The 125,739-nt window shown below is 44.4% G+C and overlaps 3 protein-coding genes across 10 annotated transcripts; 2 read left to right on the top strand and 1 right to left on the bottom strand.

Annotated features, from left to right (window-relative positions):
• Positions 1–15,207: 15,207 nt before the first annotated feature.
• On the bottom strand, positions 15,208–49,559 carry LOC117354562 (oocyte zinc finger protein XlCOF6-like). Of its 4 annotated transcripts, XM_033932306.1 has the most exons (5): positions 49,381–49,559; positions 36,835–36,961; positions 23,037–23,156; positions 16,171–17,697; positions 15,232–16,086 (listed from the first exon to the last, which is right to left on the bottom strand). In XM_033932306.1, exons 1-5 carry the CDS (start codon positions 49,519–49,521, stop codon positions 15,770–15,772), a joined length of 2,232 nt encoding a protein of 743 aa, XP_033788197.1. In that variant the 5' UTR covers positions 49,522–49,559; the 3' UTR covers positions 15,232–15,769. The 4 variants fall into 4 exon arrangements, with proteins under 4 accessions (XP_033788198.1, XP_033788196.1, XP_033788197.1 ...); XM_033932307.1 differs by lacking the exon at positions 49,381–49,559 and adding an exon at positions 37,615–37,741 and having other exon boundaries at positions 15,208–17,697; XM_033932305.1 differs by having other exon boundaries at positions 15,230–17,694.
• Positions 43,486–63,568, top strand: LOC117354555 (oocyte zinc finger protein XlCOF6-like). Of its 2 annotated transcripts, none has more exons than XM_033932282.1 (4): positions 43,486–43,647; positions 44,299–44,425; positions 55,641–55,760; positions 60,509–63,568. In XM_033932282.1, the coding sequence occupies exons 1-4, from the start codon at positions 43,621–43,623 to the stop codon at positions 62,881–62,883; spliced, it is 2,649 nt and encodes an 882-aa protein (XP_033788173.1). In that variant the 5' UTR covers positions 43,486–43,620; the 3' UTR covers positions 62,884–63,568. The 2 variants fall into 2 exon arrangements, with proteins under 2 accessions (XP_033788173.1, XP_033788172.1); XM_033932281.1 differs by having other exon boundaries at positions 60,506–63,568.
• LOC117354551 (oocyte zinc finger protein XlCOF6-like) lies at positions 48,154–118,288 on the top strand. 4 transcript variants are annotated; one of them, XM_033932269.1, is made up of 4 exons: positions 81,564–81,727; positions 82,372–82,498; positions 103,452–103,571; positions 114,821–118,288. In XM_033932269.1, exons 1-4 carry the CDS (start codon positions 81,701–81,703, stop codon positions 117,466–117,468), a joined length of 2,922 nt encoding a protein of 973 aa, XP_033788160.1. In that variant the 5' UTR covers positions 81,564–81,700; the 3' UTR covers positions 117,469–118,288. The 4 variants fall into 4 exon arrangements, with proteins under 4 accessions (XP_033788163.1, XP_033788161.1, XP_033788160.1 ...); XM_033932272.1 differs by lacking the exons at positions 81,564–81,727; positions 82,372–82,498 and adding an exon at positions 48,154–48,741; XM_033932270.1 differs by lacking the exons at positions 81,564–81,727; positions 82,372–82,498 and adding an exon at positions 48,154–49,228.
• The last annotated feature ends 7,451 nt before the right edge of the window (positions 118,289–125,739 follow it).

Below are 125,739 nucleotides of genomic sequence, written 5' to 3'. Positions count from 1 at the left end.
AAGTTCAGCAGAGAGGTCTTCTAATTTTTTAATGGCCATAGTAACCTTACCCGTGGGACCTGTATTGTCAGGAATAAAGGTGCAACAGGATAAAGTACTGGGGAGAATTTTACAGACACCCCCCTTCTCAGCAAGGATCATATCCAGGGCCATGCGGTTTTGGAAAGTCATCTGAGAAGTGGGGCCTTACTGATCAGCAATACTTTGCAAGGCGTCCCTAGAGTAATTCACAAAGTGTTGCTGATTATAATAAATGTAATTAATCCAATCAACATTCTTATTGATAGTGACAAGGGGAATAAGGGACTCAAACCCAGCCTAAACCTGGTCTCGGGCCTTGAATTCATCTAGGACCCCTCTTGGGACTCTATAGCATCTATGTGTACGTGCGGATCAAAACTACCAAGGAGATCATGTTTATGTCGAGGCAAAGGAGAGGAGGAACCATGTGAATAGGAAGGCTGCCCTTCAGAGAAGATATGCAGGGGCATGATAACCTTAGCTAAAGCGCACTGGCCTATCCACTGGCTGGGCAGTTTAACACGGAGCCGAAGGTCTCCACAGAGCCAGTAAATATCACCTAGGGTGAAAATCTGATGCTGCAACAGTGGGGCATACGTATAATCCAAGACAGAACAATAACCAGGGGGAAAATTGCCTAAAAAAACTACCCTGTGTCAGATTAGAAACATGATATGTGTAATTACCCTCATAGACGGTAATGGCTATGTCAAGCTTTTTCTGTCCAGGCAGCAAAGGGTATTTGGAATGCCACAGCGCACAAAGGGAATCGGTAAAATTAGAGGAGATATTGGTAAATAACCCAAAAAAGCATGGTTGAATATCAGGAGGGAGGTCCAAAGGTACAGTTCCTAAATGGGGTCTAGCTTGAGCACATATGTAACAATTACTCTTATTATGTTGATCAGCAGTGAATTTCATCCATTCTAACCAAAGATTACGTTCTGAAAAACCTACTTCAACAGCCATAGTATCTTCAAAGGTGGGGTTGGCAATAGCGATCATGTCAGTAAGTTTATTTAATTTGGGGGCCAGTGGATTAGTATTTTTGGGGGCCCCACAAAATGGCGGGAGAGGATGAGTGGAGGTAGATCCCGTAAGAAAAACTGGTGGGGCAGATAGCTAGACCCACCCTTAAACCACATGCCCATAACGTACATGCCTTCATCAGTAGGTCTAGGTTTTTCAATGGTAAGAGAAAGCTTAATAATTTGTTCAGGAACACCTTTCCTATAACAGTTTCCGACCTTACGAAGGGTCATACGGCTAAGCAGAGATTTACCATTTTGGTCCAATCTTTTCCGAGCACTTTCTGGTTTATAAACCCAGTCAGTGCCAGTGTTCCACCATACCTCTCCCCAGGATGCACACTTATCCCCCCAACATGAGTCAGTAACACATATGTATATGTCTTTAGTTTTAGGAATCTCCAAGGACCAATGGCACAGCCATGCGACATCAATTGATGAGCAGTCCACCATGTCACAATACTCAAAAGTGAAGGTGGCCATGTGCACACTGCTGGGATTATACCAAAGGGTAGTATACTGTCTATCTTTCTGGATTCCAATTGAAGGGCAGCCCTTGGGAGGAAGTTCAGCTTGACGTCATGTTCGCAAAGTGGTGCTTGGGGTGTGGTTTACAGCAGGGGTGTCATTTACAGATGGGTATGGGAAGAAAGGGTCATGGACCCAGGACACATCATTCCTGTAGACACAGTTGAAATGATCCATACAGGAAGAAAAACTAGCAGGAACATTGCCAGTAGGAGAATGATAAAGTTGGTAGAATGCTGCAATGAGATCATCATGTTGTTCCACTGGAGGAGGTGAAATCTGCGCAGGAACGACTTGCTTCTGGGGTTTTAGGTTAACCCTCTTCAAACGACTTGCGTGGATCCAAACAGAAGACTCCTCAGTGAGTACAGCAGTCCTGGTCGCAGCGATCACAGTGGTGGGAGGGCCAAAGGGGAAATCCGTCTGCTTCCTATTCTTGGAAAGCTTCTGAATGATGACTTCGTCACCAGGCTGAAAAGAATGGGTAGGAATCTGTGGAGAGAAAGGAGAGATGCAAGACACATTTCTTTCAACATGCCCTAATGTTTCAATGAGCTTTCTGACGTATTCTTCTGTATCAAGGGGAGATCACTTCTCTCAACTATTGAGGATTTGTCTACCCATGGGGCAAGGAAAGGTCATCCCAAGAGAATTTCAAAGGGAGAGTAGCCAGTGGTACAGTGGAACTGCATCCTAATTTCAGCTAAAACAATAGGGAGGAATTTTTTTCCAATTCACAAATGTGCCAGCTGATTTTGTCTTTTTTTTTATTTTTTCATATAATATTTATTTATTGGGCATAAAGAATATCAGACATTACAACATCAAGCTTGTATATGGCAGCAACATCAAGACTGAAACTAAACCAAAGAAGCATCGCCAATACAGGTATACATATCATCAAAACAGCCCAATACAGCATTTTATTATTAACCCCAATCCGCCCTCCATGTGAACCTCCCGTCTATTCCTTCACCCCCACATCCCCCCCCAAAGAACCCCCTAAACCCAACCCCAACCCAAACCCAGACCCGTGTGGTGCATAACACTTGGCAAGAAGATATACCAAATGAAGTGTAGAAAGAAAGAGAATAAGAAAGAGAGTGCGAAAGGAAATCAGGACAAACGTCCCAGCACAGACATTGTGAAGTACAGAGCTCACGGACCCCCACCCCCACCTCATTGTCCCATCTATCAGTTATTCAATAGTATACTTCGTTCCCTATGAGAGAGGGACATCCAGTACCCCTCCCACACATCCTGAAATTTAGCCCATCTACCCTCGTCATGGGACCCCGCCATCCTGCGCTCGATCAGCGCCAGTTCAAATAGGGACCCCTGCCATTGGGGAAAGGATGGGATAGAAGAAGCCCGCCAAAATATTAAGATGGTCCTCTTGGCCAGGAGTAAAGCCTTAAACACCAACAATTTTTGTCCCCCAGAGCAATTTGAGAGAGCCGCTCCGTCGTAGAACAGCACTACCTCCGGGGTACATGCTGGGAGCGTAGGAGAGATGGAGGACAAGAAAACCCACACTCGCTTCCAAAAAACCTGTATGAGAGAACATCCCCAGAACATATGTCCCAGGGTGGCGGGAGTCATTGAGCATTTGGGACAGCGCTCGTGCTCCGCAAAGCCCGCTCTGTAAGCTCTCCGAGGAGAGATGTACGTTCGCTGAAAGAATTTATACTCCTGTTCTCTGTGTGTCATATTGCAGGAAAGGGAGCGCAGGAAACCAAAACAATGGGAAAGCATATTGGGTGTAATAGTACAGTTCAGGTCAGCACTCCATGCCCCAGCCAAGAAGATAGCCCTCTCCGATAACAAGAACAGCCCCAGCTCAGTAACATAAAAACGCAGGCGCGGAGCAGAATCCTCTCCCAATGCTAGGCAGCGACCCAACCTCTTTGCCGCCGCTGCGCATCGGTCATCCCCCTTAAGCCCAGCAATATAGTGACGAAGCTGTCCATAACTAAACGTATCTACTCGGTCTAACCCATATAAGGACGCCAGTCCCTCGGCGGATATAATAACCCCATGGTCATCAAGAACATCCCCCACTCTCCGAATTCCCCGCGAATGCCAAAGTCGAAAGACCCGATTGTCACTACCCGGGCTGAACAGGGGGTTCCCGGTAAGTGGTAACAGTGGAGAGGCATCATAAGGTACACTCAGACGCTTACAAAGCAATTTCCAGATGAGTCTCATATATGCCCATACCACGTGTCTCCGTTGTATCAGGTCCAACTGGGTCGATGGGGCATGCAGCAAGAACAACCCGGAGACCGGATATAAAAAGTCCCGTTCAATTGAAAAAGTCAGGAAGGAGGAGCTCTCTAAACACCAATCTCGGACCAGTCTCATACCACACGCTAGATTATAAGCTCGTAAGTCCAAAAGGCCGAATCCGCCCTGCGCCTCCGGTAGCATCAATACACTCGGGCAATCTGGGCCGCCGCCCCCTCCACAAAAATATCCGCAGGGCTCCATATAACTCATCTAGATCCGCCCGGCGCAACCAAAGCGGCAAAGTCTGTAGCAGGTAGAGCCAGCACGGCACTATCATCATGTTATATAAAAAAATTCGACCTGCCAGGGAGACCGGCAGAGCTCCCCATAGGCGGAGGCTCTCAATAGACCGTCGAAGTAGGGGTCGGACATTTATCTCATATAGGCGAGATAACGACGCTGGGATGAAAACTCCCAGATATTTTACCTGTAAGGAGGCCTCCTTCATGGGGAAATCTGACCAATTATGCGCGATATTTAAATGGATAGGTAAAGCCTCAGATTTAGATACATTAAGCTTCAGACCCGAGAGAGCTCCAAACGTATCAAACAGGTCCAACAAAGGGGAAAGATGAGCAACCGGATCGGTGAGGAGGACCATGATATCATCCGCGAAGGCCATGCATCTCAAGGATGAGCCCCTCATCTCTACTCCCACAATCGAAGGATGGGTGCGGATACCCAATAATAGAGGTTCTAGAAATAAGATGTAGAGTAGGGGGGACAAAGGGCAGCCCTGCCTAGTGCCTCGCCGTAGAGAGAAAACCGAGGATGGTTGCCCATTAACCAGCACCGCAGCTTCCGGATTGGAGTACAGTGCTTGTAGAGCCCCCATAAAAAACCCCCCAATCCCATATCGTTGTAACAATGGGAACAGAAAGGCCCACTCCACCCGGTCAAAGGCCTTTTCGGAGTCAAAACTAATGGCTAGAGCTCGCTGTTCCTGGGAAGCGCAATGGGCCAGTGCAATCAAGAGCTTACGGACATTATGACCTGCCTGTCTCCCCTTCACAAAACCCGCTTGTTCCACCCCTACCAATGATGGAACCATAGGGGCCAGTCTATTAGCCATTATTCGGGCCAAAATTTTTAAGTCAACGTTGATGAGCGAAATAGGGCGGTAAGACTCCACCAGAAGCGGGTCCTTGCCAGGTTTAGGTAAAACTGTTATCAACGCCCGATTGGATCCCATCGGAAACTGTCCTCCGTCCACTGACTGTTGAAAATAGTTTCGCAGCGGGTCCGCCACATAGCCTTGGAGTATCCTATAGAACTCCCCACTATAACCGTCCGGGCCCGGGGACTTACAGAGAGGAAGAGTCTTTAGTACCCCCAATACCTCCTCCCGAGTAATTACGGTGGCCAATCTGTCTCTATCCTCCTCTGAAAGGCTCGGCAGGGGTAGAGAGTCTAAGTAGTCTTGAATCGGAACATCCTTATCCACCACCTCCGCCGAGTAAAGGGTGCTATAAAATGTAACAAAAAGCCGTTCTAAGTGGGATTGTGCTGTCACTAGTCGTCCCCCGGCCTCCCTGAGAGAGGTAATGGAAGAAGATCCCCTCCGCGCCCTAGTTAACTGAGCCAGCATTCTACCCGGCTTGTTGCCAAAGCGATGTAACCTATACTTATAGTAAAAGAGGGTCTTTTGGGCACGTTCATGTAAAAGGGCATGGAGCGCCGACTGCGCCATTTGAAATTCCCGTTTATGAGATCCCGTAGGGGACCGCAGGGCCAAAAGCCTGCTCTCCCTAACCTTGCGCTCAAGGGCCAGAATCCTGGCCGCCAACATCTTCTTTTTACGAGCGCAGTATGCCAGCACCGCACCCCTGAGCACCGCCTTAGCTGTTTCCCAAAAGAGACATCCATCCCCAATATGCTCCCCATTGAATTCTGCATAATCTCGCCACTGTTGCTCAAGGAAAGTTTTAAATTCAGGGTCTGAGTACAATGCTACAGGAAATCTCCATTTACCCCCTCCACCCTGTTGGCCCCCTGTCAGGTTCACATCCATCCACACCGGAGTGTGGTCAGAAATGACCAGCGCACCTATTTCTGAGGTATATACTGCTGAAAAGAAAGAGCGAGACAGGAAGACAAAATCAATTCTAGATGAAGAATCATGTGCTCTAGAGGAATGTGTGTAGTCTTTTTCATCAGGGTGCAAAGTTCTCCAAACATCCACCAAATTCAAAGCATCCATCCACGCCATTAGCCCATTGTCAGATCTACCCGACGGCCGGAGGTCTCCCCTGACAGAATCCAATACGGGATCTAAGACAGAATTAAAGTCCCCCAAAAATATCATAGGGACCTCCGGCGTCAGAGAGACGGACATCAGGATCCCCAAAAGTTTCTTGTAAAAGGCTCGTTGGGCACTATTGGGAGCATACACTGATACCAAAAGCACCGGCCTATGGAAGAGCTTGCCCTGAACTATCACGTAGTGACCCTCTGGATCCGAAATAATTCGAGAATGTTCAAAGGGTATCGCTTTATGGATCAGCAAGGCCACCCCGGCCTTTGCCTTAGGGGAAGAGGCTGAAAAGCATTGTCCTACCCACGACCTTTTCAATTTACCATGTTCCGCTTCACTAAGTTTAGTCTCCTGCAACCCCACAATATCTGCCTGGTGTCTTGCTAAATGTTGTAAAATCTTAGTCCTCTTAATAGGAGAATTGATTCCCGAGACATTCCACGTCACACAGCGAACTCCTCTCTTAGGGGACATCCCACACAAAATTCATGTCCACTTTCAAACCACAGGAAAAGAAAACCGTTGCCAGGAGTCCCAGCCCTCCCCCTAGCAACCAACCATCCAATCCCCTTTCATCCATGTCCACGTCAGCACCACACACATCCCCTCCCTTCCCTCCCCTCCCAGGACCCTCGCATCCCATCCCCACCCTACCTCCCCCCTCGAAATACCACCACAACAACATGGGGGGCTTACAGAGGCCCAGTCCCCCTCCCCCGACCCATAGAAACAGTGCCCCAAAAATTCACAGCTCTAAAGCACAACATAGTAAACCAGAATTTAACACATAAATATGTCTATTCCCCATCCCAGCTAAGTTAACAAACCCAGGTACCCCCACTGAGTTCAGCCCTTGAACCCCTTAGAAAAAACCCATCTAGTGAGTACTGATAAGCCAGCACTTAGCATATGAACATAGTCTCACAGACCCTAGAGCCAGAGAAACAGCATACATCAAGGAAGTCCCACTGAAAGCCCTGGAAAGGGGCTCACCCGTTCTTCAGCAGCCTTAGGCCGCCAGTCACTGGACGCCAGGAGCCAGCGCGCCCCTTCAGGTGCGAGCTGCCAAGTCAGGATACCAGGCATTCAGCTGCGTGCGGGCCGCCGCACTCGTGTCAAACACTACAGGTTGTCCATTGTAAAGAACCCGAAGTTTGGCTGGAAATTGTAGGGTAAACCGCAACTGTTTCTCCACCAAGATTTTGCAGACGGGTGAATAGCCTCTCCGCAGGGCCGCCACCTGCGCCGAGTAGTCCTGAAACAGCAGAATCCTATGGTTCTGGAATAAGAGTTCTTTCCGTTGTCTAAAGTTCTTCAGCAGCAAATCCTTAAGAGCAAAATTCAGAATGCGTATGATCACTATTCTGGGTTTAGGTGACCCCTCCTGCTTTCTGCCCAGTCTGTGAGCCCTCTCAATCCTGAGAGGGCCGAAGGTAGAGGCTAGAAGCAGCTCCTCCGCTAGCCATTTTTCCAGCACTGCATGTAGGTCAGAGTCCAGCACAGTCTCTGGGATGCCTACCAAACGTAAGTTATTTCGCCTGGAGCGATTCTCCAGGTCTTCCAGCTTGTCTGATGTGCTCTGGACTGTGCATTTGAGCTGGCGCAGTTCTTCCTGCACCATAGTAAGGGAATCTTCAGTAGTGCTTACTCGTTGCTCCACCTCAGTCACCCGGTTATTAAAGGTAGTCACAGAGGCTGAGAGTGATGCCAGGGATTCGGTAACCTGATCCAGCCTAGTCCCCAGTGCCAGAACCACCGCCTCCGTGATTCGTGCGACCATGTCCTCGCACGTGGCTTCCGCGGTCTCCGGGGCGCCCGCCATTTTGCTTTCGGCCCCCACTCCCAGCTTCGGTTTTTCGCGCTCCTTTCTGCCGCCTCTAGTTGCCATCTCCGGGGTTCCTTTATGGACAAATTTGTCCATATAATTGCTGGCTGGTTATGAGGTAATTTGGGGTATTTTCGAGTAGAGAATTTTGTTCAAAAGGGCCGGTGCAGAGGGAGAACAGCGGAGCTCAGGGGAAACACGTCTTCCCTGCGCTCTGCACGGCCACGCCCCCTGATTTTGTCTTTAATAGTCCTGTTCATGCGTTCGACAATACCGGAACCCTGTGGGTAATATGGGAGATGAAATTTCCACTCAATGCGGAGTGCGGTAGCTAAATCTTTGCATACTCTGGCAGTGAAAGCAGGACCATTGTCTGAGTTGATGTGTGTGGGACATCCCCACCTAGGGATGATTTAGTGAAGTAAAATGTTCACCACAGTCTGAGCAGTTTCATTTGTAGTGGGAAAAACTTCAGGCCATAGGGAGAACATATCAACAATAACAAGGGCGTAATCCTGGCGGGTCCCGGTGGCATGAGGAATATGAGTAATATCAATCTGTAAGTGTGTAAAAGGAAAAGTGGGCTAAGTAAGGTGCTGGTGTGGTGCTTTATGGGGTATGTTAGGATTAGCGCGGAGACAGGTTAGACATCGAGCTATATATGTCTGTATCAGGGAGCGAAGATCAAGAATGAAAAATCACTGGCAAGAAGTTGAGATGTCGAGCGAGCACTGCGGTGACCAATGCCATGATATTGGGCAATGAATAAGGGGGAGCTAGCGACTGGTATTTAGGGTTTCCCCTCTTTGCACCAAAGTCCGTCCGAAGGGCGGCTTTGGGCACTGGCCAGACGCCAGGCATCAAGTTCAGAGGGGGTAACAAAGGACTGAAGCTATGAAAAAGAGGAAGGGGGAGAAGTAGGAGGGGAAAGAAGAGGAAGAAGGACAGAGGAGGGAGGGGGGGTCCAAAGCAGCTTGTTTAGCAGCGCGGTCGGCCAGAGCATTACCTCTGGCAACTTCAGTCAGGAGACCAGTGTGCGCACGACAATGAAGGATAGCAACTGCAGCAGGCAGGAGTAAGGCAGAGAGAAGGTCCAAAACAAGGGAAGAATGGGAAATGGGCTTACCATCGGCTGCCACAAAGCCACGACGTTGCCAGATAACACCGTGGTCGTGTACAACACCAAAGGCATATTTGGAGTCAGTGTAAATGTTAACGCGTTCACCAGAGAAAAGGTGACAGGCGCGAGTAAGGGCAATGAGTTCAGCAGCCTGGGCCGAGGGATAGGGGAGGGAAGAGGCCTCATGGAAAATGTCAGGGAGTTCAACCACAGCATATCCTGTGTGGAAGGTGTTGTCATTAGGGCGTGAGCAGGAACCATCAACAAAAATGGAGGAAGCATCAGGGAGAGGGGTAGAGGACAAGTCAGGGCGGGGGGAAGTGTCTTGGTGTATCAGAGAGACACAGGAATGATCAGGAGGAAGGGAATCCTGTTCATCCTTGAGACCCAGAAGCCCATTTAAAAGGAGGGCGGGGCCGTAAATTGGAGCAGAATATCTGATGGTGAGATTGGGATTAGAAAGGAGGATGACCTCATAACCACTAAGGCGCTGAGCAGACATATGCTGGGTATGAATGTTGCGAAGGAGGGCTTGGACATCGTGAGAAGTGTGAAGGATAGTGGGGTGACCAAGGGTCAGAGGAGTAGCCATCTCTACCACCATAGCACATGCAGCCAGGGCTCTCAAGCAGGCAGGCATGCCTTGAACTTGAACAGGAGTGACTTGAGAAAAAAAGGCAACAGAGCGTAATTTACCGCCATGATCTTTTGCCAGGACACCCGCCATGGTTTTACAATTATCTCGAGCAAAGAGATGAAACATTTGGTCATAATCAGGGAGACCCAGACCTGGGCTAGAAACCAAAGCACATTTCAAATGTCCAAAAGCATCCAACATTTCTTTAGTCCATCTGATAAGATCAGTCATTTCAGGACCTAGGGTCTGTCTCAGAATCTGGTCATAGAAGGAACAATCAGGGATCCATTGGCGGCAGTAACCAATCATACCAAGAAAAGTAAGCATGTCTTTCTTGATAGCTGGGCAGGGCAGACCCAGAACAGCAGCAATGCGGGAAGTGCTAATTTCCCTCTGATCATGAGACAGGATAAAACCCAGGTATTCCACCTCAGATTTACACCATTGCAGTTTCTTTCGTGACACCTTGTGACCACACACAGACAACCATTGTAAAAGGTCCAAACTATCAGCCTGACAGGTCTCCTGAGTTATGGAACATAGGAGGAGGTCGTCCACATACTGGATGAGGACAGAACCATGAGGGGCGGTCCATGGCTGCAGAGTAGCCCGAAGGACAATGGAGAACACCACAGGGGAGTCAACAAAGCCCTGGGGCATTCTACACCAAGTATACTGCTGTTGCTGAAATGTGAAGGCAAAAAAGGGCTGAGTAACCTCATCCACAGGGACAGAAAAAAAGCATTCTTCGGGTCAATGACAACTGAAGGATTATCTTAATCAATTCTCTCTCCTACATGAAACTCAATCCGGCTTTAGACCGTTATTCAGTACGGAGACGGTAATCGCGGCTATCTTAGACAATCTGCGCCTACTGTTTAGTAAGGGCCTTAATGCCCTGGTTATGCAATTCGATATGAGTTCTGCCTTTGATCTAGTAGACCACGGGAAACTGCTGCAATGCCTAGACGCCATTGGTATCAGGGATGAGGTACTGAACTGGTTCCGTGGCTTCCTTATATCCCGCACCTATCAGGTACGTTTTAATTATGAGCTTTCCGACACCTGGAGCAATCCATCCGGTGTCCCACTAGGGTCTCCACTATCCCCATTGCTTTTCAACGTCTACATATCCTCACTGGGCACGCAGCTAACCCAGCTGGGGATAAAACTATTTAGTTATGCAGATGACTTTACGGTTATCATCCCATTTGCTAATTCTGTCTCTGAAACTATTCCCAAAGCTTCAGAAGCCATAAACGTGATGGAACAATGGATGACAAACTTTAGGCTCAAACTTAAATCAGAAAAAAACGACTTTCTTCATTGCTTCACCACATCCGCGTGACACCAAAACACCACTATGTATCAATAAACTTAGTTACCCTATCCAACCCACCATAAAGATACTAGGTGTAACTCTGGATCAATGCCTAACCATGAAAGACCAGGTGGACTCCTTAATCAGAAAGGGATTCTTTACTCTCTGGAAACTCAGATCCATTAAAGCTTATTTCGATACATTGGCATTCAGAACCCTAGTCCAATCCCTCGTACTAAGTCTACTTGACTACTGTAACATCGCCTATTTAGCAATTTCCCAAAAGAATATGCGACGTTTACAATTGAGGCAAAATGCAGCAGTCAGACTAATCTTTGGGCTAAAGAAATTTGACCACCTGACACCCTACTACCGGCAGCTGCATTGGCTGCCGATGGAGGCACGCGATAAGTTTAAATTTGCCTGTTTCTGCTTTAAAGCACTATACAGACTTGCCCCTAAATACATAACTGACCTTTTCTTCTTCTCAGCCAACAGACACAAGAGAAGCTCACATTCCAACTTCGTTTCCCCCCCAGTGAGAGGTTGTAAACTGAAAAAAAACCTTGAACACCTTCTCTCACACCAAGCAGCATCGTGGGGTAAAGACCTAGAACAATTGCTTTCGCCCACTACTTATGAGGAATTTAGGAAACATCCAAAAACACACCTGTTCCTAAAGCATCTAGACAATTTATCCTCTCTTCTCTCTCCCCTCAATAGCGATTAACTTGTCCTATTGATCACTTTCTCCTCAACAATGGATTTCCTGTCCTATTAATTCTCTTTCTTCCACCCCTCTTAAAGTCAATCAATTTGTACCTTTGCTTAATCTTTTGTAAACCGCATAGAACTTCACGGTATTGCGGTATATAAGCTGTTATTATTATTATTAAAAAACAGTGGCTGCAGGTGGAATTCTTGATGACATCATAATGCAGCTGTATATGGTTCCCCTACCTGAGCACAGTATAAAATGATTAGAAGCTGTCTGGACACTCAGTGACATCACAAAGCAACTGGGTCACACCCAGAATTCTTGATGACATCATAATGCAGCTGTATACGGTTCCCACACCTGATCAGTGTATTGATGCAGCTTCTTGTCCAGTTTGTCTGTCTTGACTAGCTTGTAAGCTCTTATGAGCAGGGACTGTCTCTCCTATGTTTTGACGTATAGCGCTGCCTATGTCTACTAGCGCAATAGAAATGATTAGTAGAAGCTGTCTGAATGCTCAGTGACATCACAATGCATCTGGGTCATACCCAGAATTCTTGATGACATCATAATGCAACTATTTGTGGTTCCCCCACCTAAGCACAGTGTATTGATGCAGCTTCTTGTCCAGTTTGATGTACAGTGCTGGATAAGTCTCTAGTAGCGCTACAGAAATGATTAGTAGTAGTGAAAAAAAAAAGCCCAAAGCTACCCCTCAGGAGGCTCTGTAGAGCTGGAGGGAGCCAGGGCTGCAAATGGGCAAGAGAGAAGCTGCTGAGGTGAAACTCCCGCAGCCCTTCACTTCCCCTTCTCTAGAGCTCCATTTCTGCGCGCGCCCTCTTCCCACCCCCAGAAACATTCTGACCAATCTACACCAAGAGGGGCGTGTCTCAACCGGCTCTGCTCAGTCTAAAACTCCACACCCCTTGGTGATGTCATCAGTCTGTACAGGGCAGACACGGGGAGGAGCCTCTTTTTCCTCCATCAGTTTGTGTACAAGCAACAAACTCCCGGCTCCAAATCTCAGCCCTTTTGTCCCTTCCCCACTCTCCTTGGCTTCCCATAGTCTTATGTTCTTACTTCTTATGTACTTGTGATTTCAATTTGATGCTTATGTTATTATGTCACATCCTTATTTAAAAAGTTGCCTAGGCCTAGGCCTACTACTACTACTACTAATCACTTATATAGCGGTATAAGGTGTATGCAGCGCTGTACATTTTGACATTTATAGAAGGTACCTGCTCTGAAGAGCTTACAATCTAACTTGGACACATAGAAGGTTGGGGGATACAGAACCCAAAGTGAGAGGAGTGAAGAGTCGAAAGCACTCTAGAAGAGATGGGCTGACATTTATAGACGGTCCCTGTTCGGAAGAGCTTGTAATCAAACTTGGACAGACAGACATGATATAGAGTGTTGGGGGATGCAGAACCCAAGGTGAGAGGAGTTAGGAGTCGAATGCACACTTGAAGAGGTGGGCTTTTAGCTGGGCCTTGAACACTGCCAGAGACGGAACCTGCCTTAAGGATTCGGGCAGCTTGTTCCAAGCATATGGTGCAGCAAGGCAGAAGGGACGGAGTCTGGAGCTGGCAGTTGAAGAGAAGGGCACAGATAGGAGAGGGGGGGTGGGGGGGATCATAGGAGGAGGTAAGTGAAGAGAGATAGTGAGGGGCAGCCGAGTGAGTGCATTTGTAGGTCAGTAAGAGGAGTTTGAATTGTATTTGAAAACAGATGGGAAACCAATGAAGTGACTTTAGGAGAGGAGCATTTATTTATTTCAAAATTTTCTATACCGTTTAAACCTAAATCACTTACATAATTTTACATACATAATTCTATAAAATGAGTAAAAACAAACATAAACAAGTAATCCTCAGGTCAGCAGTGAAGAAAGGAGTAACCTAAGCGATTTACAAAAACACATGCCTTAGTACTTAGCGTTCACTAAATCGGTTAGAACGCCTCAATTTAAGGACCCCTGTGTTATTGACTTACTTTGTCGCGTGAACAGACTCGGTTTACAGCAATTAAATAAACAGGGAATGATTTACAAATGATAAATAGAAGATTATAGCAAAATTTCAAAAGAATTAATTTTCAAAATGTTTGGCAAATAGAGTAGTTTTTAAAGATTTACAGAAAAATTGAAATGAACTGGAACTTCTTAAAAAAAGGGGAGATCATTCCAGAGCTGAGAGTTTAAAGACCAAAGATTGACTGAAGATCTTGACTCCTTTAATCCCTTTTTTACAAGGAAGGGAGAGTTTAAATTGTTGGATACCTCTTGCAAAGGAGAATCGGTAAACGTTCCAAAATAAAGGAATAAGAGGATTAAAGATACCATGTGGAATTTTAAAAGAAATACAAGCGCATTTAAATTGAATTCTAAAATAAACCAGGAGCCAATGAAGACTTTGAAGCAAAGGGGTCACATGGTCAAATTTACATTTTTGTTCAGTTGCCGAATGGCTCAGTACCGGCAGGAAAAAGCTCTTCCAGAGAAGCAAAACGATGTCTACGCATAGGTTGCTTCAACTTTGGAAAAAGATCGAAGTCTGGTGGACTCTTCTCTGGATGTTAGGGAGCATAAGTTAACACCTCCCAGCCGCATTTGTGTAGTTTTTCAATGATGAGTGGAGACCTCCATCTTCCCCACGGCCAAAACAATTTTGACGAACTCAATCAAAATTCAAACAAATGATGATTTTGCTTAGAATCATGAAGGCGTCATCATCACAGACAAAACTCCATGTGGAAGAAGTGTCACAGCAGTGTATTATCGTGATGTTTTGCAAAAAAATGCACAAAACCCGACCTCAATTGCTCTTGGCTGGGTCACTCATTCTTCACGACAACGCTCGCCCACACATAGGGAATGTTGTCACTGAAAAACTACGCAAATACAGCTGCGAAGTGTTACCTCATGCGCCCTACAGTCCACTAGACTTCGACCTTTTTCCAAAGTTGAAACAACCTATGCGTGGACATCATTTTCCATCTCTGGAAGACCTTTTTTCCGCCGGTACCCAAGCCATTCGGCAATTGAACAAAAACGGTGTCTTGGATGGAATAATGAAGCTTCCTGGACGTTGGGACTTGGTCATTGCAAAGCATGGAGACTATATTGAAGGACTGTACAGAAATACAGTACTTGAAAAAAAAAAACAATGTAAAAAAAAACAACATAGTGTGCATTATTTATGAAATGACCCTTGTAGAAGTGAGCCATTGTGACATCACTGATGAGGTTGGCTCTTAGGCATTGGTGGAATGAGGCATTATGATGTCACAATGCCAGCTCTGGTTATCAGAGGCTGAAACTTTTCACAGTATTTATTCAATTTTTTTATACTGTTTACATGAATTTATTCAGGTACTCAAGCATTTTTCCTTGTCTGTCCCAATTTATCTAATGTACCTAGGGCAATGGGGAGATTAGATAACTTACTCAAGGTCACAAGGAGCAGTATGGGTTTGAGCTGAGGCTGTAGCTTTAACCACTGTGCCACACTCTTCCCCCATAGTAAATACAAAATAAATACATTTATTGGTACTTGAGGATCTTCCCTCTCTCCATGTGTTCACCCTAATTTGTCTCCCATGTGGCTCTTTGGGTGATATTTTAGATTTGAAAGCTGGCTAAACCTTTTGTTCCATTCGGTACATTTAAATGGTTTGTCATTTGTGTGAATCTTTGGTGACATATTGAATCTGTACGCCAAGTGAAGCTTTTACCACACTCTCTACATGTAAATGGTTTTTTTCTTGTGTGAATATTGTGGTGAACTTTAAAGCTTTAAAAGCCGAGTGAAGCTTTTATTACACTCTTTACATACATATAAATGGTTTGTCTCCCTTGTGGGTTGTTTGGTGCTTTTTAGATCTGAAAGCCATCTACAGCTATTACACTTATTACATGTAAATATAGTGTGGATCATTAGATGAATTTTTAGATATGAAAGGCGAGTAAAACTTTTATTACATTCACTACATTTAAAACGGTCTCCCATGTGGATTATTTGGTGTCATTTTAGATGTGAAAGCTGAGTAAAGCTTTTATTACACTCAGTATACGCAAATGGCATCTCACATGTATGAATCCTTTGGTGTCTTTTTAGATGTGAAAGATGAGTGAATTTTTTATTACACTCAGTACATGCAAATGGCTTCTCACCTGTATGAATCTTTTGGTGACTTTTTAGTTGTGAAAGCTGAATGAAGCTTTTATTACACTCAGTACATGTATATGGCTTCTCACCTGTGTGAATCCTTTGGTGTCTTTTTAGATGTGAAAGATTTTTGAAGTTTTTATTACACTCAGTACATGCAAATGGCTTCTCACCTGTATGAATCATTTGGTGAGTTTTTAGACATGAAAGATAAGGGAAACATTTATTATACTCAGTACCTGTAAATGGCTTCTCACCTGTATGAATCATTTGGTGAGTTTTTAGACATGAAAGATAAGGGAAACATTTATTATACTCAGTACCTGTAAATGGCTTCTCACTTGTATGAATCTTTTGGTGCCTTTTTAGATGTGAAAGATTATTGAAGCTTTTATTACACTCAGTACATGTAAATGGCTTCTCACCTGTATGAATCTTTTGGTGCGTTTTTAGACGTGAAAGAAGAGTGAATCTTTTATTACACTCAGTACATGCAAATGCCTTCTCACCTGTGTGAAGCATTTGGTGATTTTTTAGACGTGTAAGATGAGAGAAACATTTATTACACTCAGTACATGTAAATGGCTTCTCACCTGTATGAATCTTTTGGTGCCTCTTTAGATGTGAAAGAAGAGTGAATCTTTTATTACACTCAGTACATGTAAATGGCTTCTCACCTGTATGAATCTTTTGGTGCCTTTTTAGATGTGAAATATTAGTGAATCTTTTATTACACTCAGTACATGTAAATGGCTTCTCACCTTTATGAATCATTTGGTGCCTTTTTAGATGTGAAATATTAGTGAAGCTTTTATTACACTCAGTACATGTAAATGGCTTCTCACCTGTATGAATCATTTGGTGCCTTTTTAGAGTTGAAAGTAGAGTGAAGCTTTTATTACACTCAGTACATGCAAATGGCTTCTCACCTGTGTGAAGCATTTGGTGATTTTTTAAACGTAATTTTTTAGAGAAACATTTATTACACTCAGTACATGTAAATGGCTTCTCACTTATATGAATCTTTTGGTGACTTTTTAGTTGTGAAAGCCAAGGGAAGTTTTTATTACACTTAGTACATGCAAATAGCTTCTCACCTGTGTGAAGCATTTGGTGATTTTTTAGACATGTAAGATGAGAGAAACATTTATTACACTCAGTACATGCAAATGGCTTCTCACCCATGTGAATCTTTTGGTGCCATTTTAGATATGAAAGCCGAGTGAAGCTTTTATTACACTCAGTACATGTAAATTTTTTATTTCCTTGGTGAATTATTTGATTGCTTTTTAGATTGGAAAGTCCAGTGAGGTTTTTATTGGACTCACTACCTGTTATTGGTTTCTTATTTATTTGACTCCTCTGGTGCATTTGGCGCTCTGAAAACAAGTCAAATCTCCTATTACTCTTACTACAAATAAAATTGGTTTTCTTATTATATGGAGTACGTGTAAATTCTTTCTGTTGTTCTTTTCCTTTCCTTTCTCCCTGATTACATTTAGAAGTCACTTGATCACTATTATTATTTTGGAAGGGTCTCTCTGCTAGGTGTCTCTGGTGCTCGGGGATGATATTGAGCTCCCTGTTACTCCTGTCACACTCAGTGACTCCATCTGCTGAGTCTCCTGCACTGTTTCTCTGCTCCTCTGATTCCTGCTGACGATTCCTTCTATTTCGCCTCTTAGTTCCCTGAGAAATATTCTCACAGACATGTTCTAATTGGCTTTGAATTTGTTCTCGTTGATTCTTTTCTCTCTTCCTTTCTTGAATGATCTGATGACCTGCTGGATATAAACAGAAGGTATTAATCAAGTGTTAGAAGACAGTGATACTAAGATATTAACCGTGTTTAATAAGGAGAAGGATAGCTAATGTAGCAATGGACTACGAATGTCTTAAGAACCAAGGTTCTTTCCTATAAAGAGATTAGGTTTTACCTTGCTAATATATTTTCTGGTGCAATAGATGTGTCATTCTGGACAAGTGAGCAATTTCCCCATAGCCGTGAGCCTTGCAGAAAGAATCCACTCCGGATCTTTTCTTTGTCTCTCCTACTTCACAGAGGGCTCTACTGCCACCTACAGTTGGTTCCCAAGCAGGCAAGAGCCACTCTGAAACTTAGGCAGCGTATGGAGAAACGTTTCAAAGTAACAAGTCTTTTCTGCTCTAAATAAAATAAATATTTGAGTCAACAACAATCAAACGTGGAAACAAGCATGCCAACAGAATCATTAAGGGAGCTCAAGTAGTACCACCAAATTACCCCAGTAATAGACTCCTCTTCATGTACTTAAGGTGTGACTGGCATCCAAGTTATAGGCTGAAAGAGGAACATTCTGAGTGAGACAGTAGGCAGGTGCAGGAAATAAATGACAGGGTGGGGGTCCAGAATGACACACCTATCTCCTAGAAAAGGTATTAGCAAGGTAAGTGCCTAATCTCTTTTTCTAATGCAATAAGTGTGTCATTCTGGACAAGCGGGACATACAAAAGCCGTCCCAGAAATCTATGGCGGGATGACTGCCCCGGGACGTAGTACTGAGGACCCAAAGATAGAGTCCTCCCTTGCCGTCACATCTACTCTGTAAAACCTTAGCAAACCAATGTAGAGTAGACCGAGCTTGCGTGCAGAAGGGAAGAACTGTAGGTGGCAGTAGAGCTCCCAGTGAAGTAGGAGGGTTACAGAGTGGATTTCTTCTGCAAAGGCTCGCGGCCATGGGGAGATTACCCGCTTGTCCAGAATGACACACCTATTGCACTGGAAATAGCTATTTCATAAAAAACGTGGACCACATTTTTGGATTCCCAAACTTGTAGAATGACAAGTATATTGTTAAATACTTTAAATGGCTAAAGCTGTCGATGAGACCTTTTTTTCAGGCAATAATTCATTCTACAGAAAGACTTTTGATGGCTGGAATAAAACCACTTATATTAAACATAGAAACATGATGGCAGATAAAGACCAAATGGCTTCTCCAGGCTGCCCATCCACAGCATCCATTATCTCCTCTTCCTAAGAGATCCCACGTGTCTATCCCAATCTTTCTTGAATTCAGATGCAGTCTCTGTCTCCACCATCTTTACTGGGAGAATGTTCAATGCATTTACCACCCTTTCTGTAAAAAGGTATTTCCTTAGATTACTCCATCCTATAGGAACATAAGATTTGCCATTGCTGGGTCAGACCAGTGGTCCATCGTGCCCAACAGTCTGCCTACGTGGCAGACCTTAGGTCAAAGACCAGTGTCCTATTTGAGTCAAGCCTTACTTGCGTATGTTCTGTTCCAGTAGGAACTTATCCATCCTTGTCTTGAATCCCTGAAGGGTACTTTCCCCTATAACAGCTTCTGGAAGAGCGTTCCAGATTGCTACCACTCTCTGGGTGAAGAAGAACTTCCTTACGTTTGTACGGAATCTTTTCCCTTCTAACTTTAGCAAGTGCCCTCTCGTTCTCTTCATCTTGGAGAGGGTGAACAATCTCTCTTTCTCTACTAAGTCAATTCCCTTCAATATCTTGAATGTTTTCATCATGTCCCCTCTCAGTCTTCTCTTCTCAAGGGAGAAGAGTGCCTGTTTCTCTAGCCTCTCGTTGTATGGCAACTCCCCCAGTCCCTTAACCATTTTTTGTCGCTCTTCTCTGTACCCTTTCGATTAGTACTATGTCCTTTTTCATGTACGGCGACCAGTGTTGGATGCAGTATTCCAGGTGGGGGCGTACCATGGCCTGGTATAAAGGCATGATAACCTTTTCAGATCTGTTTGTGATCCCCTTCTTAATCATTCCTAGCATTCTGTTTGCCCTTTTCACCGATGTCAACCAGATCACTGTTGTATATCCGCCCATTTACTCCTTCGAAGAACTGCAGTAAGTTTGTCAAGGATGATCTTCCATTGCTGAAGTCATGCTGTCTGGTCCTCATCAGTTTGTGGCCGACAAGGTAATCGATGATGCGCCTCTACCATCTTTCCCGGTACCGAAGTCAGACTCAATGGTCTGTAGTTTCCCGGATCTCCCTTCGAACCTTTCTTGAAGATTGGCATAACATTCGTCACTTTCCAGTCTTCCGGAATCTTTCCTGATTTGATCAACAGATTGGCTGTTAGTTGAAGCAGTTCAGCTATAACCCCTTTCAGTTCCTTGATTACCCTCGGGTGGATGCTGTCCGGTCCCAGGGATTTATCGTTTTAAAGCCTATCAATCTGTCTGCATACCTCTTCTAGACTGACCGTCATCCCTGTGAGTTTCCCCTCTTCGTTTCCCGCTTATAGCCTGTCGGCTTCTGGTATGTTGTGTATATCCTCTTCGGTAAATACAGACACAAAAAATGTGTTCAGTTTGTCTGCGATGGCTTTGTCCTCCTTTAGCACTCCCTTTATCCCCTGGTCATCTAACGGCCCCACCGCTTCTTTCATGAGTCGTTTCCCCTTAATATATCGAAAGAATGGCTTAAAGTTTTTGGCCTCCTTGGCTATTTGTTCTTCCTAGTCTCTTTAGCCCCTCTTACCGCCTTATGGCACCTGCTTTGATGTTGTTTGTGCTTTTTCCAGTTTTCTTCCATCTTTGTCCTTTTCCATTCCTTAATCGCGTCCTTCCCTGAACAGTGAGCCACGCCGGTTCCTTGTTCTTCTTTCTCTTGGAACCCTTGTTGATATGCGGTATATATAAATTTTGCACCTCTGTGACTGTGTCCTTAAAAAGGGACCATGCTTGCTGTAGCATATTTACAATGCTTATCCTCTTCTTAATGTTCTTCCTCACCATGACTCTCATCACTTCGTAGTTCCCTGCCGTAGCCGTCGTTCTGGATCTATTTTTGTTCCTGTGTCTAGGTTGAAGTGGATCATGTTGTGATCACTGTTTCCCAATGTCCCTTCTACTTCTATACCTTGTGCCTTGTAGTCCATTTATAATTAAGTCTAGAATTGCATTTCCTCTCATTTTTTCCATGACAAGTTGTTCCAGGAAGCAATCACCTACAGCATCCAGGAACTTGGTCTCTCTACTGCAGCTGAAGTTGCCTAGGTTTCAATCTATCCCCGGATAACTGAAGTCGCCCACGATAACTGCGTTGCCTCCCTTGTGTTCGTGTTTAATCTCGTCTGTCATTTCTTCATTAGTCTCTTCGGATTGCCCTGGGGTCGGTAGTAGATGCCAATCTTTGTATCCATTTGTTCTCGGTATTTTGACCTATAGAGACTCTACCTTATTGTTCGTTTCTGGTGTATTCTCTCTGGTAGATTCAATTAACCTCTTTTATGTATAGGGCAATACCCCCACTTTTGTGTTCTATTCTGTCTCTGCGGTATAGCTTGTATCCCAGAGGCACAGTGTCCCAGATGTTGTCCTCGTTCCACCATATTTCCATGTTGCCCTCTCATTGCAGAGTTTCCTTTCAAATTAAAGAGACTCGAATCATGCGCATTTACATTACGTAGGTATTTAAACATCTCTATCATATCTCTCCTCTCCTGCCTTTCCTCCAAAGTATACAGATTGAGATCTTTAAGTCTGTCCCCATATGCCTTATCATGAAGGCCACACACCATTTTAGTAGCCTTCCTCTGGACCGACTCCATCCTTTTTCTATTTTTTTGAAGGTGCGGTCTCCAGAATTGTACACAATATTCTAAATGAGTTCTCACCAAAGTCTTATGCAGAGGTATCAATACCTCCTTTTTCCTACTGGCCATACCTCTCCCTATGCACCCTTCTAGCTTTCACTATCACTGTTTGACAACCTTAAGATCATCAAACAGATTGAAAAGGTGTTAGCGAAAGCTAGAAGGATGTTAGTGTGCATAGGGAGAGGTATGGCCAGTAAGAAAAAGGAGGTATTGATGCCCCTGTATAAGACTCTGGTGAGACCTCATTTAGAATATTGTGTACAATTCTGGAGGCCGAACCTTCAAAAAGATACAAAAAGGATGGAGTTGGTCCAGAAAACGGCTACTAAAATGATTTTTTTTAGGGAGGGTGGGGAGGAGGGAAACATTTATGGTAAATAATGAAACGTTCTTTGAAACATACACCTTACATTGTAAGAGAACTAATATTCCAGAAATATTTATTTATTTTAGTATTTATAATACATCTTACATTACATTACATTAGTGATTTCTATTCCGCCTGTGCCTTGCGGTTCTAAGCGGATTACAAATTAGAAGAGATATGGACATTACCGAGAGAATTACATAACAGTGATTCATGTACTTTACATGGTATGGTAGAGGATTACAAATAATAAGATATCTGGATTTTTCCAAAAGAATTACATAGCAAAGAATCAAGTGATAACAGGATACAATGGAGAATATCAGTATATACAGGTTACAGAGGAAAAGTTACCTAACAATGAAGGAAGAAGTTTGTTGGATATTGAAGGTAGATGCTTATTTAGGAATCAGAATATTTTTGGAAGGTATGGTTCTAGGAGTTGACTAATGTGTTATTCACAGGGGGGAGAGCATGTGCGAAAGGGGAGGAGATTAGTTAGTAGGGACGTGTTTTTTGAATAGAAATGTTTTGATTTCTTTTCAAAACACTTTGATGTCTGTTGTTTTGATCATCAGTTTGGTGATGGTGGGGTCAATTTTCGCTGCCTGTGTCGCTAGAAGGCTGTCGTAAAGTTTCTTACGTCGGGTACCATTATGAGGGGGGAAGGTGAATAGGTTCTGAGTTCTCCTTGATCTGGGTGGCTTACAGTCAGGTTCTCAAGTGTTTTTTCCTATCTGTCCTGTTGGGCTCACACTCTATCTAATGTCCCTGGGGGAATGGGGGGATTAAGTGACTTGCCCAGAGTCACAAGGAGCTGTGTGGCTTTGAACCCACAACCTCAGGGTGCTGAGGATGTAGCTCTATCCACTGCGCCAGTATAGAAGGAAATGTGAGGGTGTTTGATATAGGAAGAGTTAAGAGGTTGGGGAGAATAAAATGTTAGTTAAGTTAATGTTCACTCTGTGTGACAATAAGGTATTGTGCCATAAAATGGATCTTTGCCCCTCATATAAGAACCCGAGTATCTCATGCATGCTAAAGATGAGCCTGGTTTGGAAATTTAGGTTACAATGCCAGACTTTATCTCAGCGGTTTCACCCCTGTCCCTCTTATTACTGCACTCACCTGAGCAGCTGCTTCTCCCAGGTTCTCTTTCCTCTGATCCTGGCTCATCCTTGATGTACGGCTCTTCCCCTCGTTCAATGCGGCATATGATGTCAGGAGCGACGGTCAGAGATCCTGTTCCTGGGGTAAGAAAACTGCATTAGGTTTCCCCAAATTATTTACTGACCGAGTCCCTCAAATTTAAGACGTAGGAGAAATGTCTAGCATAAAGAATTTCACCAACTTCAGTGACGAAAAATATCCAAACACTGGGTTAAAGGAATCATTTCAAGCCCTGCAAAAGTCCCATAAATCCTCTTTACTTATCTTTATAATCTATTTCCCATTCTAGATAATATAAAACATTATCAGCCTCATTTCATTATGTTTGAACTATCTCTTCCTTGAGGCCAAGGTTTGGTTTAAATTTGGGACTCTTTGTTACAAAGCCAAACACGGTCAGACACCTGGTTATTTTTTGGAGTAATTTACATTTTTTAAGGTGGTTTGTCCACTAAGGGTAACTTCATTGTTTGTGTCCCCTCCAGTGTGAGGATGTCTTTACAAGAAATTTTTGCATCGAACAATTGCATATCAGGCTGCCAGTTGGGATTCGGAACTGCGTATTTTGTTTGCTTCTTGGATTTCCGAAAACTATTGAAGACTTCCCTTTACGTAAGATTTTTAGGAAAGTAAAGAAGATGATATTTCTTTTATATTTCACTGTGGTGTACAGTCTCTTGATGATGGAAATCACATCGATCTGGAAGGTATTGCGGTCTAGAAATGGATTTTAATGTAATAAGGCCTCCTTCATCTCATCCAAACCGATGTGAGCTCAGAGAAACCTCAGGAAGCCAAAATAATTTTCCTACATCCCCCCTCCAGAGAGAACTTTCCTGCAGTAAGTGTCAACCATTTCAGAGATTACCCTCAACCAAAGCAGTAAGAATTTCTTTTCAATTCTAAATCTAGGTATTTCTTGATATTTTTATCAACTTGTCACCAATTGTGTTTATCCTTTTGTTTGACCATTCGTTCCATATAGTTGGATTACCTTCCTTTAAGGGAATTAAATCTGTTGGGAAGCTCAGTCGATCTTTTGTTTTCAAGTTTGTGGAGATCTGGAATGAACTTCCCGACTCCATTAGGTTTTTAGGCCAGCTGCAATTATTTCATAAATTCCTGAAAACTTTGTTGTTCTCGCAATTTTTAAATGGTTTAACTACAGCCTCAACGAAATGATAATATTATAGTCATTTTTCTTATGCTTTTCTTATGTACTTTATTTTTAAATTAGTTCTTCCTTCTCTTATGTTTTCTGCTATGTACTCTAGTCTTAATTATATGTGAACCGAGTCGAGCTCCATTGGGAGATGACCTGGTATATAAATCAAAGATTAGATTAGACCTTCCATTTTTTTTCCACATTCAATTTTTATTAATATTTTCGATAATACTAATAGCAGCAAACAAGAAGTAACATCAGGATATAAACCTAATCATGTCCGACATAGAATCTAATGCAATCAACAAATATGACACAAGAGCTCTATAAAAGTGCCCCCACCCTCCCCCTGTTGTACAACAAATTTCAGAGTCAAGTTGACTCTTCAAGACACTCCCCCATAGCAAAACTATCATTCCCCAGTAACCACTCCATATGTTATACATCATTCCAAAGAGGATAATTTCAAACATCCTGTGAAAATCCTGGAGAAGGACCACGATTGGCTGACAAAGGTACATATGAAAATGGAATGGATTACAAGTAATCCGCTATAAAAATCATAACCAACTCAAAAAAGTACGACCATGTGACTCCTCTATTAAAAATCGCTCATTGGCTACCAATACCACACCTTATTTCTTATAATGAAAGATTAGGTTTCCTACCTCTGCTAATCTTCCTTCTTGTAAATCTTCTCTGGCAGCTGAATGGCTGGGATCTTGTATCGCTATTAGCTTCAGCTGCAGGGCAACTAAAAGATCCCTCCCCTTTGGGCTACTAGTTTAGTTTAGTTTAGTCTTGCTCAGTTAGCAGAAAAGCCACGTAGACCTATGACAACAGGAAACAGAAGAAAAGAGAGAGAGAGCTCGGGAACTCCCGCTACCAGTTAATTTCTGCTCAATATCGTGTCATATCAAAACTACAACCAAAAACGGCCAACTGGAAACAAACAGATAATGCAAACATCATAAACTGCAAAACCCAGGAAATCCTGGAACATTGACACAGCCTGAAAATCAGAAAGGGCACCCGCCCCCCTCCCAAGGACCCCAACCAACCCTTAAACCCAACAAAGGGGAATACGCATGAATTTTTTCTTTTTTTTTTTTTTTCCAATTGTTGAGGCCAGTTAAAGACAGAAATCCAGCTTACCAGTTACTGAAGAGGCAACCTGCGAATCGGACAAAAAAAAGATGGGCGGGCATTCAGCTGCCAAGATTAGCAGAGATAAGAAACCTAATCTTTCATTTTTGTACAATCTCTTTGGCAGCTGAACGGCTGGGTCGTACCAAAGCAGTCCCCAAAACTCAGGGTGGGTCCGATGAGCCCGCCGCAAGAACAGAAACGCTAAAGACCATATCACTCGTAGACACCACATCAAGCCTGAAAAACCCGGAAAAGGTATGAAGGGAAGCCCACGTGGCCTCCCACCAAGTCTCTACAGGCGAGACCGTGTGAGACTCAGCCTACAAGGAAGCCATTCCTCAGGAGAGTAATCTTCCACCCCAAGGGGAGGCTTCCTCCTTACCCCCACACAGGCCGGGGAAATAGCCACTCGCATCCAACGCAAAATAGAAGTCTCAGAAACAGGCCTTGAATTGCGGGGCCCGCCAGGACAAACAGATGGGCCGACAGATGTAAGGGGTAGTGGCCCCTAGGTATCCCAAAAGACGACGCCAGATAGCCAGAGACCGCAGAACATGGACCTGAGATGTGGAACCTGAAAGAACAAAGGCCATCAACCAAACTCCCTGGTTCATGAGGAAAGAAGAAAACACTTTCGGGAAGAAAAGGCACAATCCTCAATATCACCGCCGGTTCCATGTTGCGGAGAAAAGGATCTCTGCACGACAAAGCTGGAAGCTCTGACACTCGCCGTGTAGAAGTGACCACCATCAGGAAGACGGTCTTAATGGTAAGATCTTTCAGTGAGATCGCATCCAGGGGTTCATGAGTGGACGAGTCAGGGAGCGTAGGACCAAATTCAGGCTCCACAACGGGCAAGGCAGTCGTAAGGGAGGCCCTAGCCTCCTTGCACACCCGCAAGAACCAGACAACAGCAGGATGAGAAGCTAGAGAACCCCTGAACGAAGAGGGATCCAAACAGGAGAGGCCCGCAAACTGAACATATAGAGAAAAGACTGCCAGACCCTTCCTAAGGCCAGCCTGCAGAAAGTCCAGAACCAGAGCCATCGATGGAACCAAAGGGTCCACCTGGAGCCCCGCACACCAAGCCGAAAACACCCCCAGGCGTTCGCATAGGCCGAGACCAGCGATTTTTGCTTGCTCAGCAGGAGCGTGGCTAAAACCGCAGAGGAATAACCCCTCGCCGTCAAGGCTGCCCGCTCAAACGCCAGACTACAGGAACAAAGCGGTCCGGATCTTGAAGTGCAAACTAATCCAGCGAGAGGAACTGCCGATGGTGAGGAAGACGCAGACCGTCCAGAGCCACAAGGATCACAGGGCCCCTGTGCCAAGACACCCGGCCCAAAATGTGCCTTATCATGGGCCACAGGAGAAAGACGCATATAAGGTCCCCAGTGGGCCAAGTTAGAACCAAAGCGTTGAATCCTACGACGCTGACCTCTCGGTGGCGGCTGAATAAGCTGTCCGCCTTCCTGTTCACTTAGGATGCCATCAGATCGAAGGAGCGAAAGCCAGCCCGGACAGGGACCATTCTTCCAGGTCCAGAGACTGACGACTGAGGAAGTCTTCCTGAACGTTGTTGACGCTGGCCACATGAGCCGCGGATAAAGCCAAGAGAGGATGCGCCGCCCATGGAAAGAGACTAGGGTATGCAGGGAAACCCCCCCAAAACCCTGATTTAAGGACCCCCTAAAATCGGCAAACTCAGACACCACAGACATGTGCTGCAATGCATTTCAATGGCAGCCAGCATTACACAGTGAGATCATACCTCAGGAGCTGATTAAACTGGAATTTCAGATCTGGCCGCCTCAACTTCCCTGCCACTTCAGATCACAACCTCCAGGACCCCGCAGGGAAATCAGGGAAGTCACGAGGCTCGGTTCCTCGGAACTGCAGCAGCCTGTGCTCTACCCTTTGCGGACGAACCAGGGGAGAGATGGCTCCCGAACCTGGAGATCCGATTCAATCTGCAGGCTGTCCAGAGGGCTTACTGCAGTTTCAGGCTTAAAGAGCACCCTCCAGAAGCAGACAAACATTAAAATGTCTGCGATCTCCCGCCGAAGGGTCACTCACACCGAGTTGATCCGCAGCATGTGGGCAAACCTGCAAAAAAAAATCAAAATAAGACTAGGAATTGAAAACAAATCATGAGCAGAGTTAACTGAGATGAAACCAAGCAGTGAAGCTGCAGGATCAAACTGAGCAAGACAGGAGCTCCTGGGCAGGTAGCCTAAAGGGGAAGGATCTTTTAGTTGCCCTGAAGCTGAAGCTAATAGAGATACAAGATCCCAGCCGTTCAGCTGCCAGAGAGATTGTACAAGAAAATTGCATTACAGTCTTAAGATTCACCAGAATAATCTTTCAACTTTTCTCAATAGATTACTGATTCCATACACTCCCTAAAGAACCCTACGTTCATCTGATCAAACCATAGTAACATAGTAGATGACGGCAGATAAAGACCCGAATGGTCCATCCAGTCTGCCCAACCTGATTCAATTTAAATTTTTATTTTATTTTTTTAAATTTTTTCTTCTTAGCTATTTCTGGGCAAGAATCCAAAGCTTTACCCGGTACTGTGCTTGGGTTCCAACTGCCGAAATCTCTGTTAAGACTTACTCCAGCCCATCTACACCCTCCCAGCCATTGAAGCCCTCCCCTGCCCATCCTCCACCAAACGGCCATACACAGACCGTACAAGTCTGCCCAGTAACTGGCCTAGTTCAATATTTAATATTATTTTCTGATTCTAAATCTTCTGTGTTCATCCCATGCTTCTTTGAACTCAGTCACAGTTTTACTCTCCACCACCTCTCTCGGGAGCGCATTCCAGGCATCCACTACCCTCTCCGTAAAGTAGAATTTCCTAACATTGCCCCTGAACCCTCCTTTCTATCCCATCTCTTAAGTACGTAGGCACAAGATGGACAGAAATCTTCTCAGTAACCGCACCACAGCTATGCAACTCTCTTCCAGGATATACAGCAGGCCCTCAATATTCGCGGGGGTTAGGTGTAGAGCCAGCCCGCAAATAGGGAAAAATTGCAAATAAGTTTATGGGCTGGCTCTGACCCACCTCCACCTCCCTCCTGTGTCCCCGACCTTACCTGGTGGTCTAGCAGTGACGCGGGGCAGGAGCAATCATCCTAAACTCCTGCCCCGTGCAGAGCTATCATCAAAATGGCTGCCGTGAGTTCCCGTTGTAGTCTTGAGACTACAACGGGAACTCACGGTAGATAAAGACCCGAGTGGTCCATCCATACATGCTCCATAAATTCATTTAGTTTAATTGGCCCTTTTTCTTAGATATTTCTAGGCCAGAAACCAGAGCCCTACCCGGTAGTCTGTTTAGGTTCCATCTACTGCAGTTTCGGTCAAAGCTCACTCCAGCCCATCTTAACCATCCCAGCCATCGAAACCCTCCCCAGCCCATCCTCAACTGAATGTCCATATACGAGACACAGACTGTGCAAGCCTGCCCAGTACTGGTCTTAGTTCCTTCAATGTCTACCCATTATTTTCTGATTCGAGATCCTCTGTGTTCATCCCACACTTGTTTGAACTCTATCACCGTTTCCTTCTCCACCACCTCCCTCGGGAGCGCATTCCACACATCAACCACCCTCTCCGTAAAGAAGAATTTCCTAACATTACTGTTGAATCTACCACCCCTCAACCTCAAATTATGCACTCTGGTTTTCACCATTTTCATTTCTCTGGTGTAGATTTTGTTCTGCGTTAATACCTTTCAAGTATACGGGCGGAGCCTGACAAGCACAGCGAAAGGACGCATGGAGTAGGAGCTCCTCCTGAACTTTTATAATATCTATAGATTATATTACTCCTTTGCCTATTTTACACAGCAGCCCGAGTTCCGGATCTCTTCTATATTACAGATGACCCCACCAAAGCCAAATAAGGTGGATCAGAATCCTACACCACAGCTCAGCGGGAAACGGCCTAAACCAGAACCCAGCACGCCTGAGAAAATGGCGGCCAGATCCACAGATTCTCAACTTGATGTGCTCATCTCTGAGGTGAGATAATTTAAATCGATAATGACTGCACAAGTGGCTGAAACAAAATTAGTACGTGAGGAACTTAAGTCCATTAATGCACAATTTGTAGACGCAAGACATCGTTTAGATGCTCTGGAAGAACAGGCTGCGTCAACGAAATTGAAACTAACCTTAGTAGATCAGCATGATAAACATGCTCTGCAAAGGGAGGTTGAAGATCTTTTAAATAGGAGCCGTCGTAATAACATTCGGCTCATAGGTGTTCCAGAGACTGCAGAAGGCTCTAATATCATTGCTTTTCTTCTGGACACGTTACCTAAGCTTCTCGGCCTAACCTTTAAGGAGCCGCTCGAGATCTAACGAGCACATCGAGTTCCCTCTCACCTGATAGCATCTCTGAAAACACTATGCCTGATTGTGGCGAAGATTCTTCGATTTCAGCACATTCTGCAAATTATGGAAGCCGCAAAATCACATCCTCAACTACTTTTTCAAGGGAAACACCTCCACATAGTCCCTGATCTGGCGAAGACAACTGCTGCTAAATGCAAGGAATTTCTCTCCTTGCAACAAGATTTGAAAGATATTGGTGCAAAATTCGGACTCATATACCCAGCAGGGATGAGAGACATGTATAATAATCGCACCTCGTCTTACCTTGAACTGACAGAACTCAAACTCTTCTTGGACTCAATCAAAATGCAGTGATCTGATCATATACTCTGATCCAGTGTTTGTCTATATAGCTGTCCTGCATATTTATGCTTAATTACAGCTTCTTTTTGATGGTTTGGCAATGGTTTGGTTCAGTTAAAAAAGATGCTGTTCTTGGAGGGGCTGGGTTCTCCGTAGCGATACTGCGTTGTTCTTACAGGAACACCCACAAACTGTTTAGCCTTACGCACTTACATACTCCCTTAGTGATTATGTTTTGTGCTATGAGTTTGATTCTATCTTATTCTCTCTTATTCCTATCTGCTTTCTTCCTTTGATTTGATTTTTTTTAACTTAGATTCGTACTTCCTCTTTTCTTTATTTTCCCTCTGAGGTTTCTCCTATCAAGAAGCTGCTTATATAAACACCTAGATGGCTGATTTACATATCCTTTTATTTAATGTTAATGGCTTAAATCACCCTATCAAACGTTCTAAAGTAGCCAACCTTTCAAAAACAAATGTCCTGATGTAATTTTTCTACAAGAGACCCATCTAAATTGTCTATTCCAGGATACTCTAATCATATATTTTCCCCTGCAACTCAGGAAAAAGAATGGAGTGTCTATATTATTTAAAAATACTGTTCCACTTACCATTCTCTCCCACAAGGCTGACTTAGAGGGCAGATGGTGTTTGGTTCATGTTGTGTTGCATTCATCAGAATTTATACTTCTTAACGTTTATAGTCCAGTACTTGATCACCCTGAAATTTTTAGAGACCTACAAACCACCCTTCTTGAGTTTTTCAATCATTCCATCATCATTGGAGGAGACTTTAATCAGACTCTAGATTATGTTTTGGATAGGTCCTCCACATGCAAACCATCTAAAGGTAGAGCACATGCTGAATTACACAATCTAATCAATAATTTCTCATTACTAGACCTGTAGAGACTTTTAAATCCCAAGGACAAAGAATACACTCATGCTACATATTCAATAATAGATTTTTTTTCTTGTATCCTCCAGATTAGCTCAGTCTCTGACAAATACCATCATTCACCCCACTGTGCTCATAGATCTTTCCTCGGTTTCCCTACATCTTTTGATTGATCCTAATTCTAAACGAAGGACTCCTTCGTGGAGTTTAAATAACCATCTTCTAGCTGATGATGACATCATTACTAAAATCAGTGACTTCACCAGGGAGTTCTTTGACTTCAATATGAAAGACCTGGAGATAGCTCCATCCATTCTATGGGAGGCTTACAAGGCTTCTCTTCGAGGAGAATTCATCAAGATCTCTGCATGGAAGACTAAATCAGCCCTTCAAAAGGAGAAGACATTGGAGCAATCCATTAAACATTTAGAATCACAACATATGTCTGACCCTTCCCCTAGCTCACCCGTATAAAGCAAAAATATGAATATAACTCCTTGCTCTCATATAAAGCTAGAATTGATCTATTTGTTCAGGTGTCTGGACACTATGTAGGAGACAATCTCATGGGAAAGTCCCTAGCGAAATATCTCAATACTAAACAAAATAAATTCCATATATCATCCATACAGTTTGACAATGGACATCCGGAAACAGATCAAACGCTAATATCCTCACATCTTAAATAATAAAATGCTAGCTGCGCATGCGCACTCGTGCTGCGTGTTCCCTGAGACCTGATCTGTCTCGCTGTGGCAGCACGAGTGCGCATACGCTAGATGGTACGGAGTAAGGGACCGGCACTTTGGAAGGAGAGCAGGCCCGGGATTCGGCAGAGGGCAGACGCCGAAAAGGGCTCGGAACAGTGGAAGACGGACAAAGGGGGGGGGAGAGAGGCGCTCACACCATCCGCTGCAGCCTAGCAGCTCCGACCACAACCTTCCCCCCTCAACCGCCTATGCCGGCTCAGGCTCCCTTCGCAGTGGAGGGAGGAAAAAACCTATGACCTCCTCTCCCCTTCCCTCTCTTCACGGTTTGTCTCCTGTGCCTCTTCTTTGCTGTCCACTCACCTCTCTTTCGTTGACTCCGAGAGGGCCGCAGCGCGGCCATGTGGAAGGAGGGTGGGGGGAGCCCATCCCCCCAGCGCACACAAACCCCTTCACGCGGTCTGGCCGCTACCCTTACTCCCTTGCCGCCCCCCCCCTTCCTGCTGTCCCGACAAACCTCTCGCCTCTAGCAGCGGCCGCAGCACTCTACACACGCTGCTTCGCGGCCTTCAACTGCCCTGATTTGCTCCAACGCGTCCCTGATGACATCATCAGAGATGCGGCACAGCTACCATCAGATAAATGGTTCGACTCCGAACTTCTCCAATCAAAAAAGCTCTGCAGACAACTAGAAAGAGAACGGAAAAAAAATAAGAGCTTAGAACACACCAAAACAGCATGGAGAAATCAAATAAATCAATACAAGACCAAACTCAAGGAAAAACGGAAAGCCTACTACTCCAAAATGATAGGCACAAAAACCACAGACACAAAAAAGCTATTCAACCTAGTAAAGAATCTCACTGACACCAAACCTTACCTAGCTACTCAAGGAAAACACCCTACCGACAGCCATCTAACTAGCAGACCATTTCAAAAACAAGATCACCAATATCAGAACTGCATTCATCAACACACACACCCATCTCGAAAAGATAACAACAAACCCCTCAAAAGGTGAAGCCATCGTAGCAGACAGAAGCTGGTCCAACTTCCCAATCCTACTTTGGTCGGATATGAACCAACTCTACAATAAATACAGCCATGCTTCCAGCGACCTAAATAATTGCCCCACCTACCTGTTATCAAACGCCTCCACCACATTCAAAGCCAACTTCATGCTATGGATTCAAACCACATTGACAGAGGGCCAATTCCCACAGGACCTAGGAGAGATCTTAATCACCCCAATCATGAAAGATCACAAAGGCCCAATAGATAGCCCCTCCAACTACAGACCTATTGCTTCAATACCAATTTACGTTAAAATAATAGAAGGCCTAGTTGCACAATACCTCACCAACTACCTGGAAAACCATAACCTACTTCACCCCTCACAATCAGGATTTCGAACCAACCACAGTACAGAAACATTACTTGTCTCACTACTAGATACAGCCCGGCAACACATCAGTAAAGGAAAAAGATGATGTTAATACAACTTGACCTCTCTGCAGCATTTGACCTAGTTGACCACTCCTTATTACTACAGATACTTGACGCCATAGGGATCTCAGGCAAGGTCTACAATTGGTTTCAAGGATTCCTCAAATCAAGAACCTATAGGGTAAAGTCCAATGATATCAAATCAGAACCATGGTCCAATCCCTGCGGAGTTCCACAAGGATCACCTCTCTCACCTACGCTCTTCAACCTCTTTATTTCCTCCCTAGGAGCCACTTTAGACAACCTAAATGTCACAGTCTTCAGCTACGCAGATGACATCACCATACTCCTCCCCTTCGACCCATTAGAGACCACCACCACAGCAAAGCTGGAAACAACCCTAGATACAATGGAAAAATGGATGATGGACCACAAACTGAAACTAAACTCAGAAAAAACAAAATTCCTTTTTCTCGAAAAGGCCAAAACTCCTACCATCACAGAACTGAAAATCAAAAATACCAAATACCCAATACAACCCGAACTCAAACTCCTAGGAGTAACGATAGACAGATGTTGCACAATGCAGTCCCAAATCAACAAGACAATCCAGAAAGCTTTTCTAACCATGAAGAAATCTACGTAAAATCAGAAAATTCTTCACCCCAGCACAATTCAGACTAATTGTCCAATCCCTAGTCTTAGGTTTTCTGGACTATTGCAACTCCCTCTATCTACCTTGTCCTGCCATTATGATAAAACAACTTCAGACCATACAAAACACCGCCCTCAGACTGATCTACTCCCTGAGAAAATATGATCACATTACAACTGCCTTCTTAGACTCTCACTGGCTACCCATACAAGCACGAATTCAATTCAAATTCTACTGCCTATTATTCAAAGCGTTAAACGGCTCTTCCCCCTCCTACCTAAACAACTGCTTAAACCAGATCTTCACCTCAAGACACAGAAGAACCCCGAACCCTTTTGCCTTCCCCCCACTCAAAGGCACACAACGCAAGAAAATGTTTGACAACCTTCTGGCAACACAAGCAGCAAAACTAAACCATTCCATCTCCAACCTGCTGACGACAACGGGCGACCTCAAAACATTCCGAAAAGAAATCAAAACCCTGCTTTTCAAAAAATTCATCCAAATATCTTAACCCCTCTTCACCTTACCTCCAGATAATTCTCCCCTAAAAAATCCTCCCCCAAACACCTACCAAGTAAACAGATCCCTGAAATGTATTGTAATCTTGCCTACTCTAACTGTTATCTATTTGTTTTTATCACACAGTTCTGCACTGTCAATTTACTATCCAACTTGTAAGTTTACCTCGGAATCTATCCAGCTATCTCTCCTCTGTTGTTAAAAAAAAATAAATTTGTAGCTTCACTGGAAAATGTCCAGTCAAATCTTTTGTAATCCGCCTTGAACTGCAAGGTATAGGCGGAATAGAAATCCGTAATGTAATGTAATGTAATTCCATTATTCACACCGATCAAGTTGGCTTCATTAAACATAGGTATATAGGAGATAATCTTAGATTATTCCATCATATTAACAATCTAGTCAAGTCTACCTCAGAGCCTGTAGTAGGATTGGCCATTGATGCAGAGAAAGATTTTGATCGTGTTGAGTGGCCTTTCCCGCTGCGGGTTCTGAGGTGGTTCAATTTTGGAAATTATTTCATTAAATGGATTGAAACATTATATTGCCACCCTTCTTCAAGACTCTTAATTAATAATACCTTATCTAAACCCTTTTCTTTATCCAAAGGTACTCGGCAGGGCTTTAGAACCATTCCTACTTTCAATACGACAATGCCCCCAGATTCAAGGTATACATATAGGTCACAGATAAATTAAATTAGCGGCATATGCAGATGATGTCCTTCTCTTCCTGCGCAACCCCCTTCTTTCTATACCAGCTTTCATCCAACAAGTGCATACTTACTCGATACATTCTGGATATTCAGTCAACTGGGAAAAGACAGAGATATTCCCACTGAATGATTTGGTCTTCCCATCAGATATAGCTCAGTTTCAATTTTCTTGGTCTTCTCATTCTATTAAATATTTGGCCATTCTAATTCATAAAGATGCCTCCCATGTGATGGATTTAAACATATCTAGAATCGAACATCTTCAATCGATTACTAGATGATACCCTTCATACCTCTCCTGGTGGGGTCGAATATCATCAATTAAAATGACCCTAACATCTCAAATTACATACATATTTTCCTTGTTACCTTATCTCTGTTCCCCTTCAGTATATCAATGGATAAACACAAAGCTCTCTAACTTTATTTGGGCAAATAAAAAACCAAGAATTTCTATTAGTAAATTGAGAGCCTCTAAGTTTCAAGTTCAAGTTTCAAGTTTATTAGGTTTTATATACCGCCTATCAAGGTTATCTAAGTGGTTTTTTTACAATCAGGTACTCAAGCATTTTTCCCTCTCTGTCCCGGTGGGCTCACAATCTATCTAACGTACCTGGGGCTGTGGAGGATTAAGTGACTTGCCCAGGGTCACAAGGAGCAGCGCGGGGTTTGAACCCACAACCCCAGGGTGCTGAGGCTGTAGATCCAACCACTGCGCCACACACTCCTCTGGAGTGGAGGAGTAAATTTCCCTGATTTCCACCATTACCATATAGCATCTCTAGTTAAATATGGAGCACATTGGACACAAGATTGTGCCCAACTGAACTCCCCAGCTTGGTTTGAAACTGAACAGTTTAAATGCTCACCAATACTTTTGAGATCTCTACTTACTATGTACATCCCTAAAAAACTAAAAATTTTTACGCTTTTGAGTGCAACACAGCAGGCTCTCTGTTTTTTTGAATAAGTCTGCGGATGTATCAATGTTTAATCTGCCCTCTATGTCTCTCTAGAACAATCCAGCTCTTAAATTAAAAAATAAACCATTTTCATGGAAAACATGGCAAAAAGCAGGGTTCTGGCAAGTACATCAACTTTTTGCTTCGCAAAATCTGATACCCTTTCAGTCCGTAAGTCTACAATTTTCTGGTATCCAACATTACTACTGACAATGGGAATTATTAACTTCTGCTATTGACTCTAAGAACCTGCAATTTCATGTCATAGATTTAAGGGTAAATTAGATGCACATCTCCCTTGAGAAACATATGGGGACTAAAACTATGCAAGGGTAGACCTACCGGGGCCTCCGCGTGGTGCGGATCACCGGACTTGATGGACCCAGGGTCTGATCCGGAGATGGCAATTCTTATGTTCTTATCTTTTCCACTACTATTGAAAAATGGTGCGATTTAGCCATTATCCAAGGGATATAGCTGTTTCCTTCATATACCACATTCTGCGAGACTCACAACCAATTCTCAAAGGAGGTGGCACAACAATGGTTGACGGAAATTTCTGCTACAGATTTAACGATAAGATTGGAATAGATTCTGGTCAAAAATAACCGCCCCTCATTATCATCCAGAATCTCGCAATCCTTGTGACCCTGGGCAAGTCACTTAATCCCTCCAATACCCCAGGTACATTAGATAGAGTGTGAGCCCTGGAACAGACAGGGAAAAATGATTGAATACCTGAATAAATTAATGTCAACCGTTCTGAGCCCCCCCCCCTGAGAGAACAGTTTAGAAAATTGAATGAATAAATAAATACCTAGTGAGATCAGGGTCTGAAAATTCTCCCTCATCACCTCCCTGTAAAGCTCCTTCTGCTCTTCATCTAAATACCCCCACTCCTCCTGGGAGAAAAAGACAGCGATGTCCTCAAATGTCTCCTGCACCTAAAACACAAACCAGAAACACTCAGGGACATGTGAAGTGCTCAGAATGCATTAGATTTCAGCTGGCTTCATTCTCCTGAGAGTCCTGACATTTAATCACGGGAAGAAGAGGACACCAAGGATCTCTCTCCCCCAGGACCACAGCCGGCTAAAGGGGCTGTGGCACTCTAAGCCAACTTTTGTATTGGCACCACCCTCCTGGAATCTGGTATCTTTCCTTCTCCCCCCTCCTGCTGGACCAGGTGACACACACTGGCTCAGGGCACTGAAGATAAAGGATGCCAAAATCTCAGTCCAGCATCTGTCCCTCAAAATCTGAAGGTAGAGTGGACTGGGATTTTGATGCCCTCTATCACTGACGCCCTGGTCCAGGGCCTCACCTGGTCCGTAGGTGAGGCCAGCCCTGCCCAGGACCTGAAAGGGAAATGGGAAAGAAAAGAGAATATAAGAGATGCCAGGATGCAGGGAGTATCCTAAAGCAGGAAGGGAGGAGAATCAGGAAGAAGAGCCCCAAGAATGGATTGAGCAGTGCCAGACTCATTTCTTCTTCTGCTTGCCTCATGCAACATGTGTGTGAGAGAGAGAGAGAAAGAGACTGGATGGCATTGTCTGGCACTGCATGCCCTGCTGCCCACTTCCTGCAAGTCTCCTACCTGCTGAGCAGAAAGCCCTGCAGCCATTATTCCGCCCTTCTCCAGAGCCCCAGATCCAGCTCTGTCTCTCTCCCTCCTTGCAGGGCTCCCTGAGCACAGCTTTATGCTTTGCTGGACCTCAGCACCGTACAGTATAGTACAACAAGCACCACCCCTTCCACAAGGAGGTGATGTCACAGGGAGGGGGAGCTTGCAGCTGAGGGTGGATGCTGGGAAATGTAGTCCTACTGAAATGCAGTACACTACTGTAATTTTATTGAAAGGAAACACAATTCTGTTTTGAAGATAGAGAAGAGGCTGGAGACAGAGCAAAGAAAGGAAAAAATATAGAAGAGAAGGAGCAGACAGTTAGAGATGTTCATTACCCAATAATTAAGAAAAAAAAAAAAAGAAATAAGCAGGAAAAACTCTGTATGCTCTTGGGGAAAGGGGAGGAGAAACAGCAGCTTTAGTTTAGACCCAGTTGCTCTTTAGTTCGACCATTGTGGCCTGTCAGACAAACCCTTAAAACTATGCCCTTAGTGCCCTCAGTGCCTCCTTCCTATGTCCTTAGTGCCCCTTCCCATGTCCTTAGTGCCCCCTTCCTATGTCCCCCTCACTGCCTTCCAGCCGTAGTCCCACCCCCTCCCCCTAAGCCTACCTGCCTGACTGCCTCACTCCCTCCTTCCTTTTCTCCCATGCCAAAGCCTGCCTCCATCCCTGCTGCGCTGATTCAACCCCCCCCCCCCTCCCGGGTCCGTCACAGCCGCTGCTTCTTGCCGCCCAGAAGCCTTCTTCCTGATGTCAGAGAGAAAGTTCCGAGCCAGCCAATCACTGCCTGGCTGGCCTAGAACTTCCGCTCCGACATTAGAATTGACGTCAGGAAGAGTCAAGAAGCAGCGGCTGAGGCGGACAGGGGGGTTTGGCAGCTGGATATTTGTAAAACTTTCTGGTATAGAGAAGTAGATCTGGGTCAGGGGATGAAGGAAGGTAACACCAATATCACACTTTTTTTTTTTTGCTCTTCTCTCCCAATCGTTTTCAATCTAAGGATTGGCCTGTCTTGGCTGAGCTTTCAGACAGAGATGGGACATATAATAATAATAATAACAGTTTATATACCGCAGGACGGTGAAGTTCTATGCGGTTTACAATGATTAAAAAATGTTACAGATTGAGTAGTACTAACAGAGTTAAGGTTTAGCAGTCAGTTATTGTGGGAAAAGATTGTGCAGTGCAGCTGCCTAAGTAATTTGGGAACAAATACTGTATGTTTTTAGGTGTCTCCTAAATTTCCCATAAGTATTCGCAAGCATGAGTAGTTGTTTCAGATCTTTACCCCATAATGCTACCTGATATGAGAAGTGATGTTGATGATGTCTTTTAAATTTACATCCTTTAACCGGCGGAGAAACAAAATTCAAGTTTGAGCTTCTCTTAAGTCGATTGGTTGAGAATGAGAAAAGGTGAGTTATATATCTGGGGGCTAGGCCGAAAAGTACCTTAAAGCAGAAACATCCAAACTTAAACTTCAGACGTGCCTCCATCAGCAGCCAATGCAGGAGTCAGTAGGAAGGAGTTACATGATCGAACTTCTTCAGCCCAAAAATCAGCCTGACCGCCACATTTTGCACCAGTTGTAATCGCTGCAAGTTCTTCTGGGAAATTGCCAGATAGGCGATATTACAGTAGTCAAGTTGGCTCAGTATAAGGGATTGTACCAGAATTCTGAATGATGAACCATCAAAATATGCTCTAATGGACCGAAGCTTCCAGAGAGTAAAAAAAAACCCTTTCTGAACAAAGAGTCCACCTGGTCGTTCATGGTTAGGCCCTGGTCTAGTATTACACCCACTACCTTCATAGTAGATTGGATAGGGTAACTGAGTTTGTTGATGTGCAGTGATGTTTTGGTTTCAAGTGGGTGTGGCGAGGCTACGAAGAATTTTTTTTTTCTGAGTTTAGTTTCAATCTAAATTCAGTCATCCATTGTTCCATCACATTTAGTACTTCTGTTGCCATAGGAGTGACTTCGGAGAGAGAGGTCGTGAATGGGATAATGATCGTGAAGTCATCTGCATAACTAAATCATTTTATCCCCAGTTGGGACAATTGCGCACCTAGTGATGACATGTAAACATTAAAAAGCAGTGGGGACAATGGAGACCCCTGCGGAACGCCGGATGGATTACTCCAAGTTTCAGATAGATTGTAGTTAAAGCGTACTTGATAAGTGCGGGACGTAAGGAAACCTCGGAACCAGTCTAGTACCTCACCTCTGATACCAATTGTGTCTAAGCATTGTAACAGTTTCCCATGGTTCACTAGGTCAAAGGCAGAGCTCATATCAAATTGCATAATCAGTGCGTTAAGGCCCCTACTAAACAAAAAATGGAAAAAAAGACAAAACAGAGGACAACCAAAAGGAGCATAAAATACATAAGAACATAAGAACATAAGAAGTTGCCTCCACTGGGTCAGACCGAGGTCCATCTCGCCCAGCGGTCCGCTCCCGCGGCGGCCCATCAGGTCTGCGACCTGTGAAGTGGTTTCTGACCACTTTTATAACCTACCTCAAGTTCTATCTGTACCCCTCTATCCCTTTATCCTCCAGGAACCTATCCAAAACCTTCTTGAACCCCTGTACAGAGTTCTGGCCTATCACTTCCTCCGGAAGCGCGTTCCATGTGTCCACCACCCTCTGCGTAAAAAAGAATTTTCTAGCATTTGTTCTAAACCTGTCCCCTTTCAATTTCTCCGAGTGACCCCTAGTGCTTGTGGCTCCCCTCAGTTTGAAGAATCTGTCCTTATTTACTCTCTCTATGCCCTTAAGGATTTTGAAGGTTTCTATCATGTCCCCTCTAAGTCTCCTCTTCTCCAGGGAGAACAGCCCCAGCATTTTTAACCTGTCAGCGTATGGAAAATTTTCCATACCTTTTATCAGCTTAGTCGCCCTCCTCTGCACTCCCTCGAGTACCGCCATGTCCTTCTTGAGGTACGGCGACCAGTATTGAACACTGTACACCAAAAGGAGTGTCACCGAGTGGTTAGAAAAGCAAAAAGAGAATATGAAGAGAGACTGGCGGGGGAAGCAACAAACTTCAAATCTTTCTTCAGGTACGTTAAGGGGAAGCAACCAGCGAGGGAGGAAGTGGGACCCTTGGATGATGGGGACAGAAAGGGAGTGGTAAAAGAGGAAAAAGAGATAGCTGACAGGTTAAATGAGTTCTTTACGTCAGTTTTCACGAGGGAGGACACAACCAACATTCCGGAACCCGAGGAGATCGTAAAAGGAGAGCAGGATGAAAATCTGGTCCAATTAGAGGTGAGCAAGGAGGATGTCCTCAGGCAGATAGACAGGCTAAGGAGCGACAAATCACCAGGTCTGGACGGCATTCACCCAAGGGTACTCAAGGAACTAAGAAATGAAATAGCTGAGACACTTCGACAAATATGCAACCTATCCTTACAAACTGGTGAGATTCCGGAGGACTGGAAAATAGCAAATGTCACGCCCATCTTCAAAAAAGGCTCAAGGGGAGACCCAGGAAACTACAGGCTGGTGAGCTTGACCTCGGTCCCGGGCAAGATGATGGAAGCGCTGATTAAAGACAGCATCTGGGAACACATTGAAAAAAATGGGCAGCTAAAGTCGAGCCAGCATGGCTTCTGCAAGGGCAGGTCATGCCTCACAAACTTATTATACTTCTTTGAGGGGGTAACAAGCCAGGTGGATAAAGGGGAATCCATAGACATCATTTACCTTGACTTCCAAAAAGCCTTCGACAAGGTGCCACACGAAAGACTGCTATGGAAGCTATGGAACCACGGGGTACAAGGGGAGGTCCACCGATGGATCAAAAACTGGCTGGCGGACAGGAAACAGAGGGTTGGAGTAAAGGGCCATTACTCAGACTGGCAATGGTTCACGAGCGGAGTTCCGCAGGGGTCGGTACTGGGACCGCTCCTGTTCAAAATATTCATTAACGACCTGGAGGCAGGAACAAATGTGAGGTTATCAAATTTGCGGATGACACCAAGCTATATAGCAGGGTAAATAACATGGAGGACTGCGAAGATCTCCAAAAGGATCTGACAACACTAGAACAATGGGCCAAAAAGTGGCAAATGAGCTTCAACATAGGGAAATGCAAGGTCATGCATATAGGGAAAAAGAACCTGATGTTCACTTACAAAATGGGGGGATCACCGCTAGGGGTGAGCAACCTTGAAAGAGACCTGGGAGTAATGGTGGACACAACATTAAAGGCGTCGGAGCAGTGCGCCTCAGCCTCAAGGAAAGCAAACAAAATGTTGGGTATCATTAAAAAGGGTATCACGACCAGGACGAAGGAAGTCATCCTGCCACTGTATCGCGCAATGGTGCGACCGCACCTGGAGTACTGTGTTCAGTACTGGTCACCGTACCTCAAGAAGGACATGGCAGTACTTGAGAAAGTCCAGAGAAGAGCAACTAAACTAATAAAGGGCATGGAGGATCTCTCATATACTGACAGACTGAAAAAGCTGGGGCTCTTCTCCCTGGAAAAGCGGAGACTTAGAGGAGAAATGATAGAAACCTTCAAGATCATGAAAGGTATAGAAAAAATAGACAGGGACAGATTTTTAAAATTAAGGGGGACCACAAGTACAAGGGGGCACTCAGAGAAATTGAAAGGGGAGAGGTTTAGAACAAACGCCAGGAAGTTCTTCTTCACACAGAGGGTGGTGGATACATGGAATGCGCTGCCGGAGGATGTGATAAGCAGGAGCACGCTACAGGGCTTCAAAGAAGCTTTGGATAGGTACTTGGAGGACAAAGGGATAGAAGGGTATAGATAAGAATAGAGGTAGATTATAGGGATAGGTTTAAATGGTAAGCTATAAAATTAGTCAGGGACCATTGCTCAGGCAATGATCCTGATGGGCCGCTGCGAGTGTGGACCGCTGGGCGGGATGGACCTATGGTCTGCCTCAGCGGAGGCAACTCTTATGTTCTTATGTTCTTAAATTATCCAAGATGGCCGCGATTACTGTCTCAGTGCTAAATTTTTTGACCCAAAATTAATATGACACTGTCTTATCTTCTGGGAAACACAGTATGTGTAATCAATTTTTATTTTCAAAAATAAAATCCAACCAACAAAGAACAGTCAACAGAAGAAATACAAAAAAGTAGAACCATTATACTAGGCACACAGACCCAGCACCCAATCCCCCCCACTGTTCCCATCCGCACATCTGGAGCCATATGGAAACCCTACACCAGAGGTAGACAATTCTAGTCCTCGAGAGCCACAGGTCAGGTTTTCAGGATATCCACAATAAATATGCATGAGATAGATTTGCATCTCAAGGAGGCAGTGCATGTACATCCATCTCATACATATTCATTGTGGATATCCTGAAACCCTGACCTGCCTGTGGCTCTTGAGGACCGGAATTGTCTACCCCTGCCCTACACTGACCTTATCCAGCAACGAGTGTCTGGCAAAGAGTTAATCTGAAATGTTACAAGTCCTAGTGTAACCCAAGAATCCAGGTGGCTGGGTTGGTCTGACAGGCCACAATGGTCGAACTAAACAGCAACAGGGTCTAAACTAAAGCTGCTGTTCCTCCTCCTTTCCCCAAGAGCATCCAGAGTTTTTCCTGCTTATTTCTTTTAATTTTCTTAATTATTGGGTAATGAACATCTCTGACTGTCTGTTCCTTCTCTTCTCTTCTGTTCTTTTTTTTCCTTTCTTTGCTCTGTCTCCAGCCTCTTCTCTATCTCCAAACAGAATTGTGTTTCTTTTCAATAAAATTACAGTAGTGTCCTGCATACCAGTAGAACTACATTTCCCAGCATCCATCCTCAGCTGCAAGCTCCCCCTCCCTGTGACATCACCTCCTTGTGGAAGGGGTGGTGATTGTTGTACTATACTGTACGGTGCTGAGGCCCAGCAAAGCACAAAGCTGTGCTGAGGGAGCCCTGCAAGGAGGGAGAGAGACAGAGCTGGATCTGGGGCTCTGGAGAAGGGCGGAATAATGGCTGCAGGACTTTCTGTTCAGCAGGTAGGAGACTGGCAGGAAGTGGGCAGCAGGGCATGCAATGCCAGACAATGCCATCCAGTCTCTTTCTCTCGCTCACACACACATGTTGCATGAGGCAAGCAGAAGAAGAAATGAGTCTGGCACTGCTCAATCCATTCCTGGGGCTCTTCTTCCTGATTCTCCTCCCTTCCTGCTTTAGGATACTCTTTGCATTCTGGCATCTCTTATATTCTCTTTTCTCTCCCTTTCTCCTTTCAGGTCCTGGGCAGGGCTGGCCTCACCTACGGACCAGGTGAGGCCCTGGACCAGGGCGTCAGTGATAGAGGGCACCAAAATCCCAGTCCACTCTACCTTCAGATTTTGAGGGACAGATGCAGGACTGAGATTTTGGCACCCTTTATCTTCAGTGTCCTGAGCCAGTGTGTGTCACCTGGTCCAGCAGGAGGGGGAAAAGGAAAGATACCAGATTCCAGGAGGGTGGTGCCAATACAAAAGTTGGCTTAGAGTGCCACAGCCCCTTTAGCCGGCTGTGGTCCTGGGGGAGAGAGATCCTTGGTGTCCTCTTCTTCCCGTGATTAAATGTCAGGACTCTCAGGAGAATGAAGCCAGCTGAAATCTAATGCATTCTGAGCACCTTCACATGTCCCTGAGTGTTTCTGGTTTGTGTTTTAGGTGCAGGAGACATTTGAGGACATCGCTGTCTCTTTCTCCCAGGAGGAGTGGGGGTATTTAGATGAAGAGCAGAAGGAGCTTTACAGGGAGGTGATGAAGGAGAATTATCAGACCCTGCTCTCACTAGGTATTTATTTATTCATTCAATTTTCTAAACTATTCTCCTAGGGGAGCTCAGAATGGTGTACATTAATTTATTCAGGTATTCAAGCATTTTTCCCTGTCTGTTCCAGGGCTCACACTCTATCTAATGTACCTGGGGCATTCGAGGGATTAAGTGACTTGTCCAGGGTCACAAGGATTTCAAGATTCTGGATGATAAGGAGGGGCGGTTAGTTTTGACCGGAATCTATTCCAATCTATCGTTAAATCTGTAGCAGAAATTTCCGTCAACCATTGTTGTGCCACCTCCTTTGAGAATTGGTAATGTGAGTCTCGCAGAATGTGGTATATGAAGGAAACAGCTATCCCTTGGGTAATGGCTAAATCACATCATTTTTCAATAGTAGTGGACGAGTCAAGAACATAAGAATTGCCATCTCCGGTTCAGACCCTGGGTCCATCAAGTCTGGTGGTCCGCACACGCGGACACCCCGGCAGGTCTACCCTGGCATAGTTTTAGTCCCCATATCACTATATGCTTCTCAAGGGAGATGTGCATCTAATTTACCCTTAAATCTATGACATGAAATTGCAGGTTCTTAGAGTCAATAGCAGAAGTTAATAATTCCCATTGTCAGTAGTAATGTTAGATACCAGGAAATTGTAGAATTACGGATTGAAAGGGTATCACAGTTTGCGAAGCAAAAAGTTGATGTACTTGCCAGAGCCCTGCTTTTTGCCATGTTTTCCATGAAAATGGTTTATTTTTTAATTTAAGAGCTGGATTGTTCTAGAGAGACATAGAGGGCAGATTAAACATTGATACATCCGCAGACTTATTCAAAAAAACAGAGAGCCTGCTGTGTTGCACTCAAAAGCGTAAAAATTTTTAGTTTTTTAGGGATGTACATAGTAAGTAGAGATCTCAAAGGTATTGGTGAGCATTTAAACTGTTCAGTTTCAAACCAAGCTGGGGAGTTCAGTTGGGCACAATCTTGTGTCCAATGTGCTCCATATTTAACTAGAGATGCTATATGGTAATGGTGGAAATCAGGGAAATTTACTCCTCCGCTTTCTTTAGAGGCTCTCAATTTACTAATAGAAATTCTTGGTTTTTTATTTGCCCAAATAAAGTTAGAGAGCTTTGTGTTTATCCATTGATATACTGAAGGGGAACAGAGACAAGGTAACAAGGAAAATATGTATGTAATTTGAGGTGTTGGGGTCATTTTAATTGATGATATTCGACCCCACCAGGAGAGGTATGAAGGGTATCATCTAGTAAACGATTGAAGATGTTCGATTCTAGATATGTTTAAATCCATCACATGGGAGGCATCTTTATGAATTAGAATGGCCAAATATTTAATAGAATGAGAAGACCAAGAAAATTGAAACTGAGCTATATCTGATGGGAAGACCAAATCATTCAGTGGGAATATCTCTGTCTTTTCCCAGTTGACTGAATATCCAGAATGTATCGAGTAAGTACGCACTTGTTGGATGAAAGCTGGTATAGAAAGAAGGGGGTTGCGCAGGAAGAGAAGGACATCATAGAAACATAGAAGATGACGGCAGAAAAGGGCTACAGCCCATCAAGTCTGCCCACTCTGCTTACCCACCCCCTGTCTATGCCCTAATGACCCAATTTCCTTATCTTGACCCTCGTAGGGATCCCACATGGGTATCCCATTTATTCTTAAAGTCTGGCACGCTGTCTGCATATGCCGCTAATTTAATTTGTCTGTGACCTATATGTATACCTTGAATCTGGGGGCATTGTCGTATTGAAAGTAGGAATGGTTCTAAAGCCCTGCCGAGTACCTTTGGATAAAGAAAAGGGTTTAGATAAGGTATTATTAATTAAGAGTCTTGAAAAAGGGTGGCAATATAATGTTTCAATCAATTTAATGAAATAATTTCCAAAATTGAACCACCTCAGAATTCGCAGCAGGAAAGGCTACTCAACACGATCAAAATCTTTCTCTGCATCAATGGCCAATCCTACTACAGGCTCTGAGGTGGACTTGGCTAGATTGTTAATATGATGGAATAATCTAAGATTATCTCCTATGTTTAATGAAGCCAACTTGATCGGTGTGAATGATGAAATGGATTGCATTATTCAAACGTGTGGACAGAATTTTAGCCAAGATCTTATAATCTAGATTTAGTAAGGAGTGGGATCTTTATCTGGTTTAGGAAAAATTATGATAGTGGCTTCGGCAAAATTATATTGTATCTCAGGGCAAAAGTGAACGTAATTAAAGTAAGACAAAAGATGAGGAGCCATGATAGTATTAAAGGTTTTATAGAATTCACTAGGTAATCCATCGGGACCTGGGGCTTTGTTAGTAGTCATAGAGGATATAGCGTTTTTAATTTCCTCTATCGATATTGAAGTGTAGGATGGGATATCTGGTCCAAATATGTGTCAATATCCGATGTAGAAGAGTGCGATTCTGATTTGTATAAAACATCTGAAAACCTGGCTTTTCTCAAAAAATGTAAGTCTCCCTCCAACTTAGGAATCAAGAAAACTCTTATATCTTGGCATCTCAAGTCCTCTAAATTTTCTTCACACTTCTACCTCTAACCCTATGTTGTAGTTCCTTCCTATTTCTCCTACTGTAAACCGCGTTGAGCTCTACGAACGTGGAGATGATGCGGTATACAAACCTAAGGATTAGATTAGAGTAGAATTTTTCAAAATGTGGGGATATTAGCGTTTGATCTGTTTCCGGATGTCTATTGTCAAACTGTATGGCTGATATATGGAATTTATTTTGTTTAATTTTGAGATATTTCGCTAGGGACTTTCCCATGAGATTGTCTCCTACATAGTGCCCAGACGCCTGAACAAATAGATCCCTTCTAGCTTTATATGAGAGCAAGGAGTTATATTCATATTTTTGCTTTATACGGGTGAGCTAGGGGAAGGGTCAGACATATGTTGTGATTCTAAATGTTTAATGGATTGCTCCAATGTCTTCTCCTTTTGAAGGGCTGATTTAGTCTTCCATGCAGAGATCTTGATGAATTCTCCTCGAAGAGAAGCCTTGTAAGCCTCCCATAGAATGGATGGAGCTATCTCCGGGTCTTTCATATTGAAGTCAAAGAACTCCCTGGTGAAGTCACTGATTTTAGTAATGATGTCATCATCAGCTAGAAGATGGTTATTTAATCTCCACGAAGGAGTCCTTCGTTTAGAATTAGGATCAATCAAAAATGTAGGGAAACCGAGGAATGATTTGTGAGCACAGTGGGGTGAATGATGGTATTTGTCAGAGACTGAGCTAATCTGGAGGATACAAGAAAAAAAATCTGTTATTGAATATGTAGCATGTGGGGGGGAGTAATGAGTGTATTCTTTGCCTTTGGGATTTAAAAGTCTCCACGGGTCTAGTAAGGAGAAATTATTGATTAGATTGTGTAATTCAGCATGTGCTCTACCTTTAGATGGTTTGCATGTGGATGTTTTATCCAAAACATAATCTAGAGTCTGATTAAAGTCTCCTCCAATGATGATGGAATGATTGGAAAACTCAAGAAGGGTGGTTTGTAGGTCTCTAAAAAATTCAGGGTGATCAAGTACTGGACCATAAACGTTAAGAAGTATAAATTCTGATGAATGCAACACAACATGAGCCAAACACCATCTGCCCTCTAAGTCAGCCTTGTGGGAGAGAATGGTAAGTGGAACAGTATTTTTAAATAATATAGACACTCCATTCTTTTTCCTGAGTTGCAGGGGAAAATATATGATTAGAGTATCCTGGAATAGACAATTTAGATGGGTCTCTTGTAGAAAAATTACATCGGGACATTTGTTTTTGAAAGGTTGGCTACTTTAGAACGTTTGATAGGGTGATTTAAGCCATTAACATTAAATAAAAGGATATGTAAATCAGCCATCTAGGTGTTTATATAAGCAGCTTCTTGATAGGAGAAACCTCAGAGGGAAAATAAAGAAAAGAGGAAGTACGAATCTAAGTTTAAAAAAATCAAATCAAAGGAAGAAAGCAGATAGGAATAAGAGAGAATCAGATAGAATTAAACTCATAGCACAAAACATAATCACTAAGGGAGTATGTAAGTGCGTAAGGCTAAACAGTTTGTGGGTGTTCCTGTAAGAACAACGCAGTATTGCTACGGAGAACCCAGCCCCTCCAAGAACAGCATCTTTTTTAACTAACCAAACCATTGCCAAACCATCAAAAAGAAGCTGTAATTAAGCATAAATGCAGGACAGCTATATAGACAAACACTGGATCAGAGTATATGATCAGATCACTGCATTTTGATTGAGTCCAAGAAGAGTTTGAGTTCTGTCGGTTCAAGGTAAGACGAGGTGCGATTATTATACATGACTCTCATCCTTGCTGGGAATATGAGTCCAAATTTTGCACCAATATCTTTCAAATCTTGTTGCAAGGAGAGAAATTCCTTGCATTTAGCAGCAGTTGTCTTCGCCAGATCAGGGACTATGTGGAGGTGTTTCCCTTGAAAAAGTAGTTGAGGATGTGATTTTGCGGCTTCCATAATTTGCAGAATGTGCTGAAATCGAAGAATCTTCGCCACAATCAGGCATAGTGTTTTCAGAGATGCTATCAGGTGAGAGGGAACTCGATGTGCTCGTTAGATCTCGAGCGGCTCCTTAAAGGTTAGGCCGAGAAGCTTAGGTAACGTGTCCAGAAGAAAAGCAATGATATTAGAGCCTTCTGCAGTCTCTGGAACACCTATGAGCCGAATGTTATTACGACGGCTCCTATTTAAAAGATCTTCAACCTCCCTTTGCAGAGCATGTTTATCATGCTGATCTACTAAGGTTAGTTTCAATTTCGTTGACGCAGCCTGTTCTTCCAGAGCATCTAAACGATGTCTTGCGTCTACAAATTGTGCATTAATGGACTTAAGTTCCTCACGTACTAATTTTGTTTCAGCCACTTGTGCAGTCATTATCGATTTAAATTATCTCACCTCAGAGATGAGCACATCAAGTTGAGAATCTGTGGATCTGGCCGCCATTTTCTCAGGCGTGCTGGGTTCTGGTTTAGGCCGTTTCCCGCTGAGCTGTGGTGTAGGATTCTGATCCACCTTATTTGGCTTTGGTGGGGTCATCTGTAATATAGAAGAGATCCGGAACTCGGGCTGCTGTGTAAAATAGGCAAAGGAGTAATATAATCTATAGATATTATAAAAGTTCAGGAGGAGCTCCTACTCCATGCGTCCTTTCGCTGTGCTTGTCAGGCTCCGCCCGTATACTTGAAAGGTATTAACGCAGAACAAAATCTACACCAGAGAAATGAAAATGGTGAAAACCAGAGTGCATAATTTGAGGTTGAGGGGTGGTAGATTCAACAGTAATGTTAGGAAATTCTTCTTTACGGAGAGGGTGGTTGATGTGTGGAATTCGCTCCCGAGGGAGGTGGTGGAGAAGGAAATGGTGATAGAGTTCAAACAAGTGTGGGATGAACACAGAGGATCTCGAATCAGAAAATAATGGGTAGACATTGAAGGAACTAAGACCAGTACTGGGCAGGCTTGCACAGTCTGTGTCTCGTATATGGACATTCAGTTGAGGATGGGCTGGGGAGGGTTTCGATGGCTGGGATGGTTAAGATGGGCTGGAGTGAGCTTTGACCGAAACTGCAGTAGATGGAACCTAAACAGACTACCGGGTAGGGCTCTGGTTTCTGGCCTAGAAATATCTAAGAAAAAGGGCCAATTAAACTAAATGAATTTATGGAGCATGTATGGATGGACCACTCGGGTCTTTATCTACCGTGAGTTCCCGTTGTAGTCTCAAGACTACAACGGGAAGTCACGGCAGCCATTTTGATGATAGCTCTGCACGGGGTAGGAGTGTAGGATGATTGCTCCTGCCCCGCGTCACTGCTAGACCACCAGGTAAGGTCGGGGACACAGGAGGGAGGTGGAGGTGGGTCAGAGCCAGCCCATAAACTTATTTGCAATTTTTCCCTATTCGCGGGCTGGCTCTGCACCTAACCCCCGCGAATATTGAGGGCCTGCTGTATATCCTGGAAGAGAGTTGCATAGCTGTGGTGCGGTTACTGAGAAGATTTCTGTCCATCTTGTGCCTACGTACTTAAGAGATGGGATAGAAAGGAGGGTTCAGGGGCAATGTTAGGAAATTCTACTTTACGGAGAGGGTAGTGGATGCCTGGAATGCGCTCCCGAGAGAGGTGGTGGAGAGTAAAACTGTGACTGAGTTCAAAGAAGCGTGGGATGAACACAGAAGATTTAGAATCAGAAAATAATATTAAAGATTGAACTAGGCCAGTTACTGGGCAGACTTGCACGGTCTGTGTCTGTGTATGGCCGTTTGGTGGAGGATGGGCAGGGGAGGGCTTCAATGGCTGGGAGGGTGTAGATGGGCTGGAGTAAGTCTTAACAGAGATTTCGGCAGTTGGAACCCAAGCACAGTACCGGGTAAAGCTTTGGATTCTCGCCCAGAAATAGCTAAGAAGAAAAAAAATAATAATTTAAATTGAATCAGGTTGGGCAGACTGGATGGACCATTCGGGTCTTTATCTGCCGTCATCTACTATGTTACTATGTTACTATGGTTTGATCAGATGAACGTAGGGTTCTTGAGGGAGTGTATGGAATCAGTAATCTATTGAGAAAAGTTGGAAGATTATTCTGGTGAATCTTAAGACTGTAATGCAATTTTCTTGTACAATCTCTCTGGCAGCTGAACGGCTGGGATCTTGTATCTCTATTAGCTTCAGCTTCAGGGCAACTAAAAGATCCCTCCCCTTTGGGCTACCTGCCCAGGAGCTCCTGTCTTGCTCAGTTTGATCCTGCAGTTTCACTGCTTGGTTTCATCTCAGTTAACTCTGCTCGTGATTTGTTTTCAATTCCTAGTCTTATTTTGATTTTTTTTTGCAGGTTTGCCCACATGCTGCGGATCAACTCGGTGTGAGTGACCCTTCGGCGGGAGATCGCAGACATTTTAATGTTTGTCTGCTTCTGGAGGGTGCTCTTTAAGCCTGAAACTGCAGTAAGCCCTCTGGACAGCCTGCAGATTGAATCGGATCTCCAGGTTCGGGAGCCATCTCTCCCCTGGTTCGTCCGCAAAGGGTAGAGCACAGGCTGCTGCAGTTCCGAGGAACCGAGCCTCGTGAGTTCCCTGATTTCCCTGCAGGGTCCTGGAGGTCGTGATCTGAGGTGGCAGGGAAGTTGAGGCGGCCAGATCTGAAATTCCAGTTTAATCAGCTCCTGAGGTATGATCTCACTGTGTAATGCTGGCTGCCATTGAAATGCATTGCAGCACATGTCTGTGGTGTCTGAGTTTGCCGATTTTAGGGAGTCCTTAAATCGGGGTTTTGGGGGGGTTTCCCTGCATACCCTAGTCTCTTTCCATGGGTGGCGCATCCTCTCTTGGCTTTATCCGCGGCTCATGTGGCCAGCGTCAACAACGTTCAGGAAGACTTCCTCAGTCGTCAGTCTCTGGACCTGGGAGAATGGTCCCTGTCCGGGCTGGCTTTCGCTCCTTCGATCTGATGGCATCCTAAGTGAACAGGAAGGCAGACAGCTTATTCAGCCGCCACCGAGAGGTCAGCGTCGTAGGAATCAACGCTTTGGTTCTAACTTGGCCCACTGGGGACCTTATATGCGTCTTTCTCCTGTGGCCCATGATAAGGCACATTTTGGGCCGGGTGTCTTGGCACAGGGGCCCTGTGATCCTTGTGGCTTTGGACGGTCTGTGTCTTCCTCACCATCGGCAGTTCCTCACGCTGGATTAGTTTGCACTTCAAGATCCAGACCGCTTTGGTCCTGTAGTCTGGCGTTTGAGCGGGCAGCCTTGACGGCGAGGGGTTATTCCTCTGCGGTTTTAGCCACGCTCCTGCTGAGCAAGCAAAAATCGCTGGTCTCGGCCTATGCGAACGCCTGGGGGTGTTTTTGGCTTGGTGTGCGGGGCTCCAGGTGGACCCTTTGGTTCCATCGATGGCTCTGGTTCTGGACTTTCTGCAGGCTGGCCTTAGGAAGGGTCTGGCAGTCTTTTCTCTATATGTTCAGTTTGCGGGCCTCTCCTGTTTGGATCCCTCTTCGTTCAGGAGTTCTCTAGCTTCTCATCCTGCTGTTGTCTGGTTCTTGCGGGTGGGCAAGGAGGCTGGGGCCTCCCTTACGACTGCCTTGCCCGTTGTGGAGCCTGAATTTTGGTCCTACGCTCCCTGACTCGTCCACTCATGAACCCCTGGATGCGATCTCACTGAAAGATCTTACCATTAAGACCGTCTTCCTGGTGGTGGTCACTTCTACACGGCGAGTGTCAGAGCTTCCAGCTTTGTCATGCAGAGATCCTTTTCTCCGCAACATGGAACCGGCGGTGATATTGAGGATTGTGCCTTTTCTTCCCGAAAGTGTTTTCTTTTTTCCTCATGAACCAGGGAGTTTGGTTGCTGGCCTTTGTTCTTTCAGGTTCCACATCTCAGGTCCATGTTCTGCGGTCTCTGGCTATCTGGCGTCGTCTTTTGGGATACCTAGGGGCCACTACCCCTTACATCTGTCGGCCCATCTGTTTGTCCTGGCAGGCCCCGCACTTCAAGGCCTGTTTCTGAGACTTCTATTTTGCGTTGGATGCGAGTGGCTATTTCCCCGGCCTGTGTGGCGGTAAGGAGGAAGCCTCCCCTTGGGGTGGAAGATTACTCTCCTGAGGAATGGCTTCCTTGTAGGCTGAGTCTCACACGGTCTCGCCTGTAGAGACTTGGTGGGAGGCCACGTGGGCTTCCCTTCATACCTTTTCCGGGTTTTTCAGGCTTGATGTGGTGTCTACGAGTGATATGGTCTTTAGCGTTTCTGTTCTTGCGGCGGGCTCATCAGACCCACCCTGAGTTTTGGGGACTGCTTTGGTACGACCCAGCCGTTCAGCTGCCAAAGAGATTGTACAAAAATGAAAGATTAGGTTTCTTATCTCTGCTAATCTTGGCAGCTGAATGCCCGCCCATCTTTTTTTTTGTCCGATTCGCAGGTTGCCTCTTCAGTAACTGGTAAGCTGGATTTCTGTCTTTAACTGGCCTCAACAATTGGAAAAAAAAAAAAAGAAAAAATTCATGCGTATTACCCTTTGTTGGGTTTAAGGGTTGGTGGGGGTCCTTGGGAGGGGGGGGTGCCCCTTCTGATCTTCAGGCTGTGTCAATGTTCCAGGATTTCCTGGGTTTTGCAGTTTATGATGTTTGCATTATCTGTTTGTTTCCAGTTGGCTGTTTTTGGTTGTAGTTTTGATATGACACGATATTGAGCAGAAATTAACTGGTAGCGGGAGTTCCCGAGCCCTCTCTCTCTTTTCTTCTGTTTCCTGTTGTCATAGGTCTACGTGGCTTTTCTGCTAACTGAGCAAGACAGGAAGCTCCCGGACAGGTAGCCCTAAAGGGGAGGGATCTTTTAGTTGCCCTGCAGCTGAAGCTAATAGCGATACAAGATCCCAGCCATTCAGCTGCCAGAGAAGATTTACAAGAAGGAAGATTAGCAGAGGTAGGAAACCTAATCTTTCATTATAAGAAATAAGGTGCGGTATTGGTAGCCAATGAGCGATTTTTAATAGAGGAGTCACATGGTCGTACTTTTTTGAGTTGGTTATGATTTTTATAGCGGATTACTTGTAATCCATTCCATTTTCATATGTACCTTTGTCAGCCAATCGTGGTCCTTCTCCAGGATTTTCACAGGATGTTTGAAATTATCCTCTTTGGAATGATGTATAACATATGGAGTGATAGTTTTGCTATGGGGGAGTGTCTTGAAGAGTCAACTTGACTCTGAAATTTACTGTACAACAGGGGGAGGGTGGGGGCACTTTTATAGAGCTCTTGTGTCATATTTGTTGATTGCATTAGATTCTATGTCGGACATGATTAGGTTTATATCCTGATGTTACTTCTTGTTTGCTGCTGTTAGTATTATCGAAAATATTAATAAAAATTGAATGTGGAAAAAAAATGGAAGGTCTAATCTAATCTTTGATTTATATACCGGGTCATCTCCCAATGGAGCTCGACTCGGTTCACATATAATTAAGACTAGAGTACATAGCAGAAAACATAAGAGAAGGAAGAACTAATTTAAAAATAAAGTACATAAGAAAAGCATAATATTATCATTTCGTTGAGGCTGTAGTTAAACCATTTAAAAATTGCGAGAACAACAAAGTTTTCAGGAATTTACGAAATAATTGCAGCTGGCCTAAAAGCCTAATGGAGTCAGAAAGTTCATTCCAGATCTCCACAAACTTGAAAACAAAAGATCGACTGAGCTTCCCAACAGATTTAATTCCCTTAAAGGAAGGTAATCCAACTATATGGAACGAATGGTCAAACAAAAGGATAAACACAATTGGTGACAAGTTGATTAAAATATCAAGAAATACCTAGATTTAGAATTGAAAAGAAATTCTTACTGCTTTGGTTGAGGGTAATCTCTGAAATGGTTGACTCTTACTGCAGGAAAGTTCTCTCTGGAGGGGGGATGTAGGAAAATAATTTTGGCTTCCTGAGGTTTCTCTGAGCTCACATCGGTTTGGATGAGATGAAGAAGACCTTATTACATTAAAATCCATTTCTAGACCGCAATACCTTCCAGATCGATGTGGTTTCCATCATCAAGAGACTGTACACCACAGTGAAATACAAAAGAAATATCATCTTCTTTACTTTCCTAAGAATCTTACGTAAAGGGAAGTCTTCAATAGTTTTCGGAAATGCATGTATGAAATCCAAGAAGCAAACAAAATACGCAGTTCCGAATCCCAACTGGCAGCCTGATATGCAATTGTTCGATGCAAAAATTTATTGTAAAGACATCCTCACACTGGAGGGAACACAAACAATGAAGTTATCCTTAGTGGACAAACCACCTTAAAAAATGTAAATTACTCCAATAAATAACCAGGTGTCTGACCGTGTTTGGCTTTGTAACAAAGAGTCCCAAATTTAAACCAAACCTTGGCCTCAAGGAAGAGGAAGTTCACACATAATGAAATGAGGCTGATAATGTTTTATATTATCTAGAATGGGAAATAGATTATAAAGATAAGTAAAGAGGATTTATGGGACTTTTGCAGGGCTTAAAATGATTCCTTTAACCGAGTGTTTGGATATTTTTCGTCACTGAAGTTGGTGAAATTCTTTATGCTAGACATTTCTCCTACGTCTTAAATTTGAGGGACTCGGTCAGTAAATAATTTGGGGAAACCTAATGCAGTTTTCTTACACCAGGAACAGGATCTCTGACCGTTGCTCCTGACATCATATGCCGCATTGAACGAGGGGAAGAGCCGTACATCAAGGATGAGCCAGGATCAGAGGAAAGAGAACCTGGGAGAAGCAGCTGCTCAGGTGAGTGCAGTAATAAGAGGGACGGGGGTGAAACCGCTGAGATAAAGTCTGGCATTGTAACCTAAATTTCCAAACCAGGCTCATCTTTATCTGAGCATGCATGAGATACTCGGGTTCTTATATGAGGGGCAAAGATCCATTTTATGGCACAATACCTTATTGTCACACAGAGTGAAAATTAACTTAACTAACATTTTATTCTCCCCAACCTCTTAACTCTTTCTATATCAATCACTCTCACATTTCCTTCTATACTGGCGCAGTGGTTAGAGCTACGTCCACAGCACCCTGAGGTTGTGGGTTCAAAGCCACACTGCTCCTTGTGACTCTGGGCAAGTCACTTAATCCCCCCATTCCCCCAGGGACATTAGATAGAGTGTGATCCCAACAGGACAGATAGGGATAAACACTTGAGAACCTGACTGTAAGCCACTTAGACTATAAGTTGTATTATAAGTACTAAAAATAAATAAATATTTCTGGAATATTAGTTCTCTTACAATGTAAGGTGTATGTTTCAAAGAATGTTCCATTATTTTCCATAGATTTTTCCCTCCTCCCCCCACCCTCCCCCCAAAATTCAATTTTGTAGCCTTCTTCTGGACCAACTCCATCCTTTTAATATCTTTTTGAAGGTGCATCCTCCAGAATTGTACTCAATATTCTAAATTAGGACTTGCCATAGTCTTATACAGGGGCATCAATACATCCTTTTTCCTACTGGCCATACCTCTCCCTATGCACCCTAAAATCCTTCTAGCTTTCACTAACACCTTTTCAATCTGTTTGATGATCTTAAGCTTGTCAAACAGTGATAGCGAAAGCTAGAAAGGTGCATAGGGAGAGGTATGGCCAGTAGGAAAAAGGAGGTATTGATACCTCTGCATAAGACTCTGGTGAGAACTCATTTAGAATATTGTGTACAATTCTGGAGACCGCACCTTCAAATAAATAGAAAAAGGATGGAGTCGGTCCAGAGGAAGGCTACTAAAATGGTGTGTGGCCTTCATGATAAGGCGTATGGGGCAGACTTAAAGATCTCAATCTGTATACTTTGGAGGAAAGGCAGGAGAGGAGAGATATGATAGAGATGTTTAAATACCTACGTAATGTAAATGCGCATGATTCGAGTCTCTTTAATTTGAAAGGAAACTCTGCAATGAGAGGGCAACATGGAAATATGGTGGAACAAGGACAACATCTGGGACACTGTGCGTCTTGGATACAAGCTATACCGCAGAGACAGAATAGAACACAAAGGTGGGGGTATTTCCCTATACATAAAAGAGGTTAATTGAATCTACCAGAGAGAATACACCAGAAACGAACAATAAGGTAGAGTCTCTATGGGTCAAAATACCGAGAACAAATGGATACGAAGATCGGCATCTACTACCGACTCCCAGGGCAGTCCGAAGAGACTAATGAAGAAATGACGGACGAGATTAAACACGAATACAAGGGAGGCAACGCAGTTATTGTTGGCGACTTCAGTTATCCGGGGATAGATTGAAACCTAGGCAACTTCAGCTGCAGTAGAGAGACCAAGTTCCTGGATGCTGTAGGTGATTGCTTCCTGGAACAACTTGTCATGGAAAAAATGAGAGGAAATGCAATTCTAGACTTAATTATAAATGGACTACGAGGCACAAGGTATAGAAGTAGAAGGGACATTGGGAAACAGTGATCACAACATGATCCACTTCAACCTAGACACAGGAACAAAAATAGATCCAGAACGACAGCTACGGCAGGGAACTACGAAGTGATGAGAGTCATGGTGAGGAAGAACATTAAGAAGAGGATAAGCATTATAAATATGCTACAGCAAGCATGGTCCCTTTTTAAGGACACAGTCACAGAGGTGCAAAATTTATATATACCGCATATCAACAAGGGTTCCAAGAGAAAGAAGAACAAGGAACTGGCGTGGCTCACTGTACAGGGAAGGACGCGATTAAGGAATGGAAAAGGACAAAGATGGAAGAAAACTGGAAAAAGCACAAACAACATCAAAGCAGGTGCCATAAGGCGGTAAGAGGGGCTAAAGAGACTAGGAAGAACAAATAGCCAAGGAGGCCAAAAACTTTAAGCTGTTCTTTTGATATATTAAGGGGAAACGACTCACGAAGGAAGCGGTGGGGCCGTTAGATGATCAGGGGATAAAGGGAGTGCTAGAGGACAAAGCCATCGCCAACAAACTGAACACATTTATTGCGTCTGTATTTACCGAAGAGGATATACACAACATACCGGAAGCAAACAGGCTATATGCGGGAAACGAAGATGGGAAACTGACAGGGTTGACGGTCAGTCTAGAAGAGGTATGCAGACAGATTGATAGGCTTTAAAACGATAAATCCCTGGGACCGGACAGCATCCACCCGAGGGTAATCAAGGAACTGAAAGGGGTTATAGCTGAACTGCTTCAACTAATAGCCAATCTGTTGATCAAATCAGGAAAGATTCCGGAAGACTGGAAAGTGACGAATGTTATGCCAATCTTCAAGAAAGGTTCGAAGGGAGATCTGGGAAACTACAGACCAGTGAGTCTGACTTCGGTACCGGGAAAGATGGTAGAGGCGCATCATCGATTACCTTGACGGACACAAACTGATGAGGACCAGACAGCACGACTTCAGCAATGGAAGATCATCCTTGACAAACTTACTGCAGTTCTTCGAAGGAGTAAATGGGCGGATATACAATGGTGATCTTGTCGACATCGGTGAAAAGGGCAAACAGAATGCTAGGAATGATTAAGAAGGGGATCACAAACAGATCTGAAAAGGTTATCATGCCGTTATACCGGGCCATGATACGCCCCCACCTGGAATACTGCATCCAACACTGGTTGCCGTACATCAAAAAGGACATAGTACTAATCGAAAGGGTACAGAGAAGAGTGACAAAAAATGGTTAAGGGATTGGGGGAGTTGCCATACAATGAGAGGCTAGAGAAATGGCACTCTTCTCCCTTGAGAAGAGAAGACTGAGAGGGGACATGATGAAAACCTTCAAGATATTGAAGGGAATTGACTTAGTAGAGAAAGAGAGATTGTTCACCCTCTCCAAGATGAAGAGAACGAGAGGGCACTCGCTAAAGTTAGAAGGGAAGAGATTCCGTACAAACGTAAGGAAGTTCTTCTTCACCCAGAGAGTGGTAGAAATCTGGAACGCTCTTCCGGAAGCTGTTATAGGGGAAAGTACCCTTCAGGGATTCAAGACAAGGATGGATAAGTTCCTACTGGAACAGAACATACGCAAGTAAGGCTTGACTCAAATAGGACACTGGTCTTTGATCTAAGGTCTGCCAGGTGATCAGACTGTTGGGCACGATGGACCACTGGTCTGACCCAGCAATGGCAAATCTTATGTTCCTATAGGATGGAGTAATCTAAGGAAATACCTTTTTACAGAAAGGGTGGTAAATGCATGGAACATTCTCTCAGTAAAGATGGTGGAGACAGAGACTGCATCTGAATTCAAGAAAGATTGGGATAGACACGTGGGATCTCTTAGGAAGAGGAGATAATGGATGCTGTGGATGGACAGCCTGGAGAAGCCATTTGGTCTTTATCTGCCATCATGTTTCTATGTTTAATATAAGTGGTTTTATTCCAGCCATCAAAGATCTTTCTGTAGAATGAATTATTTCCTGAAAAAAAGGTCTCATCGACAGCTTTAGCCATTTAAAGTATTTAATAATATACTTGTCATTCTACAAGTTTGGGAATCCAAAAATGTGGTCCACATTTTTTATGAAATAGGTATTTCTAGTGCAATAAGTGTGTTATTCTGGACAAGCGGGTAATCTCCCCATGGCCGCGAGCCTTTTCAGAAGAAATCCACTCTGTATCCCTCCGGGAGCTCTACTACCACCTACAGTTCTTCCCTTTTGCACACGAGCCCGGTCTACTCTACATTGGTTTGCTAAGGTTTTACAGAGTACATGTGACGGCAAGGGAGGACTCTATCTTTGGGTCCTCAGTACTACGTCCCGGGGCAGTCATCCCGTCCTAGATTTCTGGGACGGCTTTTGTATGTCCCACTTGTCCAGAATGATACACCTATTGCATTAGAAAAAGAGATTAGGCACTAACCTTGCTAATACCTTTCCTAGGAGATAGGTGTGTCATTCTGGACCCCCACCCTGTCATTTATTTCCTGCACCTGCCTACTGTCTCATTCAGAATGTTCCTCTCTCAGCCTACAACTTGGATGCCAGTCAGACCTTAAGTCCATGAAGAGGAGTCTATTACTGGGGTAATTTGGGGGTACTACTTGAGCTCCCTTAATGCTTCTGTTGGCATGCTTGTTTCCACGTTTGATTGATGTTGGTTGAAATATTTGTTTTATTTAGAGCAGAAAAGACTTGTTACCTTGAGCCGTTTCTCCATACGCTGCCTAAGTTTCAGAGTGGCTCTTGCCTGCTTGGGAACCAACTGTAGGTGGCAGTAGAGCCCTCTGTGAAGTAGGAGAGACAAAGAAAAGATCCGGAGTGGATTCTTTCTGCAAGGCTCACGGCTATGGGGAAATTGCTCACTTGTCCAGAATGACACATCTATTGCACCAGAAAATATATTAGCAAGGTAAAACCTAATCTCTTTATAGGAAAGAACCTTGGTTCTTAAGACATTCGTAGTCCATTGCTACATTAGCTATCCTTCTCCTTATTAAACACGGTTAATATCTTAGTATCACTGTCTCCTAACACTTGATTAATACCTTCTGTTTATATCCAGCAGGTCATCAGATCATTCAAGCAAGGAAGAGAGAAAAGAATAAACAAGAACAAATTCAAAGCCAATTAGAACATGTCTGTGAGAATATTTCTCAGGGAACTAAGAGGCGAAATAGAAGGAATCGTCAGCAGGAATCAGAGGAGCAGAGAAACAGTGCAGGAGACTCAGCAGATGGAGTCACTGAGTGTGACAGGAGTAACAGGGAGCTCAATATCATCCCCGAGCACCAGAGACACCTAGCAGAGAAACCCTTCCAAAATAATAATAGTGATCAAGTGACTTCTAAATGTAATCAGGGAGAAAGGAAAGGAAAAGAACAACAGAAAGAATTTACACGTACTCCATATAATAAGAAAACCAATTTTATTTGTAGTAAGAGTTATAGGAGATTTGACTTGTTTTCAGAACGCCAAATGCACCAGAGGAGTCAAATAAATCTAAAAAGTAATCAAATAATTCACCAAGGAAACAAAAAATTTACATGTACTAAGTTTAACAAAAGCTTCACTTGGCTTTCATATCTAAAATGCCACCAAAAGATTCATACAGGTGAGAAGCCATTTGCATATATTGAGTGTAATAAAAGCTTCCTTCGGCTTTCACAACTAAAACGTCACCAAAAGATTCATACAAGTGAGAAGCCATTTGCATGTATTGAGTGTAATAAAAGCTTCACTAGTGGTTCAAATCTAAAAAGACACCAAATGATCCACACAGGATACAAACCATTTACATGTACTGAGTGTAATAAAAGCTTCTTTCGGCTTTCACAACTAAAAAGTCACCAAAAGATTCATACAAGTGAGAAGCCATTTGCATGTACTGAGTGTAATAATAGCTTCACTAGTGTTTCAGATCTAAAAAGACACCAAATGATTCACACAGGATACAAACCATTTACTTGTACTGAGTGTAATAAAAGCTTCCTTCGACTTTCAAACCTAAAAAGTCATCAAAAGATTCATACAGGTGAGAAGCCATTTGCATGTACTGAGTGTAATAAAAGCTTCCTTTGGCTTTCAAACCTAAAAAGTCACCAAAAGATTCATACACGTGAGAAGCCATTTGCATGTACTGAGTGTAATAAAAGCTTCCCTCTGCTTTCACAACTAAAAAGTCACCAAAAGATTCATACAGGTGAGAAGCCATTTGCATGTACTGAGTGTAATAAAAGCTTTCCTCGGCTTTCACAACTAAAAAGTCACCACAGAATTCACACAGGTGAGAAGCCATATACATGTACTGAGTGTAATAAATGTTTCCATCAGTTTAAATGCCTAAAAAGTCACCAAAAGATTCACACAGGTGAGAAGCCATTTACATGTACTGAGTGTAATAAAAGCTTCACTTATATTTCACATTTAAAAAGGCACCAAAAGATTCATACAGGTGAGAAACCATTTACATGTACTGAGTGTAATAAAAGCTTCAATAATCTTCCACATCTAAAAAGACACCAAAAGATTCATACAGGTGAGAAGCCATTTGCATGTACTGAGTGTAATAAAAGCTTCCTTCGGCTTTCAAACCTAAAAAGTCACCAAAAGATTCATACACGTAAGAAGCCATTTGCATGTACTAAGTGTAATAAAAGCTTCCCTCGGCTTTCACAACTAAAAAGTCACCAAAAGATTCATACAGGTGAGAAGCCATTTGCATGTACTGAGTGTAATAAAAGCTTCACTAAGCTTTCACAACTAAAAAGTCACCACAGAATTCACACAGGTGAGAAGCCATATACATGTACTGAGTGTAATAAATGTTTCCCTCATCTTAAATGTCTAAAAAGTCACCAAATGATTCACACAGGTGAGAAGCCATTTTCATGTACTGAGTGTAATAAAAGCTTCACTTATATTTCACATTTAAAAAGGCACCAAAAGATTCATACAGGTGAAAAGCCATTTACATGTACTGAGTGTAATAAAAGCTTCAATAATCTTTCAAGTCTAAAAAGACACCAAATGATCCACACAGGATACAAACCATTTACGTGTACTGAGTGTAATAAAAGCTTCCTTCGGCTTTCACACCTAAAAAGTCACCAAAACATTCATACAAGTGAGAAGCCATTTACATGTACTGAGTGTAATAAATGTTTCTCTTATTTTTCATGTCTAAAAACTCACCAAATGATTCATACAGGTGAGAAGCCATTTGCATGTACTGAGTGTAATAAATGTTTCTCTTATCTTTCATGTCTAAAAACTCACCAAATGATTCATACAGGTGAGAAGCCATTTGCATGTACTGAGTGTAATAAAAACTTCAATAATCTTTCACATCTAAAAAGACACCAAAAGATTCACACAGGTAAAAAGCCATTTACACGTACTGAGTGTAATAAAAGCTTCACTCAGCTTTCACATCTAAAATGACACCAAATGATCCACACGGGAGACCAATTTAAGCGTAATTAAGGTAATAAAATATTCACATACCTTTCAAGTCTAAAAAAAACAAAAAATAAATCCACATGGAAAACGAGCCATTTACATGTACAGAGTGTAATAAAAATTTAACTTGCCTTTCACATATAAAATGTTACTTAATGATCCACAATGGAGACAAATCATTTACATGTAATAACTATAATAAAAGTTTCACTCTGCTTTCAAAATCTAAAAAGTTACCAAAAAATTCACTCCGATGACAAACCATTTAAATTTAGTGAGTGTAATAAAAGCTTTAGACAACTTTCATATCTAAAAAGCACCAAACAACCCACACGGGGGACAAACTATTTATATGTATGTAAAAAGTGTAATAAAAGCTTCACACGGCTTTTAAAGCTTTAAAGTTCACCACAATATTCACACAAGAGACAAACCATCTACATATAGAGAGTGTGGTAAAAGCTTCACTTGGCGTACAGATTCAATAAGTCACCAAAGATTCACACAAATGACAAACCATTTAAATGTACTGAGTGGAACGAAAGCTTTAGACAGCTTTCAAATCTAAAATATTACATTAGGGATTTCTATTCCGCCATTACCTTGCAGTTGAAGGCGGATTACAAAAGAATCATCCAGGATGTATTACAACAAGAACTTACAAAAAAAAAAAATTGGTCATTTTCAAAGAGAGTAAGAAATGGATAAGGTTATTTGTTTGGGGTAGTTGGCTTTAGTGAGAGGTGGAGTTTGAAACTTGCGGTATTATTTCTTTTTTCAGGGTTTTCTTGAAGAGTATGGTCTTTATTTCTTATCTAAAAGTCTTGTAGTCGAGGGATGCCGTCAGTAGATTGGCGATTTGGTTGTCTAGTTTGGCTGCTTGAGTGGCCAGGAGGCCATCATATAGATTATTCCGTTTGACCTCCTTAATTGGGGGGTATGAGAATGGGGTGTGAGTTTTCCTATGTCTGGTTGCGATGTTGTGGATGAGGCGGTTATTCAGGTAGTTTGGACTGTCTCTGTATAAAGTCTTAAATAGTAGACAGTAGAATTTAAATTGTATTCTTGCTGAGATCGGAAGCCAATGCGATTGGAGATATGCTTCTGTAATGTGGTCATGTTTCTTTAATGAGTAGATGAGTCTTAGTGCTGTGTTTTGGATAGTTTGTAGTTGTTTTGTTATGGTTGTAGGGCATGGGAGGTAGAGGATGTTACAGTAGTCAAGTAGGCCTAGTATTAAGGATTGAACTATGAGCTGGAATTGTGTTTTCTCGAAGAATTTTCGAACTCGTCTTAAGTTTCTCATGACTGAGAATGACTTTTGTATTGTTTTATTGATTCGCGGTTGCATGGTGCAGCATCTGTCGATAGTTATTCCTAGCAGTTTTAGGGTGGCTTGTATGGGGTAGTTGATTGCGTTGATTTCAATGTTGGTTATGGTTGGTATTTTGTTGTTTTCAAGGAGGATGAATTTAGTTTTATCTGGGTTCAATTTCAGTTTGTGATCTTTCATCCGGGTTGCTATTGATTTTAGAGTTTGGTATATTGTGTTTGTCATGGAGAGTTCTGGTTGATCGAAGGGTATGAGAATGGTAATGTCATCGGCATAGCTGTAGGAGGTTATGCCTTGTTTGTCCAGGTGAGAGCTGAGGGAGGCTGTATAGAGATTGAAGAGAGTCGGGGATAGAGGGGATCCTTGGGGAACTCCACAGGGGTTTGACCAAGGTTCAGATTTTTGTTTGTCTGATTTTACTCTATAGGTTCTTGATTTAAGGAATCCTTCAAACCATGTGTATACTTTATCTGTGATACCTATTGTATCTAGGATTTGTAGTAGTATGTTATGGTCCACCAAGTCGAATGCAGCGGTCAGGTCTAGTTGTATGAGCATCATTTTTTTCCTGTGCTGAGATGTTGTTTGGCTGTGACCAAGAGAGATCCTAGTAGTGTTTCCGTGCTGAAGTTGTTTCTGAAGCCGGATTGTGTGGGATGGAGTATGTTATGGTTTTCTAGGTAATTGGAGAGGAATTTGGCAACAAGTCCTTCTATTATTTTGACGTAGAATGGAATAGAGGCAATGGGTCTGTAGTTGGCTGTTTAGTCAATCGGTCCTTTGGGGTCTTTGAGGATCGGGGTGATAATGATTTCGCTGAGGTTGGTAGGGTAGTGGCCGTTTATTAGCGAGGTTTGTATCCAGAATCCTTTTCCCTTTCACTCCCACTTTCCAGTGTGAGCTGGGAACACGCGCGATCCCCGTAGCCCCCACCCGCCTGCCCGATCGATCGTAGCTTTTAGCCAGCTCCCTCCCTTCACCTTGTAAGGTTTGTTAGTGGCCCCCACAATGTATGGTTGGTGGGGTCACTTGAGAGGTGCCCTTACAAACGCCAGGTCCCAGGTTCAGTTCCCTCACAGATGATTCACCAGGAAGTAGAATCAAAGAGGCACAGCCAGAGGTGATTGCATAAAGAATATATTATAGAAATAGGCTTACAGAAAAGTAGTATTCATAGGCATTACAACAATTAAGCATTACAATTTATGAGAGAGCAACGCAGTTTCCCTGCCTTACAGAGTTCAGAGGAAAAGAGAGACATAGAAGCCTGAAGTTCTAAGGAGAGGCAGAGAGAGAGAGAAAAAGGGGGATGGGGTGATGGTCCAAGCTTCGTATTCCATAGATAAAGAGAAGGATAGACAGAGAAAGAGGGAGAGCTAGAGCTGCAGATGTGTTGCAGAAAGGAGGCTTTTATTGCTTGGAATCTTATTCTGTGTATAGAAACTATTGTATGTCCCAGTATCTTTCTGTTTAGAATTTGTAAACTGTTTGAAACAATGGTTAATTTAATTGATAAGGAGGGTGTGATACTTGCAGGCATGGTAGATGGTATTAGTCTCTGGCTTCTTTGTCCCATTCAAGCAGCCTATCTTCTTGATAAACAATCCAGCCTGGCTGAATGATTAATGTATGTGAATTCTTGTCAGGAGCACAGAATTCTGCATCCAGAGTCAGATTGATATAATTTCCCATAGGCCTTCGTTGACATTAGTAATGCCAACTAAGAATGCTAGCAATAGCTATGCTGACATCTCCCATACTTTTTTATTTTTATTCTTTGAAATGAGGGAAGCTTGTGGTACCCTCGCTTACCTCCAACAACACGTCTCCTGTCCTGCAGAATCTCCAAGCTATGAAGATAAAAGATAAACAGTTCCCATTATGAGTTCAAACCTCTGTCTTAGGTTGTATAGGCCATCATCTGGGCGGGGATCCCAGTATGCCCATATCTTACCCGTCGTTGAGCGAATGAACGGTGCATAAGGGATGCAGGAAGCTTCCTCAGGCATAAAGGTAACAAGATGTCATGAGAGAGTATCTAAGGATGGGATATGGGATAATATATTATGTCTGACCCTGGTATGGCCATGCCAAATTAAAACCAAATTAGAACCAAATTAGCCAAATTAGCAAGTGTCAGAGAAGATACTGGAAATACATGTATAACTGCCTTAAAAGTTAGAAGGAACTTTGTATGATATGCGTTGTAAAGAAATGTACATGTGTTTCACTTTACAGCAAAGGAAAATCATAATAATACATAGCACAATTTGTACAATAATTAAGATAATGATAGGATGAATTAAAACATTAAATACGTGGTTTGCAGTGAGCGAATAACCAAAGAAAAGTTCCCAAACTGAGACATGAGTGTCTCGTAGCAAATTTTCTACAGTTTATGCAATGTGTCCATTTTCAAAAGTGATAGTATGATTCACTTTTTTGGAGGTTTTAAGTATGGAGTTCAGTAAAGTTCAGCAGCTTGTGGAATGTCTCATTCCCCATACCAAGAGGTAGTGGATGCACAGCATATGAAATAAAGTCTGGAATGTCCATAGAATAGGTTAAATAGGTGGAATTGAACAGGAAACATTGTGTACAGCATGTGTGGAAAAGTCTTTGCAGTCAGGGTGCAGGAAGATGAATTACAGTCTCTTTAAACTGGTGAGATGCACGCTTGGGATGAAACAATGTCTGCACAGGATCTTTAAATGATGTCTGTGCATACAGGAAGGGATACACCGGCTTGAAAAGAGTCCAGATATCATTCAGCAGCTGTACTTCAGTGTGATCCAAATAAGAGATAGAAAACGAGAGAGAAACCATGTTGCCTGTACTGAATGTAGAGAGAGAGAGAAACCAGGTTGCCTGTACTGAATGTGGCAACATGTGACAATATTAATGCATTTACTTGATATAGTTATGGCAAAAGACAGACAATATTCAGGTACTTAAGGTTCTTAATCAGACATTTCAAAAAGATATGTTTTTGTGTGCTGCATATAACTATTATGGCACTTCAGAGAGACCATAATTCTGTACTGAATGTATATATAAAAAAATTATGTCAGAAATGTGTACTGAATCTAATGAGGATCATAGAATAAACACGGTATAAAAAGTGAAACCTTTACTTAAAAATATAACCCCTAACTAAGCTACATTTAGGATATGAAACAATAGATGAAAAGAACATTGTGCAATTGGGTTATTAAAAAAAAAAAAAAAATGGGGGAAAGAGCTCTAGAAATGGCCAATGTTATGTATCCTGGGGTACCCCCTAAACTAAAACAAATAGACAAAAGACAGACCACATGGCACAGACAAAACATAGAACACAAAGTTTTAGGCGTGAAGCTATTCTTCCATCTGTCAAGTGTTCAGGGCTGAATTGAACTCTGCAAATAAACACATTGTTATAGAAAAACACAGCAAAGATGAACACCTGAGTAGTACAAATAATGCATGTCATAACCATCTCATATTCAGAAAAGGCATAAAGCTAATATCTTCTTTGGAACGTCTCTATCTCTGCAGTGATAAAGAGGATCCTTGGAAAACACTAGAAATATCTTTGTGCCAAAACTGGTCTGGGATGGCTATGTATATATCCGAACTGCTGCTAAGAAAAAGAAAAAAACATTTTAAATTGGCAGCATCCTCAAAGTCACTTAAAACAAACTTTGTCCATGTTCCATTCAGGCCAACTTGGACCACATGTCTGCCACCTGGGTCCCACTGCACTCGGAGGAGTGGGTACTGCGGTGCAGAAGTCAGGTGCAGGCTAGATTTGTCTTCTTTTGTCTGCACTGTCGTGTCCTGGCATTCAGAGGCAAGGGGCAAATTCCAAAAATCATTAGTCGTGTCTAAGACAGAGAAAAATGCACATTTAGGGTTAAATTTCACAGTAATGTCAGAGTAAGAGGCAGCCACTGGTACTACAGGCTTTGAAATCTTAGGGCCTGAGAGTGTATAGTGAGTCTAACAGAGCCCTCTGAATTAGCAAATGACCAAGCTGGAGAGCCACATGCTAAAGAGATAGGTCCACTCAGACCCCTCTCCTCCATCTTAGGCACCAGTTCTGTTGCTGGAGGAAGTCCTGGATGCTGTGTTTGTGGTTCAGGATCTTCGGCCTCAAACAAAATTTCTGTGTACCTTTTCCCACAATCTTGTGCCCAAACTGAAACATCTGCAACCTCTGAGTGAGTTATACTACGATCATGCTTCTGCACTAGCATGCTACACTGTGTGGCTAATTGCACAGGAATAACCTCATGAACCAAAGGTTTAGAAGCATTTGGAATTCCTGTACCTAATGCAAGACCAGCCACCTCAACTATTTCTTTGCCTGTATTCTCACTCGTGCTGGCAGTAGTTTCTACAATGTCTTTCATTTGTTCCTTTTGTGGGATAGACACACACTTTGAAGCTTTGTCATTTAGACCCTGAATCTCACAAATTTCCATATTTTCCTGATCTCCAGTAGGAGGCTCTCTATCTGTAAAACTGATTCCAGCCCCTGTATCAATCAAAGTTAATTTATCCTGACCCTCTATGGTAGTATTAACATTGGGGCGGCCGCAAGTGTCCAAAATCAAAGGTGCCACATACCTCAAGCTGAATTCTGAGTCTGACTTCTTTCCCTTATCCTGCATCTCCAAAAGTGAGTCCACAGGAAAGTGATAGGAGTCTGGCTGGGCTGTGAAGGCCTGAGTCACCTTGGCATTCGGACACAGAGAGTCAGGACATCCCTATGGACTAACACTGTTTTTCCGGGCTGTCAAATCACTTTTTACTCTGTCCAATTCTATCTGCATTGTGTGACGATCCTGTTCCCATTTCATTTTCTCTTTTTCTAATTTTTCCTTTTGGTCTCTTGAGTTCATGGAAGGGAATGTAAGTGGAGGAGTTTCTGTAACTACCTCTGCCATGCCCTCTATTTCCTGTGTGTGGTGTTTTATTGTATTGGGGTGCTCCCTCAGAACGCCACCTTCTAGCTTCTGAGACTGAGATAATTTGAGCTGGCTGGGTATTCCACACAGACCCAATCCTGAGCAGTAAAGTGTCAAAAGATGTAGTTTTAGGGTCCTCCGAGAACAACAGAAGGTGTTTAGTAATCTTGGGAGATAATAATTCTAATAGAAATTCTTTATGTTCTCTCAGACTATAATCTGAAGAAATGGGCCAATGTTCATGTTCGTTAAGTACCGTGTTGATTACCCACACTCTATATGCAAACTGCTCTAGTGTATATGTTGGCAGGGATGAAAGAGTTCTAAGTACTTGCAAAGAGGTGCAGCGAAATAGTTGTTCGATGCCCATCTTTACAAATTGGTATGGATGAACAAGAGATCCAAATTTATAATAATGTGGACCCAGGGCTAGGTGTATAAGCTTATCAAAATCTGCATTGTTCCTTTTGTATTTCCCTAGACCCCAGTGAATCAGTATGTCAGTAGCCCATTTGCACCATTCATTTATGTTAAAAGGCATAGGGCCCACTTTTTGTACTATTCTTTCAATGTCACTGTCCTTCATATGTCCCTGCAGCAATATAGTTGCTGGAGCTGTGTCACTTATAGGGGTACTATTGGTATTGCTCTGGCCTGGTAATGAATTTTCCTCACTTTCGTTTGTCAGTTCTTCTTCCTGTTCTACATCTGTAGCTAGTTTACCTTTTCGCTGGCCTGCTACAAAAACGGTTTTCTGACTACAAGGATTATATGGTGAGAGTGACAATGGTGCAGACGGCAGAATCTGTGAGGAGATAGCATTAACCTGTCCCTGTGCGGCACATTTTGACTTTAAATACTTTAATTCTGCCTTGGCCTCTTCTAATTGTTCATTTACAGCTAAAAAGTTATTTGTAGCTTGAACAATTTGGGTTCTTAGCATGGATATATTAATTTGTGCCTCATCCAAGTCTTTGGACAGCTGATGGCACTGAGTGTTCAAGTCAGTGTTTTCTTGTCTTAGGCTAATAACTCCCCTTAATATTCCTTGAATGAAAAGGCATTTTCTTTTATTTGTTTTCTTTCTAAACTCCTGAGAATGAGAAACCATTTGTTTCTGAATATCGTGCCATGTGTGTTCTGGAAAATTACCCTCATATGGACCCCCTTTCTTGTCAAAATATTTGTGTACAATATCTGTGAGTTCTTGAAAATCAAAAGGGTTCATATTTGAGGCTGCAGAAGTCTGCCTTGGTTCGTGGGCCTTGCTCATATATTTATATGGCCTTCTAAATGTCCCTGTCTGTGTGTAGCCTTTGAGATTGAAATGCTCCCACTGATGAAGGAGGGAGACTTTAGTTAATAAGTAGAAAATCGAGGTAAAGCGTGTTAGGCAAGAGTCATTGGCATAAATAATACACTTATGCCCACACTTGCCCACACTGGTTACTACCTGAAATTTACAGGCAGAAGTTTAGCAGGAAAAAATATAAGAAGTCTGTTAGAAGAGCAGAAGTGTCAGCTGCCAGTTCCAGTCCAGTGTGCACTGGGCCTTTCACCAGGGCAGAGACTGACAAGAAATAGAATTAAAAGCACAAGGTAAAAAAGTAAAAGTTATTAGTACAGATGTGGCGTGTCTTAATTGAGTGACTGTTTTAATTTTGGACCATGCTTTTCTTCAGAGCAGCTCAAATATTCTTACATGCAACACCCTAGCAAGCTTATAATAGCAAATCATATAATGCAAACTGGCACAGGTAAACTACAAAGCCTTTTGATAGTAAAATCTCACCAAATATAAAACCCAAAATATTACTGGAACTTTTCACAAATGTGTCATCCAGTCTAAAACAATTTAAGGGTTCCAGAAGGTCTTTTGATTTCTATCTCACTCTGTCTAACAATCAAAAATAAAAAGTCTATTGATAAGTAAAATCTCACCAAGTATAAAACCCAAAATATTACTGGAACTTTTCACCAGTATATCATCCAGTCTAACATACAATCAATCTAAAGGTTTTCCAAGGTCTTTTGATTTCTATCTCACTCTGTCTATACTGCACAAGGTCTTTTGAGTGGAAAATACCATCTCTCACCTTGTTTTAGACAGCCAATAACCCTATTGCACAGTGCATACAAGGAAAAAAATTGAATTCTACTTACCCAAATGAAATCATCAGGAAGGACCGAGATGAGCCCCCAAAATGTAAGGATTGTTAGTGGCCCCCACAATATATGGTTGGTGGGGTCACTTGAGAGGCGCCCTTACACACGCCAGGTCCCAGGTTCAGTTCCCTCACTGAAGATTCACCAGGAAGTAGAATCAAAAAGGCACAGCCAGAGGCGATTGCATAAAGAATATATTATAGAAATAGTCTTACAGAAAAGCAATATTTATAAGCATTACAATTAATGAGAGAGCAAAGCAGTTTCCCTGCCTTCAGAGTCCAGAAGGAAATGTGAAGTTCCAGGGAAAAGCAGAGAGAGAGAAAAGGGGGATGGGGTGATGCTTCGTGTTCCATAGATAAAGAAAAGGATAGACAGAGAGATAGAGAAAGAGAGAGCTCCAGATGTGTTGCAGAAAGGAGGCTTTTATAGCTTGGAATCTTATTCTGTGTATAGAAACTATTGTATGTTGAATTCTGCATCCAGAGTCAGATAATTTCCCATAGGCCTTTGCTGACATTAGTTATGCCAACTGAAAATGCTGTTTGCTAGCAATAGCTATGCTGACAGGGGGATAGAGATACTGGATAGAAGGGTAGTTAGAAAGAGAAAGGGCTGGTGGGGAAGGAGGGAGAGATGCTGTATGACAGGGTAGTTGAGAAAAGGAGAGATGGAGGATCTGGGCAAGAGACCCTGGCAAGCAAGTTATCAGAAGAAGATTGTTGCAGAGCCTGGGACCAACATGATTTGAAAAATGACCAGACAACAAAAGGTAAAAAAAAAAAATAATTTTATTTTCTGTTTTGTGATTATAATGTGTCAGATTTGAAATTTGTATCCTGCCAGAGCTGAGCTAGGATTTAACAGAGAGAGGAAAAGTCTTTTTTGTTTGTTTATACCACAGCACCAGTGTGGGTAGGAGAGGGCAAAGAGGGTGAAGAGGCTATAAAATAAACTCACCAGGATGTTTGGAAAAAACACCCAATTGTGCAGGAAAATCGAATCGAATCAAAAAATCGATTCAATCGAATCAAAATATTTTTTCCTGAATTGGACAGCACTACCCATTACCACAACCTTTGGTGAAATATAAACTGTCGCCTAATCCTGTCTGGCATGGTCCTGCTCCCTTGATAACCTGGGGATGGGGTTATGCGGCTGTTTTAACTCCTACAGGTCCTGTCTGGGTGCCGAGCCATTGCTGACACTCCTCCTGTTCCTATCTCAGAAACTACAGAAGAAGGGAATGTCCTGGCATCAGCATCTGCAGAACCCCATTCCTGAATTTGATTTTATCGTATGACCTCAACAAGTTCCCATACCACAACAAAACGACTGGAAAAGAAAGCGTTATTCTAAGACTGATCCTGTGACTTGGGGACATATTAAAAGCTTAAGTGACCAAGCCGTTCTCACCTTGAGACAAACTGAAAAAGAAATGTTTCCTGAAAAATTCACGGCTGCTATATTTGCACAATTAACATATAACTCTTTAATGATTGTTATTTACTTGTTAACTTTTCTTAGTCTTCCTCTTCCTTCTGCTGGGGAATCACGGGAGCAAAGAATGCAATATAACATTTGGGAAAAAAATAGCAGATATCTCAGGAAACTACAATTTCTGCTTACAACAAAGCATTGATGCACACAGTTTGTTAGGTTCGTGTTTAATTCCGGTATGTAAAGCGCCGGGGGAATAGGAAATATTTCCCAACTAACCAATTGAATGACTGAAGATGAAGTATCCTATACCATGTTTACATCGTGGGGAAAAGTAGCCCGAAAATTACCCTGGAATACCATGACCATTTATACCCCCATTGTAGCAAATCATAAAAATCTGTCATGTGCTAGGATAAAAAATTGCGCTAGAAATTGCATTAACAGTGGACTAGCTCTGTGGAACTGTTCGCATTTTGTAAATATTTCATATATTAATGCTCATCTTGTCCTTCCTTCGGGATGGTTTTGGACATGTGGAAAGCTGGAATTATATTCCAGCTAATTTATCACACAACATACAATGCTGCCTTAATAGATTAGTGTCACCTAGAGAGGTTCTAAAGTAACTTGACCCACAGACCTCAGAAATGCCTAGGGGTATGTTCTATTATTTTTAGAGAACATACGGACCAAAAACGGCACCCATAGTCGTCATAGGTCACTATATTATTATTTAAGTTTTTATTAGTTTAGTAGCTTATATAGATATTTTAGATATCAAAAAATACTCATCTTTAACTTTCATCTACGCGGGTGGGGGTAGGCACTCCGACATAGACTATGTTTCGCCCCAACGGGCTGTATCAAGGAATCCCCCTTATATCTGGCGACTCATGCTTCCCGCTATAGGTTTCTGATTTAAAATTCTATAGCGGGAAGCATGAGTCGCCAGATATAAGGGGGATTCCTTGATACAGCCCGTTGGGGCGAAACATAGTCTATGTCGGAGTGCCTACCCCCACCCGCGTAGATGAAAGTTAAAGATGAGTATTTTTTGATATCTAAAATATCTATATAAGCTACTAAACTAATAAAAACTTAAATAATAATATAGTGACCTATGACGACTATGGGTGCCGTTTTTGGTCCGTATGTTCTCTAAAGATAATAGAACATACCCCTAGGCATTTCTGAGGTCTGTGGGTCAAGTTACTTTAGAACCTCTCTAGGTGATACTTTATTCTTTGAATTTTTTGGAGAGGTTTCAAATATAGGAGCCTGATATAACTGATTTGTATTAATAGATTAGTAGCAGCCTTGGTAAATAAAATGCAATTGATTAATCCCAGGATTACTAAAGAAAAACGCTCTGTCTCTATAACCTCTGATAGTTATGTCTTAAATGACCAGTGTGATAGTAATGTCGACTTGCTATCAAAAGCAGAATATGTCTCCTTGGCAATTTCTTTAGTTGGAGTACCTGGATTATATAATCATAAAACTGTAGCTCAATTGGCCTGTGCATTGGCGAAAAACATCAATCATACCTCACACACCCATAGCTTGTTAAATCAAGAACAAAATGAAATACGGGCAGCTGTGTTAGACAACAGAGCAGCCATAGATTATCTCTTTTTATTACATCATCACAGTTGTGACACCATTAAAAATATGCGCTGCTTTAATCTAACCGATAACAGCAACAGTATAAAAGAACAAATTCAGCAACTGCATAATTTGGCCTCTAATATGCGTCAAGATATCTTACCACAGTGGTGGAATGCTTTATGGTCCTGGCTACCATCTGGCCAATGGATCCGTGTCATTTTGCAGTATCTACTCATTGGGATCGGTCTCTTGATTACTCTCTGTTGTTTTGTTCAATGCCTGCCTTCTTTGTTTGCCTTATGAATAAGTGCATGTCATGGTTGATACCGCAAATGATCCCGATCAGATTTGCCTTACCTCTATAAAGCCCTTAAAAATAGTAAGGAAAGAGGAGATGAAGAGACACCATTCTGAAACAGGATAATGACAGAGACTTTCAAGATCATGAAAGGCATAGAGAAGGTAGACAGGGACAGATTCTTCAGCCTATTGGGAATCACAAGAACAAGGGGGCACTCGGAGAAATTGAAAGGGGACCGGTTCAGAACAAATGCTAGGAAGTTATTTTTCACTCAGATGGTGTTGGGCATCTGGAATGCGCTTCCGGAGGTTGTGATAGGACAGAGTACACTAAGGGGTTTCAAAGCAGGATTGGATAAATTCCTGAAGGATACGGGGATTGATGGGGTACAGATAGAGGTAGAGATAGGATTATGAAAGGGTATAGATAGAAGGATAAAGGGGATTAAATGGTTTTAGACAAGAATCACCTTACAAGTCATGGACCTGATGGGCCGCCGCGGGAGCGGACTGCTTGGCGCAATGGACCTCTGGTCTGACCCAGCGGAAGCAACTTCTTATGTTCTTAGTACACTGACATTACAAGCCCTGTGAAAGAATGCTGAATCATTCCCTCTTTCCCCCTTACTTGTCACAAATTAACCCTTATCTTATTTAAGTAGTCCTTATTTGGAAAAGGACATCAGCTGACAGGCATTGACTACGTGCAAAAACACAGGTATTAAAGACGTGCAGAAACACAGGCATTGTCTAAGTGCTGAGTTGAGGGTGACACGATGTAAATGCATGTGACTTTGTATCCACCAATCATTAGTTATGTAATCAAGGGAAGCTTAATAAAAGGGGCTCGGAGCTTGCCACAGCAATGCCTCCTCCTGACTCGCATCCTTCGTGTGCTGTGTTTCATCCCTACAGATCATCTCAGATATAATTCTATTTTGAATCCATTGAGCAGCTTGGAGTAGATTGTTGAAATTTTGGGAGCATCATCCGAGTATAACAGATTTTTTTTACCTATTCAAGGAAATGGTGATTTTAACCCGGGAATGACTAATGCGATTTTTAAATCTTGGGGAAATAAGGGGGGTTCGTTTTATTACACAGATTATGGATGAGATGGGGGAAAGATAAAGAGGTTTCCAGAACTTTCCTTAAAAGTAGGAAGTGGACTAGGGTCATTAGATGGATATATGCAATTAGAACATTAGGGAAAATTTTATAAGAAGCGCCCAAAAGTTAGGCGCCTATATAGGCAATATTCAGCGTGATTCAAGTAAAATTGGGTGCTGTTGAGTGAATCACGCTGAGTGGCAGCTATTTGGGCACCTATTTGGAGGCGCCCATTAAATAGGCCAGCTCTAGGGACACTTAAAAGTTAGGCGCCCAGCTGAGCGCTTAAGAACAGTGATTCTGTAAGAAGGCACCTGACACATAGCCACGCCCATGCCGGACATGCATAACACCTATTGTTTTAAAGGCCGCCTACATTTTTAGAGGCGCCTTGTTACAGAATCGCATTTTTTTTGATAGGCGCCTATGTTTCAATCAGTGCTGATTAAAAAGCTTCATTGGGCTTGTTATTCAATTTAGATGGGCGTGGAGACTGAGAGGGGACATGATAGAAACTTATAAAATCATGAAGGGCATAGAGAAGGTGGAGAGGGACAGATTCTTTAGACTAGCAGGGACAACTAAAACTAGAGGTCATTCAGAAAAACTGAGAGGAGACAGATTCATAACGAATGCAAGGAAGTTCTTCTTCACTCAGCGGGTGGTGGATATCTGGAACGCGCTTCCCGGAGAGGTGATAAGACAGAGTACAATTCTGGGGTTCAAAAAGGGACTGGATGACTTCCTGGAAGCGAAGGGGATAACAGGGTACAGATAGAGGCTTACCTTACAGGACATTGAGCGAATAGGGTTTGGATAAGAAAAGAAGAGACTTCAAATAATTAAAAACACCGCAATAAAATTAATCCATAAAGCAAAAAAATACGACCATGTAACTCCTTTACTGATTAAATCCCATTGGTTGCCTATTAATCACCGAATCACCTTTAAAATAGCACTCTTAGTCTTTAAAGCTCTGTTATTTAATGAACCACAATTCATTTCCAGAATGATTATTCCTCATCATTCTCCCCGATCTCTTCGGTCACTATCTCAAGAACTATTGTCGGTCCCCTCTTTGAAAATAGTGGGTACAAGAAGAAATGAGATGTTTTCCGTTTTAGCTCCTGAAACTTGGAACGCTCTGCCACTCTATATTAGAAATGAAAAGGACCTCATCTCATTTAAAAAACTCTTAAAATCCTTTTTATTCAATGATTTTATTAATCCTTTTATTAACTAATGATCTAATTATTTATAAAATGCTTTTTTGCCCCGTCCTTAAATGTTTTTTACCCTTTTTGTCTCTTCCTTCTTAGATTAAGAAAATTGTAACTTTGCCCTCTCTTTCCTAGTGTATCTAGTTAGTCATGAACCTCTTAAATTTTAATAATGTTTGTTATATATATATTATTGTTTTTAAAATGTGTTAAAATTTGTTTTAGGACTGTTTGTTCACTCATTAGATGTTTTAAACTGTACATCGCTTAGAAAACTCTGTTTATAGGCGATTTATCAAATAAAATTGAACTTGAACTTGTTAGGTAGGGAACACTTTCAGGTCATGGACCTGGGGGGCCGCCGCGGGAGCGGACTGCCGGGCACGATGGACCCCTGGTCTGACCCGGCAGAGGCAATGCTTATGTTCTTATGCCTCTGAAATAGGTGCCTAACTTTAGGCGCTGGTTACAGAATTTGGGCCATTATGTTAGTCAAATGCGAAAATGAGGTCTCTCTTGTGGTGTTCGTGAAAGGCTTCTTGATTTTTTTTAATCAATGTAAGGATGTCCTAATCTCGGTATCTTTGTTACATAAATGGTGGTGGAGTTTCATTCCCAATAGAACTTATGAGACTATTTTACAAAAATGGTGTGATGAGTTAGGGATTCAAATTTCACTGGAAGATTTTAGTCAAGCTATCCATCGATTGCCTAAAATTATTAAGGGCTATGTTCAGGGCAGGATGAATTCTTCAAGGGCCCCTAGGCACACAAGTATACTAGGGCCCCCTAGCCCCGCCCACACCCCACCCATATGGATAACAACTGGATAAAAACTAAAGGAAAGTATGAATCCAATTAAAACAAAGTACAAAAATAAAGTTAAAAGCATTTATATGATAATGATGAACTGAAAGGCAAAAAAATGAAGAATGTGTGTATTGTAAGTGTCAGAAAAGCCTGTGGGGAAAAGGACAGAGCTATAGAGGGACAACAGAGAGACTCCAAGGAAATATGGGAATCCTAGGAAGGTCACATTGAAAACTCTGAATAAAAAGGGGTGCTGGAGACGTTGCCAACATAATAGAGTTTTTACAGAGACACATGGGAAATACAACATCTGGGAAGGAAAAAATAATCAATAAAAGGAAGAGACGGGAACCCAATTTGCAGCATTGTGAAAAAAGAAAGTTGCCGGGCAATGAAAATTAAATGAGGTAGAGGCATGTACCATAGGTCCGTTTTGTGCAATGTCAGGATAAAACTAAAAGTGGGAAGGAGAGGGAGTTAAAGCTGCTAGTGCGCCGCGGGAAAGCCTAGAGGAAACCCACAGAAGGGAAAAAAGAACATGTGAGGAAGAAGCACCCACCGCTTCAGAGAGATATGGGGTGAAGTTCTAAAAGACACCCCAACCACTCAGAAAGTCAATCCCAATACAGTCAGGGAATCAACGTTGAAGGCTGAATACAGCTTAATGATTGCAAAGCCTTCCCATACTGGGGCAATACCGACACCGGTAACTTCAACGACAACTGGCGTTGCGTTATAGAAGTCGGCAAAAGTAGAGGAGACTCCTGTGAAAATGCTGCTGGTACCAACAACTCAACCGGATCAACACGAAAAGAGACGGTGTCGATATAGCTGATGACCCAAACAACTGGAAACACAGTTGAATATGTCAATGCTGAGAAAAAAGCTTCGACATAGGTGTCGACGTGGACATCAACATGGATCATAGATGTTGATATCGACATGGACGTCAACAACAGTCATAGAGTTCGACACCGATCTTAGATGTCAACACCCATCATAAAAGGCGACATCGACACAGGAGTAAACAGCTACAGTGAACATGCCAATACCAACAGAAGTCGTGGACATGAAAGAAACACTGCTGAAAAGAAAGCATCAGTACCAATGAATGCAACGCCGGTACCATCGTGCTACACTCCAGAGATGAAAATGCCGTTATCAAAGTACACATCACTAAAGGAGCAGAAAGAAATGACACCAGTACCATTGGTGCATGACCGGTACCATTGGTGGCACTCCAGAGGAAAAAGAAAGAACACCGGTACCTTTGGTCCATGACCGGTACCATTGGTGTCATTCCGGAACAAAAAGAAAAGAACACCGGTATCCTTAGCCCATGACCGGTACCATCAGTGTCGCTGCACGCTTCCAAGATGAACATGCCCATATCAAGGCAGTCATCGACATTGAAGCGGAGCCAAATATGGGCCTGAAAAGAGGTCGGCAGGACTGGACTCACTGCCACAATGACCAAGGTCGGCAGGATTAGACTCACTGCAACAATGACCTGAAGCCCAAGGAAGAAATAGCACCAACTTACCTAGAGTAGGATCGGGCCCATTAAAGTCGGTGCGGACTGGAGGAGTGGTGCTGGAAGTACACTGAACACCGGATCACTGATGCCGGCTGGTGCTGGATCCCTGGTGGCACTGACGGAAAACTGCGCTGAAGAGGAAAAAAGCAAGGGAAGAAAAAAAATCGGCAAGGCCGAGGTCCCAACATCATCAAAATTACAGAAGGAAGTCAGTGAAGACAAGTTCCACAACAAAACAACCGCGTGGAAGAAAAATGAGCAGGAAAAACCTGCACAGAACAAGAGCTATGAAGCGGGGAGAAAACAATATTGTGATCCATAAGGCCCCACCAGGCTAAACCAACAATGGTAAAGAAACAAAAAAAATAAACTATAAAAGTTCAGTAGTTTTTTTATTATTATTGATTTGTAACTATAAAAGAAAAGAAGAAACTGACTAAAAAGTCAGAAATCCGTGAGAGCGGGAAGACAGCGAAAGAAAAAATTTCAACAGCTGTTGAAAATGCAACTTCTTAGCTCCGCGGAAACTAAGAAACTGAGGGACCGCGGACCTACGTCGGGTGGGAAGGCACTCGTGCATGCGCAGTGCGGGTAAGCCAGAACTTTCTAAGTTCTTAGAGTGCAATTCACTCTAAAGTGTCTGTACCAGGGCTCCGTCGGTGCCGTCACCCATCAGTGAGAATATGCTGCCTGCTTGTCCTGGGATAATACTAGGCACCTATAAACCAAGAAAAAAATTGGACAACACTTAAATTCTCCTGGAGAAAAAGTTATAATATTAGGCACACAGATCCAGCACCCAATCCCCTCCCGTTCCCACCCACACATCCCCAGCCCCAGATTCATAGTCAAAGCAGTGGGCTTAGACTCCGATAGCCACTGCCGAAGAATGAAAAACCCACCCCTATCATCCCCACGCTAAAGAACTGAGACCAGAAAATGAAAAGGCAAACCAATAGAACAACAGACAAGAAAAAAAAAAAGAAAGATAAATCAAGAAATTATAATATTCCTCTCACGCACCCCGGAGGGTCAAGACACCTAAATAGGGAATTTTCGAATATAAAATTTAGATGTTTAACGGTTTCAAAAATGGCCATTTCCCCGCCAAAGTCGGATTTAGACGCACAATCCAAAATGCCCCTCCATATGTACAAAGTAGTAACATAGTAGATCAAGGCAGATAAAGACCTGAACGATGTTGTTGGTTTCAGTGCGTTGATCTTGCTCCACAGACTCCGGAAAAAGGAAGATGAATTGAGACATCCGGGTTTTTACTTCCATTGCTTTCTATCTGTCCTCATTGCGTCCATTAGAAGTAAAACCCGGATGTCTCAATCAGTCCTCCTTTTTCTGGAGCCATATGGTAATCCTACATCAGGGGTAGGCAATTCCAGTCCTCGAGAGCCACAGGCAGGTCAGATTTTCAGGATATCCACAATAAATATGCATGAGATAGATTTGCATCTCAAGGAGGCACTGCATGCAAATCCATCTCATACATATTCATTATGGATATGCTGAAACCCTGACCTGCCTGTGGCTCTCGAGGACCGGATTTGCCTACCCCTGCCCTACACTGACCTGATCCAGCAACAAGTGTCTGGCAAAGAGTTAATCTGAAATGTTACAAGTCCTAGTGCAGGGGTCTCAAAGTCCCTCCTTGAGGGCCGCAATCCAGTCGGGTTTTCAGGATTTCCCCAATGAATATGCATGAGATCTATGTGCATGTACTGCTTTCAATGCATATTCATTGGAGAAATCCTGAAAACCTGACTGGATTGCGGCCCTCAAGGAGGGACTTTGAGATCCCTGTCCTAGTGTAACCCAAGAATCCAGGTGGTTGGGTTGGTCTGACAGGCCACAATGGTCGAACTAAACAGCAACAGGGTCTAAACTAAAGCTGCTGTTCCTCCTCCTTTCCCCAAGAGCATCCAGAGTTTTCCCTTCTTATTTTCTTTTTATTTTCTTAATTATTGGGTAATGAATATCTCTGACTGTCTGCTCCTTCTCTTCTGTTCTTTTTTTTCCTTTCTTTGCTCTGTCTCCAGCCTCTTCTCTATCTCCAAACAGAATTGTGTTTCCTTTGAATAAAATTACAGTAGTGTCCTGCATACCAGTAGAACTACATTTCCCAGCATCCATCCTCAGCTGCAAGCTCCCCCTCCCTGTGACATCACCTCCTTGTGGAAGGGGTGGTGATTGTTGTACTATACTGTATGGTGCTGAGGCCCAGCAAAGCACAAAGCTGTGCTCAGGGAGCCCTGCAAGGAGGGAGAGAGACAGAGCTGGATCTGGGGCTGTGGAGAAGGGCGGAATAATGGCTGCAGGACTTTCTGCTCAGCAGGTAGGAGATTGGCAGGAAGTGGGCAGCAGGGCATGCAATGCCAGACAATGCCATCCAGCCTCTCTCTCTCTCACACACGTGTTGCATGAGGCAAGCAGAAGAAGAAATGAGTCTGGCACTGCTCAATCCATTCCTGGGGCTCTTCTTCCTGATTCTCCACCCCTCCTGCTTTAGGATACTGTCTGCATCCTGGCATCTCTTATATTCTCTTTTCTCTCCCTTTCTCCTTTCAGGTCCTGGGCAGTGCTAGCTTCACCTACAGACCACGTGAGGCCCTATCCCAGGGCGCCGGTGTTAGAGGGCACCAAAATCCCAGTCTGCTCTACCTTCAGATTTTGAGGGACAGATGCTGGACTGAGATTTTGGCACCCTTTATCATCAGTGCCCTGAGCCAGTGCGTCACCTGGTCCAGCAGGAGGGGGAAAAGGAAAGATACCAGATTCCAGGAGGGTGGTGCCAATACAAAAGTTGGCTTAGAGTGCCAGAGCCCCTTTAGCCGGCTTACGTCCTGGGGAGAGAGATCCTTGGTGTCCTCTTCTTCCCGTGATTAAATGTTAGGACTCTCAGGAGAATGAAGCCAGCTGAAATCTAATGCATTCTGAGCACCTTCACATGTCCCTGAGTGTTTCTGGTTTGTGTTTTAGGTGCAGGAGACATTTGAGGACATCGCTGTCTCTTTCTCCCAGGAGGAGTGGGAGTATTTAGATGAAGAGCAGAAGGAGCTTTACAGGGAGGTGATGAAGGAGAATTATCAGACCCTGCTCTCACTAGGTATTTATTTATTCATTCAATTTTCTATACTGTTCTCCAGGGGAGCTCAGAATGGTTTACATTAATTTATTCAGGTACTCAAGCTTTTTTCCCTGTCTGTCCCAGTAGGCTCACACTCTATCTAATGTACCTGGGGCAATGGAGGGATTAAGTGACTTGCCCAAGGTCACAAGGAGCAGCGTGGGTTTGAACCCACAACCTCAGGGTGTTGAGGCTGTAGCTTTAACCATTGCGCCACATCTGTTTACAGGACATAAGGACTTATCCGTCCCGCCTAGGAAGGAGATTCGATTGCAGACAATGAGGGCAGGAACATTTTCCTGTGCTGGTCCTGAGGCATAGAACAAGCTTGCGCAGTTTATATGCCAACAAGGGGATTTGATGAACTTTTTTTAAAACCCCAGTTAAAACCCCATCTCTTTTGTGAAATGAAGTATGGCTGTCGGGGGAAGTGAAGGAGTAGGGGGTAGAGAGATTATTCATAATCAACAAGAATAGCCTTACTGGGTCAGTAAGCCCAGTAGCCCGTTCTCACGGTGGCCAATCAGGTCACTAGTACCTGGCCAAACCCCAAGGAGTAGCAACATTCCAGAGCTGAGATTGTAAGAACATCAGAATTTGCTGCTGCTGGGTCAGACCAGTGGACCTTCGTGCCCAGTAGTCCTCTCCTGTGACGGCCCCTAGGTCAAAAACCAGTGCCCTAACGCTGCAGCAAGACAGAGGAGGGAGCCTGCAAGACAGTAAACATCCGGGGGCAGCAGAGGAAAACACCTCATCGCCCTTGACCAAGGCTGCAAAAATATTTCACGGGACCTGCTTTGGAGCGTGCCCTCTCATTCTCCCTACCTTGGGGAGGACGAACAACCTGTCTTTATCTATGAAGTCTATTCTCTTCAGTATTAGAGAATGACACGGTGGCGGTTTACCCGCGGCCACCGCATTTTAGCCGCGGGTCACCCGCCGAAAACGGGGAAGAAAACTAGCAGTCGCTGCGGCGACGGGGACAAGGCCATTCACCGCCCGCGGGGCGGTGAATGGTCTTGTCCCCCGCAGTGAGGCATGAAGGATCGCGCGGTCCCCGCAGCTCACACCCGCCCGCCCAATCGATTCCAGTGTCCAGCCAGCTCTCTCCCCTCTCCTCACCCCAGTCCGCAGATCCTCCTCCTCGGCGACCCGCACGCTACCAGAGAGCCGCGCACACCCGCCGCTGCTCAGCCTCGATCTTCTGCTCTGACGCAACCGGAAACAGGAAGTTGCAGCAGAGCAGAAGATCGAACACTGAGCAGCCGCGCGTGTGCGGCTCCCTGGGAAAGCGCGCAGGTTGCCGAAAAAGAAAACCCACAAACCAAGGTGAGGAGAAGGGAGAGAGCCGGCCAAACACCGGGATTGACCGGGCAGGCAGGTAGTGGCCGCGGGGACCGTGCGATCGCTAGTGTTCCCGGCTCAAATTGGAAGGAGGGAGTGAAAGGAAAAAGGCTTATATGGATGCAGCGGGGACGGTGACGGGGCGGTGAATGGGATGGCAGTGGCGGTGACGGGGCGGTGAAAGGGATGGCGGTGACGGGGCGGTGCAGAGGATGGTGGGCCGGTGACGGGGACAGATTTTTTCCCCGTGTCATTCTCTATTCAGTATCTTGAATGTTTCTATCATTTCCCTCTCAGTCTTTTCTTTTCAAGGGAGAAGAGGCCCTAATGGCTCATTCCACAGTGCCTCAGAGCCAACCTCATCAGTGATCTTGATTGTCCTATACTTGATACATATAAGAACAGCTTTAATGGGTCAGACCAATGGTCCATCAAGCCCAGTAGCCCATTCTCACGGTGGCCAATCCAAGTTCCCAGTATCTGGCCCAAACCCAAGAAGTAGCAACATTCCATGCTACCGATCCAGGGCAAGCAATGGCTTCCCCCATGTCTCTCTCAATAATAGACTTTTCCTCCAGGAACTTGTTCAAACCTTTCTTAAACAAGCTATGCTATCCGCTCTTACCACAACCTCTGGCAATGCAACTATTCTCCAAGTGAAAAAAAATTTCCTCCTATTGGTTTTAAAAGTTTTTCCCTGCAATTTCATCAAGCGTCCCCTAGTCTTTGTCATTTTGGACCCCATTTGCCCCATTTATATGCTTTTGCGTCAGATTGTCCTACTTTAGAATGTTTTATGCATGATTTTATGTGTGTTTGGAGTATTCATGATGTATGTTCATTTTGTGCTTCGCTTTATATAAGGCAAATAATAAATAAAGACCAGACAATACAACATCTCATTTATAAGAACACTAGTGTTTAATCCCGTTACATTAACGAGTGCTAGAGTAGAGATCTGTCTGTTTTATTTTCCTTGTCTCTCTCTCCTTGGATGCTGTCCTGCCCTCTGTTGTGCCATGCCTGTTTTTCTTTTTTTTTTTTTTAAATAATTTTTATTGAGATAGCAGCTATTCTTACCCTCCCTCCCACCGGCACGAACCGCTGCCGCTCCTCTTCAAAGCAGCCTGCTGAGGTTTGCTGGCCGGCTGTAGCGAACCTCGCAGGCCGCTCTCCACCTCAGTAGCCCGTTCCCTCTAACGCGATCAAGTCAGAGGGAACATGCTACCAGGTGGCCTGCGAGGTTCACTATAGCCAGCCGGCGAATCTCAGCAGGCTGCTTTGAAGAGGAGCGGCTGCGGTTGGTGAGTGAGGGCAGGAGGGGGGAGTTGCCAGAGTGTTCCCTGCCGCCGTGTGCTAAAACAGAATTCGGCACAGACCCAGAGATCACGGTGGCTGGGAACACGAAACCCTAAGTGCGCATGCACGCTTAGGGTTTTAATATAGAGGATAATCAATACATTATTAAACCTTAACCAATACTTGTTCTTTTGTAAAGGTGTTACAATACAGTTAGCCTTTTCTGAGTTGGTTCTCAATGCAGCCCTCTTATGTCATTAGTAGTGTGTACTAATTAACCTGAGGCAGTGAAGTAACGACCTACCTGAACCGAGTTCCTGCCTTCTCCTATCTAGGTCCAATTTCCTTCTCACTCCAGCCCTAGTTCTCTGCAGTAATAGAAACTTCGTTTGCATTGGCAACAGCTGTCTACATCCAAACCACCCGGAAGAAAGAGAGAGGGAGGGGTTAGACAATACAGCGAGCGAGCAGCCGCCGCGGTGGGTGTAATGCGGAATTTTCCCGCACCACTGAGTGATGCCGCCTCCCTGCGCTCACGTCCTGCCGCCACCGTGCCCGATGGAATCGCAGGTGCACCTTGCCTCGCCGCCCAACCTGACGGAGCACGCGCTACAGTTGACCCCGAGCCCAGCCTTGATCCATGCAGTACTGGGCGGTTTCACCCTGAGCGCAGTGGCGGCCACCGCGGCCAGCAATCGGGTCAGTGAGTACGCGGCTCAGGAGACAGGGAAGGCGTTGGCAGTTGGCGGCGGGGGGCCTCCTCCTGCAAGGGCTGGCCGTGGTGCCTCAGGCGCTCGTGCTGCTCATCATCTTCCTGCTCTCCTGCTCTCCAACCTGCTCACGGCGCTCCTCTGCCTGCCCTTCTCCTTCGCCATGCTGTTCCCTGCCGCCGTGTTATAAAATAGAATTCGGCCACAGAACAGAAAACACGGCAGCAGGGATCACAAAGCCCTAAGTGCGCATGCGCGCTTAGGGTTTTATTATATAGGATGGTTACAACAGTCATTGGTTAGTCTTTGATGGCAACAGAAAAGTTTGCAGCCTCCTTCCAGTCCCTACTAATAAAGGAGCTGTGGAAGCACATGGTCAGCTCCTTGTAAGCTGCTGCACAGCATTGCAATTCTTCGCAGTCAAGTTTGTGTAATATTTGAACTGCTGTGATGGGGGGGGGGTTAGATTTAGCTCCTGTTTGCGAATAATAATAAAAAAGCAACAATACTTGATTTCCATTTTCTTTAGAATCGGGCGATTGTACACAAAGGGACGTTTATTGTGAGAACAGAGAGCGACTTTTTCGGGCCGAGTTAGCTTTATGTGCAAGATAGGAAGTGGTATTTGCGGGACTTTTTCTCCCCGCGCTTTTCTAGTTGGTGAAACCCGATACAGTCGAGCGTAGTCGCGTTTTGCGTGGCGGCCAGTTCCTCTTTCCCTAGCAACCCAGCAATTTTGAATGACATGAAAGCAGAATGGGCTTTCCATTCAGTGTGCTGCTTTCTCTGATGGTAATCTATTATCCCCCCCCCTCGCCTTCCCGCTCCGCACTGTCACCAACGCCTTCATCCTGTCGCTGTCGCTCTCCGACCTGCTCATGGCGCTCCTCTGCCTGCCCTTCTCCTTCTCCATGCTGTTCCCTGCCGCCGTGTTCTAAAATAGAATTCGGCCACAGATCAGAAAACACGGCGGCAGGGATCACAAAACCCTAAGTGCGCATGCGTGCTTAGGGTTTTATTATATAGGATAAGAATTGTCGCTGCTGGGTCAGACCAGTGGTCCATCTTGCCCAGCAGTCCGCTCATGTTTTGGCCTATAGGTCAAAGACCTGTGCTCTAAATGAGTCCAGCCTCACCTGTGTACATTTCAGTTTAGCAGGAACTTGTCCAACTTTGTCTTGAAACCTTGGAGGGTGTTTTCACCTATAACAGATTCCAGAAGAGCGTTCCAGTTTTCCACCACTCTCTGGGTGCAGAAGAATTTCCTTATATTTGTATGGAATCGATCCCCTTTCAACTTTAGAGAGTGCCCTCTCGTTCTCCCTACCTTGGAAAGGGTGAACATTCTGTCTTTATCTTCTAAGTCTATTCCCTTCAGTATGTTGAACGTTTCAATTAAGTCCCCTCTCAGTCTCCTCTTTTCAAGGGAGAAGAGGCCCAGTTTCTCCAATCTCTCATTGTACGGCAACTCCTCCAGCCCCTTAACCATTTTAGTCGCTCTTCTCTGGACCCTTTCGAGAAGTACCGTGTCCTTCTTCATGTACGGCGACTAGTGCTGGACGCAGTACTCCAGGTGAGGGCGCACCATGGCCCGGTACAGCTGCATGATAACCCTCTCCAATCTGTTCGTGATCCCCTTTTTAATCATTCCTAGCATTCTGTTCGCCTTTTTCACCGCCGCTGCACATTGCACAGACGGCTTCATCGACTTGTCAATCAGAACTCCCAAGTCTCTTTCCTAGGAGGTCTCTCCAAGTACCGCCCTGGACATCCTGTATTTGTGCATGAGATTTTTGTTACCGACATGCATCATTTTACACTTATCTATGTTGAACCTCATTTGCCATATCGATGCCCATTTCTCAAGCTTGATTATGTCACTCTGAATAACTTCGTATCGTCCGCAAACTTAATCACCTCACTCGTCGTACCAATGTCCAGATCATTTATAAAGATGTTGAAGAGCACGGGTCCAAAGACATCCTGCTAGTAATGCTCTTCCAGTCCGATTATTGTCTATTTATCCCCACTCTCTGTTTCCTATGCTCCAGCCAGTTTTTAATCCACGCGAGTATTTCACCCTCGATTCCATGACTCGCAATCTTTCGAAGTAGTCATTCATGTGGAACCTTGTCGAACGCCTTCTGAAAATCCAGATAAACAATGTTGACCGGGTCGCCCTTGTCTGTCCGCCTGTTTACTCCCTCGAAGAAGTGTAGCAAGTTCGTCAGACAAAGATCTGCCTTTGCTGAAACCGTGCTGGATGGTCCTCATTAGACTGTGCCTGTCAAGGTGATCAATGATGCGGTCCTTTATTAGCGCCTCTATCATCTTTCCCGGTTCCGAGGTCAGAGACTCATCGGTCTGTAGTTTCCTGGATATCCCCTCGAACCCTTTTTGAAGATCGGCATAACATTTGCCACCTTCCAGTCTTCCGGAATCTTTCTCGATTTGATCAACAGGTTGGCTATTAGTTGAAGCAGTTCAGCTATAGTCCCTTAAAATTCCTTGATGATGCTCGGATGGATGTCATCTGGTCCTGGGGATTTATCGCTCTTTAGCCTATCAATCTGCCTGTGTACCTTCTCTAGACTGACCGTCAGCCCTGTCAGTTTCCCGTCTTCGTTTCCAGCATAGAGCCTGATGGGTTCCAGTATGTTGCGTATATCCTCTTCGGTAAATACAGTCTCAAAAAATGTGTTCAGTTTGTCGGTGATTTCTTTATCTTCCTTTAGCACTCCCTTTATTCCATGGTCATCAAACGGCCCCACCGCTTCCTTCGCAGATCGTTTCCCCTTAATGTATCTAAAGAACGGCTTGAAGTTTTTTGCCTCCTTGGCTATTTTTTCTTCGTAGTCTCTTTTGGCCCCTTTTACCGCCTTGTGGCACCTGCGTTGTTTGTGCTTATTCCAGTTTTCGTCTGTTTTTAACCTTTTCCATTCCTTAAACGAAATTTTCTTGTCTCTGATCGCTTCCTTCACCTCTACAGTGAGCCACGCCGATTCTTTGTTCTTTTTCCTCTTGGATCCTTTGTTGATACGCGGTATATGTAGATTTTGCGCCTCGATGATTGTGTCCTTAAAATGGGACCAAGCTTGCTCTAGCATTTTTACAGTGCTTATCATCTTCTTAATCTTATTTCCCACCATGAGTCTCATCCCTTCGTCGTGCATCATGTTGTCGGGCATTGAATCTTCGTCCGTTGTGCATTTTCCCACTACATTACTTAGTTTGGCGTCATCGGCGAATAAGGCTATTTTACCTCGAAGCCCTTCTGCCAAGTCTCTTATAAAGATGTTGAATAGGGTCGGTCCCAAGACCGAACCCTGTGGCACTCCACTGATCACCTCCGTCATTTCTGAGGGGGTGCCGTTCACCACTACCCTTTGAAGCCTACCACCATATGCTGGGTATGAATGTTGCGAAGGAGGGCTTGGACATCGTGAGAAGTGTGAAGGGTAGTGGGGTGACCAAGGGTCAGAGGAGTAGCCATCTCTACCACCATAGCACATGCAGCCAGGGCTCTCAAGCAGGCAGGCATGCCTTGAACTTGAACAGGAGTGACTTTAGAAAAAAAGGCAACAGGGCGTAATTTACCGCCATGATCTTTTGCCAGGACACCCGCCATGGTTTTACAATTATCTCGAGCAAAGAGATGAAACATTTGGTCATAATCAGGGAGACCCAGGCCTGGGCTAGAAACCAAAGCACATTTCAAATGTCCAAAAGCATCCAACATTTCTTTAGTCCATCTGATAAGATCAGTCATTTCAGAACCCAGGGTCTGTCTCAGAATCTGGTCATAGAAGGAACAATCAGGGATCCATTGGCGGCAGTAACCAATCATACCAAGAAAAGTAAGCATGTCTTTCTTGATAGCTGGGCAGGACAGACCCAGAACAGCAGCAATGCGGGAAGTGCTAATTTTCCTCTGACCATGAGACAGGACAAAACCCAGGTATTCCACCTCAGATTTACACTATTGCAGTTTCTTTCGTGACACCTTGTGACCACACACAGACAACCATTGTAAAAGGTCCAAACTATCAGCCTGACAGATCTCCTGATTTATGGAACATAGGAGAAGGTCATCCACATACTGGATGAGGACAGAACCATGAGGGGCGGTCCATGGCTGCAGAGTAGCCCGAAGGACAATTGAGAACACCACAGGGGAGTCAACATAGCCCTGGGGCATTCTACATCAAGTATATTGCTGTTGCTTAAATGTGAATGCAGAAAGAGGCTGGGTAACCTCATCAACAGGGACTGGAAAAAAAAAGCATTCTTCAGATCAATGACAGAGAAAATTTGAGCTGCTGGTGGAATGGAGGATAGGAGGGAAGGAACATCAGGGGCAATGGGTGCAATGGGAATCACCAAAGCATTAACAGCCTTGGACGAAGCGGGGGGTGCCATCAGCTTTGACAACAGGATTGATGGGCGTATTGTAGGAAGGGATGGTGGTTTTAATAATACAGGAGGAAAGAAAAGAAGCAATCAGTGGAATCATGACTCTCTCCTTTTCCCGGGAGATTGGGTACTGCTTAATGAAAACAGGAGTGAGTGATTTCAGAGAATCACGAAAGGGAGTGCATGAAATAGAGCCTACATCATTGTCAGCGGAAGCCCAAACCGGGGAGTCTGGGGGAAGGGGCAAAAGCATGTCAGGGCAAGTGAAAATGTAAAAGGTGGACGGAGGGCGAATGGGAATGATGGAGGAAAGGACATGCAAACCTCCTGTATCATCTGTAGTGAGCTGGATGAGAAGAAGGAAAAAAAGATCTCGACCAAGAAGGCTGACAGGGCAATGGGGAATAATAAGAAAGGAGTGCTGGAAAAGAGTGGAGCCTGTATCTGGATGGGCTACAGACAGGGGTGTGGTATGATAAGATTTAGTCAGAATCCCATTAATTCCCATAGAAGGTTCAGCATTCATTCGCGGACCCTGATAGTGTAAGTAAGTTCTAACAGTAGCTGGTCTGGTAACCAAAGTGCTTTTTGTGCTTTGTTTAATTCAGAGTGCAAATTAGAGGAAAGCTGCTTTAAGGCAGGAAGAGGAAACCAGAAGCACATTCCTTAAGGTCAGTGACTAGAAGTCGAAAGAAGCACAGCGAGAATTTACAACTTGCTAATCTGAGAAAAAAAACAAACATTAGCCTTGCACAAGAAAGGAAGCCTGTAAAACGGAATTTCTTTCTCTTTTAGTTTGTTTGTTTTTTATAAGCCAGCACAGAACAAATCGCTAAAAGACACAAAAACACAGCACAAGAAGTGACAGAAATTTCCTTCAAAACAGAGGGAGCAGCTGAAGGAGGAACGCAAGATATGAGGCAGAGTCAGACTATTTCACGTGCGAGATAGAGCCAGAGAAACAGTTATCCCAGGACAGGCAGGCAGATATTCTCACAAGTGGGTGACGTCACCGTCGGAGCCCTGATGCGAACGCCTCACAAGCAGACTTGCTTGAAGAAACAAAGTTTATCCCAGGACAAGCAGGCAGCATATTCTTAACGCATGGGTGACGTCACCGACGGAGCCCCGGTACGGACCTTTTTAACTAGAAAGTTCTAGTTGGCCGCACCGCGCATGCGCGAGTGCCTTCCCGCCCGACGGAGGAGAGCGTGGTCCCCAGTTTCTTCGTTTCCGCGGAGCAAAGAAGACGCATGTGTTTTCAACGGCCGTTGAAAAACTAATTTTTGCCTTCCCGCTCGCGTATTTTTTCACTTTTTTTCCTTTTTTCTTATTGGATTCCCTTTATTTTTGTTTTCAAAAAAAAAACTCGTCGAGTTTTCCTTATTTTTTCAGGCCGGCCCCGGCGGGGCCTGTTGCCACCATACAGGCCTCCGGGTTCGATTTTGCGGAGGCCGTGTTTCCATTCATGCCCCCTCAACCAGGTTTTAAGAAGTGCCAGCGGTGTGCACGCCCGATCTCCCTCACCGACCCACACAATTGGTGCCTCCAGTGCTTGGGTCCAGAGCATCAGGCTGACACCTGCACCCGCTGTGCTATGCTTAAAAAGCGTACTTTGAAAAATCGGCAGATCCAGCAAAATATTTTGTTTGGTACCGGATCTGCCATGGAACCGGCTGCGATGTCGACGGCACCACAAAAGTCGGCACCGACGACATCAACACCACCGGACCCTTTCTCAGGGTCGTTGGACCCAGGTAAGCCGGCTAAGAAGCCTCCCACTTCCCTTGAGTGCCCTCCTGCCACGGTTGCGACACCGGCCCTCCCGGCACCGCACCGGCCCCGCAAACACTCCGCTCCGATCTCGGTGAGTGCCTCATCATCGGCCTCCTCATCGCCGGAGCGTAGAGCGGCACCTATGGTACCGAAGAAGAAAAAAGCTGTACCGGTGCCTCCCCTGGACGACCGCATCGCGGCCATACTCCAAACACAGTTACAGGAGCAGCTGCAACAACAGCTCCAACAACTGTTGCCGGCGTTGCTGGCACCGCACCTTCCTGTACGGGACCGGTCCGAGCCTCACACTGTCCCATCGGTGTCGACCCCCTCGGTACCGATTAATACTTCCATGCCGGTGCTCTTGGCAGAAACACCTACAGTACATACCTGTGATGCTGCCGACCCTGTCCGGTCCCAGGAACGACATCGGTCTTCCTCACCCGGTACCGCCTCGGTGCACTCAGGCAAATCTCTTTCAAAGACCCGCCATGCCGAGCCCTCCACACCGATGTCCAAACGTACGCACCCCGATGTTAGGGACCTAGATTTGTGGGAAGACTCCCCTCACAGTACCGAGGAGGACGCTTCGTCAACCGACGAAGAACCCTCCATGACCGACACCGTCTCCAAACCAGAGCAATCCTCTTTCTCCAAATTCCTTAGGGAGATGTCAGCAGCTCTTTCCATTCCCTTAGAGTCCGACTCTAAAAAGTCTCAGGCTTTCCTCGATGCCCTAGACTTTGAGCAACCTCCCAAAGAATTTCTGAAGTTGCTCGTCCACGACATCTTACGGGAAACTTTCTATAAAAACTGGGAAGCTCCCTTCACGGTTCCTGGAGCCCCTCGTAAATTGGATAGCTTGTACCGGGTTATTCCAATCCCAGGGTTTGATAAACCTCAATTGCCCCACGAGTCCCTCCTGGTGGAATCTACTTTGAAAAAATCTCAGGGTTCCAGTGTATATGCCTCCACCCTTCCTGGCAGAGAGGGAAAAACCATGGATAAATTTGGTAAGCCCCTTTTCCAAAATGCCATGTTAGCCAATAGAGCCAACAACTACACCTTCCACTTCTCCTTCTACATGAAGCATCTGGTGCAACAGCTCTCCTCCTTACAGAAATACCTTCCTGAACGTAAGGTCCCTCTTTTCCAGCAACATATTTCCAGCCTCCTCCAACTCAGGAAATTCATGGTTCGCTCCATCTACGACTCATTTGAGCTGACCTCTCGCGCATCTGCCATGGCGGTGGCCATGCGACGTTTGGCATGGCTGAGAGTCTCTGACCTGGACATTAACCACCAGGACCGCCTGGCTAACGCACCTTGTCTGGGTGATGAACTCTTCGGAGAGTCCCTGGACTCAACAACCCAGAAACTCTCAGCACATGAGACCAGGTGGGACACTCTGATTAAACCTAAAAAGAAGACTCCACCTGCTCGCACCTACAGACAGCAGTCTTCCTACCAGCGCAGGTTCTCGGCCAGACCTCTCAACCCGCCTCAACAGCAGCCTCGCCGACCTCGTCAACAGCATCAATCTCAGGCTCGCTCACAGTCTCACCAACCTGCCAAGCCTCTCCCTCCGTCAAAACCATCTCAGCCCTTTTGACTTTTTCCTCCAGGGCATAGCCAGTCTCCCATCATCATTGCCTCTTCCTCAGCCTATCGGAGGTCGCCTCCAAATCTTCCTCAGCCGTTGGGAGGTCATCACATCAGACCAATGGGTCCTCAACATCATTCGCCATGGCTACTCTCTCAACTTCCAGACTCTTCCACCAGACAATCCTCCCGTAGAGTCTGCTTCTCACTCCTCCCAAACCCCCCTCCTCCTGAGGGAGGTCCAATCCCTCTTTCTTCTCAATGCCATCGAAGAGTGCCTCCGGACTAAAGGGGTCAGGGATTCTACTCCCGCTACTTCCTGGTTCCCAAGAAGACAGGAGACCTTCGTCCCATCCTCGATCTCAGGGACCTCAACAAGTGTCTGGTCAAGGAGAAGTTCAGAATGCTCTCCCTTGCCACGCTTTACCCTCTTCTCTCTCACCACAACTGGCTATGTTCCCTGGACCTCAAAGAGGCCTACACTCACATCCCAATCAATCCGACTTCACGTCGCTACCTACGGTTTCAGATACAGCACCGTCACTATCAGTACAAAGTGCTACCTTTTGGCCTCGCTTCATCGCCCAGGGTGTTCACCAAGTGCCTTATTGTGGTGGCGGCCTTCCTCAGGTCTCACAACCTCCAGGTGTTCCCCTACTTGGACGATTGGTTGGTGAAAGCACCTACGTCTCCACTTGTGCTACAAGCCACTCATCACACCATCTCTTTCCTCCATCTCCTGGGGTTCGAGATCAACTACCCCAAGTCGCATCTGCCTCCCACACAGCGACTTCAGTTCATTGGAGCAGTTCTCGACACCACACTAATGAGGGCGTTTCTCCCCTCCAACCGTCAACGGACCCTGCTCCACCTCTGTCGTCAGGCGCTCCTTCATCACTCCATTCCTGCCCGACAGATGATGGTCCTCCTGGGCCACATGGCCTCGACAGTCCATGTGCTTCCTCTGGCGCGACTCCACCTCAGGACACCTCAATGGACTCTTGCCAACCAATGGTCACAGACCACGGATCTTCTTTCTCATCCCATCTCTGTGACATCGTCTCTTCAGCAATCTCTTCAATGGTGGTTGAACTCCTCAAATCTTTCCAGGGGTCTACTCTTTCATCTACCCCCTCACTCCATGATCATAACCACGGATGCCTCCCCCTATGCGTGGGGAGCTCACCTGGGAGATCTACGCACCCAGGGACTCTGGACCCCTCAGGAGCATCAACATCACATCAATTTCCTGGAACTCAGAGCCATGTTCTATGCTCTCAAGGCCTTCCAGCACCTTCTCTGCCCTCAGGTTCTTCTCCTGTGCACAGACAATCAAGTCGCCATGTACTACATAAACAAACAAGGCGGCACCGGATCTCGCCTCCTTTGTCAGGAGGCTCTCAGCATCTGGACCTGGGCCACGGCCCGCAATCTCTTCCTCAAGGCTGTCTATATCCAGGGCGAACAGAACTCCCTGGCCGACAATCTCAGCCGCATCCTTCAACCTCACGAGTGGACTCTTCAACACTCCACTCCATCTTTGCTCGCTGGGGCACTCCGCAGGTGGACCTCTTTGCAGCGCCTCACAACCATCAGCTGCCCCAGTTCTGTTCCAGACTCTTCTCTCCTCATCGTCTGACCCCAGATGCATTCCTGCTCGACTGGACGGATCGGTTCCTCTATGCCTTTCCTCCACTACCTCTGATGTTGCGGATGTTATCCAAACTCCGCAGAGACAGGGCCACCATGATTCTCATCGCTCCTCGGTGGCCTCGCCAACACTGGTTCTCCCTCCTGCTTCAGCTCAGCTCCAGGGAGCCCATTCCTCTTCCTGTGTTTCCTACTCTACTTACGCAGCAACGTCAGTCTCTACTGCATCCCAATCTGTCTTCGCTCCACCTGACAGCTTGGTTTCTCTCGGGCTGACCTCTCCAGAGAATCTGTCTCAGCCTGTCCGTCGCATTTTGGATGTCTCCAGGAAACCTGCCACCCTCCAATGTTACCATCAGAAGTGGACCAGGTTCTCCTCTTGGTGTCTACTGCATCATCACGATCCCACCTCATTTGCGGTGGAAACTGTACTGGACTATTTGCTCTCTCTGTCCGACGCTGGCCTCAAGTCTACCTCAATCAGAGTCCACCTCAGTGCCATCACTGCGTTTCATGAGCCTATCCTCGGAAAACTTCTCACGGCTCATCCCCTGGTTTCCCGGTTCATGAGAGGCCTCTTCAATGTCAAACCACCTCTGAAGCCTCCTCCTGTCGTCTGGGACCTGAATGTGGTTTTATCAGCCCTCATGAAACCCCCTTTTGAGCCTCTTGCCACAACTTCGCTCAAATTTCTAACATGGAAGGTGCTTTTCCTCATTGCCATCACCTCTGCCAGGAGGGTTAGTGAGATGCATGCACTGGTCGCCGATCCACCGTTCACTGTTTTTCACCATGACAAGGTGGAAACTGTACTGGACTATTTGCTCTCTCTGTCCGACGCTGGCCTCAAGTCTACCTCAATCAGAGTCCACCTCAGTGCCATCACTGCGTTTCATGAGCCTATCCTCGGAAAACCTCTCACGGCTCATCCACTGGTTTCCGGTTCATGAGAGGCCTCTTCAATGTCAAACCACCTCTGAAGCCTCCTCCTGTCGTCTGGGACCTGAATGTGGTTTTATCAGCCCTCATGAAACCCCCTTTTGAGCCTCTTGCCACAACTTCGCTCAAATTTCTAACATGGAAGGTGCTTTTCCTCATTGCCATCACCTCTGCCAGGAGGGTTAGTGAGATGCATGCACTGGTCGCCGATCCACCGTTCACTGTTTTTCACCATGACAAGGTGGTTCTGCGTACCCATCCTAAATTCCTTCCCAAGGTGGTCTTGGCTTTTCACCTCAACCAGTCCATTGTGTTGCCTGTCTTTTTCCCTAAACCCCATTCTCATCCTGGGGAACAGGCGTTGCACACGCTGGATTGGTTAAGCGTGCCCTTGCATACTACCTTGACCGTACCAGGGCTCACCGCTCGTCCCCTCAGCTCTTTCTGACCTTCGATCCTAACCGTCTAGGTTGTCCTGTCTCTAAACGGACGCTTTCCAACTGGCTTGCTGCCTGTATTGCGTTCTGTTATGCTCGGGCCGGTCTCTCACTGGAAGGTGCTGTCACGGCCCACAGGGTCAGAGCTATGGCTGCTTCTGTGGCTTTCCTCCGTTCCACGCCCATCGAGGAAATCTGCAAGGCTGCCACTTGGTCCTCAGTTCACACGTTCACTACTCACTACTGTCTGGATACCTTCTCCAGACGGGATGGGCACTTCGGCCAATCTGTTTTACACAATTTATTTTCCTAATGGCCAACCATCCCTCCTCCCTCTCTGTTAGCTTGGAGGTCACCCATACGTTAAGAATATGCTGCCTGCTTGTCCTGGGATAAAGCACAGTTACTTACCGTAACAGGTGTTATCCAGGGACAGCAGGCAGATATTCTTACGTCCCACCCTCCTCCCCGGGTTGGCTTCTTAGCTGGCTTATCTTAACTGGGGACCACGCTCTCCTCCGTCGGGCAGGAAGGCACTCGTGCATGCGCGGTGCGGCCAACTAGAACTTTCTAGTTAAAAAGGTCCGTACCGGGGCTCCTTCGGTGACGTCACCCATGCGTTAAGAATATCTGCCTGCTGTCCCTGGATAACACCTGTTACGGTAAGTAACTGTGCTTTTGAGTCGTCCACACCGCGCATGCGCGAGTGTCTTCCCCACCCAGCTTCGGGCTTGTCTCCTCAGTTCTTACTTTTCAGCGGAGCCAAGAAGTCCATCTTTGACTCTGCGTAAAGTAGTCTCTACTTTTGCCTTCTCTTCGACCGCGGTTTGTGGTTCTTTTTATTACGAATCGCTGTTTTATTATTAAACCCCAGGACTTCGATCTCGCAGCTGCTTTCTTTAGGCCTATATCCCGGCCTACAACCGGTTTTAAGAAGTGTTGCGAGTGCCAGCACGCGATTTCACTCACGGACCCTCATAGACGCTGCCTTGGGCCTCACCACCTTCCGAAATCGTGCCGGCCTTGCTCAACGCTCAAGCCACGTCGTATCCTGTGGGAGCAATATTTTACCATGGAGTCTTCATTGGAGCCCTCGACTTCCAAGGGCGCCTCGTCCTCGACTTCATCCGAAGCCCTGAAGACTTCGACGACTCCCACCACGAGCCTCCTCAAACCTGCTTCGTTTGTCCCGGCTTTGTCTTCGACGCCCGCTGCAATGCCTTCCTCTGTCTCTTCAGGTCAGATAGCACAGCAGCCCATTCCCCCGGTAGTGCTTAAGGTGCCTAAGGCTTCTAAGTCGAAGCACTCTCACACTGCCTCGAGGGAATACGAAGCCCGAGCAGGAAGCCCCGTTGCAGACGCGGTTCACTCAGCTTTTTAATACCATGGAGCAGAGGCTTCTCTCACAATTTCAGCTTGGGCATACAGCAGACTCCCGCGAGGTCTAGCCACCCTCCATGCCCCAGTCTGAGGGACACTCTCTGCAGGGAGCAGAGTCTCTGTGAGTGTCTGGTCTGGCATCCAAGCACGCACAGCAAGGAGTTCATTCTTTGCCTATGCCTCCATTGGAACCCATGCACTCGAAGCCTGAACCAGAGCCTTTACGAGTGTATCAAGGTTCCTTGCCTCGGCCTTCTCAGCTTCGTTCTACTGCCTCCAGCCCCATCCATTCCCTGGGGGCTTCGGCGTCTGCGGCCGAGGCTAAATCCCCTCGATCCTTGAGGCCTGCTTCGAGACACGGCTCTCACCGATCGAGGCACTCATTGAGGCACTCTTCCAGAAAGACTCGCCTCGCTGCAAGCAGCCATTTCTTCAGCTGACTCCCCCATCCCCGTCGAAGCCGATGCACTTGGACTTCGAGGATCTGGGGATGTCTTTTGCCTCCTCCAGGTCCCCATCCTCGAAGGACCCTTTCTTCCACGAGGAGGTGGCCTCGTCGTCCTCGAGTCCTCCTCGAGGCAGGGCCATCACAGACCAACTCTCCTCTTCATTCCTCCGCCAGATGGCGGCGGATCTGGATATACAGTTGGATACGGGCTCGAAGTTCTCCAAGGAATATCTCGAGACCATGCACCTGCCTCAACCTCCGGCTGAGTCCCCCAAGCTTCCCCTTCATAAGTTTTTGGACCAAACTTTCATTCGTTGTCTGGAGACCCCTTTATACTATTCCAGCCATCCCGAGCAAATTGGATTCTAGGTATAAGACCGTCCACCACAAAGGGTTCGACAACATTCAGTTGTCTCATCAGTCCCTCCTGGTGGAATCTTCCTTGAAGAGATTTCACCCTTCCCAGGTGTATGCTACAGTACCCCCTGGGCGGGAAGGGAAGACTATGGATAAATTTGGACGCCGTTTCTACCAAAGTACCATGATGACGTCCAAAATCCTGAACTATAACTTTCATTTCATCACATATTTTGAGTTCTTCCTCTCCATTCTTCCCAAGTTTATGCCTTACCTGGATACTCAAATACACTTTGAATTTCAGGAAGTTATTGCTTCCCTGTCGCAGCTGCGCCTCCACCTACTCCAGTCTTCCTATGATGCCTTCGAAGTGACAGCTCGAGCGACTGCTTCGGCTGTAGCCATGCAGCGCCTCGCCTGGCTTCGAACCGTGGACATTGATCCTAATCTTCAAGACTGGTTAGTCAATGTGCCTTGTGCTGGAAATGACCTCTTTGATGAGTCCATCGAGGCTACCACCAAGAGACTGTCGGAGCACGAGAAATAATTTGCTTTCATTCTCCGACCAAAGCCAGTGCCGGCTCGACCAGCACGCCCTAAGCAAATATACCAGAGGCATTTTCCACCAAAGCAGGCTCCTACTATTCGTCAACCTGCTAAACGACAGTTCCCGCAGCAGAAGTCCCAACCGTCTGCGGTACCAAAGTCTCCTCAGCCCTTTTGACTGTCTCGAAAAGAGCATAACCTCAGTCGTTCTGCTGCCCTCCAACCCTCTCCCCATCGGAGGTCATCTCCATCATTTTTTACACCGATGGATGACGATCACTTCTGACCACTGGGTCCTCTCCATCATCAGAGAGGGATACTCTTTTCACTTCCAACGCGTTCCTCCGGAACACCTGCCAAGAGAGTATTCTTCCAATTCCTCCCAGACCGCCCTTCTTCTTCAGGAAGCTCAAGCTCTACTTCAGCTTCGAGCTATCGAACCAGTTCCTCTGACTCAACAGAACAAGGGCTTTTATTCCCATTACTTCCTTGTTCCGAAGAAGACGGGCGATCTGAGGCCCATTTTGGATCTCAGGATCCTCAACAAATTCTTGGTCAGAGAGAAATTTCGCATGTTAACCCTGGCGTCTCTCTATCCTCTCCTCGAGCAGAACGACTGGTTATGCTCTCTGGATCTCAAGGAGGCCTACACCCACATTCCCATTCATCCGGCCTCCCAGCAGTTCCTCAGATTTCAGGTGGGAAATCAACATTTTCATTACCGGGTGCAGCCCTTCGGCCTGACCTCCTCTCCCAGGGTGTTTACCAAGTGCCTGGTAGTGGTAGCAGCAGCCCCCCAGAACCATGGTCTTCAGGTATTCCCCTACCTAGACGACTGGCTCATCAAGACCCCCATGCACTCAGGAGTTCTACTGGCGACCCAGCGAACTATTGAGTTCCTCCAGAGTCTGGGATTCGAAATCAACTTCCCAAAATCCCAGCTATAACCTTCTTAGCGCCTTCAATTCATCGGTGCTGTACTGGACACGGCTCAACTCCGAGCGTTCCTTCCCCAACAGCGTCGGGAAGCTCTCCTCCATCTCTGCCAGTCAGTGTCCTCCCGCCAGACCATCTCGGTGAGACAAATGATGGTCCTCCTGGGTCACATGGCAGCCACAGTACATGTGACTCCCTTTGTCAGACTTCACCTCCACATACCTCAGTGGACCCTGGCATCGCAATGAACGCAGGTCACCGACCCTATCTCCCGACACATCCAGGTCACGCCTGCTCTGACTCAGTCCCTTCGCTGGTGGATGCTCTCTTCCATTCTATCCAGAGGCTTGCTATTTCACACGCCCCCCATCAGAAAGTCCTCACGACAGACTCTTCAACCTATGCTTGGGGGGCTCATCTCGATGATCTCCACACTCAGGGCCATTGGACCAGTGCGGATCGTCAGTGTCATATCAACCTACTAGAGCTCAGGGCGATTTTCAACGCTCTCACCGCCTTTCAACATCTCAGGGACCAAATAGTTCTCATTTGGACGGGCAATCAAGTCGCCACGTATTAGCTCAACAAGCAAGGGGGCACAGGATCTGCCTCCCTCTGCCAGGAAGCTCTGAAAGTCTGGGATTGGGCGATTTGCCACAACACCTTCCTCACAGCCGTCTACATTCAAGGGGCTGACAATGCCTTAGCAGACAACTTGAGTCGCCTGCTGCAGCCTCACGAATGGACTCTTCATTCCCAGCCCCTCCAACAAATCTTTGCTCAGTGGGGAACGCCTCAGATAGACCTCTTTGCAGCTCCCCACAATTACAAACGTCCTCAATTTTGCTCTCGGATTTACACTCCTCTCCGCCTCGAGGCGGATGCTTTCCTTCTGGATTGGACGAACCTCTTCCTATATGCGTTTCCTCCATTCCCTCTCATTCAAAAGACTCTGGTCAAGCTGAAAACCGAACATGCCACCATGATTGTAGTTGCTCCTCAGTGGCCCAGACAACCTTGGTACTCCCATCTCCTTCAACTCATAGAAACATAGAAACATAGAAATAGACGGCAGATAAGGGCCACGGCCCATCAAGTCTGCCCACTCCGGTGACCCTCCCTATCTATCTTTGCGGATAGATCCCACATGTTTATCCCATCTGGCCTTAAAATCCGGCACACTGCTGGCCTCAATAACCTGAAGTGGAAGACTATTCCAGCGATCAACCACCCTTTCAGTGAAGAAGAACTTCCTAGTGTCACTGTGCAGTTTCCCGCCCCTGATTTTCCACGAATGCCCCCTTGTTGCCGCTGGACCCTTGAAGAAGAAGATGTCTTCTTCCACCTTGATGCGGCCCGTGAGATATTTGAATGTCTCGATCATATCTCCCCTCTCTCGACGTTCCTCGAGTGAGTAGAGCTGCAATTTCCCCAACTGCTCCTCGTACGGGAGCTCCTTGAGTCCCGAGACCATCCTGGTGGCCATTCTCTGGACCGATTCCAGTCTCAGCAGCAGGGAGCCATACCTTCTACCTGTTTTTCCCTCTCTGCTTACACAGCATCAGGGATCTCTATTTCATCCCAATCTTCATCCCACCTGACAGCTTGGCTCCTCTCAGTGTAGCTTCTCTCACGTTTTGTCAATCAGTGAAGGATGTGTTGGAAGCTTCACGGAAGCCTACCACCAGGCAATGCTATCATCAGAAGTGGACTAGATTCTCGCTATGGTGTTGTTCTCTTCATAAGGAGCTGCAACAATCCTCCTTATCTTCAGTGTTGGACTACCTCCTACACTTGTCTCAGGCTGGCCTCAAGGCTACATCTATACGAGTCCATTTCAGTGCTATCGCAGCTTTTCATCAGCCTATTGATGGGAAGCCCCTCTCCGTTCATCCGGTGGTTTCCAGATTCATGAAAGGACTTTTCAATGTCAACCCTCCTCTCAAACTGCCACCTGTGGTTTGGGACCTCAACATTGTTCTTGCTCAACTGATGAAGCCTCCATTTGAACCAATTGACAAGGCTCATCTCAAGTATCTCACTTGGAAAGTGGTGTTTCTCATTGCACTCACTTCTGCTCGGTGAGTCAGTAAGTTACAAGCATTGGTAGCGGATCCACCCTTTACAGTTATTCACTATGATAAGGTGGTTCTCCGCACTCATCCGAAATTCCTTCCTAAAGTGGACTCAGATTTCCATCTCAACCAATCCATTGTTCTTCCAGTATTTTTTCCAAAACCTCATTCTCACCCTGGAGAAGCTGCTCTTCATACGCTGGACTGTAAACGTGCTTTGGCTTTCTATTTGGATCGAACCAAACCACACAAAACTGCTCTCCAACTTTTTGTCTCCTTTGACCCGAACAAGTTGGGACGCCCTATTTCTAAGCGCACCATGTCCAACTGGATGGCGGCTTGTATCTCCTGCTATGCCTAAGCTGGATTACCTCTGCACAGTAAAGTCACAGCCCATAGGGTCAGAGCTATGGCGGCGTCTGTAGCTTTCCTCAGGTCTACCCCTATTGAGGAAATCTATAAGGCTGCCACTTGGTCCTCGTTTCATATCTTCACTTCTCACTACAGTCTGGATACTTTCTCCAGATGGGATGGACAGTTTGGCTAATCTGTGTTAAAAAATTTATTCTCCTAAGTTGCCAACTCTCCCACCATCCAATTTTGGTTAGCTTGGAGGTCACCCACTTGTGAGAATACCTGCCTGCTTGTCCTGGGATAAAGCACAGTTACTTACCGTAACAGTTGTTATCCAGGGACAGCAGGTAGCTATTCTCATATCCCACCCACCTCCCCTGGGTTGGCTTCTCTGCTAGCTATCTGAACTGAGGAGACATGCCTGAAGCTGGGCGGGGAAGGCATGCGCGGTGTGGACTCAAAACTTTGTTTCTTCAAGCAAGTCTGCTTGTGAGGCGTCCACATCGGGGCTCTGTCGGTGACGTCACCCACTTATGAGAATAGCTGCCTGCTGTCCCTGGATGACAACTGTTACGGTAAGTAACTGTGCTTTCTCCTACGTCTTAAATTTGAGGGACTCGGTCAGTAAATAATTTGGGGAAACCTAATGCAGTTTTCTTACCCCAGGAACAGGATCTCTGACCGTCGCTCCTGACATCATATGCCGCATTGAACGAGGAGAAGAGCCATATATCAAGGATGAGCCAGGATCAGAGGAAAGAGAACCTGGGAGAAGCAGCTGCTCAGGTGAGTGCAGTAATAAGAGGGACGGGCATGAAACTGCTGAGATAAAACCTAGCATTATAACCTAAACCTCCCTAAAACTATGCCACTCAAAAAAATTCCTTGACAAAACCTACGCCTTCCAAGCCGCCAAACTAAACCCTTGGCTAGCTCAAATGGTCCTCAAGGCCCACAACTACCTCGACTTCAGAAAATTACTCAAAACTCACCTATTCCGAGACCAAGACCCTTAATGCCCCTTTTCAATCTTCCTCATCCCTCCCCCGTCTCCCCCCTCTCCCCCCTACTTCTCTCCTTGCTGTTCGCAACTCTATGATCAATTTGATATGTAACCACTTGTAACTACTCTCTCCTTGCTGTTTGCAACTCTATGATCAATTTGATATGTAACCACTTGTAATCTCTGTTTAACTAATGTGAACCGCCTAGAACTCTTCGGGGTATTTCGGTATACAAAAATAAAGTTATTATTATTATTATTAAATTTACAAACCTGGCTCATCTTTATCTGAGCATGCATGAGATACTCGGGTTCTTATAAAAGGGGCAAAGATCCATTTTATGGCACAATACCTTATTGTCACACAGAGTGAACATTAACTTAAGTCACTGATGAAACTGACATTTTATTCTCCCCAACCTCTTAACTCTTTCTATATCAATCACTCTCACATTTCCTTCTATACTGGTGCAGTGGTTAGAACTACGTCCACAGCACCCTGAGGTTGTGGGTTCAAAGCCACACTGCTCCTTGTGACTCTGGGCAAGTCACTTAATCCCCCCATTCCCCCAGGGACATTAGATAGAGTGTGATCCCAACAGGACAGATAGGGATAAACACTTGAGAACCTGACTGTAAGCCACTTAGACTATAAGTTGTATTATAAATTCTAAAAATAAATAAATATTTCTGGAATATTAGTTCTCTTACAATGTAAGGTGTATGTTTCAAAGAACGTTCCATTATTTTCCATAAATTTTTCCCTCCTACCCCCACCCTCCCTAAAAAAATCATTTTAGTAGCCTTCTTCTGGACCAACTCCATCCTTTTTGTATCTTTTTGAAGGTCCGTTCTCCAGAATTGTACACAATATTCTAAATGAGGTCTCACCAGAGTCTTATACAGGGGCATCAATACCTCCTTTTTCCTACTGGCCATACATCTCCCTATGCAACCTAGCATCCTTCTGGCTTTCACCGTCAGCTTTTCAACCTGTTTGATGATCTTAAGGTGGCCAAACAGGTTGAAAAGGTGATAGCGAAAGCTAGAAGGATGCTAGGGTGCATCTATTTTCTGATAGTTCTTCTGATCGTAGGGTCACTTGTGTCTTGCCTTTTTCTCCCTTGTCCACCCGTGTTCAAAATATCATTGGTCAACATTGGCATCTATTGGGTTTCCATCCCGAATTTAAGGAACCTCCTAGATTTGCGTTTAAACGGGGTAAGAATCTGGGGGAACGTTTAAAATATAATTCCCTTGCTTCCACTACCAATGATACTTTGGGTCATGTGCCTTGTGGTAGGTGTAGATACTGCCAATTTTCTATGAGTCCTGATAAAGTGTTGATTCCTGGTTCAAATAAATATTTTCCTTTGTACCATCATACGGATTGTAATTCTATTCAGGTTGTGTACGGCATTTTTTGTCCGTGCCCAAAGATCTATATCGGTCAGACGAAGAGAGCCATCAAGTCCCGCATTGCTGAACATCTGAGTTGTATTAGAATAGGCAAAGTTGATGCCCCATTGGTCGATCATTGGGCTCAGCTTAATCACTCAGTGTCTGATCTTCTGTTTTGTGTACTTAAGCAATTTACTTTATCCTCTGGTGGTGGCATTTCTCGGTTGCTTACATATCATGAGCAAAAACTGATTTTTGCATGGCATACTGTTATGCCTAATGGACTCAATAGGGAAATGGAGTGGCTGGTACCATATTAAGAATTAGTGTTTGTGCAATTTTTATTTTTATTATGCTCGCTGTCTCCTTTTTTGGTTTCAGCTGCTGTCTATTTTGATTGTGGCGTGGTTATTTAAAGGTACCTCCTTCCTTTCGACGTCACGACGCTTGCGTGGCGATTGCAAGTTCAGTTCGTGACAGACCTTGCTGTGACTCTCTGCCCAGTAGGCTAGCCTTTTCTTCTTTTTTTCTACTTATGTTTTGTTATTTTATTTTCTCTTGGGCATGCTGTTATAGTCATACTTCATTTTTTGTTTTAGCGTTATTCTCCCTTTTGAAAAAGAAAGCTTTGAAACACGGCCTGTGTCAAGGAGGAGAGAAGAATTGAATGGGAATTTACTTGGCCTTATGGTGATCGTGTGAGGACTTATGTGGTGTATTTTCCTGGATCTGCTTATGTGGTGTATTTCCCTGGATCTGCTTCTGCCTTTGTTTTTTCTGGTTGTTGATTTTTTTTTTTTTGGTTTTTCTGGTTTTTCTAGCTTGGCGTTACCTCTTTTGGGGGATATTTGGACTTTTTTGTGATTTTGTACATTTTGCGTTCTTTGCACATTGAGTTTTGAATTTTGCACATTGAATTTTGAATCTTGAACTTTGAACCCCCCAACGGGGTTTTTGACATTTGGGACTTTTTGAGTGTGCTTCAGCTGTTTCACGTCTGTTTTGGATTTTTTTCAAACATCTTTTTTTACAAGCTATTCTTTAAGCTGCTTTCAGGGTTATAGTGTATTTCTTTCTCTACATGATCTCTAGATTGCTGTTGCTGTTGTTATTGTCATTGTTGTATGGTTGTTTGTCTGGTATGTCTATATACTTATGCTAAATGCTTTTTATATGTTTTTGCTGTGGTTAATTTATAAATGCTGTGATACTAATTTATAAATGCTATGATATTAATAAAGTTTGTGATATATTTAGGTACTTTTATTTTATTAGATTGAGTAATTCTAAGATTTGCCTTTTTACTAATTTGTATGTTTGATTTGATTTATTGAGAGGGGTGTTTGCATTTAATGTATTAGTTTAGCCCCTCTTTCCTTCTTTGGTCTCTCAGGGTTTTGTTGTTTGGTATTGAAACTTGGTTGCCAAGTCTTTGACCAATGCTCCAGCAGGAGTAGGTCCTGCGTCATACTGTCGGGCATTGAGCTTTTGTCGGGCACTGTGCTTTCTTCTATTGTGCTTTTCCCTACTATGTTGCACAGTTTGGTGTCATCAGCAAATAATGTAATTTTACCTCGAAGCCCCTCAGCCAAGTCTCTTACGAAGATGTTAAATAGGATCGGGCCCAAGACCGAGCCTTGTGGCACTCCACTGATCACCTCCGTCGTATCAGAGAGGATACCGTTTATCACTACCCTCTGGTCTACCTCTATGCCAGTCCCTAACCCATGCGGTTAATGTTTCACCCAATCCCATTCAACCCATTTTGCTCAATAACCTGCGGTGTGGGATGCTATAAAACGCTTTGCTGAAGTATAAATACACGACGTCCAGGGACTCCCCTATATCCAGCTTTCTTGTTACCCAGTCAAAGAAGCTGATCAGATTTGATTGGCAGAACCTTCCCTTCGTAAAACCATGTTGATGGGGATCACGTAGGTTCTCCTCGTTCAGGATCATATCTAATTGGCGGTCTATAATTCTCAGCCTCCGTCCTGCATCCCTTTTTGTGGAGTGGAATGACGTTAGCCGTTTTCCAATCCAACGTGACTCTTCCTGTACTTAGGGAAAGATTGAAGAGCGCGGATAACGGCTCCGCTAGGACGTCACTCAACTCCCTGAGCACCCTGGGGTATAGTTTGTCCGGTCCCATAGCTTTGTTCACCTTGAGTCTTGATAGCTCATCGTAGACACTGCTGGGCGTAAACTCAAAATTTTGAAATGGGTCTTCCGAGCTTTCCCTTGTCGGCAGCTGAGGGCCGGATCCCAGCGCCTCGCAAGTGAAGACCGAGCAGAAGTATTCATTTAAAAGTTTGGCTTTATTGGAGTCCCATTCTACATAGTTCCCGTCGGGTTTCCTAAGGCATACTATCCCATCTGTGTTTCTTTTTCTTTCACTAATATACCTGAAGAAGGATTTATCGCCCTTCTTGATGTTCTTCGCAAGGTTCTCCTCCATTTGGAGTTTGGCCTCTCTGACTGCCGTTTTGACTGCTTTTGACTTGGCCAGATAGTCTTCCTTGGATTCTCGCTTCTCTGATTGTTTGTAGACGATGAACGCTCTTTTCTTGTTTTTTATGAGGTCTGAGATCTCCGCAGAGAACCACTGTGGTCTATTGTTTCTTCGCCGTTTACTTACTGATTTTACGTAGCGGTTGGTTGCTTCGTGTATGGTTGATTTCAGAGTTGACCACATTACCTCTACATTATCTGTTTCGGCTTGGTTTTGCAGCACCCAATGGACGAAATCTCCCATGCTTTCGAAGTTTGTGCCCTTAAAGTTGAGGATCTTGGTTGATGTGCTTGACTTAGTGAAACCCTTCCTGAGGTTGAACCATATCATGTGATCACTGGAGGCCAATGTATCACCTACTGAGACCTCTATGACACTTTCTCCATTGATGAGTATTAGCTCCAGTATCGCCCAATCCCTGGTGGGCTCTAATACCATTTGTCTGAGTCTTGCTCCCTTTATATAGGTTAATAGCTTCCTGCTGCCACTGGTCGTAGTGGAAAGTTTGTTCCAATCCACATCAGGCATATTGAAGTCTCCTAACAATACTGTGTCTCCACGCAAAGTGATATTCTCTATGTCTTCGACTAATTCTATATCCATGTCCTCCTGTTGTCTTGGAGGTCTGTATACTACGCCAAGATACAGGCATTTGTCCTTCCCCCAGCGAAATTCACCCAGAGGGATTCCCCGGTGAACTTGATATCTGCGATTTTGGTAACTTTGATGTCCTCTTTAGTGTATAGTGCTACCCCTCCTCCCATTTTGCCCTCTCTGTCTCGACAAAGTAAGTTGTATCCTGGTATAGCCATATCCTACCCATGGGAGTCTGTGAACCAAGTCTCGGATATCGCCACCACATCTAGGTCAGCGTTCCTCATTTCCGTCTCTAATTCCAGAATCTTATTGCCCAAACTGTGGGCATTAACGTACATAGCCCTCAATACCTTATGTTTGTTATGTCTCTGTGTAGATATTCCTGCTTGAGCTAATTGGACTCCCATAATACTGTTTGCAATGTGTGTACTTACCTCTGACTTGGGAATGCAGTGTGTACTTACCTTGGACTCAGAAATGGATTGGCAACTTACCTTGCCAGGTTGGTTACTTGCGCCAGCACGTGAGTGGGTACCCTCCCCCAACTGACCTAGTTTAAAGCCCTACGAAGAAGGCGGGCTAGTTGGTGTCCAAAGACTTTCTTTCCCCTTCTGGTCAGGTGAAGTCCGTCTGGTCCCTGTAGTCCTTGCAGCGTCTCTCCATGGTTTAGGAATCCGAAGATCATCTTCCTGCACCATCCGTGCAGCCAGTCGTTTGTCCTCTGGATACGATCCTCCTTGACTTTCCCCTTGCCTCTCACTGGGAGGGTCGATGAGAAGACCACCTGCGCTTCCATCCTCCTCAGCTTCTCACCCAGGGCTCCAAAGTCTTTAGATATGTTCTCCGTGGTGTTCCTGGCAGTGTCGTTCGTTCTGACGTGGATGAGAAGCATGGGGAAGTAGTCATGGGGCTTGATAAGTCTGTCTAGGCAGGCGGTTACATCTCGGATCCTGGCTCCTGGCAGACAGCAAACCTCTCTTGATTGCATATCCAGTCTGCAAATTGGTCCTTCGGTGCCCCTCAGCAGAGAATCCCCAATGACTACCACTCTGCGCTTCTTTGGGGGGATCTGATCTGTTGTCTCCGGAACCAGAACCGTCTGATGGACAACTTCCTGTACCTCATTGGCAGGATCTTCCTGTAACAGCTGGAATCTGTTCCTCAAGATGATTAGTGGGGTCAATGTTGAACTGCCCTGTGTACGAGAGAAAGAGACAGAAGAATAGGAAGAGGAAGGTCTTCTACTTTTGCCGGTGGAGGAAGTTACCAGCTGCCAGGAGTCAGCGTCTCCAGCCTCTTCTTGTACCCTTATCGTTGGTTTCAGGGTTGCAGGTTCTGACGGTTTGGGCGTCCTGAGGATGGTCTTGTCTGGCTCCTGCTCGGTGATCTGGGACAACTCCTGGATGACTCCGTCGATGAAGGCCTCGTCCTCTTGGATGCTTCTCAAGCGCTTTACCTCAGCTCCTGCAAGATGTCTCCGTCTAGCTGATCCATCTCTTCTGTCTGTGTGGAGACTGTTGTCATCTGCTTGGGGATGGCCTCGGTCTGTACAGAGACCTCTGTCCTCTGTCCTGGCTCTCCTTCCGTCTGTACATGGACCATGGCCATCCCCTGGATCCTTTTGGTGGCTGGGCCGGTCTTGATTGTAGCCCTGTTGCTTCTTGTTCTTCCTGCCATTTTCAAAAAAAATTTTTTTTTGTTAGTTAAGATATTTGTTAGTTTAGATATTTGTTAGTTAATTATGTCTGCCTGATCGTTAGTGAGCTAGAAAAGTCTGCCTGTTAGATAGAATGAAAGTCTGTCTGTCAGAGAGTTTGAAAGTTAGAAGGATAGAGGTAGTTAGTTAGTTAATTGTTAGTTTAGTCTGCCTGTTTGTTAGTTGGCTAGAAAGGGCTGCCTGTTAAATAGTTTGAAGGATAGAGTGACTGGTAAGGTTTGGCTGTTGTTTAGTTAGAGAGGTCTGTCTGCTTGTTGGCTAGTTAGAAAGGTCTGCCTGGTTTGAAAGTTGGATAGAAAGTTTAAAAGATAATCTAAAAGTTAAATAGCTAATTGTATGTGCCTGGTGGTTGTACTCCGCCTTGTTATGTGTTAAGATCTTACCTTGGCAGTTATCCGGAGCCCTTCCTTGAGGCCTTTCGCAAAGGCGCTTGCCACGCACCGAAATGCTGTGCGCTGTTGGCTCCTCCCCTTTTATGGGGAAGTTCAGCTGGTGACGTCGGGGGATGGGCAGAGTTATCTCTCGCCTCTTCCCCTCAACTCTACTCGGTCCGCTCCTCTGACTCTACTTTCTCTGTACTATCTGCTTCCCCTTAGCTGGTTTCTGCTCCGCTTTCTGTTCCTTTCAGCTCTCTCTGCCTGTCTTTCTGCTCCTCTCTGCTCTCCTTTCAGCTCCCTCTGCCTGTCTTTCTGCTCCTCTCTGCTCTCCTTTCAGCTCTCTCTGCCTGTCTTTCTGCTCCTCTCTGCTCTCCTTTCAGCTCTCTGCCTGTCTTTCTGCTCCTCTCCGCTCTCCTTGCAGCTTTCTCTGTCCCAATTCCTACTAGGTTCCCCTCAGCTTCCTCCGCTCTCTGCCACGTGCTCAGGGTTCAGATGGGCACAGCACCTCCTATCTTCCTGCTGCTGAACTGAACTCTTTGCCGTTGGCTCCTCCCCTTTTATGGGGGAGTTCAGCTGGTGACGTCAGGGGGGTGGGCGGAGTTATCTCTCACCTCTTCCCCTCAATTCTGCTCGGTCCGCTCTTCTGACTTTGCTTTCTCTGTACTATCTGCTTCCCCTTAGCTGGTTTCTGCTCCGCTTTCCGCTCCTTTCAGCTCTCTCTGCCTGTCTTTCTGCTCCTCTCTGCTCACCTTGCAGCTCTCTCTGCCTGTCTTTCTGCTCCTCTCCGCTCTCCTTGCAGCTTTCTCTCTCCCAATTCCTACTAGGTTCCCCTCAGCTTCCTCCGCTCTCTGCCACGTGCTCAGGGTTCAGATGGGCACAGCACCTCCTATCTTCCTGCTGCTGAACTGAACTCTTTGCCGTTGGCTCCTCCCCTTTTATGGGGGAGTTCAGCTGGTGACGTCAGGGGGGTGGGCGGAGTTATCTCTCACCTCTTCCCCTCAATTCTGCTCGGTCCGCTCTTCTGACTTTGCTTTCTCTGTACTATCTGCTTCCCCTTAGCTGGTTTCTGCTCCGCTTTCCGCTCCTTTCAGCTCTCTCTGCCTGTCTTTCTGCTCCTCTCTGCTCACCTTGCAGCTCTCTCTGCCTGTCTTTCTGCTCCTCTCCGCTCTCCTTGCAGCTTTCTCTCTCCCAATTCCTACTAGGTTCCCCTCAGCTTCCTCCGCTCTCTGCCACGTGCTCAGGGTTCAGATGGGCACAGCACCTCCTATCTTCCTGCTGCTGAACTGAACTCTTTGCCGTTGGCTCCTCCCCTTTTATGGGGGAGTTCAGCTGGTGACGTCGGGGTGGGTGGGCGGAGTTATCTCTCACCTCTTCCCCTCAATTCTGCTCGGTCCGCTCTTCTGACTTTGCTTTCTCTGTACTATCTGCTTCCCCTTAGCTGGTTTCTGCTCCGCTTTCCGCTCCTTTCAGCTCTCTCTGCCTGTCTTTCTGCTCCTCTCTGCTCACCTTGCAGCTCTCTCTGCCTGTCTTTCTGCTCCACTCCGCTCTCCTTGCAGCTCTCTCTCTCCCAGCTCCTACTAGGTTCCCCTCAGCTTCCTCCGCTCTCTGCCACATGCTCGGGGTTCAGCTGGGCACAGCACCTCCTATCTTCCCGCTGCTGAACTGAACTCTTCACCTTTGGCTCCTCCCCTTTTATGGGGGAGCTCGGCTGGTGACATCGGGGGGTGGGCAGTTATCTCTCGCCTCTTCCCCTAAATTCTGCTCGGTCCGCTCCTCTGACTCTGCTTTTTCTGTACTGTCTGTTTCCCCTTATCTGGTTTCTGCTCCGCTTCTTTCAGCTCTCTCTGCCTGCCTTTCTGCTCCTCTCTGCTCTCCTTGCAGCTCTGTCTGCCTGTCTTTCTGCTCCTCTCCGCTCTCCTTGCAGCTCTCTCTCTCCCAGCTCCTACTAGGTTTCCCTCAGCTTCCTCCACTCTCTGCCATGTGCTCGGGGTTCAGCTGGGCACAGCACCTCCTATCTTCCCACTGCTGAACGAAGAGGGGAAACTGACCGGATTGACAGTCAGTCTAGAAGCGGTATGCAGACAGATTGATAGGCTTAAAAATGATAAATCCCCGGGACTGGACAGCATCCACCCGAGGGTAATCAAGGAACAGAAAGGGGTTATAGTTGAACTGCTTCAACTAATAGCCAATCTTGATCAAATCAGGAAAGATTCCGGAAGGCTGGAAAGTGGTGAATGTTACGCCAATCTTCAAGAAAGGTTCGAAGGGAGATCCGGGAAACTACAAACCAGTGAGTCTGACTTCGGTACCAGGAAAGATGGTAGAGGCGCTAATAAAGGACCGCATCATCGATCACCTTGACAGACACAAACTGATGAGGACCAGCCAGCACGGCTTGTGAAACTTACTGCACTTCTTTGAAGGAGTAAATGGGCGGATAGACAAGGGTGATCCAGTCGACATCGGTGAAAAGGGCAAACAGAATGCTAGGAATGATTAAGAAGGGGATCACAAACAGATCTGAAAAGGTTATCCTGCCTATATACCGGGCCATGGTATGCCCCCACCGGGAATACTGCATCCAACACTGGTCGCCATACATGAAAAAGGACAAAGTACTACTTGAAAGGGTCCAGAGAAGAGCGACAAAAAAAATGGTTAAGGGACTGGGGGAGTTGCCATACAATGAAAGGCTAGAGAAACTGGGCCTCTTCTCCCTTGAGAAGAGAAGACTGAGAGGGGACATGATCGAAACATTCAAGATATTGAAGGAAATTGACTTAGTAGAGAAAGAGTGATTGTTCACACTCTCCAAGATGAAGAGAATGAGAGGGCACTCGCTAAAGTTAGAAGGGAAAATATTCTGTACAAACGTAAGGAAGTTCTTCTTCACCCAGAGAGTGGTAGAAATCTGGAACCCTTCAGGGATTCAAGACAGGGTTGGATAAGTTCCTACTGGAACAGAATATATACAAGTAAGCGGACTGCTGGGCACAATGGACCCAGCACAATGACCCAGCAATGGAAAATCTTATGGTCTTATAGGATGGAGTAATCTAAGGAAATACTTTTTTACAAAAAGGGTGGTAAATGCATGGAACATTCTCCCAGTAAAGATGGTGGAGACAGAGACTGCGTCTGAATTCAAGAAAGCTTGGGACAGGCACGTGGGATCTCTTAGGAAGAGAAGGAGGTAATGGATACAGCGGATGGGCAGCCTGGAGGAGCCATTTGGCCTTTATCTGTCATCATGTTTCTATGTTTAATATAAGTGGTTTTATTCGAGCCATCAAAGGTCTTTCTGTAGAATGAAATATTCCCTGAAATAATTTTTTTTAAAAAGGTCTCATCAACAGCTTCAGCCATTTAAAGTATTTAACAATATACTTGGCATTCTACAAGTTTGGGAATCCAAAATTGAGGTCCACGTTTTTTATGAAATAGCTATTTCCAGTGCAATAGGTGTGTCATTCTGGACAAGCGGGTAATCTCCCCATGGCCGCGAGCCTTTGCAGAAGAAATCCACTCTGTATCCCTCCTACTTCACTGGGAGCTGTACTGCCACCTACAGTTCTTCCCTTCTGCACGCGAGCCCGATCTACTCTACATTGGTTTGCTAAGGTTTTACAGAGTAGATGTGACGGCAAAGGAGGACTCTATCTTTGGGTCCTAAGTACTACGTCCCGGGGCAATCATGCCGCCCTAGATTTATGGGACGGCTTTTGTATATCTCGCTTGTCCAAAATGACACACCTATTGCATTAGAAAAAGAGATTAGGCACTAACCTTGCTAATACCTTTTCTAGGAGATAGGTGTGTCATTCTGGACCCCCACCCTGTCATTTATTTCCTGCACCTGCCTACTGTCTCACTCAGAATGTTCCTCTTTCAGCCTATAACTTGGATGCCAGTCAGACCTTAAGTCCATGAAGAGGAGTCTATTACTGGGGTAATTTGGGGGTACTACTTGAGCTCCCTTAATGCTTCTGTTGGCATGCTTGTTTCCACGTTTGATTGTTGTTGGCTCAAATATTTCTTTTATTTAGAGCAGAAAAGACTTGTTACTTTGAGCCGTTTCTCCATACGCTGCCTAAGTTTCAGAGTGGCTCTTGCCTGCTTGGGAACCAACTGTAGGTGGCAGTAGAGCCCTCTGTGAAGTAGGAGAGACAAAGAAAAGATCCGGAGTGGATTCTTTCTGCAAGGCTCATGGCTATGGGGAAATTGCTCACTTGTCCAGAATGACTCATCTATTGCACTAGAAAATATATTAGCAAGGTAAAACCTAATCTCTTTATAGGAAAGAACCTTGGTTCTTAAGACATTCGTAGTCCAATGCTACATTAGCTATCCTCCTTATTAAACACGGTTAATATCTTAGTATCGCTGTCTTCTAACACTTGATTAATACCTTCTGTTTATATCCAGCAGGTCATCGGATCATGCAAGAAAGGAAGAGAGAAAAGAATCAACGAGAACAAATTCAAAGCCAATTAGAATATGTCTGTGAGAATATTTCTCAAGGAACTAAGAGGAGAAATAGAAGGACTCGTCAACAGGAATCAGAGGAGCAGAGAAACAGTGCAGGAGACTCAGCAGATGGAGTCACTGAGTGTGACAGGAGTAACAGGGAGTTCAATATCATCCCCGAGCACCAGAGACACCTAGCAGAGAGACCCTTCCAAAATAATAATAGTGATCAAGTGACTTCTAAATGTAATCAGGGAGAAAGGAAAGGAAAAGAACAACAGAAAGAATTTACACGTACTCCATACAATAAGAAAACCAATTTTATTTGTAGTAAAAGTAATAGGAGATTTGACTTGTTTTCAGAGCGCCAAATGCACCAGAGGAGTCAAATAAATAAGAAACCAATAACAGGTAGTGAGTCCAATAAAAGCCTCATTGGACTTTCCAATCTAAAAAGTAATCAAATAATTCACCAAGGAAACAAAAAATTTACATGTACTGAGTGTAATAAAAGCTTCACTCGGCTTTCATATCTAAAATGGCACCAAAAGATTCACATGGGTGAGAAGTCATTTGCATGTACTGAGTGTAATAAAAGCTTCACTTGGCTTTCACATCTAAAAAGTCACCAAAAGATTCATAAAGGTGAGAATCCATTTGCATGTACTGAGTGTAATAAAAGCTTCACTTGGCTTTCACAACTAAAACGCCACCAAAAGATTCATACAGGTGAGAAGCCATTTGCATGTACTGAGTGTAATAAAAGCTTCACTTGGCTTTCACAACTAAAACGCCACCAAAAGATTCATACAGGTGAGAAGCCATTTTCATGTACTGAGTGTGATAAAAGCTTTCGTTGGCTTTCACATCTAAAAATTCACCAAAACATTCATAAAGGTGAGAAGTCATTTGCATGTACTGAGTGTAATAAAAGCTTCACTCGGCTTTCATATCTAAAATGGCACCAAAAGATTCACACAGGTGAGAAGCCATTTGCATGTACTGAGTGTAATAAAAGCTTCACTTTCCTTTCACAACTAAAACGCCACCAAAAGATTCATACGGGTGAGAAGCCATATACATGTACTGAGTGTAATAAAAGCTTCATTCAGCTTTCACAACTAAAACGCCACCAAAAGATTCATACAGGTGAGAAGCCATTTGCATGTACTGAGTGTAATAAAAGCTTCACTTGGCTTTCACAACTAAAACGCCACCAAAAGATTCATACAGGTGAGAAGCCATTTGCATGTACTGAGTGTAATAAAAGATTCATTCAGCTTTCACAACTAAAAAGCCACCAAACGTTTCATACAGGTGAGAAGCCATTTGCATGTACTGAGTGTAATAAAAGATTCATTCAGCTTCCACATCTAAAAAGGCACCAAAAGATTCATACAGGTGAGAAGCCATTTACATGTACTGAGTGTAATAAAAGCTTTCGTTGGCTTTCACATCTAAAAGTTCACCAAAACATTCATAAAGGTGAGAAGTCATTTGCATGTATTGAATGTAATAAAAGCTTCACTCGGCTTTCATATCTAAAATGGCACCAAAAGATTCACACGGGTGAGAAGCCAGTTGCATGTACTGAGTGTAATAAAAGCTTCACTTGCCTTTCACAACTAAAACGCCACCAAAAGATTCATACGGGTGAGAAGCCATATACATGTACTGAGTGTAATAAAAGCTTCACTTGGCTTTCACATCTAAAAAGTCACCAAAAGATTCATAAAGGTGAGAATCCATTTGCATGTACTGAGTGTAATAAAAGCTTCACTTGGCTTTCACAACTAAAACGCCACCAAAAGATTCATACAGGTGAGAAGTCATTTACATGTACTGAGTGTAATAAAAGCTTTCTTTCGCTTTCACAACTAAAAAGTCACCAAAAGATTCATACAGGTGAGAAGTCATTTGCATGTACTGAGTGTAATAAAAGATTCATTCAGCTTTCACATCTAAAAGGGCACCAAACGATTCATACAGGTGAGAAGCCATTTGCATGTACTGAGTGTAATAAAAGATTCACTCAGCTTTCACATCTAAAAAGGCACCAAAAGATTCATACAGGTGAGAAGTCATTTACATGTACTGAGTGTAATAAAAGCTTTCTTTGGCTTTCACAACTAAAAAGTCACCAAAAGATTCATACAGATGAGAAGTCATTTGCATATACTGAGTGTAATAAAAGCTTCCCTCAGCTTTCACAACTAAAACACCACCAAAAGATTCATACTGGTGAGAAGCCATTTCCATGTACTGAGTGTAATAAAAGCTTCATTCATCTCTCACGACTAAAAACTCACCAAATGATTCATACAGGTGAGAAGCCATTTGCATGTACAGAGTGTAATAAAAAATTCACTCAGCTTTCAGATCTAAAAAGACACCAAAAGATTCACACAGTTGAGAAACCATTTGCATGTAATGAGTGTAATAATAGATTCACTCTGCTTTCAACTCTAGAAAGGCACCAAACAATTCATACAGGTGAGAAGTCATTTGCATGTACTGAGTGTAATAAATGTTTCCCTTATCTTTCAATTTTAAAAACTCACCAAATGATTCATACAGGTGAGAAGCCATTTGCATGTACTATGTAATAAATGTTTCTCTTATCTTTCACATCTAAAAACTCACCAAAAGATTCACACAGGTGAGAAGCCATATACTTGTACTGAGTGTAATAAAAGCTTCCTACGGGTTTCACAACTAAAAACTCACCAAATGATTCATATAGCTGAGAAGCCATTTACATGTACTGAGTGTAATAAATGTTTCCCTTATCTTTCATTTTTAAAAACTCACCAAATGATTCACACAAGTGAGAAGCCATATACTTGTACTGAGTATAATAAAAGCTTCACTCTTTCACATCTAAAAAGTCATCAAAAGATTCACACAAGTGAGAAACCATTTACACGTACTGAGTATAATAAAAGCTTTACTTAACTTTCACATCTAAAATGACACCAAATGATGCATCCAGGAGACCGATTTAAATGTAGTGAAAGTAATAAAAGTTTTACTCGCCTTTCATATCTAAAAATTTATCTAATGATCCACACTATATTTAAATGTAATAACTGTAATAGTAGCTGTAGATGACTTTGAGATCTAAAAATTCAACAAAAGAGCCACACAGGAGACAACCCATTTACATATAATAAGTATAATAAAAGTTTCACTCTGCTTTCATAAGAACATAAGCAGTGCCTCTGCTGGGTCAGACCGGAGGTCCATCATGCCCAGCAGTCTGCTCCCGCAATGGCCAATCAGGTCCATGACCTGTAAGTGATCCTTTATATCCTTCCATCCCTTCCTTGTCTTTCCTTCTAACTGTACCCTTCTTTATCCTATATCTTCCATATCTATATCCTTCAATAACTTTTTTTTTTCAAGAATTTATCCAATTCCTCTTTGAAACCCTGTAAAGTACTCTGACCTATCACTCCCTCTGGAAGCGCATTCCAGGTTTCCACCACCCTCTGAGTGAAGAAGTGCTTCCTGGCATTAGTTCTAAACCTGTCCCCTTTTAGTTTCTCCGAGTGCCCTCTTGTTTTTGTAGTTTCCCACAGGCTGAAGAATCTTTCTCTCTCCACATTCTCAATGCCCTTTATGATCTTATATATCTCTATCATGTCCCCTCTGAGTCTCCGCTTCTCCAGGGAGAAGAACCCCAGTCTCTCTAGCCTGTCTTCGTATGAAAGGTTTTCCATACCCTTTATCATACGTGTAGCTCTTCTCTGGACCCTCTCAAGTATCGCCATATCCTTCTTCAGGTACAGTGACCAGTACTACAGATGCGGGCGCACCATCGCTCGATACAGTGGCATGATAACTTCCTTCGTTCTGGTTGTAAAACCCTTCTTGATGATACCCAACATTCTGTTTGCTTTCCTTGAGGCCGCTGCACATTGTGCTGTTGGCTTCATTGTCGTGTCCACCAGCACTCCCAAGTCCTTATCTAGGTTACTTTCTCCTAGTACCAACCCTCCCATTATGTAGCTGAACCTTGCATATCTCCACATTGAAGCTCATCTGCCATTTATTTGCCCACTCCTCCAGCTTGTTCAGATCCCTTTGTAATTCTTCACATTACTCTACTGTTCTAACCCTGCTACAGAGTTTGGTGTCATCTGCAAATTTTATAACTTCACACTTCGTCCCTGTTTCTAGGTCATTTATAAATACATTGAACAGCAGTGGTCCGAGTACTGACCCCTGCGGAACCCCGCTCGTGACCTCTCTCCAGTCTGAGTAGTGGCCCTTCACTCCAACCTTCTGCTTCCTGCCTGCCAATCAGTGCTTAACCCATCTGTGTACGTCGCCTTCCACCCCGTGGATCCACAGCTTCCTAAGCAGCCGCTCGTGTGGTACCTTGTCAAAGGCTTTTTGGAAGTCAAGATAAATGAAGTCTATGGGATCTCCCCTGTCCATCAGTCTGTTTATCTCTTCAAAGAAGTGCAGTAAGTTTGTTTGACACCATCTTTCTTTGCAGAAGCCGTGCTGGGTCGTTTTCAGTAGCCTATTTCTGTCTATGTGCTCACTGATGCTGTTTTTTTATCAGTGCTTCCACCATCTTGCCCGGAACCAAAGTCAGACTTACCAGTCTGTAGTTTCTCGGGTCCCCTCTCGATCCCTTTTTGAAGATAGGTGTAACATTTACCACTCTCCAGATGTAACATTTGCCACTCTCCAGTCCAAAAAATTCACACCAATGATAAACCATTTAAATTTAGTGAGTGTAATAAAAGCTTTAGACAACTGTCATATCTAAAAAGCACCAAACAACTCACACGGGAGACAAACCATTTATATAATAATAATAATAATAGTTTATATACCACAGGACCGTGAAGTTCTATGCGGTTTACAATGATTAGAAAGGTGCTACAAATAGAGTAGAACTTACATAGTTGAAGAATAGTGGCTAGCAGTTTAAGTTTATATGTATGTAAAGAGTGTAATAAAAGCTTGACTCGGCTTTTAAAGCTTTAAAGTTCACCACAATATTCACACAAGAGACAAACCATTTACATGTAGAGAGTGTGGTAAAAGCTTCACTTGGCGTACAGATTCAATATGTCACCAAAGACTCACACAAATGACAAACCATTTAAATATACTGAGTGGAACGAAAGCTTTAGCCAGCTTTCAAATCTAAAATATCACCCAAAGAGCCACCTGGGAGACAAAATAGGGTGAACACATGGAGAGAGGGAAGATCCTCAAGTACCAATAAATGTATTTATTTTGTATTTACTATGGGGGAAGAGTGTGGCGCAGTGGTTAAAGCTACAGCCTCAGCTCAAACCCACACTGCTCCTTGTGACCTTGAGTAAGTTACCTAATCTCCCCATTGCCCTAATTGGGACAGACAAGGAAAAATGCTTGAGGACCTGAATAAATTCATGCAAACAGTATAAAAAAATTGAATAAATACTGTGAAAAGTTTCAGCCTCTGATAACCAGAGCTGGCATTGTGACATCATAATGCCTCATTCCACCAATGCCTAAGAGCCAACCTCATCAGTGATGTCACAATGGCTCACTTCTACAAGGGTCATTTCATAAATAATGCACACTATGTTGTTTTTTTTTACATTGTTTTTTTTTTTCAAGTACTGTATTTCTGTACAGTCCTTCAATATAGTCTCCATGCTTTGCAATGACCAAGTCCCAACGTCCAGGAAGCTTCATTATTCCATCCAAGACACCGTTTTTGTTCAATTGCCGAATGGCTTGGGTACCGGCGGAAAAAAGGTCTTCCAGAGATGGAAAATGATGTCCACGCATAGGTTGTTTCAACTTTGGAAAAAGGTCGAAGTCTAGTGGACTGTAGGGCGCATGAGGTAACACTTCGCAGCTGTATTTGCGTAGTTTTTCAGTGACAACATTCCCTATGTGTGGGCGAGCGTTGTCGTGAAGAATGAGTGACCCAGCCAAGAGCAATTGAGGTCGGGTTTTGTGCATTTTTTTGCAAAACATCACGATAATACACTGCTGTGACACTTCTTCCACATGGAGTTTTGTCTGTGATGATGACGCCTTCATGATTCTAAGCAAAATCATCATTTGTTTGAATTTTGATTGAGTTCGTCAAAATTGTTTTGGCCGTGGGGAAGATGGAGGTCTCCACTCATCATTGAAAAACTACACAAATGCGGCTGGGAGGTGTTAACTTATGCTCCCTAACATCCAGAGAAGAGTCCACCAGACTTCGATCTTTTTCCAAAGTTGAAGCAACCTATGCGTAGACATCGTTTTGCTTCTCTGGAAGAGCTTTTTCCTGCCGGTACTGAGCCATTCGGCAACTGAACAAAAATGTAAATTTGACCATGTGACCCCTTTGCTTCAGAGTCTTCATTGGCTCCTGGTTTATTTTAGAATTCAATTTAAATGCGCTTGTATTTCTTTTAAAATTCCACATGGTATCTTTAATCCTCTTATTCCTTTATTTTGGAACGTTTACCGATTCTCCTTTGCAAGAGGTATCCAACAATTTAAACTCTCCCTTCCTTGTAAAAAAGGGATTAAAGGAGTCAAGATCTTCAGTCAATCTTTGGTCTTTAAACTCTCAGCTCTGGAATGATCTCCCCTTTTTTTAAGAAGTTCCAGTTCATTTCAATTTTTCTGTAAATCTTTAAAAACTATTCTATTTGCCAAACATTTTGAAAATTAATTCTTTTGAAATTTTGCTATAATCTTCTATTTATCATTTGTAAATCATTCCCTGTTTATTTAATTGCTGTAAACCGAGTCTGTTAACGCGACAAAGTAAGTCAATAACACAGGGGTCCTTAAATTGAGGCGTTCTAACCGATTTAGTGAACGCTAAGTACTAAGGCATGTGTTTTTGTAAATCGCTTAGGTTACTCCTTTCTTCACTGCTGACCTGAGGATTACTTGTTCATGTTTGTTTTTACTCATTTTATAGAATTATGTATGTAAAATTATGTAAGCGATTTAGATTTAAACGGTATAGAAAATTTTGAAATAAATAAATGCTCCTCTCCTAAAGTCACTTCATTGGTTTCCCATCTGTTTTCGAATACAATTCAAACTCCTCTTACTGACCTACAAATGCACTCACTCAGCTGCCCCTCACTATCTCTCTTCACTTACCTCCTCCTGTGATCCCCCCCACCCCCCCTCTCCTATCTGTGCCCTTCTCTTCAACTGCCAGCTCCAGACTCCGTCCCTTCTCCCTTGCTGCACCATATGCTTGGAACAAGCTGCCCGAATCCTTAAGGCAGGCTCCGTCTCTGGCAGTGTTCAAGGCCCAGCTAAAAGCCCACCTCTTCGAGAGTGCTTTCGACTCGTAACTCCTTTCATCTTGGGTTCTGCCTCCCCCAACCCTCTATGTCATGTCTGTGTCCAAGTTAGATTGTAAGCTTTTCCAAGCAGGTACCTTTTATAAATGTCAAAATGTACAGTGCTGCGTACACCTTATAAGTGATTAGTAGTAGGCCTAGGGAATTTTTTAAATAAGGATGTGACATCCTAAGTATTTCCTTTTTTGAAAATAATCTCTTTATGGATTATGGACCAACTTCTACCTTGATGAGAATTAGATGGGGGTTTTTTCTATATGATGATTTTTTACTGTTTCCTTGGTTTTTGTTCGATTTGATGACCATTTTCATTGTGTTCTATGGGATTGTTTGTAATGATTCTGAAAAGCCAATAAAAAAATAAATTGTTTAAATCAATCAAATAAATACATTTTCTTCTTCTGAAATGAGCTGAATTTTCTGGGATGCTTTTGATTTTCAAGTAGGTAAGTTTTGTTGAATTCTGAATATTTTTTTTATGTAACCTGCTTAAATACTTTGTGATAAGCAGTACTGTATATAAAATCATTTGTCCAATCCAAAGCGTTTCATCCCATGAGTAAGCCTAATCGGTAAGAGGTCTCGTACTAAAGTCAGGTGGAAACAGGTTTGCTAATACGGGTACCTTCTCTAGATCAATGCGACAAGTGTGATTAGTTTGATGTTTGCCATGAGCTGGAAGGATGCTAGGTTGCATAGGGAGAGGTATGGCCAGTAGGAAAAAGGAGGAATTGATGCCTCTGTATAAGACTGGTGAGACCCCATTTAGAAGAGTGTGTACAATTCTGGAGGCTGCACCTTCAAAAAGATATAAAAAGGATGGAGTCGGTCCAGAGAAGGCTACTAAAATGGTATGTGGTCTCAATCTGTATACTTTGGAGGGAAAGCGGTCCACCTGGCCAGTTTATGTGGCCCATGGTGACTGTGCCGCATCCTAGCGCCTGAACGCACTGCCTTTTGCAGGCAGAAGGACCCAGTCCTAGTGTAAAAGCTAGAGCGCTCCACTCAAGTGCCTGACCATGCTTCTTGTTTTCAGAACATGAGGATGGCGTGTGATATGGTGTCTCAGGGTGAGGAAGGATCTATACTTCTACTAAGGCTAAGTATCTTAATTAAAAATTTGGCCTGCAACTGAGCCTGTGTTTTACATTTCGGCCCCTTATGTGATTGAGTTTGGCACCCCTGGTTTAGAGGAAAGGTGGAAGACGAGATATGATAGAGATGTTTAAGTACCTACATGGCGTAAATGCGCATGAGTTGAGTCTCTTTCGATTGAAAGGAAGCTCTGGAATGAGAGGGCATAGGATGAAGTTAAGAGATGATAGGCTCCGGAGTAATCTAAGGAAATACTTTTTTACAGATAGGGTGGTAGATGTGTGGAACAGTCTCCCGGTAGAGGTGGTGGATGCAGAGACTGTGCCTGATTTAAAGAAAGCCTGGGATAGGCACGTGAGATCTCTTCAAGAGAGGAAGAGATAGTGGTTTCTGCGGATGGGCAGACTGGATGGGCCATTTGGCCTTTATCTGCCATCATGTTTCTATTTACAAACCTCGTCGCTTCTTCTCCGAGCTCAGGGTCGCATCAGGAGGACCTCCGAGCATGCACAGATGTGATGTGATGACATCACATGCATATGCGTGATGTAATCACAGCACATCCACACATGCCCGGAGGCCCTCCAGACTCGTCCCCAAGCTTGGGGCCTTCCAAAACCTGGACAAACTGCCAATTTGGAAATCCCTCTGGGTAGTCCTCTATAAAGAGGATACGTCTGGGTTTTTCAGGATATCTGACATAGAGAATGACATGGGGAAGTGTTCCTGTGGTTAGTCCAAGGGAACAGAAAAAAATATGGCCAGTTTACGGTGGGAATGGGAACAAGGCCTTCTACTGCCCCACAGAAGCGGTAAAAGGCCTTATTTTCATGGCAAGAAAAAAAATTGCACCAGGGCCAGTGATAGCAGTAACTCCCCTTCTCCCCACGGGTCAGCACCTCCACCCCAGCTCCCCTCGAGTTGACCTTACCCAAACGAGCCAGCTGTGCCACGCCAAAATATTTTCAGAGGTCTGTTCCGAGACCCTCCTTTATGTAACTTCTAGTTTTGCAAACCAGAAGTTGCAACAAGGAGGGGCTCGTTGGTAGAAGGAAGGCCTTGGAACAGGCCTTTGAAGATTTTTCAGCATGACAGCACTTGTACCTGAAAGAGCCAGCCGATAATGAAAAATCGTCGGAGGCCTGTTCCAAGATTTCCTTCTGCTGACAAGTCCCTCCATGATGTAACTTGTCAGTAAAGGAAGGCCTTGGAACAGGCCTCTGAAGATTGTTTGGCGTGGCGCACCTGGCTTGTTTCGGTAAGGTATGTGCGAGTGCAGCTGAGGTGGAGAATAAATGCTGGCCCGTGGGGAGACGGTGTGCGGGGATGGGGGTCTGAGCTTGCGGGGACAGGGATAAATGTTTTTCCTGTGTCATTCTCTAAGCTGGTGTTATCTAACAAGGATGTGTAAAAGTAACCTCCAAGGGAGGGAGGGGGGTATTTCATAGCAATGTATGTCTATATTTCGGGTCTGTAAAGGATTAGGGGGATAATGATCTTTTAAAATTTGTTGTTCAAAGGTGTATTTTTATGGTTGATATCTTTCAAATGTATACATTTGTATTGCACTGTTCATATTGGAAAATAAAAAATTTCAAAAAAAAAAAGTAACCTCCAAGAAAAGCATCAGAGTAATATGATCCTTTATTGCATAGACATCAAATAATACCAAATAATATAGATAAACATCAGATAATATACAAGATAGAAGCAAAGGATATCTATATACACAAAATAGAACACTTCACTATGTCTGCCAGGCTCCAGCAGAGGCAACTTCTTATGTTCTTATCCCCCTTTCTGGAAATAGAAATATCTGCACATTACTATTGACACCTATTCTGGTTATCTTTGGGTAACATCACAAACAGGATAAACAAAGAATCAAGTACTTAATCATGATGTTACAATGCATTGCTGTTATGGGAAAGCAAAAAACTTTAAAAAGCAGACAACGGCTCTGCATCTTCTTCCAATGCTTTTTCTGAGTTTTGCCTACAGTGGGATATCCAGCTGATTCACGGTTTGCCTTAAGATTCTATAGGACAAGCCATTTTTAGCACAGCAAACCGTATATTAACATCTTTATTAAAACCGAAACCAGTGAAATATGCCGTTCCTAATTTGAGACAGGTTCAAATGTCTTTGTTCACTATTTTGTTCACTATTAACCATTTGAACTACCGTATTTGCCGGCGTATAAGACGACTGGGCGTATAAGACGACCCCCCAACTTTTACAGTTAAAATATAGAGTTTGTTATATACTCGCCGTATAAGACTACCCCTTCTTCCGCACACCTTCTGCACAACAAATAAAACTTAAAAGAACATCAGAATTTATTTCAACAATTTTAATTAATTCACTAAAGCTGAATAGAACAATAAACCCATGGGAGCTGCCATGCTATTTGTTTTCTAAACTGTTAACCAAACTGAAACG

The sequence above is a fragment of the Geotrypetes seraphini genome, chromosome 2 (assembly GCF_902459505.1).
Source record: "Geotrypetes seraphini chromosome 2, aGeoSer1.1, whole genome shotgun sequence".
Taxonomy (NCBI): Eukaryota; Metazoa; Chordata; class Amphibia; order Gymnophiona; family Dermophiidae; genus Geotrypetes; species Geotrypetes seraphini.
The sequence above is the reverse complement of the archived record's forward strand: the minus strand, read 5'-3'. Positions and strand labels throughout refer to the sequence as shown.

Bases quoted from the DNA above. Each gene is read 5' to 3' on its own strand.
- LOC117354555 (XM_033932281.1), top strand. From the start codon at position 43,621: ATGGCTGCAGGACTTTCTGTTCAGCAG. The intron at 43,648-44,298 runs GTAGGAGACTGG...TTTGTGTTTTAG, and splicing joins CAGGACTTTCTGTTCAGCAG to GTGCAGGAGACATTTGAGGA. The intron at 55,761-60,505 runs GTGAGTGCAGTA...GTTTATATCCAG, and splicing joins TGGGAGAAGCAGCTGCTCAG to CAGGTCATCAGATCATTCAA.
- LOC117354562 (XM_033932304.1), bottom strand. From the start codon at position 49,521: ATGACCCCACCAAAGCCAAATAAGGTGGATCAGAATCCTACACCACAG. The intron at 36,962-49,380 runs GTGAGATAATTT...TTTGTGTTTTAG, and splicing joins TTGATGTGCTCATCTCTGAG to GTGCAGGAGACATTTGAGGA. The intron at 23,157-36,834 runs GTATTTATTTAT...TTCTTACCCCAG, and splicing joins TCAGACCCTGATCTCACTAG to GAACAGGATCTCTGACCGTC.
- LOC117354551 (XM_033932269.1), top strand. From the start codon at position 81,701: ATGGCTGCAGGACTTTCTGCTCAGCAG. The intron at 81,728-82,371 runs GTAGGAGATTGG...TTTGTGTTTTAG, and splicing joins CAGGACTTTCTGCTCAGCAG to GTGCAGGAGACATTTGAGGA. The intron at 103,572-114,820 runs GTGAGTGCAGTA...GTTTATATCCAG, and splicing joins TGGGAGAAGCAGCTGCTCAG to CAGGTCATCGGATCATGCAA.